The sequence below is a fragment of the Antedon mediterranea genome, chromosome 4 (assembly GCF_964355755.1).
Source record: "Antedon mediterranea chromosome 4, ecAntMedi1.1, whole genome shotgun sequence".
Lineage (NCBI taxonomy): Eukaryota > Metazoa > Echinodermata > Crinoidea > Comatulida > Antedonidae > Antedon > Antedon mediterranea.
Genome location: NC_092673.1, coordinates 21317430 through 21429850, shown reverse-complemented (window position 1 = coordinate 21429850; position 112421 = coordinate 21317430). Strand labels below are relative to the sequence as shown.

General features: G+C 32.8%; 6 protein-coding genes across 7 annotated transcripts in view; 4 read left to right on the top strand and 2 right to left on the bottom strand.

The window, feature by feature from the left end:
- The first annotated feature begins 570 nt into the window (after positions 1-570).
- LOC140046886 (LIM domain-binding protein 2-like) lies at positions 571-29452 on the top strand. Of its 2 annotated transcripts, XM_072091629.1 has the most exons (11): positions 571-649; positions 1671-1930; positions 7693-7768; positions 9995-10097; positions 10502-10674; positions 23005-23127; positions 24009-24086; positions 24263-24386; positions 25433-25471; positions 25983-26134; positions 26680-29452. In XM_072091629.1, exons 2-11 carry the CDS (start codon positions 1869-1871, stop codon positions 26926-26928), a joined length of 1179 nt encoding a protein of 392 aa, XP_071947730.1. In that variant the 5' UTR covers positions 571-649; positions 1671-1868; the 3' UTR covers positions 26929-29452. The 2 variants fall into 2 exon arrangements, with proteins under 2 accessions (XP_071947730.1, XP_071947729.1); XM_072091628.1 differs by lacking the exons at positions 571-649; positions 1671-1930 and having other exon boundaries at positions 7536-7768.
- Positions 29453-31236: 1784 nt separating this feature from the next.
- On the top strand, positions 31237-39080 carry LOC140047695 (uncharacterized). Its single transcript, XM_072092733.1, has 8 exons — positions 31237-31316; positions 32637-32740; positions 33045-33154; positions 35627-35742; positions 36147-36278; positions 36944-37030; positions 37989-38207; positions 38941-39080. The coding sequence occupies exons 1-8, from the start codon at positions 31265-31267 to the stop codon at positions 39078-39080; spliced, it is 960 nt and encodes a 319-aa protein (XP_071948834.1). The 5' UTR covers positions 31237-31264.
- Positions 39081-40366: 1286 nt separating this feature from the next.
- On the top strand, positions 40367-52331 carry LOC140047694 (uncharacterized). The gene is made up of 24 exons (XM_072092732.1): positions 40367-40394; positions 40808-40918; positions 41510-41599; positions 42140-42550; positions 42729-42935; positions 43176-43263; positions 43500-43651; positions 44264-44317; positions 45176-45286; positions 45776-45886; positions 46237-46353; positions 46759-46872; positions 47043-47189; positions 47338-47454; positions 47764-47880; positions 48028-48139; positions 48430-48540; positions 48844-48915; positions 48999-49070; positions 49307-49378; positions 49612-49683; positions 49951-50978; positions 51378-51658; positions 51864-52331. Exons 1-24 carry the CDS (start codon positions 40367-40369, stop codon positions 51993-51995), a joined length of 3927 nt encoding a protein of 1308 aa, XP_071948833.1. The 3' UTR covers positions 51996-52331.
- Positions 52332-52928: 597 nt separating this feature from the next.
- LOC140047693 (spondin-2-like) lies at positions 52929-71125 on the bottom strand. Its single transcript, XM_072092730.1, has 4 exons — positions 71103-71125; positions 53920-54188; positions 53317-53875; positions 52929-53212 (listed from the first exon to the last, which is right to left on the bottom strand). The coding sequence occupies exons 1-4, from the start codon at positions 71119-71121 to the stop codon at positions 52929-52931; spliced, it is 1131 nt and encodes a 376-aa protein (XP_071948831.1). The 5' UTR covers positions 71122-71125.
- Positions 71126-80209: 9084 nt separating this feature from the next.
- On the top strand, positions 80210-83650 carry LOC140046883 (dopamine receptor 1-like). The gene has a single exon (XM_072091626.1). It carries the CDS (start codon positions 80479-80481, stop codon positions 81853-81855), a length of 1377 nt encoding a protein of 458 aa, XP_071947727.1. The 5' UTR covers positions 80210-80478; the 3' UTR covers positions 81856-83650.
- Positions 83651-92116: 8466 nt separating this feature from the next.
- Positions 92117-112421, bottom strand: part of LOC140046880 (solute carrier family 28 member 3-like) — a 21830-nt gene continuing 1525 nt past the window's right edge. Inside the window, exons 2-11 of the mRNA XM_072091623.1 lie at positions 109986-110102; positions 109245-109528; positions 107891-108047; positions 105716-105907; positions 104064-104225; positions 103688-103944; positions 103377-103545; positions 102666-102824; positions 102272-102452; positions 92117-96648 (exon numbers count right to left, since the gene is read on the bottom strand). Of these exons, the coding sequence (XP_071947724.1) occupies positions 96560-96648; positions 102272-102452; positions 102666-102824; positions 103377-103545; positions 103688-103944; positions 104064-104225; positions 105716-105907; positions 107891-108047; positions 109245-109528; positions 109986-110102 (1767 nt within the window). The 3' untranslated portion in view covers positions 92117-96559. The remainder of the gene's footprint in view (positions 96649-102271; positions 102453-102665; positions 102825-103376; positions 103546-103687; positions 103945-104063; positions 104226-105715; positions 105908-107890; positions 108048-109244; positions 109529-109985; positions 110103-112421) is intronic.

Genomic DNA, 112421 nt, shown 5'->3' with positions numbered 1-112421 from the left:
AATTTTACAGTAGGCGGAGGTTTGTACTCTCGGAGTACCCTCTAGTATTATCAGGGAGTTGTTTTTATTATTATTAATTTAACATTATTCATATTTATTATATTAAAAATTATTGGATTGAGCAAGATCCCTCGTCTACTTAAAAAATAAAGTCTTCCTTTCAATGTGATTTTATTTTCGCTTAAATCGGACCTAATTATAAGCCTGGCTTAGTTAGGCCTAATCTACTAGTACTACCTCGCCTAAACAACTTCGCGGGCGCCACAGCTACTGGGCCTGGCACTCACATTTGTTTTAGGCCTCCACCAAACTGCTGATTTATTCTAAGGAAACCTGGTTTAACAACCAAGCTCGATGACAAATGGCGATAAAGAACAGTGAGTCTATGCATCAAATAAAATAGATATGTCCCTAAATACAAACAATTATACGTCCATTACGAAAATAACTAAAGTTAACTCAGATTTGTTTTTTAAAATCCAAGAACACAATGCGGCACTGGAATCGATCAAGCGAATCATCACAATCAACTTTGACCTTTTTAATTAATTAATGTTGTCTCATGGGGGCGCACTTTCCGAAGCTTTTAATTTTCACGAAGAGGATTTGCTTTTGTTCCAAATTTGCATTGAAAACACAATTAAAATAGGTATAAAACTAAATATTTTGATAATTTATACATTATATATCATGAAGTATGTTTTTAGCGTACGCATATGATGATATCTTAAGGCTTTAGGCTTGTAAAGATAAGTATCTGGTGGTCTAGTTACTGCACGGATCCTGTACTGCACTGAATAATAGGAGGAGGTGGATGGAATGGATGGTGTTATGTCAGTGTACAGTATTGTGAACCTGTACATTAAAATAGTCTTCTATCGTTTGCAGTGTTGTGTGTACATATAATCCTGTAATAGGTATTTCTTGTACCAGTATGAATAGAATAATATAAATGTTTATAATGTAAAATAGTGCAGTAGATAAAAATATTTGTGTATGTGTTTTGTTTGCAAAAGTCATTGTTTCCCCTAAAATGAAAGGTAGTCCATCAGTACAGTAGTATAGTTTGCATTAATTAATTAGGTGAGTGAGTGGCCGAGCGGTTAAGACAGTGGAACCGTAATCACGTAGCCATAACATCGGCAGGGGTTCGAGGCTCACTCACTCCATGGTTCTGGTGGTAGAACGAGTCTTCTCGGATAAGGACTATAAACCGTAGGTCCAGTGTACACAACTTGCTCGTGTGCACTTTAAAGAACCTAGTACATCTTTCGAGACGAGTAGGGGGTTACCCCGGTGTATTAGTACATCACAGCCACTGATCACCAACTGGGCCCTCTGGGAGATCAGTCTTTGACTGAAGAGGTCACCCAGTATAAAGATAAAACAAACAAACAATTAATGTTGTAAACTTAATAAGAAAGAAAACAAAAATAAAGAAAAAGTGTACATTTATTATCTAAATCCGTTCAAGTGTTTGTAGCTTCCACAAAGCTATGCAGCTGCTTTTAGGGCACTGAATGTACGAGAATTGTTGTATCTTATGGGTTTTGTTGAGAGAATTAATATGTATAGTTTTTATTTTGATGTACTGTAGTGTTCATGCCATTTTATTGTCCTAATAATAAATAGAAATATAATATTTTCACTCAAGGTAACTTTCTTTTCAGACATTTCAGACTTTGCATTTAACATTCCAACTTTATTTACATCCCAAGTTGTTGACGAGTACTGTATTCCGATCTCAAGAAAACAAAGAAACAGACTTGAGAACTTTATCGTCAAATTGTTAGAATTGAAACCAATTTGAAACCCTGGACGAATCATTACTTCCCACCCTGAATAGGCAGAGGTTCCCGTTTGTTGGTATGCCTGCTCCAGGTATACCAGGGCCCATAGATGCCCGTGACCACCATCCTGGCTTCCCACCGTAAGTACAATCATTTTACCAGTTATTACTTATTGCCATGAAATCAGAGTATCAAGATACTATATAGGTGTAATAGTGTGATATGACCCATGCCATTACTGAGAGGGCTACAGTAGTAATAGTAAAAATAACAGTACTGTACCAAAAGAAAAACAATATCGTAAGAATAATGAAAACATAGTTATTAATAAAGATGTATTGTTCCCCAAAAACATGAAAATAAAGTTAATCACTTCCGTAGAAAAAAAAAGAAGAAAAAAATTAATGTTTGCACTTAAAATTAAAAAAATAAATAGATAAATTCAACCAAAAACCCATCGGCTGGCTGCCAATTTGACTATTTTTTGCTTTCAATACAGTTCTTTTAGGTTAAATTCAACAAAAATTTGTTTAAGAATTATTTTTTCAGGGGGAAAATACATCTTTAAACATACTGTACATTGATGGCAAACTTTAATGTTTTTATTTATAGTAAAAACAATTGTTTGTATTTTCTTTTTCTGTCTCTGTAGCTTTATGTATTTTACCAAGAAATTATTACAGTCATTTTAATACAGTATTAGAAACATTTATTACACTGTTTATGTTGAATTGAAATCAGTAAATGTTATATTTATTTTACTACTGTATAAAACAACATTTCTTCTGCCTTCCTTGTTAAAAAAGCAAGATGTAGTCGATCGCGTGTGTGTTTGTTTGCAGGATTACTCAAAAAGTTATATTGCTAGATATTTACCAAATTGAAACCAAAGATAGATATGTGGACAAGAACCACTTCATTACATTTTGGAGGAAATCCAAATAAGTGGTCCAGAATTGGGATCCTGGACCACTTATTATTATTACTATTTTCAGACCTGTTAGGGTTAAAAGATAGGAAAAAAAAAAAAAAAAAAATAAGGATGATGAAAAAAAAAGATCCTTAGTAGGAATTGAACCAGGGACCTCAACTGTGTAAGGCTGTACAGTATATAACCATTACACCAAACTCACATTCACAAAGTTGTACTATTGTAGTGAAATTAGTGAAATCACAGTTTACACATAGCATTATACACAAAAATGAAAAAATATATGTTTTCGGGAGAAATCTTATGTAGCGGAATTTTACAGTAGACGGAGGTATGCACTCTTGGAGTGCCTTTCTTTCTAATATTAGTAAGGTTGACCGGTTTAATTTTTATTTAAATCCTAAAATGTATTTTAGCCGACCTCCCTAAATATGACTTGGTAAATGAAGTAATTACTGGTAAATGAAGTAATTACTGGTAATAAAAAGGAGCTAACTAATCAGCAGAACTGCATTGTCTTTATTTATTAGAACTGGTTACTTTTCTTTAGGTTATTAAACTCACAGGAGACTTACAATAGCTGGCCTATTGTTAATAAAGATAAGAATTACTATAACAAAATTAGGAAGTTTGATAAAAATAAAGAAAGGAAGAATTATTAAAAATTAAAATTTCCTGCAATGTGTGCTAACATGATTAGAACGTCACACTATTTGGTATCAATTAATTGTTATTAGGATGCCGTATTAATTAACAAAATCATGAATAATTAAATTGATATTTAAAATAATTTGTCCCTATCCATTATGTATTTTGTATTTTTACATTTATTTTTACAACTTTGTTTACAATACAAGTCATTAAGACAGTATTTATTAACAAAATCATGAATATTTAAATTGATATTTAAAATAATTTTTATAATATTTTTAAATTATAATATTAATTTTAGTGTAATTTTGTAAGGGCATAATAGTTTATTAATTATAAACGTTTCCCTGTTCATTTTGTATTCTGTATTTTTACAACTTTGTCATTGAGAGCTTAGTTAAGTACAGTATATAAAACTGTAACCGAAAGTTAAGGTATTAGCATGTTAGACATCCCTGAAAATACTTATAAACTTATTAATTAGTTATTATTTACTTTGTAAATTCTCACTTGGCTGCCATCCAGAGTCTTTGCGTGCAGCTTAAATTTGTTTTAATTCATCAGTTAATTAAAGGGTAAAAAAATTGCTTTGATGTTTTTAAGTGAAAGCAGGTTACAGCAGAAAAACTGTAATCACTGTTCATATTGTCAATAAACAACATTAAAATATAGTACACAATTACTACTGTGTGTGAAATGTTTTAAATATTAAATATTTAGATATTAATTATTTAATTTTGTGATTCTATTAATTATTTTATAAATTTTCAAAATGTTGATCTTTTATATTTTTTATAATTATTATAATTTAATGACTTATTAAAGTTTACAGTAATATATTACTATTTGAATTGGACCAATAATAGATAAATTGAATTGAATCAATATCCAATCCCCTTCCCTACATTTTTACTGTACACTACAGTTAGACATAACTCACCAATTAAAAATTATCAAATAAATTTCTGAACAAAATTGTGACAAAATACAGTAAGTATGTACCATCATGTTCAAGTGGACATGCTTAATATTCAATTCAGATCATGACAAATGACGACGAGGGCGCTACATCAATCATACCCTCAAAATCAACATATTATTATAATCGGAATATTTCAACTATTTCATTGATGAAAGCGCATGAATGTACATTATATTATGTATAGTAAGAAATTGTGATTTGTGTTATGTCGTTGTGGTTTTAGCTGATTACGGTTTAAAGAACTTCCTGCTAATCAATATAATCCCTCGATATTCCTGTAGACACTTAACGACTAATTAACCCGTTCTAAATTTGTGGCAGGTCTGCGATGAAACTTTAGGCGTACGCCCGACAAGGAGTGGAGTCGAATGATAGTATTTATCACTGTTTGTCACCTTATTTGAGTAATAACCGTAGTTGCGTTTATTTGACATGCTCATAGTTGACTCGAAATTAGTATGTTTTACTTCCAAGTTGATCTAGAAGGAAGGAACAAACAGAGACTCTGACGCTAACCAATGAAAACTTGATGATGCGGAGGAAGTATGGGCCTGCTGATTTCTAGGTTTAACAACTCCGCGACGCTTTCGTCTTAATTTGTTTTCTTCAGAATGTTCCTATGTTAACCATTACTTTACCAATTGCCTTGAGATTATTTTTTGGACTGTTCCATTTTCTCCGGTTTTTTTTTCTCTAGTATCGGTTGTACGCAATTTTTGTGATGATAAACTGCGTTGAGTACGAGTGAATCATTTTGTAGTTATATTACTACAGGTTCTGCTATGTTCTGTTGTAACCTGTTATTCATTGACTACTTTATGACTAATATATTGAATACAGTATATGACTGTATTTTCTATTTTTACAGTTGGCAGGGCCTCTCAAGAAAACTTTAATCATACAATATTACACATGTGTTATTGTTGTTGTCTTGTTGTAGGAAGATGTTATAAGAAAAACTAGTTCAATGTATTATTCTTGCTCTTAATATTTTTTATTACCAATTACATCATCATTTTAAAAACATTAAATAAATAAAATACGCAAAACTGTGATGATATTAAAGTATACAATCCCAGAATCCGACACTCTTCGACTGGACCCAAATCAGACTTTACATCTGAATATATTTTGATGGTAATTGGTATAAATCGGGAAAAGTTTAAAAGCTTTATTTTTGGAGCGTTACTGTTTTAATTTTTCTGAGGTTATTTTTTTAAAACCGACTGGATATTAATAGTATTCATGGTAAATACAGAACTATACTATACTGGTTAAGCTCTGTCGACACTATCATACTTTATAATTACAAAAAAATGTAATGTGCCCATATATAGACATGATGATGTCATAGAGTACCATATTTGGGCATATCACTACCATATTTGGGCACATCACATTGTTTGTCAAGTGTTTTGAATGTTCTTATGTTTTGATAGTATCATACATACTGTATGTTACCTTATTATCATAATGACATTCATCATACTTCATACATTAGTTATACCTTTAGGCAAAATTATCCAAAGCATCCAACTTATCAAAGAAAGAATTGCGTATTTATATTCAGATTGCAGTGATTAAGTCAATCACTATGGCCCTGTTTCTGCTGCCAACTAAATACCGTATATTATACGGTATTTTTTGAATACCGTATATATACGGTATATTTTTGGCAGCAGAAACTGCGCTCATAAAAAATATACGGTATTTTTTGAATACCGTATATATACGGTATATTTTTGGCAGCAGAAACTGCGCTCATAAAAAATATACCGTATTTTGTATACCGTATTTTCTCCACAAAATTTGTGGATAAAATACGGTATTTACAAATTTATACCGTATTTTTTGTACCCGTTTCTGCTGCCAATAAAAAATACCGTATTTTTTTTTTACATGACTAAAAGGTCAACATTCGTATTTTTATTTTCTGTCGCTGTCAGCTGTTTTACACACGTGTATATTCGGCGAAAATGTGGAGCGAAGACGTCACAGTTTTACTAAATAAATTTGTGTGGGGAAGCTAAAATGTCTAGCCAACTAAAAGGTAATAAAAGGGACAACCACATTTATAAAGACATTTCTAAAAAAATAAAGCAGGAGTATGGAATAGACTTGTCTCCAAAGCAAGTAAACTCAAAGCTGAAGAGCCTGCGAAAGCAGTACAACATTGCAAAATACAATAACTCGGGGAGGGAACGAATTAATTGTCCCCATTACGATGTTTTCTGTGCTCTCACAACATCTCTATCACTAGGGCTAGGCTGTTGAAAGTGAGACGTAAAACTTCCTTTATTGCGACTTTTAATTATCGATCAAATAAATGAATGGCAATTTGGGTAAAAAAGATGAAATTTAACACGACCACCCAAGAAGTATTGTTAGCAGAAACGGGGTACTAAAAAATACGGTATAAAAAATACCGTATTTTATACCGTATTTTTATACCGTATTTTGAGCAGTTGCAGCAGAAACAGGCCCTATGATTAAGTCAGCCAGCCAAAGAAAATATATTTTTATGTATTTAAAAACAAAAATATTGTATTACGTTTTAAAACACTATAATATTGCTTCTGATAAAAATAGCCGGTTTGATGAATCTGAAGTTTTTTTTCTAAACACTGCATCATTTTAAAATTTGAGCAAAACAATTTTATTGATGTAAAATACCAGTTAATTTGATATTTTTGTGATTTTTCTATGCCTATTAAAACTAAAATGGTTAAATTGGAATTCTTAAACTAGGTAAATAAGTTAATAGAATAGACATTGAATACTGGATAATTTTTACATACTGTATTGCATTTTACAGTGTTATATTTTAAAATTTGTATTAACATTGGTAATGGTAAAAGCCAAGGTATTTGATACAGTTTCAGTGTTAGAATATGATTATCTATTCATGTTGATTTCTTTTTGGTATGATTATTGATACAAAATATCTCCCTATTTTAGTTGTTGGTATGTGCCGGGTTAATAATAAGTTGACCCTGTACAGAGCTTCTTGGGTCATTATTGTCTCTCTGCCCAGAATAAATATATCTGTGTACTTGGCCATATTCTTTGCTAGCACACACCATCCAATCAATACCCAGCTGACTGTAGTAATCAACCAATCAGAGATGAGCTTACATAGCCATAAGCTACATAAATTATGCTTCATTAGTCGTGATTGATTACATGTACTGTGTATTACACTCACATGCAAGCCTGGTCAATGACAGAGAATAGAACCGTAGTAGTAGAAGTTAAGTATTGAAAAGCACTATGGCTACTATACCTGAAATGTATACTAATAACCAACAATGTCCTCCCCCTCCTCCTCCGTTTTACAGACGACACATGCCGTTTATGAGCCAGCCTGACTTCAGAATGTTTGAACTCAATAAACGTTTACAGCATAGGAATGAGGTATGTTTTAACATTTTGTTGTTTTAATATTCTACTAGTACTAGTCTATTGTTTGTGTTTTTATTATTGTTCTATTTTGTGATGTGTTATATATTTATATTGTTACACGTTTTATATCATCTTACTGAATAATGTATGAAATATTTAAGTACAATAAGGTCTGAATTTAAAATTGTGAGCATACTAAAAATTATAATATTCATAGTAATGTAATTTTCAATGTTTGCTACTGTAAATGTTATAATACTACAATCTATGGTTTTGAGCATTTACAGATAACCAACGAAATCAGCATACAATTTTTGTTGAGGGGGTGAGATTCTTTAGGGGTTAACTTCAGTTAATTTAGAGGGTTAGGTGTATTATTTAGGGGTTATGTAGATAGTTGACAACCGATTTCGTTGGCGGCTGTAAATAATGTGATATATATAGTATACTGTATAATGTATATTTTATTTTTAAACAATGATTTGGATTTACCTGCATTGAAAATGAAGCCATCAAATTCATGTTCTCAAGAATTGACTTGATTTTGAAATAGGGAGACCCAGGGCCTAAAAATGGTAAAATAAAGGGCTGAGCTTAACTTTATGTCCCATCTTTTGCATTTCATTTAGAAATTTAGAAGGGGCCCAGGGGGAGCGGGTAGAGGGGGGGCCTTGGATCCACCCATGAGACTAATTAGAGTATACGTCTCTGAAAAATGCACAATATGCACTTTTCGGGACATTTTTTCAATATGCCTTTAAAATTGTTTGTTTTTCATTTATTTTATTGACATTTATTACATATTTGATAATATTGATAATGCAATAGCCATACGGTAACTATGATAACATAATCCACCTCCTAATTTTCCCCAAATTTCGTACCTCCCCAGATTCTAGTATTCTGTCAAATATAAAATATACATTTAGATCATACTACTGTATATATCAAGCATGTAAATTATTTGTTTCGTCCATGTATAGAATTCAGAAATTATATTACAGTAAATCACATTTCGTAGAAGTTTTTAGTTTAAGACTGACAGAAAATTTACATTTGTTTATTTTGTACCCTTATGTTCACTTCTTTAGCTGGCATGTTATAATACCAGTGATAGGAAGTATTAATAGCCTGAATGCTCATCTCTTTTGACTATCTATACCAAACACATATCCCTTTTCTTTAAGTGATCATTAGCAAGGTTACCTAGAATGCCACAAATATTCACAACACTTCCCGTCGTTATACGCCTCTTAATTGCAGCCCGGTAGTTTATCGGATACTTTACACCCTGTTTTTAAAACCAATTGCCAATTCGTATTTTTGGATGAAGATAACTTTTATTTTTGGCCCCATTAAGTACCTATTTTTTTTTTGATAAGTGGGAAATTATATTTTGATAGAAAAATGTTTATATACCTATATATTAATTGCAGTCTGGTAGTTTATCAGATACTTTACACCCTGTTTTTAAAACCAATTGCCAGTTGGTATATTTGGATAAAGATAATGTTTTATTTTGGCCCCATTAAGTACCTTCTTTTTTTTTTATATGTGGGAAATTAATGTGTATATACCTGTATATATTTATTGCAGTCTGGTAGTTTATCGAATACTTTACACCTTGTTTTTAAAACCAATTGCCAGTTGGTATATTTGAATGAAGATAACGTTTTATTTTGGCCCCATTAAGTACCTTTTGGTGGGAAATTATATTTTGATGGAAAAATATCTATATACCTGTGTCCTTTAAATAATGCAAATTATTTAATGACACAAATTCTAATGATACAGAATGTCCGATAACTTTTACTTGAATCAACCAAAATTCGCTAAGAAACAGCCTCCAAGAATATATTTTAGATTTATTCGTAAAAATATAAGGTCTACAGTAAGAGTATTATATACCCTAAATATATTTGGCACTCTGTACAGTACCTATCAAATTCTTACCTGACCTTTTCAACTTATTTTTAACTTACAATTTAATTAAAAATGAAGTTTCGCTAATATTATCTGCATTATCCGTTGTCATACCTGGAGGCGTATCTCCTTGCAAATTTATTTTAATATCGTGAAGGCCAGTTTGTATTAATTGGATGTTTTTTTAAACGTTTTATTAGATAAAAATTAATTATTTTTAAAGCATTATCTAACTTTATAATTAAATAAATCTATAAAAATCTTTTTCAATTTAGAAAATTATATAAAATAATTTGTGGTCTATATCAATTTCAGGATAGTGACAACTTATGGTGGGATGCGTTTGCAACAGAGTTTTTTGAAGATGATGCGACGTTGACGTTATCGTTCTGTCTTGAAGATGGACCCAAGCGATACAGTAAGACTAATCAATGCAATTTTCAAACTTGATCATTTTATTTGTTTATTTAAATTTCTACCAAGTACAATACAGATGTAAAAGGAATGCGAATACCAAAGAGGTGCAGTGCCAGTTGGTCAACAGTAAATATACAAATTAATCTACAATCTACTAAAAATTATATAACTGTGAATTGATACAGTTATGTAATTTTTAATGCTATCCATATGTAAAGTAGACAGCCGTGTACACCAATAAAACTACGGTAAAAATAACAATATATGGCATAGCATAGGATGATCCTTTAAGCTTAGGGTTCCTCAGCATTAAAACAAGATATACTGTAGTATAAATTTAGGATGGTAATTCAGTTGTTACTGTTAATTTTCATGTTAATGTAAAAATCTGAATGACTTTTTCAGCAATTGGAAGAACACTGATTCCTCGGTATTTTCGTAGCATTTTTGAGGGCGGTGTAACTGACGCATACTATGTTTTAAAACACTCTAAAGAATCTTTTCACAACACAAGTATCACATTAGATTGTGAACAGACTACGATGGTGACGTACCACGCAAAACCAATGAGCACTAAGGTAAGCAGCAATGCATGCATCAGGATAAGTAATGGTTATCATGAATATTGATATTATGCTAATCACCCTCATTAGTATGCATTTTCACAGACATGTTTATGAGTATGTAACTCAGTACGTCATCTATCAGCTATGTTTTATAATATCACCCCCAGCTTATTCTAATGAGCCAAAAGTGTTGTTAAACCTGTAGACTAGGTGGTTGGTAGACATAGATGCCATTATCACATTTGCAGTAGTAGTAGACAAGCATTGTGTCTTTAAATTGTAGAAACAGTACGGGTCATTGCTTTTCTTTCAGGGTTGAGTCTAGATGAAATAAAACCTGTTCTAATTCCGCTGAAATAGTGCTAATGCTTAATTATTAATTATTCATAAATTAATTTCTGCTGTCTTCTAATCTAACAACCCATGCCATAAACCCATTTATAAGGCGAACGCTATACTCACTGTATGCATTTGGAATATGACAATTATTTGAAAAATATTTGACAAAATAAGATGCCATAATTCATTAATTTAATTTTTATAAATTATGGCTAATGATGAATTTAATTATAGTAAGCATGTTAAATGCACGAACACATAAAAATATTTTACGCTAGTAACTTCTGATATGCGGCGACTGCATTAAAGGAGAAAGAAAAATTCTGAAATGATAGCGATAAATCCTCATGACAAAACCAATTTAAATATCTAGTTATAATTGGGGTTAAAATACAAAATGAGCAACAATTTGGAGTCCTCATATAATTGGGTCATCCTATCTAGGTCTGTCCGTAAACCATGTACACGTGATTTCAACATACACATGGTGTTTATATATCTTTATTTACGGTAATCCAACTGCTTTGCTAACCAGACATCTTACACGATTAATATCCTTGAGATTAATTGGCGAGGAAGTTGGATTGAGCATGCCCAGTAGGGCTTGTTGAAAATACTTGTTAAATGTATAATTTTGTTCCCTTCCCTCCCTCATCATCATTTTCTAAATCCTATAGTCTGCATTTTTGTCCACTTGTCCTAATCATGTTTTAAAACCTTTTCTACCTCATGTGCATACCACTCATATCTATATTCTGTTTTTACAGATCAAATTAATAAAATATAATAATAATAATTACTTCATTATAAAGAATGTTCATAATACAAGAGTAAACAGAAATATGTTTATTGAATTTGCAAAAGATTTGTAATGCATTATGAAAAATAATGTATTTAAAACTTATTGAAGCTGCATGAAGCAAGTTGTTTACATAGTGTCTTGCACTTATTGGATGCAGCGCCTATCGCGCCTGTTGGGCGTGTACACACCTAAAGTGTCGTCGTTAATTTTCAAACATTTAATAAATATTAAACATGTTTGTTTTTTCAATGCCTAAGGGAATTAGGAGGATCAGTTACTTTCCAGTCTGAAATGTACTTGAGAGCTGTTCCCACATGACAATCCTCTAGGATGATAGGAGGGTGGGCTTGGTTTATCTTTGCTGTGTCTCCTCATCCGGCTCACTTAACCAAATTTGTTGTCGTTTTAACATTTAAATTACTTCATTATGAGATGGAAGGGTGTTTTTTGACGTATAAACTTGTTTACGCTAAATGTAATGGGGGGTTTGATGTGGGAAATCAAAAGTGAAAGTATTGAGATGTGGCACGTTTTGTTTTTTAACTTTTTAACTTAATGTTGCTCTAAAGTTTGTAAACTTCCTAGCAGAATGTAGTATCCTGCTACGCCCAGATTTTAATGAACTTTTTCAAAACTAATCAACAAATATTTATTGAATATTATCAGGCGCGGATCCAGAATTATAGATTAGGTGGATAAATATTTTATAAATGATAAAAACCATCCGTCGGGTGGCAGAAAAATAAAAATAGTTTATATTATTTTATTTTTAAAAGACATGGCTGTTAAATTTTAGGGGGGCTAAAGCCTGTTTAAAATCCGCACCTGATTATCATTTATTGAAAATAAGTAGTTCTTAAGAAGTAGTGTACCTTATATCACTTTATTTAAAGGGTTATTCCGACTCCTCGCTGTTTCTATACAAGCAGTGCGATTTTGAAGCTCTAAAATTGTTAACTAATTAAAAAAAAACTATTATATTGTAGCCACAAGGTCACAATCATTTATAGATAAATAATTACCGTAATACGTTTATATTTTTGTCGTTAAAACAGAAACTTAACAAGGTCAATAAGAAATTAAATAAATGAAGAAAAAAAGATTAATTAAATGTAAATTAATATCCAACTCTTTGAAGGTCAAGAAGTATTTTCCATAAATTAATTATATTAATTTATTCATCATTTTTTTTTCGCAAAATGCAGTATGTACGATAAAACAAAATTCATTAATCATATTGTAAGAACTCGATGTTGAATTAATAAAAGTATTGCCAACAGAGCAGTGACTCCTAAAAAATGGTAATATAAATAAAAAAGTAAAAATAATCTAAAATTGAAGAACCATTGGTTAATCACTTTATGCATTACTTTGTTAGAGTTTGACGTTATTATTTGGTAGTATATTTATGTTAAATTTGAATTGGCCGCTTAATCAGAATGCGATTTGTAATACTAAAAACTAAATCATGTGATTTAATCATGTGACTATTTTGTTTGCCACAGCAGCAACTCATTAGTTATTGCTGTTGAACTGCATGTAATACCCCAAGTATGCAAATTGATTCGACAAATTTAAAATTAAAACTCAATCTCTTACGGAAGTTTTTAGGGAAGGTTTTACAGTTAGGTTATCACAGGCTATAGTTTGCGTCCTCTTGCGCATTGCCCTCTACATGTGACACTGTCGGATGTGGAAACGTTCCATTAAGAAACAAGTCCCAGATTGGCTGCTGTCGAAATCCGGCTAAACACCATGTGTGACTAGGCAGAAAATACTTGTTTTATTTTCAGCGTCGCTAACGTTGTCTGATTGATTTGACAGGCTTAGTGCATTCCAGATTAGTGAGTAGTAATGTGTAGGCTGCTTATATGTTGCTATTCATCATAATATAATAATTCTAATATTAAATTATTATTCACTGTGTAATACTGAGTGATGTAAAGCTATGATACATAGTTGACTAAGCGATAGTTATTTACTACTGATAAAATAAACAGCTGTATTGTGTAATATTACCATGCCAACTTATTACGATGGATACTAAAATGAACAAGACATTTTTTTTTATATTGATAGATAAAATATATTTTAATTATTAATTTACATGCAATGTAGAAAATATTACTGAACTACTAAAACATAATCTTTATGTAAGAAAATTTGCCTTTACCTGACATTTGAAAATTAATTGTAGATTTTTTTTCCTAATATATTATAAATTATAGTAATATTTCTACTAAATTTAAAGTTATTAAGGTTATAACTAATGTTATTTAAACTTGTAATAAATTTAATTTAAACAAATAATAAACTAGGTTAAAATGTAAAACCCAATCACTGTTTACTATCAAAGTGTAATTTCTTAATTAAGTTAAACAAAATTTGCAATTAAGCAGTGTCGCTTAACCTACAGTAAACGGTAGCTGACACAGACATCCCATATCTTGATAATTTCGACATTATGCTGACAGCTATTCCAATGTGGGGTAGATGCCTCTAACGAGGGCGCCTACTAGGAGGAAAACCAACGCACATTATCTCTGTTAAATGGTAAGAACAGGCATGGGTAGGGCAGTTCTTTCGTTTCCTCTTATTAACGTCTTTTCCACTCTCAAAATGAACAAGCAATATTTACCTTGTATCCTAGACACAATTATGTTTTAATCTTTAATCAAACAGTTTATTTAAAGAAGGAAGGACCACAGGAAATTATTCTACTGCAGTTACTGCAGTATAAACTAAATTTTATTTACTCTGTAAATTATTAACAGTTTTCCAATTTTGTTGCAAGCTTTTTCTAGTTTTCATACTGTACACATTATTTATTGCATCATATGCGTTGCAGTAAAAAATGTAATAACTACAGTAGAAAAATTTTATTTGTATGATCCTAATATACTAGGCCTAGGTGGCGATCACGTTTAGTAGTTACGTTTTGAAAAAAAAACAAATACTATTTAAAATTATAAAGTTTCTTGAAAACTTTTGGTAACTAAATTGAAATTTCATCTTGTTGATAAATCAGTTGAAAAAGCAAATTTTAAAAAAAGGTAAAAAAATTGCTGATTGACAAGGCTCTAATTATGAACTTTTAGGAAATCTAGAGCCATTAAACAGCAAAGGTGTGTTCATATACATTAACCTTAGCTCGGTAGGTGTCTCACAGGGCGGGAACTGTGTTGACTAAGTTAGCTTGTTCACACTTAGATAAGACCTTAGTTAATCTTGTAAAGGAGAATCTAAATAGAAACATGTTGTACGTATTCCCCAAAGGCTGCGGACTACGGATGTATAACACGAAAACAGGTAAATTTTTTAATTGAATTGTTCAGGTTTCATTTCATGAAGCAGGTAGACTGTTTGTTTTAAAAGTTAATTACAATTTGTCCGAATAATGTCATTATTTTAATATTTTTTTTGCAAAGCTTGTCACCATAGCTATCATTGGTACAGGGTACACAGGCGTTTGATAATTGTTACACATGGTGCGTTTAATAAAGTAAGACTGCGTCTTCCAGCGATTTTTATCGAAAGTAAATTGAGGGATTTCCATTTTGAATTTATATTAATTGCATAATGTGCAACAACGCAACTGATAAACTTTGACAATTTTTCAAACAATTTGCTCAAATTTGCAGGAAGTAAAAGGATTACAAAGATATTGTGTTTAATTGTGTGTGAATTGGAGATAATAGAGAAATATGGAGGAAAATTACGTACATTAAAGAAAGATGGAGAAGAAAAGAAAAGATGGAGATGTGAGAAAAAGATGAAGAAAGAAAAGTAGAAAGGTGTGCGAAAAAGATAAAGAAAGAAAATGAGGCAGATGTGAGAAAAAGAAAGGAAAAAAGAAGGAAGATGTGAGAAAAGGATAGAGAAAGAAAAGGAGGAAGGTGTGAGAAAAAGATTGAGAAAGAAAAGGAAGAAGGTGTGAGAAAAAGATTGAGAAAGAAAGGGAAAAAAGGAGGAAGATGTGAGAAAAAGATAGAGAAAGAAAGGGAAAAAAGGAGGAAGATGTGAGAAAAAGATTGAGAAAGAAAGAGAAAAAAGGAGAAAGATGTGAGAAAAGGATAGAGAAAGAAAAGGAGGAAGATGTGAGAAAAAGATAGAGAAAGAAAAGGAGGAAGGTGTGAGAAAAAGATTGAGAAAGAAAGAAAGAAAAGGAGAAAGATGTGAGAAAAAGATGGAAAAGAAAGAAAGAAAAGGAGGAAGATGTGAGAAAAAGATGGAAAAGAAAGGAGGAAGATGTGAGAAAAAGATGGAAAAGAAAGGAGGAAGATGTGAGAAAAAGACGGAGAAAGAAAGGGAAGAAAAGGAGGAAGATGTGAGAAAAAGATGGAAAAGAAAGAAAGAAAAGGGGGAAGGTGTGAGAAAAAGATAGAGAAAGAAAAGGAGGAAGGTGTGAGAAAAAGATTGAGAAAGAAAGGGAAAAAAGGAGGAAGATGTGAGAAAAAGATAGAGAAAGAAAGAAAGAAAAGGAGAAAGATGTGAGAAAAAGATGGAAAAGAAAGAAAGAAAAGGAGGAAGATGTGAGAAAAAGATGGAAAAGAAAGGAGGAAGATGTGAGAAAAAGATGGAAAAGAAAGGAGGAAGATGTGAGAAAAAGACGGAGAAAGAAAGGGAAGAAAAGGAGGAAAATGTGAGAAAAAGATGGAGAAAGAAAGGGAAGAAAAGGAGGAAAATGTGAGAAATATGAGCTTCATGATGTGGACAGAATTCAAGAATTATGTTTATTTGCATAAATAAAGTAGAAGGCTTTAAACTGATGCAGCAATAGACAAGAGTCAATGTTTTCATCATAATGGCCTTCTCAACTAATATAAAATTTACCTGATGAGGAAAAGTAAACATTACAAAATATGTCCCCATAGATTTGGAATACTATCACCTGCGTGCGGATGGTAAGTGAGCATTGCCTTTGCACTTTGAACAGGTAAAACTTAATGAAAAGGGGACTGAGTGTAACAATAGGGGTACACACAGTCTAGACAGCCTGTTTTTGTAAGATCGGCTTGTTTTTCTAACTATACTTTGATAGATTTTCCCATGGCGACTGCAGAATTTAGTTACGACATCTCTCAACCCCTTTTGTTGTAGAAATTAATGTTAAGGTTTTAGAAAAACAAAACTATTAATAATATTAGATATTTAACCGAATTTCATGGAAATGCTTTTATACAACAAAAATCTGCCATTTTCAACCCTCTACAGTGTGAAGCTCTCTCAAAGTTGACTTTGAAATTTCATTGTGCCATCTCACTTTAGGTTTTTCTCGGTGTCTCACTATGTCCTTTTGAACAATCATCATAAGAAAACAAAATATTGATTTTTAATTGAATTGCAAAAAAAATTGCTATAAGAATTACCAACATATAATTTGCATGACTCAAATATAAATAGGCCTAATATAAAAATGGCACTCTCATCTAAAATACCACTTGTTGACTTAATATGCATGGTAGGTAATTGAAGTACAGTACTTCAATTTCAATGTATTTTTGCCATTCAAATTAACTGTCATCCTCCCTTCAGCTTTTCCATTAAATGCCATTTCTCCATCATCGTACAACTTGTTTGAAATTGTTAAACAGCTAATTTTCACAAGTTGAATAACCTACTGGGAGTTTGTAAACAGTCGAAAATGAAACGCAAGATTTAAACTGTTTGAGAATACTGAACTGTGAGCACAAATATTAGGAATGAATATGTTGCAAATATTAAAAAAGTACAAAACCATGAATTTTGGCTTACAAGCAGAAATGGAGAATATCAGGCTTTGCACTAGCGTCAGAAAAGATTAAATCTAAAGCGCCAGAATAATTGAAAAATGCATGAGGTACTTTATAGGGTCTCTGCAGCACATGATCATCAAAGCATGTTACGAATGAATATTAATATAGCCTTGAAGTTATTGGGGAGACCATACTACATAACAGGAAAACCACAAATTATAGGCACTGCAACCCAACAAGATGAGGTCTAATTTAGACCACTTAAGATACTAATTGTTCTTCTTGTGGCTTTTCCTACATTGCTAATGTTTAGAGTTGATAAGTTATAGGCAACAATAATATAACTGTTTCGCTTCCTAGTTTAATTAAGAAGGAAAAGCCACTCCCAAAATTCATGGTTTTATAGTTTTTTAAGGGCAAGCTGATTTATTTTTGCCAAGAAAGAATTCTTGTACATTATTGATAAATTGGCGATGAAAGAGTGTTCAGTTTACTAGTTTTTTTTACTCTATATGTTTGCATACATAATGTTATGTTTATATTGTTCAGTTGATATGAAATCTTACTGATATTTTGTTTATTCATTTTGGTGGTAAATTGTTTTAATGTTTTACTTTTACAGTACAATTAAGACATTATTATTTGAAATAATAACTTGTTATTAAAGCTCTGGCAAAATTCCAGATTAACTACTAAGTTTATCAAACGTTTTTTAGTAAACAACACTTCAATTGCAATCAAAATCTAGTTCTGTTATTTTCCTTTATTAGGAATGTTTCAATTTTACGATATTTAAATCTTAAAATGTATGAAATGTGTTCACTGTACATTCAATTTTGCTTTTACCCATAATTTAGGATGTTAGGATACAAATAATAATAATATATTTAAAAAATAAATGATAAGAATAATAATAATTTAGGCTTTATTTAAATAATGATAATAATAATTTAGGCTTACTGTATAGTGAATTGTTGAATATATAATTTTGCTTAAAGCCTAATAATGAACTTAATATGCAAATTAATAAATGTTGAATATATAATTTTGCTTAAAGCCTAATAATGAACTTAATATGCAAATTAATAAATGTTGAATATATAATTTTGCTTAAACCCTAATAATGAACTTAATATGCAAATTAATAAATGTTGAATATATAATTATGCTTAAAGCCTAATAATGAATTTAACAATATGCAAAGAAATTTAAGAAAAGGGTTAAAAGGTTAGTCCTTCTCCCTAAATGACATTGGTGATAGGGCATCGTAGGTTAAATTATCCAGTGTATTTTGATTCTTACAATGTGTTGAGGTATGATTGCTATTTGTGTATTTCAATCTCTTCACTCAGTTAGCCATCAACGCCGAGCATCACAAATTGCCCTTCTTGTGTGAAAAAAACCGGCTTAATTATTTTTGAGTAACTCGGTAGTCTGACTTCCCCTGAGAGTTATCTACTAGCTGGCAAGTTTGTCGTGAGGTTCTCATAATATCCTTTCGGAAGTATTTCAAGTGCTAGCTATCAGCATGAATTTACTCGGGCATTGTGAAGAAATCATGCCGAAATAAAATCACCGAATATCTGCGTTCTTTTCAACTGTCGTTGCATCCCGTTTGCAATTGCCGTATTTAGTTTTTCACACATGCACTTTTGAAAAACCACGTTATTTTTTGGATATTAAATAAATTAGATTAAACATATTCAATTCTGTTGAACTGTTTAGTGCAGACAGACAAAATAACCGCAGAAATAATTTTAAATTCATTAGCCATGCACTTTTAAATACTGTATATAAAAACATATTTATTCTTTCAAATTAAATTAAAATTGATAGTAAATTTAGGTTAACCTAATAATTAGAAGTGGTTGTCATAGTTAGATAAAAACAAATATACATTTATTTTTTTTTCAACCCATCCCTATTTATTCAAAAATATTGACCTTTTAAAATAAATGATAGTTTAAAAAATACCAACAAAGCAAGTGCAACTTTAGAATATCTTTTAAAGCAATTTTGTTAATAATTTTATTAAAAGAATTTAATATAGAAATATTATTTTTTGTGCAATGTCATTCTATTTAGAATGGAAAGTTGTTAATATTTTATCCAGACATACTTTATTTGTACACTTTTCTGTTTATTTACAGCTTTTAATTAATGTTTCAGAAACGTTTCAAGTATCGCTCATTAGAAGCTTCCAGCAAAAATGAAACTATTTGATTTTTCATGAAAATGCTTTGAATTTGGCACTAATTATCCAACAAGAAAGATATCTACCCATAACAATTATTATATTTAATTAAAGCTCTGTCTATACTATTAAACTTTATGTGACAAAAAAATGTGATGTACCCATATATGGACATGATGATGTCATCTCACTACTAATTGGGCGCATCACTACCATATTTGAGCATATCACCACCATATTTGGGCACATAACACTTTTTTTGTCAAACTAGTTTGATAGTGTAGACAGAGCTTAAAGGAGAGTGTAATGATATTTCAGTGTATTTTAAATACAACACTCGATATTGAGAAAAGGAACACCAAAAGTTGATCTAATCAAACTTACGAAAATAAAGTACTTTTTGTTATTAAAATGGCAACCAATTAAGTTAACTTATTTGAATAATATAAAGTCAATCTCATTTCTTACAATTTATTTTTTTTTTCGTATGAGTTTTAGAAAAACTAAATTACTCCATGCTATGTTAACAAATTTGCAAGTAATATGATTCAGAGAAAAAGAATAATTTAGTAGTTGTATTAAACAACTATACGACCAAGTACATTTTAACATTCATATTTGTTTTGTGAGAGTGTTTCTTAATTAATAATGAAATAACTTAATAAAGAGATGTTTTGTATGAAATGACATTGCATAAAATGTTAAGCAAAGAGGGTGGAAGCAAGTTCATTACAGTGGCAGTATCCTTATTATCAATTACAAGAATTTGACTACTCAATTAAATGTAATAAGTTGCACCTCTTAGCAATTTTAGTAATCTTTTGTTTTGGTCCGATATTCTTAACCCCATGATACTTACTGATATTTGTTTCTCCCATCATCCACCCACCCATGCATTTCATTCCAAATTTGTATCTACGATTCTCTAAGCTTTACTAATTTGATCACTACTTGACCGAAAACAGGAACCATTGATTTTGTTGTTAAATTGTCTTGTGGGCTGTTTGTTATGCGTGTCAAAAGATGTGTTGAACTATGCAGACACTTACACTGCAACAGTATTTATCGTTTTTGACTTTAATCAGAAATATGTTTAAGAGAAATTCCAACATGCAATTATTTCCGCCGTAGGGTATTATGTAGTTAATTGTTAACAGTGGTTTAGGATTGTGTTTTATATCAAATAGTCAGGTTATATTGAGTTGTCTTACTAAGTGTTAGTATCATGCTATTAGCATACAGCTAGTCTTTTGAAACAATTGTTAAAAGTTGATTCTGTAAAATACATTTTTGAGTTAACTTGATTGTTCAGTAACTGTATATGAAACACATTAAGAATTATTACAGTAAAAGTATCCAACAATCTTAAACACAATGACAATTGTTGTATAGTAGTTTCATATCTTTATTTGTGGAAAAAAAGCAGAAAAACTGTTTAAATTTTAATTTTAGTTTAATGCATGGCATAGATTTTCGAAAATTGTTTATTTGAAAAAATACTTTTAATACTGCACACATTATAGAAGGTTTTGTTTATTTTAAAGCATTTTCTTAGAATTAAAAACAAACTTTAAAAAGTTTATCCAAGTTATTAAAAACCTTTAGAGAATTCCATTCATAAAAGGTTTTTACAATAACAGGAACTAAACAGAGGGGGAAAATACATAGCATGGAACAGCATAAAGGCGGCAATCGGCTCAATAAAGATTGATAGATTGAAGTGAGAATTATTAATTTAATTATTTTGTTAGCTGTCTTGTAAACGCTATTTTTGCTGTATAAAATTGGCTCAGCAATGAAATTGACACACTTCCTGTCACCTTAAAGGTTTTACTAAGTTTATCAATATTTAGTAAGATTCTATTTTTTTACTTACTTTTTACCAGGCTCAATTTAATATACTAGCCCATTGGGTACAGTAGCTACTCAGGGCTAGTGTATCTACCTTTCTTTTCAACAACGATTTGACGATGTTAGACTGTGTGAGAATAAAGATTCTGTATTTTTGTTTGTTCGCTGTGGTTGTTGTAGTTTAACACTAGGCCTTCCTACATCTCTGCTTAGACAATGTTGTATAAATAATACAGCATTTATATTGTAATGTTTGTATTCAATCTATAGTCCACTTTGTTCAAATTATTATTTTTTTAAATTTTTATTTTACAATATTATACAGTAATCTTTAAACTAATTTGAAGGATGGCTTGTTTGGTAAAATAGAATTATATACTTTATCGTGTGTAATTTTGTTTTTAGAACATAAAATTTATATTTTACCTTAATTAGGCAAAAAAAACAAAGAAACTAGACTTTTATGACCTATTAATAATATTACACAATTATCTGTGTAAAATTGAAAGTAATTACAGTAGCTTTGATCCATAAAAGAATTGGTCTGCAAAGGTAGATTATACCTAATAAATTTTAATTGTTTTAGTACTTACCACAAGTCAATTAAGTTTTAGTCAAATAAAAAAAAGAGGTTAATTCATTGATTGAGAGCTAAATTAAAAATATAATTAATATTTATTGAATTTTGAACGGTAGCTGACAAGTACATGGGCCACATCCGCTGATCAACATTAAATGACAATATAGTGTTGACAGGGTGCCACCAGACAAATTAAGAAGTCTATCAAGTTGTTATTTGAGCGCAACAAGGAACTTTTTTGCACCTATTAATATTTCACACTTTACCCCCATAAAATAGAAAGTTCATTAGCTTAAATTTATCTTAGGAACAAGTCTGGTACGGGGTATGCAACGTTAGATTGCAAACTAACTTCCAGAATTAATTAGCTAAATTAACGTCTTGCTTGTCTTAATAGACATCAGTTTCAACATCACAAGTGCAGTCACTATTTTTTATTTTCAGTGTCAACAAATATTAATAGACTTAATGAATTTTAATTGTTTTTTTCTTTCGAGTGCAATGACTTTACATAATACTATGATTTTTTGTTTAGAGAAAGAATGGGTTTTACTTTGATTGAATTGAAGTCTTTTGTACTATTTTTATTCTCTTTTTAAGCTGCTGGGTTTTTCTTTCTCACCACCCCCCCCCCCCTCCTTTCTTATCCAACAGCAAGTAACTCACCACCAATCATACTTATAAACCAAGTCTAATTTTAGACTTAGCTAGTGGATTAGAAACTTTGAACCCAGATCCTGGTGGGCAGATAAAAAACATGGATAAAAACATGGACAAATGGGTTTAATGCTGTTCACACACATCTTTCTTGAAATTCAATTTTAATTTATTTGTCTTACAGATATGTACTGAAGGCAGGTTAATATTAGAGTTTACTTTTGATGATTTGATGCGAATTCGGTCATGGCATTTCCAAATAAGGAATCATTCAGAGATGATTGCACGGAACGTCATATCTGTACAGGTAGGCTACATTAAGGTTGATTCACATGTAGTTTACAGTAGGGGTAAGAGGATGGCATGGATGTAAGGGTCTCTGAGGTAGTCTTAAGGGGCTGAGATGGATGTAAGGGTCTCTTGGGTAGCTTTAAGGAGCTGAGATGCATGTAAGGGTCTCTTGGGTAGCCTTAAGGAGCTGAGATGCATGTAAGGGTGTGAGGTAGCCCTAAAGGGCTGAGATGGATGTAAGGGTCTCTTGGGTAGCCTTAAGGGGCTGAGATGCATGTAAGGGTGTGAGGTGGCCCTAAAGGGCTGAGATGGATGTAAGGGTGTGAGGTAGCCTCAAAGGGTTGAGATGGATGTAAGAGTCTGAGGTAGACCTAAAGGGCTGAGATGGGTGTAATGGTCTGAGGTAGACCTAAAGGGCTGAGATGGGTGTAATGGTCTGAGGTAGACCTAAAGGGCTGAGATGGGTGTAATGGTCTGAGGTAGACCTAAAGGGCTGAGATGGGTGTAATGGTCTGAGGTAGACCTATAGGGCTGAGATGTGTGTAATGGTCTGAGGTAGACCTAAAGGGCTGAGATGGGTGTAATGGTCTGAGGTAGACCTAAAGGGCTGAGATGGGTGTGAGAGTCTGAGGTAGACCTAAAGGGCTGAGATGTGTGTAATGGTCTCAGGTAGACCTAAAGGGCTGAGATGGGTGTGAGAGTCTGAGGTAGACCTAAAGGGCTGAGATGTGTGTAATGGTCTGAGGTAGACCTAAAGGGCTGAGATGTGTGTAATGGTCTCAGGTAGACCTAAAGGGCTGAGATGGGTGTAATGGTCTCAGGTAACCATAAGGGGTAGTAAAATCATGTTTATCTGCTAGGTGATGTTATCATTGATTTCTTTTTTTATTCTTACAGGACCCAGCCATGTTGGAGCAACTCTCAAAGAACGTAACAAGACAAGGACTTACTCACTTCACTCTTAACTATCTCAGAGTAAGAAGACGCACTTTGAATTTACATTGTTGAATCTTACCAGGACTTCTATCCTTGGGAAACCCTATTGCAGTAGAAACTTGGTTGGGTTATGAAGTTGTCCCCTTATTAGTATTTCTACTGCTATTATTATATCAATTTGTTAATGTGTGAATATGTATGATTTATTCTTGCAGTTATGTGTAATTCTTGAACCAATGCAGGAGCTGATGTCACGGCACAAAGCATATAACCTTAGTCCAAGAGATTGTCTCAAAGCAACACTTTTCCAGAAATGGCAACGAATGGTAGCGCCACCAGGTAAGTTCATACTCATCAAATAAATACTTGTAGGTGATAAACAGGCATCCAAATCTCTGCTGTTCTATAACTATTTCATAGCTCTCCATTCAGCTTAATTTCAACCCAGCACTCACTCTAAACCCATCTAACTTTTCCACTACATTTGGTATTTCGTAGAATATTTAGATTGTTCCTGTACGGCCCTGATACCATTCACTGTTTAATCTATTTAAGCTATTGTGTCTAGACTGGGTGCAGATTCTGTATTGCAGATAACACATACCTGGTCTAAGTTGCAAGAATTCCCTAAACCCCAGTGACTCTATCTTTCTATAGAAAAATGTTCAATTTACCAACAACATAATTTAACTTAAGGAAAATGTTATAAAATAATTAAAAAGCGTACTAAAAATTACTTTTAATATTATAAATCAAATTGTTAGATTATTTCTATCCGGTAACTAATTTGATGAGAGAAAATATATCGGAACTAGAACTTTTGAAATTATAAATTTAGTTCAAGGCCATTAATTAAACTTTAATCAGTTATTTAAACTAGTTTAATTGATAGTTAAATGCAGTAAACATATTTTGGTTTCTAAATCATTTAAAACATGTTTGATTTAAATGAAATTTAAAATCTTTACTACTATATATAATTGATATCACTTCTGGTTGGCTATATCAATTACAATCATACACTTTGGCACTTTTCCCAGCGGTTTTGCTAATCTAACCTTGTAAATATTACCACTTGGTATAATCTGCTTTCACATTCAATTTTGCTTATATCTGTCAGTATGTATTTAAACTACGTTCATACAAAGTCCGGTCCTGTGGTGGTTGAATAAAACATTGTGAAAAGTGGTTGTTAAACTGTTTAAATTAATTAATTCCGGATTTCGTATAGAGCGTATGTGAGTGATTGAAAAACATGATATAGCCTGGAGTTGTGAGGGCTCAATGTGTGAACACAGATTTGCGCTTTTAGACCAAGCCATCCCCATACCATGATTGCTTTATTATATCACGTCAGTAGCTTGCACTTTGCCTTTCATTTACAGATATCAAACCGCCTGTCAAGGAGAATTCATTCAAAAAAGGTAAACACATTTCCACCATTCATTGTCAACATTATCATACTGCAGCTACATACATTACCACAGTACACTAATTACTGCAGTAATGTCTTGATGTATATTAAATTATTGCATTAAATACAATTATAATTTCAGATTCAGATCATTTTACTATAGTAAATAAAGAGATAATACTGACTGAACCCCTCAAACATACTTGCTTCTTAAGCTTTGTCTACACTATCAAACTTTATGAGTCAAAAAAATGTGATGTGCCCAAATATGGCCATATTTAAACTAATCATTACCATATTTGGGCATATCACACCTTTTTGGTCAAATTAGTTTGATAGTGTAGACAGAGCTTTACACTGATCCAGCTTCTTCTACCATTTGCCTAATATATATATATTTTTTAAAACAATGTAGAATAAAACTCTGATAGACCATGAGAACAGAACAGAAATTGTCATGGCAACAGTAAACTTGATAATCGTCAAATATTTACAGGGAATTTGTAATGTAATTTTTTCAGAACCAACAAGAAGTACAAAGAAAAGGAGAAGAAAGATGTCAACAACAACTACAACGTCAAACGCAACAGGTTTCACTGGATCTGTGACCGGATCAAGTAAAAAGAAGTCCCCAGCTGGATACACTATGACTGCATCAGAACCAATTCCAACGGTAAAGACTAATTTTAAATTATTATTATTAAATACCATTGCAATAAAATGGCTTTATTTTCAGACTGCTTTTCATAAGGACCATATAGTAGGAGTTTTGAGAGAGTTAAAAAAAAATTGTTGAAAAAAATAATATATATATGGTCATACATGGCGGGTGCTGTATATACCGGAGAGTGATGGTGTAATGATGATGTCATTTTTTAGCCTATCTGTACCATACTAACTGTATCTTTAGGCAAGATGCTTTACTCTCATTGCCTTGTCCTTCGGATGAGATGTGAAGCCGTTGGCCCTGTTTACATAGTGCACATTAAAGAACTTCGTACACTATTCACAAAGAGTAGGGTATCGTCTCCCGGTGTGCTGATCTGGTAGGCGCTGCACTGCTGTCTGCTGTCTGTAGTTAAGCTTGAGGACACAATATAAAATATCTTTATACCTTACCTATACTTACCTTTAAAACAAGAAAATAAAAAAAAAAATAATAAAACCATATATTTTTTAAAATTTATAAAATGATCTATATTTGTTTTTGTCCTGTAGGACGTTATGGTAGTCGGAGAACCTTCGTTAATGGGCGGTGATTTTGGAGATGAAGACGAGCGATTAATTTCTCGTCTTGAGAATACACAGTTTGACGTTAGCAATGGGATGGACACCGAAGAAGATTTTGAAAATGGAGCCAATACTAATTCATCCAATCAAAGTCCTTGGAATCCAGGTGAAAGGTCAACGCCAGCACCTCCATCCAATCAAACACAAGAAGAAAAGGTTTCTACAAATGCTACTTGAATGAATAGTGTAATATTTTGGGTCATTTCTGCTTGAACTCGCAAATTGCCAAGATTATCAGATTTTGATTTGCGATCAATGTATTTAGGAAGTATTTGTTAAGTTGACAATGCTTCTGAATTTATGTTAAAGAATTTTATGTATGAAATGACTGGAGTCATGTTTCACCATTGAATTCCTTGCCATATTAGCTAAATTATTTGTATAAAAAACGTCGATTAAAGCCTCTTATTTCAGTAGGTATGTTATGGCTAGTACTTTGATTTACCATGTGTAGGAAGGACATTTTAATAATTGCTTAAAATCGTAATACAAGTATTAATATTTTTATTTGAAATAGGAAAAAAAAATTGTTTGCAATCCAAAAACAAGAAGTAGTGTAAAATGAAATAATAATTATGTATGTCAATACATTGTTTATGTTCACTCAAAGTAATATTAATAATCTCAAAATTGATGTATATAATTAAAAACAGTTTATAGCATATTATCAAGAAACTGAAGATTGTTCAATGAAAACAAAAAACATATCTATTTTTCAAAATGGAAAATGATGGTTTAATATATAGTAAAATAAAAGCATTTATAGCCTTATCTGGCCATCAAAACATTGGTGGGTAAAACTGGTTTGATCAGAGTCAGGTGGATATTATGCGATTTTTAGATCAACAATATTGAGAAATTACATCAATTTTCACAATATATTTCTACAATGTAAATGTTTGTACATGTGTGATATTTTGTAATGATGATTTATGGGTAATAATATGTTACCCAGAATTCCTGTTTGCTAATAATTTACCGACAGAAATAAAAAAAAAAAGTGGATGGATTATAGATTCTTAGATTTTTTAAGGGTAATCTTTTCTGCAGTTACTGCAGGAAATTACAATCACAGTAGCAACTTATATGAATCGGGTTCATCTTAAACCTTAAATTCCACTAAAAATTAAATGACTTACCTTTAAAACAAGTTTTCTTTTTATAGATATTGATATATTGTGGTTATCCCATTGATGGGAAGCACTGTATTGGATAGGGGAGAAACCTGACTTAGAATTACATATAATACTCCAATTAAATAACTAAAAAAAGTAAAATGTACTGCAGTAATTGCAGTAGAATATGATTCAGAAAAGTGTGTAATATTTGTTTAAACTGAATTTAATTGTTGTATGTTTTGTACATAATAATATGCTAATACAAATAATGCTAATTATATGCTAATTATATGCATGGTTGGTTATGCATTCCCATTTTGATTAGTTTTTCGGATTTAATATAATTTAAGTTTTACGAAATTTTATATGAATCAACTTATTTTATATAATATATCGTTATTGTTATTGTAAACTTATTTCTATTTAATGTTAATTGACATTTTTTTTTATTCATCTCTTAAGTTTGATAATGTTTTTTCCTTCACTTTTATGGTGACGTTTGTAAAAAATACAAATTGGTATTGGAACAGTATATATTGTAAATAGTTTTTTACCTGCTGTACTGAGAGTAAGCAAAAACCATAAATAACATTATTTTGTTGAATATAAAGAACACTACCTTGATACTAGTGGTTATATTTACAAATCACACTTTTAAATGCGATTTTTCTCTTATTAAGATATTTCTCTTATTAATTACTAAAGCTTGCTTCAAACAAGGGCGCAACGCAAAAACGTAAGTGCAACGCAAGTAATTTGACCAATCACAAGCGCTGAATCATCCAAACTGTTGCTTGTGATTGGTCAAGTTGCGTACATTGTGCTTATGTCCTTTAGTAAATAAATAAACTATTTAAGGTGTTTACTTAGATTTTATGATTTTAAGGGTGAATATTGCCACTGTACAATAAGTTTTTTTTATAGCTACAAAGTAAGGGTTCTATATTTTTAGTTCTTTTTATTGTTAGCGAACTTTCTATTTCATGGTCGACTGCGTACGTAGCTGGCGAGTCAAAAAGTAATTCTGCATATGTTCAGAATGACTGTTAGACTCAATAGCTGTATAGTTGCGTGGTACGTTGTGAAAACGAAAGCTCAATATTAACTCTATTAATACGTGTTCACAGCAGTGGCATAACGCAGAGGCCTGAGGCCCCTGGTGTAGGAACTTTAAGTGGCCCTCAAACGCTGGAGGCCTCGGGCGTTTGAGCCTTTTTCGACATATTTTAATGCCTGTTTTCCTCATGGCACTGCTCAGGGCCCCCTATAAGCTCTGGGGCCCCTGGGTTTAGGCAGTAAGCGCTCATAGCCGTTACGTCACTGGTTCACAGGCAACATGCGTGTTGTCATTATCGACCAGCGTTACACTCTATTAATCATGCGTATCTATTTAAAAGGACACAATCTCAAAATGGCAACAGTCTATAGAACAAATCATGTCGATCAATAGTAAGAGAATTTATTGTATGTATTCCTTGTTTTCATATTTTCTGTCTTTGTATAATTGCAGACGTAGTGTTATCTAGTACTTTATGTTAGTGTGTACTCGATCGTAACAACTGGAACATTAAATGATTTTAAAGTGAAACAAATCAAAAGTGTTTAATATTTTCTGAGCTGCATGTAGCCTGGTATTATCCCACATATGTCTTTAATTATTTATTTGTTTATATTTTGTTTTATTTCATATGCATCCAACATTAACTCACCAATTACAGGATTGATAAACTAGTTGATAATTTATTGTGCTTATAAACTAAGTCTCATTTGAGGCTTAGGGAGTGGAGTTGAAGGAGTCGTGAGTTAACCCCGGACCAAGATATTTCTTTTTGTACATACGTTGGGGACCCCTCATAAAACGTCACAAATAAACATGAATATTCATTCAATCATATCTATAAGGCGTGACGTAAGAATTTGGCTAACTACAATTCTCTAATGCAAACGCTTTCTGTTGAGCCGTGTATGTTGTCGAGTCGTGTATGTTGTCGAGTGGATTAGACAATGGACTTTACATGCCAATGTATGGGGTTCCAATCCTATGAGCAAATTCTTTTTACTTTATAGTGCGACAGAGATTATTTAAAGGGTTAGTTTTAGTTATATTTAGGCTAAGTAGTTCGGCTACCTTTCACATAAGGGGTTCCCAAACCATTTCAAAACCATTATAAACAATATAACAACATAATTTCCGTGGCAGTTTCAGCTGAATCAGTTTACATGGGTGGAATGCAGTTACAAGCATTCGGTGTGCATGTGTCGCCATACCTGTTATAACTCCCTAAGTTAGTTTAAAAAAAAATCAAGGTTGAAAACGTGGGATTTTTGTGATGTATTCGCATAATGAATTTACTGTACACATAATGCATTGTTTTCAATGGATTCTAATTTAATTTGAATTGGACTCCAACAACTTATTGGCTGCCAAAATTGTCATTCAAGTTATTTAATTTCTTCTGCTGTCAACCGAAAGTATTGTTACCATAAGCCTACCACCACTAACGGGTTTATTTGCTATTTAAATTTCAATTTAAATGTAAATATATTAATTATGAGTGAAGTAGTTTAGATTTATAATGTATTCTAAACAATCAATCGGTTGTTTTGGCTATGATGGTAATTCATTTGATTAGTTCGTGCTTAGTTAGGCCTACTTAGTAACTAATACAGTATCTAATAGGATGACTAATTACCTTGTCACAGGTGCCAGTATTTGCAATTGATGGAATTCGGACAAAATCTATATTGGTAGTTCGATAAAAGTCAACACTATAAATTTCAGTTTATTGTACATTATGATTGAGTATCAAAATGTCAAAAATAAGCTGTGGACTCAGCCCGCAAAGAAAACTCGTCTATTATAGTTTTGGTAGTTAAACGCTTGTCCGCATTGGCGTATCCAGTGGGTATGGGTGGGAATTGGACCCACTTCAAAATCCTGGATACGCCACTGCTTGTACGCGAAGCTAATTTTGTGTTTAATATTTTATTATGTATTATTAAATGTCTTTATACAAGTCATATTTAACTAGCATCACTACTTTGTCGTATCGTCCAACCACCACAAAACATTTGAATTTTGATAGAAATGACGTTTAAACACTACGGCACGACGTTGTGTATCGATTTAATTGTATTTGCATTCTTTTCACTATTCATACCAGACTTAATTAATGATTTTATTTATGATAATTGTTAATTAACAGTGTGATGATTGAATGAGATCAGAGATTTGTAATAACTGATTACGTAATAATACTAGAGTACCGTACCTACCACTGTTTACGCCCTCTGGTGAGATCTGTAGACGATAAATAAACTAATGTGCCTGAATCGACATCACTAAGTTGTATGCGTATCTCATGGTGGTTGGCAGATATACGGGGACCTATAGGATGTATGTTCTTCGAGTTTTTTCCATTTTTGTTATCTTTATTGCTGTAGAAGGTAAGCCCCTTAATATGTTTTTAATTTCAAACTCAATTCAATGTAAGTGACTTAACCTAAGGGTATTTATAAAGATAACACTATATTCATTGTTCAGTATTGTGTAGGCCTATAAGTCAGAAAAATAATCAAAATTGGCCTTCTTTCTTTCCCCTCTTTTTTTGGTCTCAAACAATAGGTCTACAAAATAATGCTAATAGGCCTAAGTTTAACTTGCATCACAACCTGCACATCAGCTTTAATTCGACCAATCTCCTCTGCAGTTATGCCCGGTCATCCGTTTCTTAAAATAAATAAATAAAATGTTATCTCTGTGTTGTTATACGAATATTTATTCGCTAACAGTATTATAAGGTGTTATAACAACTATAACAGTTGTATTATTGAACATGTTTAATTAATAAGCAGGTACCCTGCAATTTAAGGTGTAAATGTATAGACCTCCTGAAAGTGATAACACAAATAGGCAATACGTTTCCCATGTTGTTCACTCTAACATCTCTACCACCACATTCGTACTAAATTATGTACCGTTCAGTATAGCACACATTAACCGATAACAACAACTACCGTCAACTGGTTGTTATGAATTAATTATCTTGTGATAAAAAGGTATTTTATATTCTGAAAGTGAACCTTTGTAAAGTAGCCTACTCGTGTGTAACGGTGCGTCCACCAAGAATGAAATACAGCTTCAAATTTAATAATAAAAGAAAAAAAAAAAAAGAATGAATACATTTCATAACCTTTTAGATAATGATTTACAAACAAGGACATATACATGGCTGCAGTCGCGTGCTCAATAGTTAGTGCAGGGAGTTGTTACAACTCCCTGGTTAGTGTTTACCGACCGACCGACATAGTGAGCTGTAGAGGTTAAACAAAGTGCGATTGTTCGTAAAAGGATATCGCCATAATAACTATATTATAATTGATGACAGCAGTGGCGTAACCCAGAGGCCTGAGACCCCTGGCTTAGGAACCCCAGTGGCCCTCCAACGATAGGAGGCCTCGGGTGATTTTAGCCTTTTTCGACAATCACAAGCGATGACTTATTCGCTTGTGATTGCTAACTGTCTATAACTGATCGCTTGTCATTGGTTAAAACGCTTGCGTTGCGTTTACGTCCTTGTGTTACGTTCTAGTGGGAAGCAAGCTTTACGTGGCGTTACGTCCCCGTGTTGCGTCTCTAGTGGGAAGCATTAATGAAGAGGAAGTCTCGTTATCATTATTAGCCTAATGAAGCTAGATCTCCGTTTAATTCAAACTGCTAATACATTAAACAAGTTTCTTTTTTATCAAATACTGATGTCATTAAAGGTACCAATTGCGGTGACACATATACAGGAACGTATGGGGAAATATCGTCGCCTCTATATCCGGAAAACTATCCCGGAAATACTACATGCATGTGGAAAATAACGGTAAGTGTTTTTGAAGTTAAAGTTCAGTTACAATAATATTCAATGTTTGTACGCTTACGTCAAATAGTGCTTCATGTCCTCATGTTGAAAAATATTCATTATTAAAGCTCTGTCTACACTATCAAGCTTTATGTGACAAAAAAATGTGATGTGCCCATATGAACATGATGATGTCATATCACTACCATATTTTGGCATATCACTACCATATTTGGGCATATCACACTTTTTCCTTCAAACTAGTTTGATAGGTGTAGACAACGCTTAAGAAACGACAACCAATAAATATTAATTTTATTTTCAGGTTCCAGAAGAAAGTCGTGTTTCGGTTAAATTTCGTTCCTTTGATTTTTATTGTCCGCATGATTATCTTGAAATTTATTTAGATGGCACAGGTGACGAAGTGCATGACCGGTAAGTAAGCCTGCTTTTTCTAGAACCGTTTCAAATTAATCAATTAAATCAACGAATATAATACTCAAAAGCAACAAACTCAAGTAAACTGACCAGTAAAGCTTGGTTCCCACTAGAACGTAACGCAAGGACGTAAACGCAACGCAAGCGTTTTAACCAATGACAAGCGAAGTTATAGACAGTTAGCAATGACAAGCGAATAAGCCATCGCTTGTGATTGGTCAATTCACTTGCGTTGCGTTACGTCCTTGTGTTGCGTCGCTAGTGGGAACCACGCTTAACTATTCCATACGTCAAGAGAAAGATAATAATTATAATTGTTGACGGTGAAGACGTTGATGACGTTGAAGACGTTGAAGACGTTGACAATGTTGAAGACGTTGATGACGTTGAAGACGTTGACGATGTTGAAGACGTTGATGACGTTGAAGACGTTGATGACGTTAAAGACGTTGAAGACGCCGAAGACGTTGACAATGTTGAAGACGTTGATGTCGTCGATGACGTGGAGACGATGTTGATGACGTCAAAGGCGTTGAAGACGTTGAAGACGTTGACGATGTTGATGACGTTAAAGACGTTGAAGACGTTGAAGACGCCGAAGACGTTGACAATGTTGAAGACGTTGATGACGTTGAAGACGTTGATGTCGTCGATGACGTGGAGATGATGTTGATGACGTTGATGACGTTGAATACGTTGATGACGTTGAATACGTTGATGACGTTGACGATGTTGAAGACGTTGATGACGTTAAAGGCGTTGAAGATGCCGAAGACGTTGACGATGTTGATGAAGTTGACGACGTTGATGACGTTAAAGACGTTGAAGACGTTGATGATGTTGACGACGTTAAATTATATTTTTTTCAAAACAATCAATTGCACATATTGCATAACAGTAAAAAAAAGAAATACATTTCGATGATTGATCAATATTTCTGAATTATGTTATACTGTATAAATATGTTTTAAATCAATTATTATAACAAATTAAGAATATCGGAGAATTACACACAAATTCATTTCAATCTTTATGAATGCGTTTAGACCCACTAAATTTTTACTGCAAAAACTAAAATTCGACATATTATATACCATACAATTGTAATTAACATGAATGAAACGCAATTTAAGTAAACTATAAAATAAATAGTATGAAAACGCGTTTCGAACAATCGTGTTTTGACGACTGGATCAAATGCATGCGTAATTCCTGCAATGAAGCACATTTGTTTAAATTTGAATAATCTACTCGACCACGAAAAAGAACGGCAGTAGTTGGGTCGCTTAAAAGTTAATTGACCGTTTTAGGAGAAAGAATTACACGTTTAATTAGTAAGTAAAAACATTGGTTGTAGTCAAGTACTGTAGTCTATTGTGAATAAAGTTACATATTAATGGCAGTAATTACAGTAAGAAGCTACCGTAAGCTTATAGGCGATTGGGCATTCGGACAAGAACCATGTCATTACATACGGGTACACGGTGGTCAATAATAACAACTTAGAATGGATCTTATACATCCATGAATATACTATATTTCTATTTTCAGAAACAGTTAAGGCCTGTTACTTAGACAAATCCTAATATAAATTCGTCAGTTTAATCATAATAGTTACGTAACATGTCGATGCTGATAAATAAGAAGTGGTTCTTGCAGTTTATTATGTCGACGTAGAAAGGAGTCGATTGACCTTTTTGATCAAGTTTAAATGTGTAATTTGAGTGCTCATCATTTATGATTGGTGAAGATTTATAATACCTTGAACTTAACATATTGTATCAATGTCATTATTGTTTTTGGTACGATTAATTACAATAAAAATGATGGTATCATAAAATGAATCGCAGCACGTGGCAATAGACGGTTTATTTATAATATACTTACATCTCCTGGTCTATTTATAATTTTGTAATTAAAATCATGTAAACTAATAAATAATGTTATTTAATGAAGGTTATCCTTGAATGAATCTGTTGATTGTACTATTAATTGTATTGTATTTATTTTATTTTATTTCCATAACAATTATTGTACTTAATTCTGCTGACTTGATTTGAAATAGGCTGGTGCAAATTATTAGGACCAATAACTCCAACATAATTGGCCTCTTGGAGAGGTGGGGTTGCTGAATAAGTTTGCATATGAATTACATCATTGTTTATTAACAGACTTACTAATATCTTTCCAACTTAAATGGTACAGGAGACTGTATGAAAACGATGACGCCAAATGCAAATATTTACCTACATTTTATATAGAAAAAATAGGCCCAAAATCATTAACCTCAAATATATCAACAATTCTGTGTAATATATCCGTACCACCATTTTATCTCTCAGTTATTAATTCTATAGCAGTAGCTAATGCTTGAATAAACAAATTAAATAAGGAACCATTAATATATCTAATACACCTAATTTAAAATAGTTTGATTATGAATTAATTTCGTTTTTTAAATCCATATAGACTATGCGGCAGTAATTATTACACATTGCTATCGGAAGCCAATTCTATGTTGTTAATGTTCGTGTCTGATTCAAATTTATCCGGAAAAGGATTCCATCTTATATGGAGAGCAGTGGGTAAGTTAGTTTTGTATAATTATACCATTAATTAATACTCCATGATTATTACTTACCCTGTTTAAAAATGTTTAAATCTACGCCTTGGGTTTAATAAGCGCACGTTACATTAATTAAAGGTACTGTATTGTGTATTTTAATGCATATCATATAACCATTAAATCGCATCTTCAGAGAGCCATATTGCCTTTTTTTTCAAATTGTATTTTTATTTTATTGGCCATTGGTTACTCACATTGCGCATTACAATTTTTTTATTTATATATGTAAGTAAATTAACTTCGTACATCCAACTTGTTATATTATAGTATATAGTAATAATTTAAAGGTTATAGTATGTCACAATACTTGCATTTCATATATTACCTATATACCGCGTTTCTTATTTTCAATTTATCAATAAGAGTTGGTATCTCGTGGTAAGCCTACGAAACAGAGCAGTGTACTTGTAGTGGCAGGGGATCCTAGAGGCTCAGACCTGGCTGTAGACGGCGATCCAAATCCATTCTTCAACTCTGGTTCGTGTACGCACACACGTACGTAATTGCTATCTTGTTTTAAGCTTAGTTCACACTAGGGCACAACACAAGGACGTATGTTGAACAAACCACGATCGTCCGAACTTTCGCTTTGGATTGGTCAGCTGGCACTTGCGTTGCGCCTATGTGCAAGAGGCAACCAAACTTGATAGCTAGTTTGTATTAGAATAAATGCCTACCCCGAATTAAACAAATAATAATTCAATGATTATCTGACAGCGAATTACAGTATTATAATATCGGTCTAGATTGACAGTCAAATGGGACTCATTGTAAATACCAGCCTAAACAGCCAAAATAATGTTTTGATTATTTGACAGTGAATTATTATAAATACTGGCCTAGGTTGACAACAAGAATAAAGTCATTATTTATTGAACAAGATTTTACAGATTACCGTCTACATGCATCTATATACAGTAATACTGTATACTCTCTTCTCCCAGACGGGCTTTGGGGTTTGTAATTTGAGCATAACCTGTCCTAGTTCACAAATTATCAAAAACGTCAGCCTCTAAAACTATAACTTGCTGCTTGATATAGCTTCTGAATGAGTAATCCTCTGGAGATGTAGCTGGCTAAAGCAGCAGCGAGAAACGTAGACCTAAATAAACTACCAAAGAATGTCTTTTGAGATTTGCTATTCTTTGATAATTAAACAGATAACGATTTTGAGCCTTGGTGGACTGTTGATTTGGAAAAGGCATATGCAGTGCAATTTGTCGATATTGTTAATCGAGAAAGTGCAGGTATTATTTATTACTAATTAGTATCATATCTAGATCGTTAGAAAGTAAGTATTTTACAAGCATTATTGAAATTGAGATCCAACACGCATTGTAATTTGAGATTAACAATTCTAATTGTAATAACAAATCAATTTGTATTGATGTTTTCTCTGATTAAGACATTCTGATCATCAGAGGGCGTGTTTCCGCAGCCAAGAAATAAATTATCGGTTAATTTTTCAACCAATAGAGTGCGCATAATCAGTCATTATAAAAAAATAACAGGGAGCCCATCACATCGCAACAATTTGTTCTTCAGGTCAAATGTTACAAATTATCGCATTTTATCCGATAATTATCTGAATGAGATAATTATCGGTTAATTTTTCTCTAGTGGAAATCAGTTTAACCATGTTTCCACAGGCAGTTTATCGGTTAATTAAAGTGCGCATGATTTAGGCATTATCAAACAACCAGAGACCCAATCAGATCTGTCCTTCAGGTCAAAGGTTAACAATTATCGCATTTTATCCGATTATTATTATTTGATTTGAATGAGATAATTATCGGTTATTAATCGGTGGGAATCGGTTAAACCCCGTTTCCGTAGGCAGTTTAACGGTTAATTTTTATCGGTTAATTATCGGCGAAACACGGCCTAAATTCATGACTACACGCGAGTTTTTACTTTCTAAATGAATATTATTACGATGTTCGAGTGATCTATTTTCCTTTAAATCGTCACAAAATAGCCTTTTTGTTAGTCTTTCTTCCATATAACTAGGCCTCCTACTAACTGCACCGTATCGCAAAAGTGCTGCTTCAGTATTTTTCGTCGTCCTTTAGTTAGGTGATTTGGACCCATACTACTTCTATTAATGTATCGATGTCATAATTGTTTATTTAGTACGTTTATTTAGTTATATTTTATTATATATATATATATATATATATATATATATATTTCGTTCAATTTTAGCCGAGCGCCTGACTAATGCTGTCGTTCATATCGGCATGAACCCAACTCCTCATTCGGTGAATCCAAGATGTGGTTCAACTGTGTCGGCTGAAAGTATTTTACTTAGTACAAACATCCGGGTAGAGTGCAACGAACTCATGTATGGACGTTATGTGTCTGTGTGTGTTGTTGGTAGAAACGAATATCTTACGTTATGTGAAGTGGAAGTTTTTGGAATTAGTAAGTGTTATATTGATATATTGTACAGTAAATTAAAGCGCAACGCAACAACGATAGGCGCAACTCAAGTGGGTTGACCAATCAAAGGCGACAGTTCTGATGATCTGATGATAATTGGGCAATTACTTGAGTAGCGCTTACGTCGTTCCTGTTGTCACGAACTCCTCTTACGTATGTTTCCGAGCGGTTGAAAATACTTTAGGAACTCCCTTGTGACATAAAAGTATACACACAAAATCCACAAAGTTGTAAAATAACTCCAAAACAAAGCATTAATTTCAATCAACTTTCAACAATCCAGTAAGCACTTTAAACAACAGCTTCACAATAACCTTTACAATCTATAATATCCAACAACCTTACAATAGTTTTACATCCTTTTAAGTTTTATATACAAGATATTCCTATCCTTCTAGATCGTTCTTTATACTTCTTAATTCTATTGGATTACAGTTTCTATTAATAGCGTTTCTGGAATGTTCCTGATTGTTCTTATTAATTATACATGGTTTCTTAAATCAAAACATCTTATTCTAGAATGCATCATGTAGACACTATGATACTGTGTTAGGAATGGTAATTCATTACACCTGTATTGCGTACTGTACCTTAACCACTCGATATTAAATTCGTTCTCATGTCAAAGATAATACATTTACCATTTATACATAAATAAAAACATGTTTTCTGTACGCGTATCATTTATTCAGGAATGTTTTGTCATTGTTCTTAGATTTAATATCAAGTCCTGAAACGACTGTAGACTGTAGTTACTCCCCTGGACCATGTGATATCCCTGCTACCGACTGTTCTATTCCAAATTTCGAATGGCCATCATGTAGTAAGTATTTGTTGTTGGTTTCTTGGTTATAAATTAAATTAAAGTTATTCTGTTATCATGGATGCCTGTAATAACAGGGGAACTGTGGAACTTATATTAAATAAATTAAAGATTTGAGCAACCAAGATGGCGATTGAAGCGCAACAAGCATCGACCTACGCGCGCATTGACGGTGTCTCTTTGCAATAGGCTATCTATGAAGGAAAAAGAAAAATTAAAATTCTATTTCGCCAAGAATAAAATTTGCAACATTATCTTGCCATTTCCAATATTTCAGTTTTAAATTACTACCCGCGTAAAATCATGATTGAACCTATAATTTCTTTTATTTACGTTTGAATGGAAATTAAATAGCATCGATCGATTGTTGTATTTGATTTTGATAGTGTGTGACGAGTCGATGTTCAAATGCAATAATGGTCGCTGTATTCCAATGACGTACCGATGCAATATGTATGACAATTGTGGTGACGCAAGTGATGAATATTCATGTGGTAATTATGAATTTTATTTGCTATAGTTTAATATAAATCATGGAGCCGCCACTGTTATGGTAATTTTTTCCTCATGATACTGCGAGTGTAATAATAGTAATAATGATAACATTTATAAATATTTAAAACTTTAATACGGGTAACTGTAGAAGAGCCTTCTACTCCAATAAATAACACAATGACAATTTAAAAACAAAACCGGCACCAACCGGCTTACGAAAAATCTGAACGGCAAAAGATAAAATCATTAAAAAAAAGTTATATGATAACGCGCACTAAATTTCACGCGATTATTTAATTTAATTATCAACGTTTCGATGTTTAAAAGTTTTAAGTAGTATACGTATGAAACGCCATATATGCCAAAATATTTATCTTTTTACTAATATTAAGTCAAATCTCCGTTTGGAACCCAGACTAATTCTTAATGTATCACATCGTAGAATGTTCCAGTGTTAACGATACACTGTGTGTCGAATCTGGTGGAAGTTACTGTGTTGCAGCACGATTTGTGTGTGACGGCTTTGGTAACTGTCCAGACTATTCTGATGAAATTGCAAGTTGTGGTAAGTCAGTATTTCAAGCAGTGGCGTAAACGAGGCCACTGGGTTTAGCCAGTGAGTGCTTATAGACTTTACACTGATTTAAAGTTAAGTAGGTAGATAAGGGAGTTAGTGAGAGCGTGTGGGAGGATGCTTATGTTTCCAATCCAGGTATAGTTTTTGCCAACTTGTCTTTAACTTTCCGTAAGAATTAGCAAAGCAAATTATCCATCGGCAGCCGTTCATTTTTGTTTTCTATATTGACCTTGTCGTTCAAACGTTATGCTTATAGATAATACTAATTTTACATGTATACATTAAAGATGTATTGTCCCTCTGAAAAAATAATTGTTTTACATGTTTTTGTTGAATATGCAATTTTATTGTTAGGCCTACATAATAGTTATTCACTTTTACCAAAAAAATGGGGATCGAAAAAAAAAAAAATATATATATATACCTTAAAAAACTAAAATTAAAAGCAAAAAATAGTCAAATTATCAAATCAATAATTTTTTGGTTAAGTTTAACCGTTTATTTGATCTTTTTACAAGTGATTAACTTGATTAAATCTGCAAAATTGACTATTCAAAGTCTGATTTTTTGGGGGACAATACATCTTTAACTGGAAGCCGTAACTTGTAGTTTCCTTATTTTAGTTCTTACGTTGTGCTATTAGAGTTTAAAATGTATACATTACAACCAATATATGGTTCAATATAGCTTGTGGAGAGAACGAATATCAGTGCACGGATGATGGCCGATGTCTGCCTTCAGCACAAGTATGTGATCATATTTTGGACTGTAAAGATGGGCAAGATGAGGGCAACTGTGGTAACATTATTTTGTGTTATTTTTATCGAGAAAAGTCTAACTTAAAGCTTGTCTTTATGTTGACATACTTCAGTCTATTTTTAAGATACAGTCGATCCTCGTATGATACCATGTCTAGTGTCAATATACATCCCACAGTATCGTGTCTGATGACGGCAACAGGCCCATACGATAGCACATAACTCCTAAATATTAACTTAACCTAACCCTCTAAATAATATCTTACTCTACTAAACTATCACATGGGATGAAGATTACTGTCAGAAGACGCAATACTGCAGGTTGTTTTGGTAGGTAGACGTGATACCGCTCATTTTATCGAGCACTTGGTAAAGCTGAATTTACTGCTTATTAATTATTACAACTTTTATGGTTCATATACAAAATATATTGCCATATTATTAGATTGCCATTTTATTATTTGCATTACAAAAAATCTTTATTTAAGAATATTTTTATGGTATTTTAAGTACAATTGCGTTTAATACCATTGATTAAGACCCATTTCGCAGTGAATAACATTATTATTTTTTTCAGGAAATATATAATTATTACTTTAATTTTATTTAATTTATTCTTGTAATGATTTAGTAACATGTGGTGATGCTACTGTTGTGCAAATATCCCGTCATTGTGATGGTAATTACGATTGTTCAGATGAACGAGACGAAAGAAACTGCGGTAAGCACAGATCCTCTATGACCGGTTCCCTCTAAAGAAACACGTTTACGATTGGTTCTCAATAAAGCAAACGCAATTTTCCCAATCGCTCCTAAACTATTTACTGTACTAAACACTGTTTTTTCTTATATGTTTATATTTTTATATTATTACTACTACTTGTCTGACCTTATTTACTTAAATCTATGTATTGTTATTATTTGATACAATTATTATTAGTAATTATTTTGTTCTGGTGAAACCAGGTTTAAAGCTCTCTTGAGCTTATTTGGTCTTTTGGTCTAGGCTTTGCATCTTTTATTTAATTCTTTAAATTAATCTGTAATCAAGTTAATGCATTGTAAAATAAAAACGAAAGTAAGTAAGTACTAAGATTTCGTTTAAGGGCTGTTATTTTAACAACTACACAGAAGCTGAAACATGTTGCACAATTCCAATTTGGAATTTTCTAGAAAGTTTTATGATAAATTATTTATAAAATCAATCATAAAATTGGAGTTCATATAATATAAGGCATTGCTTCAAATTTATATTTTACAGAAACACCCGGTTGTCATGTTATAACTTACGAATCAAACGTCGAATGCAATCTTGCTGATGCCACATTTTCTACGTTCAATTATCCATTTGACTATTCACCCGGCAGTCGTTGCACCTGGTACATCGAAAGTCCATCAAGCTCTAGTTTTATTCGACTCACTTTTCTGGACTTTGATATACCAAGTGATGCGTTGTGTCAATCTGACACAATAATCGTCTACGATGGAGAAGTAGAGAGTGATGACATAATCGGAGAATTCTGTAATTACAATAGACCACCCGAGTATGTGATCAGTAGTCGAACCAAAATGAGTTTGGTCTTTTACTCGGATAGCACTGTGAGTGGCCATGGATTCCAGGCCAGCTATACGTCGGAATCGATCGTGAGCGATGGAGCCGATTTCAATTCAAGTAACTATGCATTTTCCTCCCAACTATTTAAACTGTTTTACAATACGGCGTGTATTTCATTCAAATTCACATAAACAATTATTATTATTTTTCATAACAAATTGTTTTGAAATACATGAATTATTCCAATTGTAACTTAATATACATTTGATACTCTTTATCATTATTATCATTATAGATAAATGTAGTCCCGAGTGGATATTCTATGGCAACGCTTGCTATAGAAACTTTTCGAATATGCAGTACATTACCTGGACAGATGCAAAGTGGGAATGTGAGCAAATGAATGCACATCTTGTGTTCGTATCAACAGAACTAGAAATGGAATTCATTCACTACATGTTGACTCATTTCTGGAATTCTGAGCACACAGAGGTTTATATAGGTAAGCTGTATATTTCTATACATTATAGATATGTACGTAATGCGTTGTGTGATTTCATATAGAAATGCTTCTGGGCTCTTTAGTGAAGGTTAACTATGATTTGCTTGCGATAAATTGGAGAGCGATCCCGATTTTGTGTTTGCGACTGCGCAGCGTTTATATTAGAAAACATTATATGGACATGTTGTATTTGTGTTGGCAAGTGACATTTCTTTTTATACTGGTGAGGTTATTTTTCAGGATTGTCTGACAGGTTAAGTTCCAATGGTTTGTTATCGTGGAGCAATGGAAGTCCAATGAGCTACACAGCCTGGTATATGCAAGACGGGTAATAACTTCATTTATTATTACTAGTAAAGATAAGTTTGCGGTACACTAACTTTTGAAAAGGGATCATTCTTTTCATACTCTAATCTAGTTTAACAAGAAGAATAAGATACTGGCCTACTGTTAACTTTCATCACAATGAAACTATAAATAATATAAATTCTAAAGACTAGTTGTGGCATTTTTCCTTTGATTTAAAAAGTTTAAATTCAACTACATTTTTTAAACATCATTTAGAAAAGAAAATGTAGCTAAGAACCAACCAAAAGCTGGTGATTTGGAGCAGTGTACTCTAATAAGATTGGACAACTTCCATTCTCTTGAACAATGGAATGAGGTAGCTTGCGAGTTTCCTACAACATCGCAGTACATCTGCAAATATCAACTAGGTATTCATTTCATTCGTTCATTATTCATTTTATCTCAAGATCAAAAAACTCTGTCTAGACTGTCAAACTAATTTGACAAAAAGGTGTGATGTGCCAAAATACAGTGGTACTGATACGCCCAAATATGGAAGTGATATGACATCATCATGTCCAGATAGCACATCACATTGGCAGAGCTTAATAGGAATAGATGTCATTGATGATTTATATAGAGTCTTAGTTACATTAAAAAAATAATGGAAATTTATTATTAAACTGATGAATTTGCAGTTGTCAAATCAGAAGATTTTCTCTTTTAAAATTTATGTAAAAAAAAAATCTGAAACATGCATCAAAATGTACCAGACTCTTCATTTTCAAAGATAATTCAGTTTATGCATTTATATAATTATGTAGGCCATGTGATTTCTGCAGTTTCAGACACATACATGCATATTATGAGTCTATTTTTGGGGTCATGACAATAACGAAGTATCTTAATTATCTCTTACTAATAAGACAATAGTTATAAGTGTAAGTTTGAATAGAAATTATATGCGAATGTTAGTAGTACACATTAACAGCAAATATAGCCATGAATGAAAGAAACTGAAATCTACTACCTTTTGACAGATATGTATCTTAATGTAACGACAACAGTGGAGCAGGTTGAGAAGTCGTTCAAAGGTAAGAATTTCTAAATTTGATGTAAAATATTTCAAATTTTTGTTTCTACAAGATTTTATGACTAAATCATTTGTTTCTCGAAAGATGTAAATACATTTAAAAAGAAATATATGTTTATTTTGATTTAAAGGGAGCGATTTCCAATATCCAATATAGAAGTTGGCATGAAATATTATTCATATAAAATATTTGCCGGGGACTATATTTGAACTTATTGTTATTTGAACAATTGCTGTTGAATCAAGTAGAAGATTAATTATTGATCTTCTGGAGGTCATTTACAGCAATTAAACTATAATACATTTTAAAAGAGATATTTGTTTATTTTGATTTAAAGGAAACGATTTCCAATATCTAATATAGAAGTTGGCATGAAATATTATTCATAAAAGATATTTGCCGTGTACTATATTTGAACTTACAACAATTGCTGTTGACTCAAGTAAAAGATTAATTATCGATCTTTAACTTTTGGAGGTCATATGCAATTAAACTAATGTAACTATTCGCTGATAACACAAATTAAACTAAGATTTATCAAGACGTTCCAGGAATTTATTTTTGATTTACAAAATCAAATTGATCATTTCAAACAAAGATTTGGAATGCATTAGGAGATTAATAAAAACAAACGTCTGTCAACTGTTTTATAATTTATTTATTTGTTTTTCTTCTGTAGCTACTCTTTACTTCATATTCTACATTACAAAATCAAATCAAATTCAACCAAAATTAGTGTTTAAAACTAAACACTAATGAGTTTTTTTTAATGGCAAAGAGTGTTAGAGGGGAGACAAAATAAAAGGAGAAAACTGTTTCTAAAAACTAAATTTCAATTGTATTTTCGATTTTGTAAAGGGTGTTACAGGGAAGACTATCAATGTAATAACCAAGAATGCATTCATCAACTATTCGTTTGCGATGGAAAAACAGACTGTCGAGATGGAAGCGACGAATTCAATTGTGAAAGTAATATAATAACATTAGTAGAAATCTTTATGCAATTATTACGGTACATTAAATTTGTCATTGCTTTTATGGAATGGGTTGGTAACTTAATAACATCAACTCACATTACTGTATGTTTATCTAGGCCAATAATATCTAGTAACAAATAGATGAATACAAATGTATGCTAATTGAGAGAAACCTGGTATTTACAAATACAATGTTGCAGGAAAATATAAAATTGCAGTTTCAATTACTGATAGAACATTGCAGTTTCAATTTCTGCATAGAGATATTATAGTTATATCTCTATGATTGCTGATAGAACCTATTCTTTTCTTTTTTTTTACTCTTGAAGCCAATTGATTCCTATAGGACGCAACACAACGCCGATTGGAAGCAAAGGACTATCCGAATTTTACTTGTGATTGGTCAAATTGCGCGTACGTTGTCGCATTGCGTCCTAGTAGGAACCACACTATCACTATTGTATTGTGACTTCTTTTCCAGGCGAATGTGAATATGGGGACTTCCAGTGTAAAGACAAACAATGCATACCTGTATCATTTGTTTGCGACTTCATCCCACAATGCATTGATATGTCTGATGAAATCGAATGTTGTACGTATACTGCATTACAACAAATTAAATAATAGTTTACTAAAAGAAATGAAAAAAAGTGATTGAGTCATCTCTCTACTGTCAAAAGATTTAAATTTGTGTATGATCTTAGAAGCCTGGTTCCTAATTGGACGTCTTATATAAGAACTATTATTATAAGAATTATATTTAACTTCAGAAAATAGTAGTAATTAACAGAAATGTTTTGAAAACATTTATTAGTAAATAGAGTAAATATTGATCTAACAATGTGTTGCTAATGTAATATTTTAAATTGTCTTAATATTTTGACTTAATGAGACTCCCATTGATAATTGACTTACAACATTTTAACGTTTTGTTTTTTCAAGATTATCCAAACTGCACATCAGAGGAGTTTACATGTGATAATGGTCAATGTATAGATTCTAATCAACACTGTGATTTATTAATACAGTGTACAGACGGATCCGATGAAAAGGATTGTGGTGAGAATGGCCCTACATCAAATGACAATTAAAAACGAAATTAACATTGAATTGTATTAGTTGATCATTTTTATTTATTTGTAAATGTTTGTTTGTATATACGTTTTTTTTGGGGGCACGACGCGTACGTACGTGATTTGTTGTTTGTACGTACGCGTCGTGACGTTTCCTCCCAAACCCTTTCCATCATGCATTGTTCAATAAAGTTCCTCGCGAAATCAAGCTAAGGAGGAACCGCCACTGAGCTAAATAAATCTGAATTGAGTTGATCGCAGTCACACACATAGGTGACGAACCGGATTGCATATGGGGTAGAATGTGTATTTAAAACAATATACGTTATGTAATGTAATGACGTGTTTTTGTTCGTGCTTACGACACAATCGATGCACACATCTCTTTTAGATTTCTGTTCCTCTGGATTTCAGTGCTATGATGGATCCTGTTTACCATTACGAGCCGTATGTGACGCCACCAACGACTGTCCTGGTGACACAGTAGAGGACGAAATAAATTGCGGTATGTACTCAACATTCAATTATTTCCTTCTCTACTTATCTTTATATTTTATATTATCGTAGCAATTTATATTATTTATAGTAACATACAATTAGAATATTTTTTTTAATTGAAATGTATAATATAGATTCTTTCAAAATGTCTACAAACCAACATCTTTCTTTCCATAGATTATTGGATAAACGCAACATGTCCAGCCGATACAATGGTGTGCAAGAACAAGGAATGTTCACCAAAACGGTTCAGATGCCTTTATGACTTAGATGAATACCATATTCAGAAAGGATGCCGGGATATGTCGCACCTTGAACAATGTGGTAAGTTTTAAACGTCTCAATGCCAAAGGCCCCGGCCTACTACGATCATCTAGGCCTGACCAAGTTTACTAAAGCTAAATGAACATAGATTGGACAATTCTAATTATAATATTCCTTTTTAGTATATTTTATCAATATTTTATTTCAGATGATTATAATTGCCTGGAAGACACCTTTAAATGTCCATCGTCGTACTGTATTGCAGAGAGATTACGTTGCAATGCAGTATGGGATTGTCCAAATGGAGAAGACGAAAGAGAGTGTGGTAATTGTTTTCTTACATTTTTCTCTATTTTGTCCATGTTTCGTCATCGTTGGTTTAGTCATCATTTCTGATAACTAGTAATGTCGAAATACTTAATCCTGACGAGAATATGTTTTGTGATGTTTTTGTTTTATGTTTGTGTTTTATGTTTGGTGTGTTTGTGAGAGTCCCCTGATTGTCAGGGTAAGTGGTTTTGGATTACCCTCATTAAAAATGTTCAATACAAATAAGGCAATATGTATCTGCAGGCTCACTGCATTGAATAGACCTGTAAAAAAATACATTCTCTTCTCGATTTTTTTTTCACAGATTCATACGTCTGTCCAAATTCGTATAAATGTAGAAACAGTATAATTTGCATAGCACATAACGACAGGTGTAATGGAGTTAAGAATTGTCCAGAAGGAGATGACGAATTATTTTGTGGTAAGTAATTAGCAATTTTTGTGTTTGATGTTGAGTCATGAGCATGTACTTTCATGTTTTCAAAATCGGTTTATAAGGAGTAAAAAGGGAATGAAAATAAATGTAATTGTTGATGGTAATGGTGACAAATATTTACTCTTTTTTTAGACGATGGTTGCCCCGCACCTGAATGTTCTTGCAGAGGGCTTGAGGTCGCATGTCATGGGATTGCATGGAATGAAACCTTAGCATCAATCATTCTCTCATCAGCAAGATATTTGTAAGTTTAGTTTTTATTTAACGTTTTCTGTGTTATTTGAATTAACTTCTATAAAAGGAGGTCTTATAAGTTCTTATGAGTTCTTATTCACGTTGAAACGGGTAATCTCAAAGTTGATGGGGCACTGAAGTCCCAGCAAAACAGAACTTAGGCGGGAAATGGAAACTATTGGCTGTTGTCAATTTGGCAAGCAATACATGACAGAATAGACATAGCTTTCATGGTCAGTAAAACGTTACACATTTACAACACGGGTCAAAGGTTAATTAAAATGTTTTTTTTTTCTACAGAAACCTAACAAATCTTAGTAGAAACTCTGTGAACAGAAGGTCAACTAGAGGTGTCACTCTTAAAGATTCTTTACTTCTTGACATTGATCAATTTTCTTTACTTATAAAAGCGTAAGTTCATAATGTACACCATTTCATTTTGATAATATATTCATATGAGTAAATCAAAGATATGTTGATCAATGAATGTGCGAATGATGTTAGCGTTTTGTGTATTGATGCACACACTATTTTTAGGTATTACCTCTACAAAAAAGTGGAATTTAATTTACAAATAATGTATAATATATATACATATTTGGTATTTGGTTTCGTAGCGTTCTTATTTTTATTCAATCTTTTTTGGACAATTCGTCTTTACACAAATTTAAAGAAGTTGTTTATTACGCATTTAAACTTTTTTGTTTGTTTTAGTGATTTTTCAAGTAATGGAATAGAAGAGATTTTACCAAACACATTTGGTCAGCAAGTAAATTTGCAGATATTGTGAGTAATAATAACCACTTTCTAAATAACTTAACTTTTAATAAAATGCATATTTACATGTGAAACAATTTTATTATTTATAGGGTACTGTCAAATAACGAGATAAAACATTTGGAAAAAGGGGCATTTAATGGTTTGAGCAATCTTCAATTTCTGTAAGTGAATTTTATCTCGAACATTAGTAACACAGTTTTGAGTTCAATTGAGATCAATGTTTTAAAAAAACGATGGTTCTGATTGACCAACGTTTTTACTGTGCTTCAATGATTCTAATAAACATGTTTTTTTTTACTAAATAGTTACTTTCCGCACATGCATCATATCTCATCACAACATGAGCAATAACCGGTTTATTTACTTTGTTTTAAATGACTTATTTCTATAATTTTAGGTACATAGACTATAACGGTTTAATATCAGTAGATTCTGGAGTGTTTTCAGTTTTAAGTGTACTGCAAAACCTGTAAGTAATGTGAATTAAAATCGTATAAACAACTTTACTTACCAATTAAGACTAATTTGAGGCGTAGTGAGTTGTGGAGTAGTTTAAATTATGAGATCATTCTATGACGCATAATAGCTTTCATTTCATTCAACTTTATATTTGAGTACATTTGTAAAAGATTTTTATCTAACACTTAGGCCTACCGTTTACAAAAATATAAATATGGTTTTGAATTATTTACGGTTTTACAGATATTTACAAGAAAACATGTTAACTGAATTCCAAGAAGATGTATTTGATGGTTTATATGAACTAAAATCATTGTAAGTTTTGATCCATTTTAATTATAACCTTTTTAAAACTGAAAATTCAAGTACATTGAGAATAATTCTCGGGTGTGGAACTCCAAGCACGACCTCAAGATCATAAGCTGGCGTTAATACGTCTAGACCACTGAGCTTGCGCTGATGGCTAGGGGTTAGATTCGATCCCAAGTAGGCAGAGGGTACTGCACCAACAGAGCTCAAACAAGAGCTACAGAAATTTTTTTTTTTAGATAACGCATTTCACAAATGTATTGTTTCTTTTAGGTCAACAGATGATTTCCTTTTCTGTTGTATGATAAATGACATTGTTGGTGACATTGAACATTGTCACCCCCCTGCGGATCAATTCTCCTCTTGTGAGGATCTTATGAAAAATGAATTCTTACGAGTACTGATGTGGATTCTTGGAGTGAGCGCGCTATTAGGCAATGTCATCGTCATTGTATGGCGCTTGTATTCGAAGGACTATCGCAATGTTCAGTCAATACTTATCACAAATCTTGCCACTTCGGATTTCTTAATGGGTCTTTACATGATAATTATCGCTGGGGCAGATTTATATTATAGAGGGCGTTACGCTCGAGTTGCAGAAGATTGGAAATCGAGTTTTTTGTGCAATTTTGCCGGAGCTATATCGACTTTATCTAGTGAATTTTCAGTGTTTATATTAGTTGTTATGAGTGTGGATCGTGCGGTATCTGTCGGATTTCCATTTAGCACCGCTCGACTAAATCGTAAAAAGTGTCTTATTATGCTCGCAATAGCTTGGTTGACTATGATCGTTATCAGTTTTCTACCAATGTTTAACATACCGTATTTTGGAGAAAGCTATTATGGGCGACCTAGCGTATGTCTTGCATTGCCACTTACAGGAGATCGTCTCGATGGTTGGGAATATTCAGTCGCTATTTTTCTAGGATTCAATCTCTTAGGGTTTGTTATTATCGCTGTCAGTTATACATACATCTATGTTGTTGTTAAACAAGCTGGAGCCTCTGTAAATAAAAGTCAGTCGAAAACTAAAGAGTTTAAAATGGCAACGAAAATGGCAATAATCGTTTTTACTGATTTCTGCTGCTGGTTCCCAATTATTTTGATGGGAATTGTTTCTCAGGCTGGAGCTTGGCAGATTCCTGTAGAAATTTATGTATGGTCGGCGACATTGATCATGCCAATAAACTCATCCCTGAACCCGTATCTTTACACAATTCCCTATATCAAGGATGCAAGGAAGCGGAAGAAATTAGCGAAAAAAGGAACATGTGCGTCTATTATGATGAGTGAAACACAAAGTGAGTAAAATCTTAAGTAATCGTATGCGTGGTTCTCACTTTTTGTGATTACGCAACACTCCATTGTGTCGCTAGTGGGAAGCACGAGGACGCAACGTAAGTAACTTGATCAATCACAAGCGATGGATTATCCCAACTGTCACAATTGCCATTGGTCAATTTGGTTGCGTTGCACTTACGTCCTTGCGTTGCGTCACTAGCGGGAACCACGCTTTAGGTAACAAGTTGATATTGTAGAATTGGGATAGTAGGACACTGCAGTATGTTTATTGATTTTTTTTGTTTCTAAAATTATCCATATTTTGAGTGAATTTACTATACTTTTTAGTTAGTATAGTTGTGCTTAAACCTTAGACCAGATTGTAACGTTTTTACATATTAATTTTTGACTTATTTTAGAAACCGAAGTAACATTACTTGACAAAGTTAAGCAAGATCTTGAAAGAAACCGTGTTCTACCTTTGCTCAGCTTAGCAACCTCTCGCCCGTACCTCTTATCTTCAATATTAGCTACTCACACAAAGAAGGTTACCGAAAACCTTACTACAGGACCACTTTTTACAAATGAAGAAATTACTCAGATTGAAACTGATTTAACGAAGGCTTTGCAGTTCCTTCATCGTAGCAAGTTCACTCATGGTACAATCTCAGAAGAACACGTGATCATTCAAACAGACAAGGTAGCGTATCAACGTTTATTGCCATTTACTCTAATAAAACTACTAGGCCTATAGGCTTTAGAAATGTGTCTCCTTAGACTATAGAAATCATAGATACTAGTACTTAAACTTGCTGCTCTTTTATATAATATAAAACATTGTATTCATCATTAATATGAAGAGATTATTTATTTTTTGTTATTATTTGTTTTCTTTTATTTAATAGGCAAACAAGCGGGCTTTTCTTATTGTTGCCTCAACATCAACTACCAATACTACAGAGGGCGTCTCACCTGAACAAGATTTTGAACAACTTAACAATCTTGTAGACAAATTAAGACGCTCTAAAATAAACTAATTATTGTACTTTTTAGATATGTTTTTGCACCTTTTCCGTTTTATTGTGTAGTATAACGTTTTACGCTTTTGTATGTATCGTTTTAACATAATGTGCAATTATAAACAGTAGCCTATGATTGGTTGTTGACATTAAATTTTTACCTAGGCCTATATTTTTTAGATAAGATATATTTATTCGTCCAATTTGTTACAATCTGCTAGTAATAAGGACCACTTATAATTACATAGAAGTGGCTCAACAACGACTAAAAATGTAATTCGATTACATGTCGTATTCGTTGCTTAAGTATGTTATACTTGATAGTATTTAAAATAAATTAATAATTGATAATTCCATCATGTTTTAACTTGTTTGTGTTTGATTACAGGGATATGATTATAAACACATGCCTAATGATGGAATTCCTCGTACTTCTGAGCAAACGTACCTTAATAAAAACATTACCATCAACAGACTGGTCCTCTGATGATTAAATTAACACTTTTATACCCAAAAAGTGATAAAGAGGTGACGATTCACATGGTGTGGGTACCTTCTTCGTCTATACTATGATATCCCAGCGCAAAGTACTCTATCCAAATCAATAAGAAAAGTCAAGAGACGACCCAAAACCACATGGATAAAAATTATAGAAAATGATACGAACAGAAAAATAGACAAGTCTATGCACACTTTTGAACTTTCTCTGTTTGGAGAAGTCTTGTTAAATGCGCCATGTTGCAAGACGTTCAGCGTTTGTGATGATTTAAAAAGATCAAAATATGATCGAGTCTTACAAATCGTTTCATAATATGGTACACATTCAAATGAATCCTTCTTCACAGTTAGCTGCTTTACTTATAGTTACTCTGAATGTACAATAATAAATCAAAAGCTAAACCTGCATTCTATCATGTCCTATACCTCCACTAACCCACCTAACAAAACCACTCAAATATTCTTCACCGACTTGAATTTGTAACCTACTCGTTTTCGTTGCTGCTTAGTAAATTTTCGAGTTTCTTTTTCAAGTTTCCTTTTTATGCAATTACGGCGTTTGCTGTTGAGTCCATGCAGACTATATGGTTTCATCTCAACTAATACTGGGCAAATTTTCCCGCCATATTTTGGAGCTACGCGTATATATCTATACCGCTTAAGAATTCCGACACCACATCGTTGTCTGTCACATTTCCAGTCGCCCCACGACGATACTCTACAATCCGTTGGAAGATCTGAAAATATTGTGTAAATTGTTAAAAACACACAAAAAAGACAGATTAAGGCCACTTGCCGATTTAGTTTCGGAGATATAAATGTATACAGGAACTGCACTTACCCTGCGGTTGGTCAGCGAGTACTGTCAGCTTTTTCTCCCCTAGAATACCAGCAAGTTTGGTTAAATCTATTTTTGAGTTTTCCTTCGATAAATCATTCCACTTGTCCGTCTTGACAATTGAATTGAGTATATATTTCTGACCCGTTGTTAGTCTTTGAAATTCGTTAGTTGAAATTTGGGTAAACGTAAGCCGACCTAGCGATGGTAGTCCTCCGCCAGGGTACTGGAATGACGCCGCCGGATGTGAAGGTCGATTCCAGTAAATCCGGGAGATAGACTTAGCAGGAGATTCGGCAAAATTTGGAGATGTGAAAGTCAGGCCCTTGTCGGTGCCTGCGTCTATTGGATATAGTTCGAAAGACGCGGCTTTTACCCATTTTAGACCGTCGTGGAGGCTGATGCCATCTACGCCTACAAACCAATCTGGACTAGGGATTATCTTGATTACAATTGATATCTGAAAGAAATCGTATTTTTTTAAAACATTTTTAGTTTCAAACATCGGCCCGTAGGACAATTGATCCTGAGGCAATGTGACTGTTTTGCCAAGTACTTCCACACACATTTTCAATTAATATGTAACGCATTGAAGCCAATTTATGCCATTTTTAATGCGTTCATGACGCGTTTTATTGTGTGTATCAAACGATCCCTTCTCACCTTTGTGGATGTAGAATGCATAGCCAACACTGATGACGCTGTACCTGTTCCCTCGGACAACGCGTTAGCTCCAAATATTGACGAGATTGCCGAGTTTTGAGAAAGTTCGTCGGTAAGATGTGAAGTTAACCCGTCCTCTGCAAAACTCTGCAAACCTTTTGTAGCGTATTGACCTAAATGCCACATATGGAAGTTATCCGTGTGTGTTGCACCTGCCAAGATATCGATTGATTACTATTGATATAAATTGATAATTAATGATACATTTTCGAATAAAATTTCGGTATGATTTCATTGTCATTTTATTTCACAATTACTTCATTTAGGCCTATTTCTTTGCTCAAGTATAATCTGATTCCGAAATTTAAATCACAAAATATCATTTCTAACACGATTTTAATATTCTTCACTTCACGTATAGCCGGTAGCAAACATGCCATCTTCAATTACATAATTTATATTATCTATTTGAGGAATGGTTCAATCGCTGTATCATCATATCATAGGTCACCAACAGGGAATAGTTGTTTTATTGCATCTATGTAAAAGTATCACCTTACTAGGATTCCCACAGTGAAATGCCTAAGTACGACCTACGGGCTTAGGCCTATCTCCGTCAATTTGACAACAAATTATAAGCCGGTTATTTTTTGTACCTCAGAACATAATAATGAGACGCCGCTCTGATAGATTAAGCCCACCTATGAGGCAACATTGTTACAGATACGAAACAATTTTTCAATCAATAATAATTGGTTAAAATCACAGTGGATGTTTTATGAGGTTCGAAGATTTAGGCCATCAACCCTATCATCACATTATTTATAATGAATACGGTACCAAAGGCGAACATAGCCAGAAGTCACGATTATAATGAATTCATTGATAGAATCCCAGTTTTTATTATCAGTTTTATTATTTTTCGCATTCAAACTTCCCTTTACCATCAGTTTGTTTCTTTTTAATTAAGGTCGGTTAATCTTTTGGGAATGCATTTGCAGATGCCTTGAGATATTGGTGTAGGTCTGTTTTTAAGATCTTTTCGAGTGGCGAGATATTTTAATTCTTTTTATTGCATGTGTTAATTCACAAATTAGTGAAATGTGTTACAACGCGTAACAAAATACGTATGCGTATTTTCATCAACTTTAGTGCTCGCGTCAACTTTAATACGCGCATCAACTTTAATACGCGCATCAACTTTAATGCGCGCATCAAGTTGTTCAGTATCAAAAAAGATAGTAGCTTGATTTTGAATGGATACAATATTTAATATTTTATATTAAGTGAGATTCCAGACATTTAAATTGATTCAAAACCCATATAAGGAAACACGTCAAAATGATACGCCCAGGATTCCATACATTTTGATAAAACAATAGATTTAGTTTATTATTAATTGAGTAACAGAGAAGCGCGACTAAAAATAACTCGTGTGTAAAAATACCACAGGTAATTTTAAGGTCACATTATTTTATTTATATTAAAATACACCAGTCCCATTGAGAAAACGACAACAGTAACTTAACTGAATTACTCTCTTTGCGTTACACGCTGTGTGCTACTCAATGAATGAACCCACTGAAACGCGTCTCAAACCCACTGAAACGCGTTCAGCTACTCAATGAATGAACACACTGAAACGCGTCTCAAACCCACTGAAACGCGTTCAGCTACTCAATGAATGAATAAACCCACTGAAACTCGTTCAGACTCAATGAATGAACCCTCTAAAACGCGTTTCAACATACATTTCCATTAATATGGGCGTCGGTTTATAAATTGCTATAATTTACATTGTACATAAATACAAAAAATATGTTTTGGCACACTGCTCTAATATATCGATATCGCAAACAGATCATTTTTCTACAGTATTCAATTCAAGGTAAATAAAAAAGCAAACCCACTTTATAGGCCAGGTGCGGGCAAAGAAATTATATTAATCAAACATTCTAATAATTATTTTTGGGATTTTTTATTGTGCTTCACTATTTTGTTGAAAATAAGCACTTTCTTATCTCAGTAGAGGGATAGTTGAAATTACACAGTAAAATCCCTATTCCTTGTTAACACAAAATGTTAGAGGCATTTTTAAACAATTAGAAATAAACTGTGTGGTAAAATATATTATCAGATGACATGAATTTGACGTTTCTGGTTTTTTTATTCAACTTCAGATTTTTCAACATTATTGGCACTTATTGGCACCTATAGTCACCGTAGGCCTATATGATATTACATTTGTTATTTACTATAAAATAGTCTGTCTGGTTTTTATAGCAGAATTTGGGCAAATTGTGTATTTTGTCATCGCTTCTGTGACACATTTTGTTTTATGTGCATTTAACCAAATATTACATTTAAACGTCATGCTTGTACCCGAGCTTTAATAATAATAACAATAGTAATAACAATTACATAAGTCTTAAATTAATTATTGAAGAAATAGCAATTTTTACGCAAACAATTTTGAAAGTTTGATATTACAGATAGACATTTTGCTACCCCTTAAATAGGGTGCTTATCCTCCCAACAACTGCGCCAACTGAAAATAGACGTATTAACAAATTAACATTACTTACCGATCATCGGTGACCACTGGGCGTGTTTCCTATAAAGGGGGTAATGTTTTGGGAAGCGTCCCTGGGACCAGTTTGCGATAAAAGTTACCCGATAGTAGACCGAACTGTCTAATGATTCACTTAAAGAGAGTACTGATGCAACAAGGAATAACAGCAATGATTTACGTATAAAATGCATCTCAGCTAATAAAACATAAAAAGAATATGTGAAGACTGGTGGTAAAAATGTACTTCTAGCTAGTCTACGCCAATTCCTTTCTGTCCGAGCAATATTAATGATTCTAAACCATATTGCAGGTATTTATACAGACAACTGAGGCCTAGATATTGAATAGCAATTATACCGGTAAGTGGGACCACACTGGGATAGTAATTCGGCACCATTATACATTTCTTGCCGCTACCTATAAAGGTCGGCTGGTAGATAAAGGCCTTTTATTATACATGGTACGTGATATTTTAAGATGCATTATTGGATCGCTATATGTACACGGCATCCCAGACGATTTTTGATGAGACGAGTACAATAACGTGGGATTTCACAGACGGTTGGTGGTTATTCCTGAAATTGCAGACGATTTTACCTGAATGACAGGAAGTAGCCCCACCGTCAAGAGTTTGTCTTTACTTATAAAATATGGCTTTTATAATATTAAATCCACAGACAAAAACAAATTAGGCTATAATGTAAAACCGCACTTAAATTACAGAATTTATTTTATAAAAACATGTTTTACTGTGGACATCTAATTTATCGTTCCATGATTTTACAGTTATATCGTTTTTGACAATATGTTTTATTGTATAAATGATGTTGTGACGTGTTAATATGCTTCGACATGAAGGAATCATCTCTATTGTGTCTTCCAAGATGCCCTCTCAATAATTTTTCTAATACCTTTATAGGCCAATAATAAAATCATGAATTAACTCTTTTTTTTCAGGTCATCAATTTTGACTGGTCTGATAATAAGCGTTTGCTCTCAAGGTGACCCATGTTCTTCATGCCTTTCAAACGAATCAATTAGCACCGATATATATTTGACTGCTGTGACGAAAACAAGAAATACTGGAAAATGAACTGAGCATGACCAGTACGCACAGCAGTAGGCAGAGAGGCTTGTTTCTCTAATATTTAAGGTGTATGTTGTCAATTGTTTTACTTCTGTCTGTTAAAGACCAAAAACATTGACAAATAAAGATTAATAAAATCAGACTCTCACTAGGCCATTTTGTAGTTTTACAAGTTCATCAATTCCGTAGGAAAAAAACCCGATTTAATCCAACCAAACCCATTGGCTGGAAACCAATTTGACTATTTTTTGCTTTAAATTACAGTTTTTTCAGGTAAATAATTTTGTTTCCAATCCAATTTTTGGTCAAAGGGAATATCTATTGTGTGACATTAAAGACATATTGTCCCCCTGAAAAAATATTTTTTAACAACATTTTTGTTGAATATTCCATTTTAATGTAACATAATAGTTATCCACTTTGACCAAAAATTGGATAAAATAAAAAGTATTTAACTTTAAAAAATGTAATTTAAAGCAAAAAATGGTCAAATTGGCTGCCAGCCAATGGGTTTTTGGTTGAATCTAACCATTTATGTTGTCATTTTATAAGTAAAAACATTTTTTGTTTGTTTTTTTTCTGCGGAAGTGATTAACTTTATGAAAACTATAAAATATTATTCATAGTCTGATTTAATTAATCTTCATTTTTCATGTTTTTGGGGGACAATACATCTTTAATAGAAATTATACATAACTAGACTTTTTTTTAAATGAATATATTTTTCAGCTGACATCGCGATGCTGCATAGGTTGTTTCAATGTTACTAGTGTGTACCCGGTTGTTGCATACTAAAACATCTTTTAGGCGATATTTTCTTCTCTTTTCAGATGCAGTACCTATTTTAGGTTTTCAATTATCGTCACACAATTTTGGCATTAGTTTGTTAGGTCTTGCGATTAAAAGAGAGGGCGACATACACATTCGATATTATAATATTAAATAACAGCTGAAAACTGAATATTATCTTTAAAAAATTCCTATCGAGATACAGGAAACTAATATTGGAAAATACGTTACTACGCCCTCTACAATCGGTCTCCTTCGGCAGTTACCTGGAAAACAATAATGTATGAAAACGATGAATGTAATCCAACTAAAAGTTGAACATTAATATTTGTCAAGTCAAAATGAGTTTAGAAGACTCATTTTCTTTGAGTTTTCATTCTATTAAGACTTATTTTGACTACTTTTTATGTGAAAAAAGTATAACCACCGTGTGGTGGCAGTATTCAGATATACGTTTTATACGTGAACTATACTTAGACTACGTTATATCTATCAAAACAGGACCACGCGTATTATGGTAGCAGAAATCCTACAGAGGCTGTACAGTTATATACGTAAATGTTGTGTATTAACTGGTAATGTTAACGCTATCGGTAAGTGCTATGTCTGTATTTATTTTATTTATTTAAGTTAAAAAATGTTATCGACTGAATTGATTTTTATGGCTTCGTATCTACGTAATATTCCTTATAACAATATTTGAACTTTTGATGGAAATCTCAAACATTTTTGTTTATTTAGACGAAAAAACACCACGATATTAACGTGTAAACATTGTCTATATAAACTTAGTACTAACTTTGGTGATAATGTTATAATGTCATGTCAGAATATCACATTATGGGGACTTTGATCAATAAGCGTATTCATGTGTGTATCGGCTGTTAACAACTGTAAATAGATTTGTTTGATATTAAAAGAAAAAAGAACAACGAATTGTCAAGCTTTGAACAATAAGAATGATGTGACCGGCTTAAACTGAGCAAAACTTTTACCCCTTCACGTCACACGTTTTAAGTTAATAATTCAACTAATTTTATGTAAATGAATGTTTAAAAATATGTGAACCGATTATAGCACATTGTAAAATTATACCGTACTGTATATATATGCATAATTTATGGACAATAAGACTCCATCTGCTACGCATAACGATTAATTAATACATATTATGTAACAAAGATACATCAAATTAATTAAACAAATGATATAATATAATGTACTTTGACTCTTTAGTAGAGGAATGAAGGGAATGAAGAAAATAAGAGCACACTCTTTCAATGAGTGAAGTATAAAATATGCCAGAACAGGACATGACAACATTGATATCGATTTCTCCAAAGTTTTTAAATATAGATCTGATTTTCCGATTAACTTTATAATAACTGTTTATGGTTACTTTTATAATAACAATAAAACTCATTTCCTTTCGGTAATGTTCCATATAGTCGGTAATTGTTATTGATGTACGTCATGATGCCACAATTATCATGGAAGAATCGTTGTTTCTTCCACGATATTGTCTTCATTACACTCTACTACGGATCATTAGTTAACAGTGGCGATACATTACATTGATACATTGTGCTACATTGAAGGTGCATTAAACTATAACATAAATAATACCGGTGTATACGGCACATTAAATGTGTATGGTTTGTGTTCGATTTCAACCAAATGCCATCTGTATAATAAAAGATGATTTAAGTATACATCTATTATTATACTAAAGTCATCTAGATGACTTAAGTATACATGATGTAATGTGTTTGGTGCCTCACAAGGAAAGGAAATTCCTTGTTAGGTTTAGAGAAGGAGAACGTTTGTCTCTGATACATTAATGGATCTGCAACAAGTGACCGTCTTCACAGCAGTCTGCAAGAATTGTTTAATTACCACGTAGTTAAACAATATAAATTTTAAGTTGCCACTTGTTGTCGTTCCAGCATAACTTGTGTCAATTTCAATTAGAAGTTAGCTGCGAAAAACGTATATAAGCCAAATCATTTAATGCGATTCCCACATCGTCTGCCACGCAGCGGTAATGTGAGAATTGATGCAACAATTACCGTAAAAACATAATCAAAATGTCAAACATAATGTTCCTCATAATGGCCAAGCTTAGTGTTCCGCTTTTAGACGCTTTTTTGTTATCATATAAGTAATTCTCGAAAACGTACACGATTATCCTAATAACCCCTGACCGCGTCACTCCATGGCCATAATAAACACGACTTAATATTACATCGACAATTTGAAATACTATATTCTGGCCAATAAAAACCCTTGTCGATTCACGGTCAGAGGCTAATCAGATTTGTTGTATAGGCTTGCAATACGTTTGAAGTATCCTTGCCTGACCAGCTGGGCGCTTGAACCTCTGGACCTGTAGGGCCTAGTCGAATATTTAACTTAAAGTAGCCTTCACATAATAAATAACAATGAATCATAAAAACGCGATTAACATCCTATAGTCAATGCAAATTTACATAGACGAGCGGTAACGGTAATAAAAATATAGAATCTATGTTATTCCTTTTGACTATTTACACACAACGCGGAGCGGACGGGCGGTTTCCGCTCCGGGAGGGGTACTGATTCTACGTGTGACAAGCTACGCGATTTCCGCTTACGGTTACCGCTCGTGTGTGTAGATTGGCCTTTACTACAAATATCCTACAACGGTGAAGGATAGGCTCTATATAATAAATGTTTCTGTACAGTTTTCATATTATTTACAATTTGAAAATATGATAAAACACGCGGCGGTATTAAAGGTAAAGGACTTTATAAAGGATTATGTTCCGACGTGTAAGAGTGAGATTATTTATGCTTTCATGGTTGCGGCCCGGGTTTCGGCAACTTCGTCATGAAATCATTCATTCTTTACACCATGGTCAAACTATGGGAGTTTTCAAAGTCATTATGCATACAGATGTTTAGTGGTTTACATATTTTATAAACATTGTGAATTGGTTAACAGTGTGATATTAATGTTATACGATTAAAGTTCACATTCTTCAGCATTAAGCGTTTCTCATCGTGCGTTTTATGTAATGTCTTAAATATATTTTACCGTGCATCCTAATGACTAAAGCAACATAACATTTACTTATCTGTAACAAATGTTTTACTTTTAATTATAAAATAATCTATTCTGAAACGAGGCGAGATATGATAATTTTAACGATCTTATAAAATATCTAAAAATATATAGGCCTAAGCGCGCCTTATATAAGGCCCCATTTGACGTGACTGTTTTTATCATATAAAAATATTTACAAAAAAAATCCTGGTGGTTATTCTATACATCGTCCATCTGTTCACCATTGGTGACGTCAGTCGATTATTTAATCCTGGTGTAGAGACATAGTGTCCTGCTTTTAACACGGCATGTATGCCAAGATGGACCCCAATCAATCGCACTCATTTCAACGATTCTTTGTTTAAGTACAACTGTAAATATTGAGTTAGTAACGTATAAACTACTGGAATACACTCTAGTATTGTGCTACACATTCTAAACGTTTTATCAACTAATTAATACACGTATCTATTAGTACTTTACTAATTAAAAGCTGTATGTAGTTTGTATACAATTTCGAACCAATAACTTGGCATTATTATTATTCCAACTATTGTTGGTTTGAAATGTGCATATATATATATTGTACATTTAATATTAGTATTACTAGTTTGTGACGACAATGAGGCCAGTTCGTATACTAGATCTACATGTACGCCCTGGTACAGTATAATCATACCTAGGTCTACTATGTAAACCAAAGTCATACTAATTATATACCTGGTTAAGCAAGTTACAATTTTAAAATAGCAACTGGAAAATATATTGATGAAAAGAGTACGGTACCTCAAATTTTAATATTCTTGTCCTAAAAGGCAATAGGCATAATGTATTATCTTAAGATTCCTATGCCTTGCTATTCCACTTAAGCTAGTCTAGTTCTTGCTTTTTCCCCAAGACTTTTTTTTAAATTTCTTATAATTTACATTTTATGTTATTGAATAAAAATGTTTGAAATAATTATTTGGAGATCTGGAGTTCGGGTCCTACATAGAGCAATGATACGTTTTTTTTCAAATTTTAAACTTTAATCTATAATAATACAGGATTGAATAAATAGATTTACTGTATCATAACATTATTACTAATAATATGAGGGTATTACTACACATCTAAATGATGTAATTATGTTAAATATTACACAACCAGTAGAAGCATAATAGGAGCTTAAATAATAAGTCTTATTTATATGACCTTAACACAATTCTCAGTTGTGTCATGTACTAAATATCATAAAGCTAAATCAATTCAACGTCTTATGTATAAACAGTTCAACCTTTTTCATTTGTATGAAAAGATCGAGGAACGCTGATGGCTATAAAAACAAGTTATCAAACATTCAATTTGTAATGAAAGCCAGAGAGATAATAAAAATATTTAATTGTAACAGCGTTTATTGTATGGCAGTCCTTGTTGTGTTTGCTTTGGCGCTAAAGTAACATTTACCGTACAACATATCAACCGTCTGAACGTGTTCATATTTCACTTCATTGTAAAAATAAATATCACTGTAGGCCTACTAAAATATGTTTCCTAGTCCTACTGTTTGACAGTGACAATACATTATTTTCATTACGTGCTATACCAACATTTTTGGCGCTAAATTGTAAAAAGTTGATAGAAAGCTTTTTTTGTTGTAGTATCTTGGTTTCAACATTGTGCCGCCAGAGGTAGTCTGGGTTCCAGACGGAGTTTTGTTTTAATTAATAAAAAGAAAAATATTTTGGCACATATGGCGTTTCATACGTATACTACTTAAGTTTGGTTATTTTCAGACAAAAATCGAAATAAAAAAAAACAAACAAACAAACAATGAATACAGACTTGGGGCAAGTCTACGTCAGAGGCTATTATTCAACTCGCCTTTGGCACAGGGCGCCCCTAACGTCCGAAGATAAAAGCAACACTTACTGATCCACCCAAATCTGTTTTTATTTTCCAGCTGAAGTTTTCAAGTGGAAGACGATTGGCTGAGAGAGATCCAATTCAAACCAATCATACTTAAGGAACCAACCACGCGATAAACCATTAAACAAGATTACCTCAAAATGTCAATATTCCTTGGAGCTTATTTGTAACTGTTTTATTTCTCAGATGTATTTCAGTTTGTTACGTCGAGTAAAGGTTGCTATGATCACAAACGATAGGGTAAGGACTGTGGTTTGATTTCAATGCATGATACCGTAGCTTAATACTGATACCTAATACCTCACAGCAGTAAACATGTTACATTAATATAAGGAGTTACAGTAGTGTTATTAATTTCTAATTTGACAGTTTTAGCATGAAGACAATTTGGATTGTCGTAATTATACGTTAAATAAAGCAAGATCACAGTGGATTATCAACTTATGGTAAGTGATCCTTTTTTAAATTTTTCCATTTTTATTACAAACTTACATCTACATCTCCTTGCTTACTAATACACTTATTGTGACTTAGATTTTCCCTCATGTGAACACAAAAACTTTGATGTCATTCGTGTATTTTGAGTAAAATCGAAAAAAACTGGTAGCGGCAGGAGGATCTATACTTTAGAAAGAAATAGGCGCAAGATTACATCTTGTCACGAATTTTTTTATTTCGTAACAAGTGTATATATAATAAACATAAATAAAGCTCGTTATATACAGTACTATGTAAAAATACAATATAAAAACAAACATATAATCTCTTTGTCGGAATTCTAAATGAGGAAGTTTCCTCTTAATTCTATTCCGCCGCCAACACCAAAATACCATCACTATAATACTACCACAAGTCATCAATAAAACGGGTATGTTTGTCAGTGATTTTATGAAATTCTACGGTAAACCCCTAATTTACTTTGGTGTAGAGACTAGAAGCAAAATCTTATAAGTCCATCGATTACTTGACCAATATCTCTACTAGGTAGGGGTAGGGCACATACATGTGACTGAGAATTCGTTCGTCCACACATTGTTCTGAACAATGGGGAAACTACGGTATTGAACCAGTAGGGTAACGCAGAGGCCCGAGGCCCCTGGTTTAGGAAACATTAAAAGTGGCCCTCCAACTTCCACCGCTGGAGGCCTCGAGTGTTTTTAGCCATTTCGGTATTCTTCAATGCATGTTTTTCCTCTGAGCACTGCTCAGGGGCCCCGTAAGCTTAGGGGCCCTGGATTTAGCCAGTGGGCCCTATAACCGTTACGCCACTGTATTGAGCTAAACGGAAGGGAATGGATATAAGCGCACAGATAACCAGGTCACGGTATTCTCCACCAAAGTTATCTTAGGCCTAAAAATGAAATCACAAAGGATTTGAACTAGCTTCATAAGACAGCATTATCTAATTTTATTAGGTTTCAAAGGGCAAAGTCTGACCATGTAATTTATCTATTCAACTGTCAAATTTAATTTCATACTTTATAACGAATTGATTGAATTTTTATACAATTTCATCTGATATATATGGTCTGTCAAGCATTCATGCAATATCATACACAGTGGCTGTGCTGTGTTTAGTCATTCAACTAAATCGCAAGCTATATCAAATTTAATTATAAATAATATTAATTCAAATACATTTTTGATGATTGTCCAACAACGTGAAACTGTTTGAATTTAAATACGTGTGATATTTCTTTGATATTATTTATCCTACCAAAGTTACATGTACACACGATTCGTCTAAACAAACTATCAGTTTTGATCGTACCCCCGCAGTCCAATAGGCCCACAGCATAACAGTTTTGTAATAAAGGACTGTCACAAAAAAACAAACATATATTTATTTATATATATAGAGGATCAACGACTAGATAGCCAACCATAGCCAACGTCACACTTGATACAAAATAAAATAAATACTGGGCTAAAAAATTACTTTTATCCCAATTTATTATTTATTTATTATTATTGTTCAAAACAGTGGAAGTTCAAAACAGTGGAAGTTGAAATTTAAAGTGCATATGGTACTGTACTTAATATGCATAAAGTGTTACAGCCATGGTTGTATACATGGTTATTACCCACTCCCTATCATCACACACTATATTCTGACTCGACCTTGAAAGCACATAATGTTCATAGACGCTTGATTATTAGTATGACATTGACAAACGAAATTTCCATACCTATTTAGTTCACTAATTTGCCATATCAATAATGTACTGGTCCTGTGTAGATGCATCGCGCTTATTAATATTTCATCAAAATGAAATTAAATTGCCAATCAGAATGAATCCGCCATAAGATATGTGTATCGTATTACTTTATCCGATGCGATAATCCGATTTTAGGGTCAGTGACTAGTCTGATTATTTTTTAAATAAACGTTATATCTTGCTCATGATATTGAACCACCCAATTAATCCCATCCTTAAGTACAGTTGTAAGGGCGCGTGTCTTCTATCGACGATAACGTTTTTTTGTACGCGCGTGTGTCCATCTGATTGGGACGTCACTCCAAATTCTAACAAGGATTTGAATGAATTCTTGCTCGCTGGATCGAAATGTCAATCGGCATTATGCTTTCTGTTGTTCAGTGAATTTTGAGTGGAATGAATGGATGTATCTTGTTGTCTGGCAATTCTACCCATAATGTTAAAAATGTGACACAACGCTGTCCCCACTTCTTGAATTAATAATGTATGAATTGTATGCTGTTAATAAACAAGACATCATCGTAGTGTTGCCTGTACAATTCTGACAACAAGCTTTCAGCAAAATAATGACTAGAAAAACGAAGATATATCATGCAATTATATTAATGTCAACCCTTTATGTTCTAAAGCTAAAATATTTATCAATTCTTCTTGTAGTTGGCATATATTCAATGGGAAGCCACTTAAAGTTGTCAGATAATGTACAATGTTCAATAGTTGTAAAATTGTTAACGATGCTGCACAATAGTTTGACTGTTATTGATAACTGATTAATACTGCTTTAACTAGTATTTTTACAATATAAGTACTGATTAATGATCTGCGTTGATCGATATTCCTTAATTAACACATTGATTGTTGTAGTGAGCCTAATTGGTTGTGTCCATTTTACACATACATTACACGAGTAATTAGTGTATGTATATTACCAACATTTTTCTATTGATTGCCTTTTGTTTAGTGCATTTCACACTAAGTGCAATAAGCTAAGGTTGAGCAACTGTATATTCTGACGACACACACTCACACCACCAGGGAGTTGTTTACAACTCCCTGCTCACACACTCCCACATAATATGCATGTGTATTACTATTAGTTAATTTAAATAGAACTAATAGTACGGTAATTAATGACAATATATTAGTCTGAATCAGTTGCATGTATAAAAACATTCCTTCGTGGACAGAATAGAAGGACCTTCAGATTTGTAGACCCTAATTAATGCAAATAATAACGACTTGTACTATTGTGTTGTTGGATTGTTGTAGTTTATATAGTTTATCACAAGCATTATAACAAGCTTCAAAAGGCAGTCAAATCATGTCTTTTAATATCTTTATTTTTCTAAACGATAACAGACAATTTGATCCTGTTTTATTACTGTTCAACCTTATTTATAGAATAATGAATGTTTGTTAAATCTTTTATAAATGGGCCCTGGAATTTTATAAATAGGCCCCTGGAATTTTATAAATAGGCCCCTGGAATTTTATAAATAGGCCCCTGGGATTTTATAAATAGGCCCCTGGAATTTTATAAATAGGCCCCTGGAATTTTATAAATAGGCCCCTGGAATTTTATAAATAGGTATCTACTGATTTTATTATGTTATATGCTTTATTTTTTAATACATTTTATAGGGGCCTATGTTTATATTTGATGTTTTTGTGCAATTTTGCTTGATTCCATATATGTAGGCCTATATGTTTTTAAAATTCTATTTTCATGGTTATATGTATTTTTCTATTGATGTTATTGGACGCAATTCAGTTTTGTACTGAAATGTCTTTTTCAAATCATAGACAATTTGAGCCTAGTTTCAATACTGTTCAGGAAGACCACAATAACTACATACATTTGACTGTGCTTCTTTTCAAGTTGTTCCTGTTCGAGGTTACTATTTTAATCGAAGATTTATTTTCATGATGCAATCAGCGAATGCCATCCTTACAAAGAAATGGGTTTCTATTCGGCAAAAAGCCCATGGTTATTTTTGAAGGTTATAATTTACTTATACTAACCCTCTTATAGATTGCTTTTAAAGTGAAATTGTTCATTGTTCTCAAAGGATATGTAGTAGTGTTAAAGGAACATTCTTTCAAATGTACCTCCGTTGCCATGCACATAATCCGGGTTTAAATAGAATTAACATAGAAACCTCGACTGCGTCAAAAGGCAACTAATAATTGTTAAAAGTGAGTGATCATTCTAGTATGAATATAAACATAATCATTATACGTCATTATTATTATTATTATTAACATCCATCATCTAGTTAGTTGTATAATCCGTTTGTTATTTGTATGGGAAGTTAATAATAAAGTCTCTTCAATCAACTTTCATTATGATGATGTACACATGGACCTTAACACAAATAAAGCAAACACCGTTTTATTTTGAGTCAACACACATTACTATTTTCTTGTGATACTGTACATCGCCATTTTCAATGCTGCCTGTCATAAAAACATGATGTAAAAAGTTAGTTATGTAAAGGATTCTCCAAACCCTAAATCCCAAAATTGTCGGGATGATATCAACTTTTAAAATATGTTTTAAAATGGTTCGAGAGCTATCTGTCTGAGCGAAAGCAATTCACAAATGTAAATAATACATTGTCTGACTATACACACATCCAATGTGGAGTGCCTCAGGGGTCAATCGTGGGCCCACTTGCTTTCCTCTTATATATAAATGACCTATCGAAAGTTGTAAACAAATGTAAAATAAGTATGTATGCTGACGATACTATAATTTATTGTTGTAAAATGAAAATGAAATATACCAAAGTATAGGCTAAATGAAGAACTTATACAAATCGACGATTGGTTAAAAAATAATAAATTGAGTCTAAATGTCTCTAAATCCGAGTTCATGTTGATCGGATCGACAAACCGATTGGCAACCACCAAAGAAAAAAATAGATCAGTTAATATAGATAACGATGTTGTACTACGCGTTCGATATTGCAAACACCTCGGTATCATAATAGACGAACATTTATCATGGAAAAATCAGATTGAATACATTCGAGGTAAAGCTCTAAATGGATTGGGTATGCTTAGACGATGTAGCTATTATTTTCCACAAAACATATTAAAACATATTGCAAACTCTATTGTAATACCTTACTTGAGCTATTGTAACATAATTTGGGGAAATAGTAGTCAAACTCTAATGAAAAGAGTTCAAACTATACAAAACAGAACAGCTCGAATCGTGTGTGGTCTAACATGGGACACACCTAGTAGTGAGGCACTAAGGCAAATTAATTGGTCACCTTTATTTTATCAAGATAGATATGAATGTTGTATGGTTATATATAAGGTTTTGACAGATAATGCCCCACCTTACCTAAATAATGTATTTACATTCAATGATATAAATTATAATCCAAGGCACAGTGATACACATCTATTCATCCCAAAGCCAAAAACCGATTTTAAAAAACGAAGTCTGTCTTATCGTGGAGCAATTATATGGAATAGTCTCAATGTTGATACCCTTCCAAATTCAGTTAAGTTGTTTAAAACGTATCTGAAAAATGCATTGTAAAACATAATGGTATGGTAATCTACGATCTACATCCAACTTTTAAAATGGCTAAATACTATGTAAAATGTGTGTTTTATCACTATTATTTTAAGGTAAATGAAATCCAAAAGATTTATTATGTATTACAGTTGAATCCCCATGAATTCTACACTTCGATAAGGGTTTCCGTTTACACGGGAAGTACCAGTATGGTGTACCCTAAATAGAGGTGTCAGATGAAGGGGACTCTGCTGTAATTTTTTTTCTTTTCAAAAAAAAAATTTTTTTCGTTTCTGTTGTATTTATATGGTGTTGATTTTTTTGTTTTGTTTTGTAATACAGTATCACGAACTTGTGTAAAAACAATCAATATTGATTGAACGAGTTGTACTGCACATCAGTCTCGTGTCTAAATAAAGTTTATATATAACTCTAACCCTGTTCTTAACCAAATGGTTAAACATTTGTCAAACATCTCCAGCAGTGGTTTTATACCACGTGACAATTCTTCCAACTGAGTACACTAATTAAATAAATCGTAAAAAAAATAGAGCTATTAAAGTGAATTAACCAATGACATTCTTTGTTGTCGGGGTTGTTCACTATAAGTCGTTGTCATGGCGACAGTATGGTGCATGGAATTCAGCTATTTGTTGTCTGTTGACCCTTTTAACATCATCCAATATACAAAATTACTGAAAGATTATTCAAAATTATAAAATTACGTAACACAACACGACGACGTAGATTTAACGTAGATTTCTATTCGTTAATCCATGATTCAACCCCGGAATAATTCAACGCACGTGAGTTGAATATTCACAAGGGACTTCGTGATTGGTCAACTCGCTTGCGTTGCGTTTACGTCCTTACGTTGCGTTCAAGTGGGAACCAGTAACATTACTTCATCAAAAGCAATACTTTGTCGAGTATAGGTACTACCACAGGTCATGTTTTCCTCTGAGCATGCCCGAACATTTACTTCGGTCTAATGCTTGTTCCTATAGATAAAACAACTAAGAAGGTTGTACAGTACTCCTTTTTCATTATTGAATATTTTTCGTCTTATTTAGCAAGTACAGTATACAACATTTGTTAATAACTAAATTTACACAGATAAGGATGGCTTACACTAATAGCTTGAAAGCCCCGGTGCAAGTTTTGTTAGAAAAATAATCTAAAAATAACATACAAAGGAATGGTATTATTTGTGTTATAAATTTAACTAATATTAGGTTATCTATTGGACAAAAGTATCAATAACGAACTACTTAATACTCTTTTAATCACAGTGACACCCGTACTAATTGGATATTAACTGGAATATATGAATTATGGTTAAAAAAAATCACATTACTGATGATTACGTGTTTGTAAATAATATATAAACCGTGGCAATCGATAGCTTTTAAAGAGAAACACTGTTGATTCCATTGAAGCAAGAAGGTATATTAGATCGTCTTTAAATAACAAGTTAATGTATGTAGACCCCTTAAAGAATCATTAAAGCATTTTACCAGATATATTAACATAACGAGCTTGTAGTTAAATTGAGACTTAAATAGTCCATTTCTAGACCGTGTTTCGACTTAGTATTAGTAATTGGCAAACATGGCGTTTCATACGTATACTAACGCCCGACCGGTGGAACATGGACCTTATGGGTGGACTAACATATGTGCCTCCATATTCATGTACTGTACACCCACTATTACTAAATATACGACATTCTTGGAAGATTCGACCTAATTCCTTCATGCTTAAACCGGACTAAGTGGTATTCAGTAGCAATTGCCCTTCATTAGTTTTAACTCTGTGGTTTTGGCGATGTCTGCATCCTCACATTCAATTGGCAAGTTTTCAGAAATATAGTACTGTAGGCCTAACACATTTGTTTAAATGAATCACGAACATTAAAGGTTACTACTTACAATGTTCCGTTGTTCCCATTAGATAATATTTGTATGTTGGACACACTCTTCTCGTTATAAGTAATGTATACAACAACTATGTAGTAATAGCAGTCAGCCATTACCGATAATTGAGGGTTACATAATGCTAAGTGAGTAATACCAACTTTGATTGAAGAATGAATAATTAAGAAAGAATTTACGATGAATTGTTGGACCATTAATCAAATTATATGCCTCATGGGACATTAATTGACTAGTATTTAATTGTGTAAGACATAAAGGTTGGCCTGTTACGCCTTGTATTGAGTTACAATTCAATCAGAAAATGTTCGTTGACTAATAATAATATGCTGCCGGTCTGTAACATCAGGGAAGAGTGTAATTTTACTCTTTCCTGGTAATATCTTATTAGTTAGAAGAATGGTTATAAATTGAAATCTTATCATCATCATCATCATCATAACAGTTGATCATTACCTTCATTAATGTCGTCATTATCATGTCCTAAATCAATAATACTAATTTCATCAATTGCAATGATCATTATTATCTTTTTTATTATCTAATTTACCGAATCATTGACATCATCCTTATCAGAATTGCAACATCACAAAACACGACAAACTAAACGGTTAAATTCAACCAAAACCCATTGGCGGGCAACCGATTTGACTATTTTGTCTTAAATTACAGTTTTTTTTAAGTAAATAATTTTTTTTTGGTCCAATTTTTGGTCAAAGTGATTAACTAATATGTGAAATGGCATATTAAAAAAAATAAAAAATTCAGGGGGACAATGCATCTTTAATTTAAATTTATTAATTTTCATAATCACACATAAGTCACCATAGTTATTATAAAATTCTCCTTGACTAACTGTATACTAACAGCATAAATTCTTTCCATGAATACGGTACCACATATATTAGAATGTAAGAAAAAAAAACATTATGCTGAAGTGACGGCAAATATAATTGAAGATGACCATACAATGAACTTGCAGGCACGTTTGAATTCAATTGAATCTCAATTAAATGTCATTCAATTTCATAATTTAAATAAATAAATATAATATGACATCGTTTGCTTGCTCTGCGAGTGTGTAGTTACGTATTAAATGCATTTTCAAAATGTTTTGCCGTTTATATTTCTAAGTGAAGTACGGTAGAATGGTTGGCAGATATTACACCACTTGCGGTTGGTTAAATACTAATCTTCCACGTAACGCGCGCGTACAAATATCGTAATTATTTGCATCATTATTTTGACGCGCAATGTTGCGTCTTGTTTTTTAGTATATTTGATAACCTGTATTATAAAGAGGCATACAGTACTAGAATAAATCTAAATAAATAAATTAATTACTTCTTTAAACAACACAACAAAATCTACGTTTAACGAAAAACGAATATCTCATACGATAGAAATCCAACTGCAGAATATCCGTACAACAAGTAACACACACAGATATAAGTTATCTTTGAATGTTTATTTTTTCTTTTATTTTACAGAAGCTGGATATGTTCTACGTAGATCGCCAACAAAAGAACGAGTAACTCCACGTAAGTGACGTCACTGCCACTTATTATAGACTGTATTAATGACATTATAGTTGTGCTACTGTGAACATAACAATTACTATATCTAGGTTAACACGAATGTGATGTTTACCACCAATAACTATCCCTATGGCCATAGTTCACTCAGGGAAATCATAATCATCCCCTTGCTATCATCATAGGATTAACACAACTCATTAAATCACCAATTAAGATCAATGCTCGATAACCATTTCGCTTCATCTTCTGATACATCTAACATCAACTTCCATCTTCTCTTCTCATCGCCATGAGGTCAGGGGTCACGCGTGTTTCTCATTTTCATTCGCAGGCATTTATAAAGTGTAGAGAACAATCACGTGATTTTACTGATTATATGACTTATCTTAATGACAATCAAATGGAAACAGTATATAATGTCTAGCGGCATTCCAAATTGTGTTGTATGATGATGTAATTTAAAAATAAACACATACCATATATTGAGCCTTCAAAACTACCGCAAATAATGTATTTATTTCTTATCAATAATATAGGCCTACCACAAGTAGGCTATATTCATATTTATATTGCGTGAGATTTATTATTGAAATTAGATAACGTGAAATGAAAAACAAAATGGTTTTCTTTAGCGTCATTTGACCAATCCAATCTATTTATTACTTTCTGTTACTTTTAAAATTACGTGCTATATTGCGCGCACTGCACTCGAAATCGAAGGGAACTTATACATGCCCACAGTGATATTTGTGAGAGACAGCTGGTATACACCGTACGTAACGATTAACTCTCTTTCTAGAAAATCAGAAACCTTATTTCCAATTACGACGGTAAAGGGTAAATACCGACCCTAACCTACTTAATGTACCTGTAAATGACTACAGTATTGTACATATCTTATCTGAACATCAATACGGCTATATACGTTTTCTACGCCATCGTTGCACGTGGGCAGGTGCAACGTAATGTGAAGACATACAATGGCGTCAACGATCAGATTCAAACTCGCAACGATTATCTTGGGATCTTTGGATAATCTTATTATAGGCCTGTCATTTCTTACGATAATTAAACCCAAGAATACGATATTTTCATTACATTACATGCATATTGTATAACGCATTGAGTTACACAAAAGCATTATGTATGTATGGTTTGAAATATAAGAACCCGTTTAAAATACATTTGACATTCAGACAAAGTTTACAAAGCGACGAACAGTGGAGAAGTAGCTTGTCGGTTTTGGTTTCAGCAGGCATCGTACTTTGTTCCTGCACAACTATCATTTTTTTTACTTTCATGTATTTACTTTCATGTATTTACTTAGCGATTAGAAAGATTTAAAAAATATAAAAGTATAACCACATACTGTATTTACTTTACGTAATGTTTGCAAATATCAGAAGTTTAAAACAAAGCCATAACCTCGTGATGACTTTGAAGACATGACAGACTTTAGACCTGCATGCATGTTGTCTAAGTTGGATACTTATGGTGGAATCGTGTGTGAGTATAAGGTACTGTTATGTATGACATTTTACGGTAGTTGAAGCAAATTTGATGTGGTATTTAGAAGTCGCAACTTGTTCCATAAGTTTGTGATTAAAAGGTAGCTCCGTGTTTAACATTGCAAACTGTAATTGATTCTATAGAATCTGAGGAAGGGATTCTTTATTTATTTTTTTTTATTTATTAAACTTTATCACTGCATACAAAAACAGCTAAAAGAAAGGGATGAACAGGTGACAAGCACCTCTATCCACATTCCTCCTTAACATTACATAACAGGTGACAAGCACCTCTATCCTCATCACCCCTTAACATTACATAACAGGTGACAAGCACCTCTATCCACATCCCCCCTTAACATATACATAACAGGTGACAAGCACCTCTATCCACATTCCTCCTTAACATTACATAACAGGTGACAAGCACCTCTATCCTCATCACCCCTTAACATTACATAACAGGTGACAAGCACCTCTATCCTCATCACCCCTTAACATTACATAACAGGTGACAAGCACCTCTATCCTCATCACCCCTTAACATTACATAACAGGTGACAAGCACCTCTATCCACATCACCCCTTAACATTACATAACAGGTGACAAGCACCTCTATCCACATCCCCCCTTAACATTACATAACAGGTGACAAGCACCTCTATCCACATCCCCCCTTAACATTACATAACAGGTGACAAGCACCTCTATCCACATCACCCCTTAACATTACATAACAGGTGACAAGCACCTCTATCCACATCCCCCCTTAACATTACATAACAGTAACAAAAATACATACAAACAAACATACCAACTGAACTATTGATGCCTGCAACGGGAACATCGGCAACGTGATATCCACGTGCATGTATTATTTGGGTCAAAATTGTTTTTAAATTTTTCACCGTAAAATTTACAAACAGGCTTATTGAAAAGTAAATGAGAATTTGTCGCTTTGATTTAGCTTTTTGCTTATTTTATTTTGTATCTCCATTGAGATCCAGTCATTGCCATGTTTTCAGTGCTTATTTTATTTGTAACTCTATTGAGATTCAACAATTAATATCCACAGCATCGTCAATTTTTCAGTGCTTATTAGTTATCCGCTTGGTATACCAAGCGGATAACTCCTTGTTATTGTATGAGATCAACAGTTTTTTTCTGTATTATTCTTCTTTCCATCCTTCCTTTTTGTGGATCGCGTTTCTCTAAAATGTGTAAAAATAACATTTCATAACTTTGACAACATATGGGCATTTACGTGAAGTTGTGCACCTCCTATTTTTGAATGACGTCATAGTTGCGCAACGTAACTTACGCGCAATTTTATGAATTTCAATGATTGATCATAGATTAAAAACTAAGTCATTTAGTATTGACACTTTGACAAAATTTAAGTCATATCAGGGGCAAACTTTCTACGGATTAAAAATGGCATGTTTCACAAGAAGTTACGCGCGCACGCACATTTAAAATTTCAAAATGCGCAAAATTAATTTCTAATCAACTTTTTATGCGTTTCTTGTAATTTTGAGCATGTCAAAAATTCCCACGGGCGCGCAATTTTTTACGCACGCGGTGCGCACGTAGCGTTAAAAACATATTTTTTTCTCTTGAATCATATTTTTCAAGCCTTTCCTAGTAATTTTGAAAACAATTTAGACCTTTTCCAATTTAAATAACGCCATACGAACACGTTGAATTAAACATTTCATGCGCGTTTTTTATGAAAAAGCTTAAAAAATCGTCAAAATTATGTCTTTTTTTAAACAGTCATAGTTTCTAAAGTAAACCGTGAACCGTTTATTTTTATTACAAAATCTAGAAGTTGATGAGTTGTAGATATCGGATCATGCATCGATAAGGCTAAAAAAACATTGTGACGTCATCGTATGGCCACACGAATGTAAAATATAGGATTTTTGTCTCTTTCGTTATTGCTCATCACATTCAATGGAGCGCATCACGCTTATCTGTATTCCTTTTTCTCCTACATTTATATATTGTGTAGGTCAATCAACTTTCTTTAGCATGAGATAAAAATATTTTAATTTTTATGACGTCATCATGCCAAAAAATTTTAATTACGTGGGTCATTAATTTCATCTTTACAGTAAATTTTAATCTGTAATAGCTCGTAAGAATAAAATGTGATAATCACGATTAAAACGTTTTATGGAAGCTATTGGATTGTAGATACGAATTCATGTAAACATTTTGCCAATCGGATGTTGTGACGTCATCATATGGCCAGTTGAATAAAAAAAGTCGTATTTTCATATTTTGCGTAATAGTTCATCACATTTAAAAGGGTGCGCATCTATATTTTACGTATTCAAATTTCTTCTACACGTTAATATGTTGTTCCTGAGATAATTTCCTTCTGAAAGTGCTATCTAAGTGTTTCATTTTGATACCGTCGCCATGTTAAAAATTTGAATAAATGGCGGGTCCCGTAATTTCACCTATTCTACACTGTATGTAATATGTATACAGATTATACTGTTTGCATGTATATACTATATGACACAAAATTGACAGAATTCAGCACTAACAGCATATCATATTCTTCAGTTCTTGTCATAATGCCATAATCATTATCTGTGTGCAATATTCCAACGTAAGACGTGCACGTGGCGTTTGTCGTGGTGCGGATAACTAACTCGTCAAAGTGACGAGTTTCATGTCTAGTTTTATTTGTATCTCCATTGAGATTCAGCCACTAATACCCACAGCACCGTCATTTTTTCAGTGCTTATTTTATTTGTATCTGCATTGAGATCCAACCACTTATGTTCAGCATTGTTAATTATTTTTTTCAGTAGTAGATTTGTAATATTGATTCTATGTTGTAAATGGAATATCTTACCAACTGAAATTGAATATTCATCAACATTTACCCTTAAAGCCTCACTTCTTTTCACAAAAATAAAACTTTTTTTCAATCTGTCGTATCAAAGACAGAACCACAAAACGGGTTTTCTTTTACTTGATTGTAAAATCCTGGATAACTATGTTGTGAATAAATGAAAAAAAATGTATTTTATGTATGCCAAATTAAAGATAGTTGTTGACAATTTTAAAAACCGAACGGTCCACTATTTATTTTCAAATGATTCCGTTTCTACTGGTCGTATTAATGTATTGTTATTCATTTTGTGGAGGTCAAATGAAATAATTATATTTTAATTGGCTTACATTTCTAATCAAGGGAAATTTTCCATCGTGAGCCCTCAAATCAATTAATCATTAAATGACATGTTTTATAAGTATCAGTAATAAAAATTGTTATCAAATTGCAAAAATAATGTGGTTTTTAATAACTTCTTTCCAGAAACTAAACGTGAATATTTTATGTTTAGGCCTATCTAAGTGGTTAAATTAACGAATCAAATGTATGCATAACAGACATGGGCAGAGTCCTTTGTCATTACCATGTTCTTTATAGATACGAATCCAAGCAAGACGTAGACCCATTGACCTTTCATTACCGGCGGAATGTTGCACACGAGGTATTATTGTTTTGTATGTGTGTGTGTTTTGTTCATACAGCAGCTCAGTAGGCCTACAGTTGAATATTAGAACTAAAGTTAAAAGTATACGAAAATGTTGCTTATTTAAAAAAAACATACACACATAGCGAAAATACTAATAAACGACAGAACCAGAAAGAAAATAGAGACACATTAATCACCATCATTCTTAGAATAATAATTGAACACATCAGTCAGTTTGTTTTAAAACGTCTCGTCGGATAGCATGACAAATGAATCATAAAGACAAACAATTACAGTTAGAGTGCTAATAATTAAATATAAATAGTAGTTTGGCCAACTTTCAGTTATGTTTTTGCGTTGCGTCCAAGTGGAAACTAATATTGTTGGTGCAGTTTTATAGCAACTACTGTATAGGTTCGCGTATTACGTGAAATGTGCACACGTTTTGTAATTTCGCTCAATCGTAATTGAACAAAAATGGAGAATATAATAAAAGATAAAACAATTAAATTCTGGTTAACATGCAATTAAAATCCGATTCAAATTAATTGAATAAGGTTGCATTTAATTAACCGTAAGCATTCAAAAGGTCTGCACACTCTAGACATTGTTCTTTTGTTTCAGCAATGTACGTGATATGAATTGTTGTTGGAACTAGTTTGGATTTATATTAGTTTCATTTACTTTAACTCTAATGTTCTGTATCTAGGCAATGTTCGTTTTTACGATGTTGAAGAATCAGCCACAAATTGTATAAAGATCCCGTCTCGCATCTCTTTTCCATTTATTTCGGCAAGGATTTCACAAATGTTAAAATTAAGAATTGAACTTTAGGCCTACATCATGCATAGAGCACATTCCATTACTCTGGGTACCATAAAGAATGGAAAGTAGAAAGATTAACAAACTAAATTATTAAAAGAGTAATTTGGACCCATTCCTGATTGATATCGATCCTTTTAAATCCCAAATGCAATTACAGACGTTGAGTTTTGTTTTTAAACGAAGTTCATCAAAGAAAACCAATTTCAGCAGAACAATCATTTCGGCACGGTTTTAGCCATTTTGAGTAACATTTAGAATTTGAGACTCGTACACAAGTTATGTTTTGCATTTATGTGCAAATTTCATGATATTTGGAATAATATACAGAGGATTATGTTACCATAATAAGAGTCTTTTGCATTTATATGACCACAAAATAATATACTGCAAATAACATGAATTATTCATTAAAAGAAAGAATCCTACTTTGGTGGATATCGAAAACGAGGTTGATAGATGTAACTGTTTAGGCTAGCAATTTGAATTCCAATCGTTTCTTTGGTTTCAATTTTAAGTAATGTGTAGTGCTTTCCCTGACATGACGTCATATTAAAACTATATAGTAATTTGTCTATTCGGAAACAAACAGATTAATTAGGCCATATCAAATAAATGTTCTCTTGGATCATTCAAATAATGAAAGAAAGCAAATTACCTTTGTTATTCAAGTCAAACACACATTTTTACACCCGATTTCAACTGTGTTTCTCCTGCACATACCTATCTATTTCCAAAGTATCAAAATATTCCAATTCCAATTGCTTGGAATATTTCCAAATTGCTGAATATTTGGTAATACAGCATCTCATTTATAATATCACATGTGGTGCCTGTATCACGTATACGGTTAGGTTACGGGTTAGGTTACTACTAGATACTTTGAAACACATGTGATTCATATGATACTTCCGAAATAGGTACAGTACCGAAAACCGGCTGCGTTTTACATTGGGCGTTTGTTCAAGTTTTCATTTTCACGATGTTGTGGTCTAAGATAATTAAGTGTGGAAAAAGGCTGATTATTGAAAAACATAAAAAAATATTTATTTGCTTGGCATCTTTATGTAATCTTCCACAGACACCTGTCTCGTATTAAAATATTAACTATTTTCAAAAGAGAAATTGAGTTTTATTTCATTAAATTTGAGCAATTTTATCGACCAAATCTGATATATACTGCCAGATGAAACATACCGTATTTGGCGATAATTTCACCTGCTTCAAACCTCCTCAATTCCTGCGAGAACTAATACGTTTTCTCTGTAAATAAGGGGTCGTAGGTTCGAATCGCACGTCGGTTCATGACGCAAACTTGCCGCTATAGTTAGCATTACCTGGGGCATGTTTCATCATAGACTGGATGTCTATAGTTGTAAGACTGGTTTCATATCAATCGCGAGGCGTTTGTTACAAACCCAATGGGACCTTTTTTTTTTATCTTTCTCATACATAATTATAAATATCTGACATAATACGTATCTGGTCAATTTCCGAACAAAATTAACTATGAAATTAAACGCACCGAAGAAGAACCGAGGAGGAAATGACATTGTAATTATTTTGATGATGAACTTAGTATGTTGGATTTCATGATTAAATATTATGTGATTTTTATACAAATTTGGTATACTTCTATGTACATTTAAATGGATATATTCTATCTTGCAGGAGGTAACAGTATCCGGCTTTAAATTGATGACACGTTAGTGTCTATCAACACGAGAATGTCATACGAAGGAACTCGCCGATCACCTAATTAGAATCTCGTTGATAAGATGATCGACAATTGACTTAAATACTTCTTAACGAACGCAAAGTAACCGTGGGTTTAACCATTCAATCAACGTATAAGCTATTGATTAATACTCATTTATCAGGAAGATACTAATAGGATAATCTGTCGGCTACAACCCATCTGAGAATAAACTCGTGCCATTGAGGAATCGTCGACGCAGTATGTGTACTTGAAGAAAAGCAAACACGTTCAAAGTAATGTAACTAATGTACCGATCCGATCGAGCAAGTGTCCGTATACAAGAAAGTGTCGTACAGGGATCATCAGCTAGCATAGACAATTTTGAACGACCAACAGGCACATGTATAATGTTTACGACTACTTGGTCGTACGACAACACGACGATTCCGGAGAATGGAACCGACGACGAAGACGACTCGGATGACGGGAGTTTTACGCCAGCGACGAGGATAGCAATGTTGCTTATTTTAGGCACAATCATTGTAGCTTCAATTGTCGGAAATATTTTAGTTTGCCTGGCGGTTGCCACCTACCCGAAGCTACGAAAAACGGCAAACAGTTTTATTGTATCGCTAGCTATGGCAGACCTCCTCGTGTCTATTTTAGTCATGACGTTCGCCGCATCAAATGACATTCGAGGGTATTGGTCGTTTGGTAAACCATTCTGCACTATATGGATATCGTTTGATGTCATGTTTTCAACAGCGTCTATATTGAATTTATGTGCAATTAGTGTTGATAGATATATGCATATTAAGAAACCATTACATTACTATCAATGGATGACGACAACAAGAGCTCTTGTTACTATTTCTTTTGTTTGGATAATGTCTGCTTTGATATCATTTATGCCGATCCAACTCGGTTGGCACGAAGGGAATAACTCCACCGACGTTGTACAAGAGGATGACGACGAGAACGTGTGTACATTGGAAGATATCAATCTAATTTACGCAACTCTCTCTTCTTTTGTTAGTTTTGTTTTACCTTGCTTTGTAATGACGTCAATTTATTCAAGAATTTTTGTTGCGGTACGTGAACACGTGCGTAACGCAAAACAAGGACGTATCGGAAATCACGACTCCCGCGAATCCGGTTACCATTCGCCAAACGCAGTACGCGACCACAAAGCCGCAGTGACGCTCGGTATCATTATGGGTGTGTTTCTATTTTGTTGGGTTCCATTTTTTACTGTAAACGTGGTTTCATCATTCTGTCCGGAATGTTCGTCGCCCGTCTTATTTAGTCTTTTAACTTGGCTTGGCTATTGCAACTCAACGCTAAATCCAATTATTTATGGTATATTCAACAAGGATTTTAGATTCGCATTTAAAAGTATACTGCGTTTGGAATGCATGAATGCAAGGCACAAACGCTCAAAAACGTTTGTAACGATGGCGGGTCCAATAGCCATTAAAAAGCATTGTTCGGGGAGCATAACCCTTCCTCCTATCAAGAAAAGTTACAACAGGTTTGCTGCTTTACCAGTTGCTAGGCAACCCCTTCTAGCAAAAAGAGGAAATACGGTGATGAATGGAAGTGGAGATAGATTAAAAGAAGATGATTTATTTAATCATAACGAGTCACCAACGGTGGTTCTTGAGCGAATAACAACATTATGATGAATGATGACGAATGTAAGTGTTGATGACGTCAATTTACCGAACGCAGGACGAGACTACAACGCGGGAAAATTGTGCAGTTGCCGTAATTACAAGAAAATCTGACAACTAGATGGATGCATTTACGAATCACTTAAAAGATTCTTACGGTTGATTTATATTCAACTTTGTATAACAATACTGAACTGATTTCTCAACAGGATTATTTGATTTTAAGACTAATTTGTAAATTGCATTCCACTGTAATCAAACCTGTATACCACCAAACATAATTTGATACCTGAGATGAATAGTACGTTGTCCATAAAATTGTTATTATAATAGTAGATTAAGCCTAAATTATAATGCACAAAGTGATATTCGCAAAGTATAATTGTCATCCATTGTTTATACATAGATGTTGTACATCACAGTATCAGACACAAGTATCGAACTCATGACTTTTTTAAATTTTAAAACCGTATCTAGACTTTGTAATGAAGTAGCTATATCGTCATTGACTGACAGACTTGCTGTCCGTAAGGTGACTGACTGATTATTATAGTTTAACTGACCAACTGACCAGGCGACCAACTGACCAACTTACTTTTATATTGTGTAAGAAAACCGTCGACTCGTAATTAGGGACTTTATGAGACAGGACGGGAAGCCACAGGACGGTGCTCGTGAATAATGTATGCATAAACTTTTGTGGGCGGAGCTTAGCATTCTGTCGTCTTAACTTTTTGAGGACGATACAATTGCCATTTTCAAAACTCTAAATATTTTGAATGCAAGGCACCTAGCTAGAAAGGTATGCCTACATCCTGTACCACCAGAGCCAAGCGATTCAAAAGGACCCCACGCTGCAAGACATGGGAGAGGGAGAGAGATACTGCCGTTCGTCGTCGTAATAAAACGGCTATGTCGACTGACTTTATATGATTTTACGCTCTAGCGAACATAGGATGTCCGTCGTCCTACCCTAACCGTCCTGTTTCGTAAAGTCCCTAATGACGACCGAACATCGACTGACTACCACCAAACTCAACAACTGGCTGACAACACTGACCTAACTTAGACCAACTGACGACAGACTTACAGTACAGTACTCTCATTTAAATTGAATGACTGCAACTACGTGCTCTACTAAACGGCCTGACCGACCGACTGACTGACCAAAAGATTAATTCAAACATTTATGATTTTCACTACCAATATTGATCGAATTGTAAAATATGAATATGTAAAATATATAAATGTTAGACACTATTAAATGGATAATTAATTTGTATTATAATTTTATTTAAGAAGCAGCGTGTGTGTGATATTTAAAATTTAGACGTAATGTTACATTGTTTTACAGTTATACATGTATACTGTATAATAAATGCTTAGTTTTGGGCTTCCTAATGAGATCAGATAATTTAAGTTGGAAATACGTTTTACAGTAATTTATTATGTTGATTGTAAATAATAATAATATATTATTTTAATTGTTTATTTAATATTGCTAAATATATTCAATGTTTAATATTTCTTAATTTATTTAACCGGAGTATGTCAAAGGTCACTTACTTAAGTTTAGTTTCCTCAAATCTAGAGCCGTTTTCTCAACTTGGTTGCTACTTGCACACACCATTGTCACAGAAGAGGTATTTGGTAACATTTGTTTTGTAGATTTTCTGATGATTCTGTGTAGGCCTGTATTATGTCAACTTTGGCTTACATTTTCGTTACAAATTTGTTTAACGCGTTACAGGTTTTGTAGTTTTTTGTAAGCATTCATTGCGTTTATATTATTCCTAAAAAGAAACCAAACAAACAATAAAATATGTCATGTTCGCATCATAACAAGAAACAAATGTCTACAGATATTTAAATTCCTTTTAAATTGTTATTTTGTGTATTTTATTTGGCAAGATAATTGTATTGATGGATTGATTTGATTGTGAACATTAACATAGTTGAAACGCGTTCATTGTCAACGCATTGTACAACCAACAGCCCGCCAAATCTCCATACTATAGTAACAATATCGCGTTAAAAGCCTTGTGCTCTAAAAGTCCATGTGATGAGTTTAGTCTGTCATCAATGTGAAAGAATAATATATACACAGCCTTACCCAAATGAAGTCAGATGTAGACGTAGAGGATGAAAATAAACAAACTTAAATGCGTCGTTTCTTGAAAGACAGTACACGTAATCACAAGTATGGAACGCTGTTTTACACTGTTACTATATCATAATGTGACATGCGCAGAATCACATAGTGTGCGCATTGACACAACTAGATAATATCATGTAACATGCGCAGAATCACATAATGTGGTCTGCGCATGTTACCTAAATACATATTTTAAAAAGTGAATATTTTGGCCAATCTTAAAAAAATGGGCAAATTATGACCCTTTTATTTGTTGACATAAATAGTTACTATGTCTATAAGATGATAACACAATATATGCCCATATATGGAAATATTATCGCATAATTATTGAATTTTAAAAAGTGGATACTTTGGGAAATTTTCGAAAAATTTACACATTTCGACCCTTTTAATTTTTGACATAACTAGTTTCTATGACTCTACAGGATGATAACACAATATATGGCAATATTATGGCATAATTATTGAATTTTAAAAGTGGATATTTTTGTAATTTTTTCGGGAGAAAAAAATACGAAAAATGGCCAAATAAATGTTACTAATGAGATGATGAATTGCAGGAGACGATGAGGAAGATGATATGGTGATATATAATCAGCATGCATACGGCTTACATAACAATATTCTTGAGTGTTGTTGAACCACGAACTAGCCACTCAATTGTTTCTCAGTAGCATACACTTCAACGCATCCAGTTTAGAACTGTTTGGTGCGGTATTAAAAAACAACAAACTCACAACAAAAACGAATATGTCATATATGAAAGAATTGTATTTTTAATCATACATAGTAACTTAGTTTGCGTTGAAACAATATAAAGCGCAATTTAAAAAATAATCTTATGGGATTTTTTGCTATTTCCGGGAGCAAAAGTGACGTCACAATATCATCAATAGGTTTTACTGTATATATTTTTATTCTCAAGACCTTTGAAATGACACCAAACACGGCTATATTAAGACGAAAATCGTTTGGCACCAAGGTACTATCTTCGAGACGTCATATGGCTGTATCCGGTTTGAAATTAAAAAATCCGGCTCTTAGCTTTGAGGACATGTCAAATCCCAGCTCAATACTACAATGAATAAGGGAGGAGTAGTACTTTATAAATCGAAATTTTTTCGAATGGTACCATGTTTATGACATCATCTGCATTCGGTTGAAGTACGAATATTTTCTCTCTATAGCTTTGTTCACCTATTACCCTAGTATATGCATGCCATGTTTCAAAGCCGTCAGACAACGCGTAAAAAACTAGTAGAACTTGAAAGTTGACTCAATATTGTCCAGATGGAAGAAGAAGAGGAGAAGATGGGCGAGTCCTAGAGTAAAAACTGGCGATTTCAAATGTACTACCGCAGGACTATAATACATTGTCGTTTACAGAAACGAATAAATAGACACGATGATTTATGTAGTCAACTAAAATTATCACCCTGTGAATTACTTCCGAAAGAGAAAGTTGTCACAAAATGAGTCCAAATTTTTGATTTGGACTCATTTAAACAAACCATATTTGAGTTTTGTATGTAACATTAAGGTTGAGGGAAGGTACAAAGAGGAACAATTTTTAAATATATTCTTTATCCACTCAGCAACGAAATATTTTGTTAAAGGGTTAATAGGCCTATAAATAATATACCACTAAATACAGTAAAACATTTTCGATTTAATACTTTGTTAAAACTGTCACTGCCATAGTCGATCGAAATAGTAAAGTACATGTGACGATACACCAGTACGACATTTATATTTGTTTTGTAATTATTAATTAATACAAACGTTGAGAAGCAACTGTCAGTAATATAGTTTATTTGTTTATTATGTGTTTATAATCTAACAGTAGGGCCTCCCACACTCACAGTAATACAGTTCTATTTGTATATTTGTTTATATTAACACTCACAGTAAGAAATTTGCGATTCAAATGGTGACCAAAAGGGGTTAATAGGTATTTAAAGTATTGTATTTTATTGCAATACTATATCTTAAGGTTTTTAGTTTATTCTCTAAGGGCATAACCTATACAATTATTATTAAACTAAAAACAATTATCGTAGGAGGAGATAGGAAAATGCGAAGCATCCTTGTATTATTGTGTGCGGGTATTTTTCAAGATGGACATCCATTAGACAGTGTATACCACTATTGGAAAACACCCCTATTTGTGGCAAATCGTTGAACCTAAATTCGTTTTAATTGTCAATAACTAATTATCGAACTCAATTTAATTAGTAAACAGGGTTACATCAGGTGGTAAAATCAGTACCGAAAGTACGAACCAACTTTATATAAAATTGAGTAAACATTCTAGAAATAACGCACGATTTACCAAATTTTGCCCTTACGTAAATGTATATATAGGCCTTAGATTAGTTTTCCCCGTACCTTGTCTCAGCAGGCCCGACTCAAGATCCAGTCCGACTCCCTTAAGCAAACATGCATGACGTAAGAGTAAAGCTTTCCAGATTATGCGATAGATTAGTTTAAGAACATGAACTAATATTACTATATTGAAAGAATCTCGACCCTTTGCCAGCTGACAGTGTGGGGTGCCTGCCTCATAATTACATTACGGAACCATTCTTCTATCATATTTATCTCTAAGTGCAGAGGTGTTGTTCGCTGGCCCACTCGGTCCCTTGATTTATGTCAGGCATCCAAGAGATGGGTTAAATGCGGTGTTAATAGCCTGGAAGATAGAATAACAATCGTCAAAACAGTACAATCTTCAGCACGCAGCTGTCTACGACAACTGCTAGTGTGTTGTTTATGTTACCACTGTTTAGTTTAGTTTACTTATTAAATATGTTGGAAGTGTTATATTGTATTTTGATGCGAGTTTGAATAATCCATAGGCTTAAGCCGTCGTAAGCGCAACGCAAGTAATTTGACCAATCACAAGCGATGGTGCATGTGTTGCGTCCTCTAGTGAGAACACAGCTTTAAGAATGGGTGCCACTCTCGTACGCAACGCTAAGACGTACGCGCACCGCGATCGATTCGACCAATCACGACGCGACGGATCATCCAAACTATCGCTTATGATTGGTCAACTCACTGCGTTGGGCCTACGTATTGCGTTACGTCCTTGCGTTGCGTCGCTAGTGGGAACCACGCTTTAGTGAGAACAAAACTTAAAACGTGACAAGCGCTTACAAAAGTCATCAATGATTTTTACCGCATACGAACGATATATCGCGTCTCTTTATGGATTGACAAATATTGAACTAATACTAATTTTGCATTTAAATGAAAGGCTAGATTAGAAAACATTAATTAATTAATTAAACTGTACTGTATATATAAATTATTACAAAAATGATATTGTGAATTTTGTCAAGGTGGAATACAGTTTTATGCTTTGTGATTAATACTGTTAATTCACAGTCTGCCCAAGTACGTTTAATTATAAAAATCACATTGATTACCATTCACGTTGATTACCGTTGGTGTAGCACCGGCAATTTCATAATGTATTAAAATCACAGAATGAATCTGTTGAATGATATATTGACAATCATGTTATTTTATTCTCAAGATGCCCAAGTAAATTGATTGATAATATTGACACTGTAAAATGAGGATGTAAATCCAGTTCTTGGGATTTAGAAGATAATCTCAATTAGTATTGACATGTTGTTGCGTATTTGTACGTTTCCCGCCAAACTAAAATAAATAATTTCGATGTTAATTGTTTTGCTCTAATATCAACGATATACGATACGATACGATTCCATTTCAGATCATGAGATCAAGAATATTATAAAAACAAGAAAACATGACGCGTATGACGTAACTTATACGCGCTCACCTAGTCATATGACGTCATTGCGCATGGTAGAGCGATCACTGCGATAGTCAAAAGAAGAATATCGGCATTCTGCAAAGAGGAATGTAGTTTTGTCGGTAGCTTGACAGCGGTTGAGATCAATGACTTCTTCTAGTGCCGTTGCTAGCTATAGAATCAAGGTTAGCATCTAATCTTGCATTTTTAGTCTTAATTATTATTTTGATACGATTTTCGTACTAAAGCACTTATGATATATACAGGTGTATACTACAATTTGCATAAAACGTTCTTATTTTTGGTGATTTTGAATTTGTTTAATGGAGCTTGTGTCGAAAAATGACAAATTTCGGTTCTTTTATAAATCGATACATCGTGGTTCTATAACGCAAAGCAGGCCTATACTGTATATATATTGGCGTAAAATAAGTTTTAAAAAGTGGATTTCGATTATTTTTTATTTAGTTATTATAGTATAAAACATCTTCCAAACCAGCACCAAAGACTGAAAAGGCTGGATCTGTATGGTATAGTTGTGGTATGTTGTTTACAGTTTAGGACTGTGTACGGTTCTTGGTGTAGACATTCACATATTTAATGACAGATAGTAAGCACTGCTCAACACAAGATTTACCACTTTAATATTGTGTTTTATTAGTATTAAATCATTGCATGTATTTGGTAAACGTTATTTTTCTATTCATAAATTTCCCTGGGGATCATTCAAACAAACATGTTGATATCCATTTTAATTCTCAGTAGAAATATACCCCCATCATAACATATCGTGCACGTCTCACAGACAACGATACGTTGGCGTTAGACATTCATTTTGATTTGCAAATGATGTTTTTCTAGTAGACAGTAAAGTGGGTAGAATTAACTATCCTTAAAGGCAAGTAGCATCGTGATACAAAGGTGACTGCACAAACATTATGCCAACTCTTTCTTATCAATCAATTTTAATTCGTTAGCTATGTCAAATGGAAATTCTATAACATACAAAAGCATAGAAGTAAGTCCATATGCGCTAAGGAACGCTTTGAACTATGCTATACACCCGAGACAGAGTGTACAATCAAATTGAATAACAATCATTATTATCATTTTGTTTTCTCAATGATATTAAACTATGTTGATGTTGAAAACAACACGAGAGGGTAATGTACGACGAGACGTTTTATAGAATTACAGTGCTGACATTAATTGATAAATGTAACTTGGCAGTTTTGGTGACCGACGTCGCCAAGAAAAGTTCGATATAAATGATTACTATATTATTATACATGCAAAATATAAAGACTTCTTCTTAAGCTCTGTCTACACTATCAAACTTTAAGTGACAAAAAAATGTGATATGCTCATATATTGTACCATAGAGATAATATAGTTCACTATAATATCTCTATGATTGTACGTACATTATACCGCGATAAAGCGTGGTTCCCACTAGCGACGCAACGTAACGCAACGCTACGACGTATCGACGTAAGCTGCAAATATCGCAGGTTTTATTTCACGCAGGCGGGGGCAAACACAATATTATATTGGAAGGGCATTTTCTTACGTTGCGTAGGTTGCGTCGCTAGTGGGAACCAAGCTTCAACTGTCGTCGTGAACGAATCTAGGAGCGCTCCGGCCGATTGCGTCGGTGACAGATCGATTAGAGAGGGGAAAGGCATGCTAACAAAACCCACATCTCATATAGTACGTGACGTCTTTCTAAAATTCACTCAATCAGAACCAATCAAGAATACTTTAATCAATAGTCATGTCTCTAATGCATACACTCACTTGTCCTTGGAATGAAAGTTCAAAATATTATGTTTTTCCTTTAAAATCATGTTGATATTGAGAGTATGCGATTCATTACCATATCATAAACTACGGTGTCTGCCTTTTACTTTATAAACACTTTTTTACGCATTGAGAGAAAGAAGAAATAAATGGTTATCTTAATCCGAACATTAATTAAACCAGGAAAGTATTTTCAACAAAAATTAATAAATATTTACAAATTAACATTTCATATGATTAAAAAAAAAATTGAATTCTAACAAATAGTGAGAATCAGTAATTGTGTATACTAGATTGACGTTCTCGAATACACAGTAATTTCAGCGTAAAAAGAAGGCGATTTGAAATGTACGTATCTTAGGACTATTTTCGTTTTCAGAAACGAATAGACACGATGATTTATGTAGTCAACTAAAATTAGCACCCTGGGAAGTACTTCCGAAAGAGAAACCAAACTTTTGATTTTTGGACTCATTTAAACAAACTCAATTTGCGTTTTGTATGTAACATTAAGGTTGAGGGAAGGGACAAAGAACCATTTTGAAATATATTCTTTATCCACTCAGCAACGAAATATTGTTTTCATGTTTTAGGCCTATACAAAATATACTACTAAATACAGTAAAACATTTAATACTTTCTTTACCTCCGCCAAGGAGGTATATGTAATCGATAATTGTTTGTTTGTTAGCAGGATTACCCAAAAAATAATTACAAGATATTTCCCAAAATGAAAATACAGATAGATATGTAGTCAATGACCACTCCCATTTTTGGAGGCAATCCGGACAACGGTCCCAATTCTGGACTACTTTTAAAAATTATTTTCAAACCTGCTAGTATTAAAAGATAGGACAGAAATTTCAAAAGCCGGTGAGCAGTCATAAAGTAACAAGTATACTAAAATTGCATTTTCTCGAGAACTACTTGTCCAAAAAACATTTTTGTACAAGAGGCAATAATTATATTTTGTGATTTGTAATTTTAAAACATAATTATATTTAAAGTACAAGTTTTGTTATGCAAGTACTGTAGCAAAAACCCTATTCATTTTCAAATTCACTCGTTTGTTTTTCGCGTTTCTGTTCTATTGTTAGTCGGCTGAAGCTATTGTTAGTTGAAAGGTGGGTTACATAACCTTTACACCAAACTCATACACATGCTTGTAGTGAAATTAGCCAAAATCACACACAGCATTAAGACACACACTTTCCGGTGACTAAATCTGATGTAGAAGAATTTTACAGTAGGCGGAGGTATGCACTCTCGGAGTGGCTTTCTGGTTAAAACTGACACTGCCATAGTCGATTGAAATAGTAAAGTACATGTGACGATACACCAGTGCGACGTTTATATTCGTTTTGTAATTATTAATTAATACAAATATTGAGAAGCAACTTTCAGTAATATAGTTTATTTATATGTTATGTATTTATAATCTAACAGTAGGGCCTCCCACACTAACAGTAATACAGTTTATTTGTATATTCAAATGGTGACTAAAAGTGGTTAATAATAATAAGTAGTTACAGTATTGTATAGTATTGCAATACTATATCTTAAGGTTTTAATTCTATTCTCTAAGGGCCCATACATTTACCTACTTGTGTTAAACCATGGAGGAAATATATATTTCCTCCATGGTTAAACCATGGAGGTATACCTCCATGGTTAAACCAAATCATTTGGAATGTTCCATTCATCGCAAATCAATACATTTGAATAAACGTATATCAAATTTATCAAAATAGTATTTTTTTAAAGAAAATCGGCCTGTTTTCAACATTATGATGCTGTACTCGAGCTGTTCAACCGGTTTTCAGTCATTAAAAACAATTATCGTATGAGGAAATAGGAAAATCCAAAGCATCCTCGTATTATTGTGTACAGGTATTTTTCAAAATGGACATCCATTAGACAGTGTATACCACGATCGGAAAACACCCCTATTTGGGCAAATCGTTGAACCTAAATTCGTTTATTTGTTAATAACTAATTATCGAACTCATTTTAATTAGTAAACAGGGTTACATCAGGTGGTTTTAAATCAGTACCGAAAGTGCGAACCAACTTTATATACCATCGAGTAAACATTCTAGAAATAACGCGCGATTTGCCGAATTCTGAAGCAATTGTCAAGGAATACTGTAGTACGTGGTGGCGACTAGCGACGCAACGTAACGCAATCTACGCAACGTAAGTAAATGCCTTCTAAAGCTTGGTTCCCACTAGCGACGCAACGTAAGAAAATGCCCTTCTAATAACTGTGTTCGCCTCCGCCTGCGTGAAATCAAACTTGTGATGTTTGGCAGCACTATTGTGTCGTCGGTTCTCACTTGTGATTACGCAATACCTTGCGCCGATACGTTGCGTTCTAGTGGGAACCACGCTTTATGTAAGTTGTCATCAAAACGTAAATTCTCGTAGGCCTACTGGTTTTGTACCAATTACAACAATTACGAAAAAAAATATTGCCAAAAAAAAAGTTAATTTCAATCTTGGTCGAAAGGAGATGTATAATAAAGCGTTATCAAATCGATATGATTAATGTGGCATCATAATGAACCCTCAATAGATAATACACTTTTACCCAAGGGCATCATAGGTACACTTTACTCGGTCACCCGAAATGCCATTAACAATAATCGAATATAGCAAATATTCCAAAATAACTACACATCATCAGAGATAATTTACTTCTTTATTATTTCTTGTATTGACAAAATATTTTTACATGATTTATGATGTAACAAATTCAGAATTCTACCCGAATCTACTGTATACACTAACAGTTTAACCATGTTTATTTAATCATTTCTTTACGATTATTTTCCACCGATTTATGAGGCCGAAATGACCACATACAACTTAATTACATATCTCTATATATTTGTACAAAATGCGAGGTAAATAAACTAATATACGATATTATGAATCCGAGTATAAAATCTTGTAAAAACATTTGATCTAATACTGTACAGTATTTGGATGGTTACTATGGTTACTATACAAAGGGTTTACAGTTTTATAAGGGCATACGCACGTACAATAAATTATAAAAAAATAACAAACTTTATTGGCATTCTTCCTATTGAAGTACTGTAAAAAAACGTTCTTAGTGGTTCCCACTAGAGACTCGTTATTGACCAATAACAAGAGTCAGTTTATTCGAATTGCCGCTTTTCATTGGTGAACTCGCTTGCGTTACGTCTCTATTGGAAACTAATTGGCAAAAAAGGTGCTGTGCCCAAATATAGTAGTGATATGACATCATCGTGTCCATATATGGGCACATCACATTTTTTTGTCACATAAAGTTTGATAGTGGAGACATAGCTTTAACCAAGTCGTTGTGTTGCGTTCAATTATCAGGGATCAGAGAGTTGTTCATTAGACAACTCCCTGGTCCAATTGTGAGAAAGTATTTCCACACACTGAGCCCTGATTCGAAGAAAACTCCGGGCTAGATATATATATATATATACGAAATTAATCCGCAATGAGTTCGTGTGAACTTTTTTCAAAATTGTTTATCCGGCCACCGGTGTGAACGCACCTTTAAGGTTGACATGCGCACAACTTAATCAATGTTGACTTACATTCGCACATGGCTAATGTTGTCAAAATAATTACGTAACACAGATGGTACACAAGTACTATGCAACATTGCATTATGTTTCAACATTTTTATGATACATATTAATTATAATTCTAACTTATTTATCAATATAAAATGTCATATTAGTTTAATTTCACCAATAAATACAGTATAATACTCTATAGTAAATTAACCCTGCCTTGTTATTAAGATGGATAAACATCTTTTCACATTATCATACAATATTATCAAGTAATACTGTAAATACAACAACTATACACTATTATTGTATTAACTCACTAATTCTTAGCTTTATCCGTACAGACGTCACATGTGATATACATGTACACTGTATCACGGAAATTGACTGATAAATACCATTGGTGGATACAGCATCGGATAATAGGTTAGCATACTACAGTAATGCTGTACATATCAGGACAGAGAGAAATAAGGAAGAAACAATAAAAGCATTCCACCTGTATAAATGCAAATTAGAATAATATACATTATTTATTTGACCAATCAGTACAAAGCGATAGATCATCCAAACTATCACTTGTGATTGGTCAACTCGCTTGCGTTGCGTCCAAAGGGGAACCAAACTGTATTCCGGGCAACAAAACTATTCCATAAATGTGTTCTCAAACCATTATGTTAAAAATAAATTTACAATCAACATGCATTTTCATAATTAGCCTAATATTTTATATTATTATTATAATAATCATCATTTATAATTTTACAATTAGTTCAAATTATTATATATATAAAAGAACATATTTAAAAAATATGACATACAGTTTAACTGCTTTTTATCAGTATTAAACTGTATGTAGTAAGTGTATATACTGTACAATGTTAAAATATGTCAACAATTGACATAACAGGATTCATTCATTCAGATATTTCATTTATACATTAATTTTAATAACAGTTTAAATTAAATAAACACAGGAATACATAAACGGGAAAAAGGATGGTATCATTTCTTTGATTAATGCAATATTCACAAAAATATAGTTTAAAAATGTATTGTCCCCAAAAAACATGAAAAATGAAGATTAATTAAATCAGACTTTGAATAGGTTATTTTGTAGTTTTAAAAGGTTAATCCCTTCCGTAAAAAAAATAAAATAACTAATGTTTCTCATATAAAATGACAAATAAATGGACAAATTCAACCAAAAATCATACTATTTTTTGCTTTACATTACAGTTTTTTTCAGGCAAATAAATTTGGTTAAATTCAATTTTTGTTCAAAGTGGATAACTATTATGTGACATTAAAATGACATATTCAACAAACAAAATTGAAAAATTAATTTTTTCAGGGGGACAATATATCTTTAAACTAACACATCACACACGTGTCAAATGGAAATCAAAGGTAGTGTATTTTCATCAGATACTAGTGTTTGCGTCATTTAATATAAAACATTAACAACTGTTAAGTTATTACCAAGAATTTAAGAAACATTTCTGGTAAAGTATTAAGTTTCACTATTTACACATTCCAGAGCTTTGATATCAATCCATAATTAATCTTTAAAAAATTAAAATTAAGCAAAAAATTTCATTGATACTAAAATTAAAATTAAGCAAACACTTTCACTGATAATAATATTTGATTCTGGTTATAGTAGATAAAAGCAAAATCAATATAAAATAACAAAATTAAATTAAAAATTAAAATTAATCATCAATCTCATTGATAATAAGATTAAAATTAAGCAAACAATTTTATTGATAAGATTCAATTCTGGTTATAGTAGATAAAAACAAAATTAATATAAAATAACACAATTTACATGACAAAAACATTTTTTTGATATGAAGTTTGCGGTACACCCCGTATATTAGTTCTGAAAAGAACTGTTGAGTTTTTCAGAACTAATATATGTGGTGTACCGCAAAATTAGTTCTGAAAAGAACTGTTGAGTTTTATAGAACTAATATATGTGGTGTACCGCAAAATTAGTTCTGAAAAGAACTGTTGAGTTTTTCAGAACTAATATATGTGGTGTACCGCAAAATTAGTTCTGAAAAGAACTGTTGAGTTTCTCAGAACTAATATATGTGGTGTACCGCAAACTTTTGATTTCTTCGTTCAAACCTTCAAACAATAAAAACATTTTTTATAAAATTCTTATACAAAAAAATACACATAGTTGTACTGTAGAAAGATATGATTAATAATTAAAGACATTAATTTCAATTTGATAAAAACAAAATACAGTAGTGGTGGACTTTGAAATTCAAATTGCCTTATAAGGTAATTTACAAAAATATAATAATAATGCTTCAGGTAAAAATACAAAAATAACCAGAATATTGGCAAGATTTTGGAACATTCATTATTAGTACTATTCAGAGTGTTGCAATAAATCCATGATAAGACTTCACATTACACACATCTAGGTTAAGATATCCACTGTTATACACATCCTAGCCCCGTATTTACTCTGAACATAATGCATTTGTCAATTGTATGACCCACTATACAATCCTCGGGAAAGGTGCGTCATTTACATGATGTGCGTCATACCTTATACATACCATGACGCACCCATGCGTCACAAAATTTACTTACCTTTATGTGAAAATGACGCACCCATGTTAGAATTATTGATGAACCTTTTAGAGAAAAAGGACGCGCTAAGACTGTCCTTTTGTGGTAACGGACATTGACACACCACTGTTCATTGCGGTAACGTACCATTTAGGATTTTGACGCACCCCTGTGTCATTAATTATTTGTAAATAGCGCACTCATGATCACCTCTCCCGGGGTTGTCATATAATTGACAAGTGCATAATAGGGGAATTAATTAGGAGCTCAGCGTTATGCTATAGTATGATCATTTCCTTTCCACGCTGCATTATTCCCTCTAGTATTTTTCAACCAGGTACTCATTTACAGCCAAGTGGACTGAGAGTTGTCGGGAATCGAGTCTGGGTCTTTCTGTATAATATAACTCCCGTTATGCACAAATACCAACAAGTTTTTGTGTGTATTAATGAGGTATAATTCCTAGCTGAATCTTGAATGCATTCAGTTTAGATTACTTATTTTGGATATTGAAATTCATTTCATATATCAAGAAAAAGCTACCAAAATATACACAAAAATCAAGAAAAAGCTAACAAAATATACATAAAAATCAAGAAAAATTAACAAAATATACATAAAAATCAAGAAAAGGCTAACAAAATATACATAAAAATCAACATTATTAAAGTTTTCTAAACTATTAAATTGTTGCTACAACCAAAGAACCCACATCTTTCTACTACACATTTTGAAAAAGATCACCCGTAAAACAAATAGTTTGATTAAAATGAATTAGTAAATACTTAAGTGTACACTTCATATGAGTGTTGTACTGATAACTTCTTCTGTTGTGTTCAATGCATTCTGTATTTCATCCTCTATGGCAATCCCATCATACAACAATCCTGTTAACGACACATAAGAAAAAATGTTCAATTGGGCATACACACTATTAGTCAGTACAGTAGGTTCAGTGCAGTACACTTGAGTCAGCACTATACACTTAAGTCAGCACAGTACACTTAAGTCAGCACAGTACACTTAAGTCAGCACAGTACACCTAAGTCAGCACTGTGCACTTAAGTTAGCACAATAAATCTAAGTCAGCACAGTACACTTAAGTCAGCACAGTACACTTAAGTCAACACAGTACACTTAAGTCAACACAGTACACTTAAGTAAAGCAATGTATACTTAAGTACAGCACTGTACACTCAAGTCAACACAGTACACCTAAGTCAACACTGTACACTTAAGTCAACACAGTATACTTAAGTCAGTACAGTACACTTAAGTCAGCACAGTACACTTAAGTCAGTATGATATGCAATAGGGTTGGCTTAAGTCAATATGGTATATGCAATAGATTGGCTTAAGTTAGTATGGCATGCTTAAGTCAATATAATATATCGCTTAAAACGGCAAAAAATGGTTTATTTAAGTTCATTGATGTGTATACATTTACTAATCGTAAATGTAATAATTGCTAAACTGTTTGTCTTCCTCTTCTCTTCACTTTTGAATAAACTACTAAATATAGAATATTATTTTGATTTTTTAATAGACATGATGATTTTACAAGCCAGGTGATATTTCAAAAGTGTTCCTTTTCTAACAAGTTAATAGTTTCCTGCTCATACTAAACAATATTGTTTTTTTTCCTCAAGCAAAAGATATTTATTCATCATCATGTATATATATATATACTCTCATAAATCTGTCATTTTTCCTGTGTATTGTATAATAATAATGCTAATTAAATCTAAATTAAATCTTGCAGATTGAATGTTACTACAGCACAATTTTAGAGGTTGTTTATAAAACTATGAATAAAGATAGTTGATTGGTTAAACACACCTGTTGCAAAATCCCCATCAACCCACAACTCTCTGCATACAGTCTTATCTCCCCTACCCCCAATAAACCTACAACTCTCTGCATACAGTCTTATGTCCTCTAATCCCCACCCCCATCATCCACAACTCTCTTTATACAGTCTTATCTCCCTACCCCCATCAAACCACAACTCCCTACATTTAGTCTTATCTCCCCTACCACCAATAAACCCACAACTCTCTGCATACAGTCTTATGTCCCCTACCGCCATTCATCAACCCACAACTCTCTTTATACAGTCTTATCTCCCTACCCCCATCAAACCACAACTCCCTGCATACAGTCTTATCTCCCCTACCCCCAATAAACCCACAACTCTCTGCATACAGTCTTATGTCCTCTACCGCCCTTCATCAACCCACAACTCTCTTTATACAGTCTTATCTCCCTACCCCCATCAAACCACAACTCCCTGCATACAGTCTTAACTCCCCTACCCCCAATAAACCCACAACTCTCTGCATACAGTCTTATGTCCCCTACCGCCCTTCATCAACCCACAACTCTCTGAATATACAGTCTTATGTCCCTACCCCCAAAACCTTCTGTATACAGTCTTATGTCCCCTACCACTCACAAACTCACAACTCTCTGCATAAAGTCTTATGTCCCCGCCCTCCCACTCCTAAACCCACAACTCTCTCAGGGGTGGATCCAGAAATTATTAAAATGGGGGAATTATAATGTACACTATTAATAGTCTGTCAAAAATAGATAAAAAGAAAAAACAGATATTAAAAAGTAGTCCATAATATCATTTTAGTTGTTAAATGTGGGGAACGCACACCCGGTCGCTGCAAACAGTCTTACATTATGAACAAGTCGGTCATAGTGAACCTCTTCCACGGCAATAATACCGACGATGACGTGGATAATCTGATGAGCGGAGAACTTAAGCAGGTTTTGTAGTAAATTAATAGGATTAAATTAATCTAATGACTAAATGCTGAAAGTAGATCATTTGAAATGAATGTTGTTTACTGTTTGATATCCATAATTGTCCACTAACATACTAAGCATATGAAATGTCTACACTGTATTACAAATAGTACTAACTTCAAGAGTTACTCTATTTCCTCCTAAACCACAAAACCAACAGGGGCGGATTCAAGAGGGGGCCAGCCCAGCAGCCCCCCACCCCCACTCTAAATTTCAAAAATTGCAATGCAAAAGATAGGACATCAAATTAAGTCGGCACTCCATTTTATTACTTTTAGGCCCCCCCGCCTACCCCCCCCCCCTTCTTTAAAATCCTAGATCCGTCACTGACCAAAACTGAGCCTGAACTGATCTCTGAAGCTACACATATTACTAATAACACCAGTACACTAATAGACCACATATATGTTTCTTCACCAGAGAGAGAGAGTAAAAAAAGGTGGTGTTCTCCATACCGGCTTGAGTGACCACTTGGCTATCTATATTGAATTTGGCAAGGTAAATAAAAAACACAGATATAAGAAATGTAGAAACTTTAAGAATTTTGATAAAGCTAAGTTTAGAACTGATATATTAAATGTAAACTGGACAGAAATCACAACTTACACAATGTGGATAATGCTGTTTGAGATTTTGAGGAAACTTTTCTAAATATTGCCAACAAAAATGCACATATAAAATGTAAAAGGATGAGACACAAAAACAGCCCCCGTGGCTAACACAAAACGTCTTACAGCTCATGAGAGAAGGACATGTTTTAAAAAGAAGACCCAATAGAAAAAATAAACCAAATATGTGAACTGAATATAGGAAATTAAAAAATAAAGTTAATTATGAACTTAGACAATGCTAAAATGATTATTTTACAAAACAACTGAATACAAAAGACCCAAAAAAGATTTGGGATAATATTTGATTTCTAGCACCAGGTAAGCCTAACAATACAAACATAGCAAGTGTTAAAACTAATAATGGTGATATAACTAGAAGATATTTCAAACAAATTAAACCAGTACTTTGCAAATATATACATACATACATATGGGATCCTACTCTTCTACGTCGTAGAACTGGAGTCGAAAACCTATTCAGCACCACATAGCCTATTAAGGTGTTCGTTAAGAATTTTCGTCAATTGTGTAATGGCTTTGGCTTGCCTAATTTCCATACTTAAAATACGAGAGATTTTAATTCACTGATCACAATAGTACCGTCTTGTTGGAACAGCAAACAGCATTGATGTATTCGGTCCTCTACAGATATGACCAACGTATCGGATATACTGACTGTATGCAGTCCCTCAAGGAAGATGTTCCAACAATTTCACATATCCTTTTGTTGGAATATACAAGTCTGTAGATATCCTCACCTGGTTGGTCAGCCTCATTCTTTGCCATGTCAAACCCATATAGGTTCAACACTTCACAAAAGTATTCCTCATGTTGACCCACCTGGTAATAATACTAAATAATAATGATACTAATAATAATACTTAACAATACTGACAAATTTACTTTTGAAAATGTTGATGTAGAATACGTCTATACAATTTTTAATTCTCTTTCATCAAAAAAAGCTACTGGAACTGATGAAATACCAGCTGATCTGATTAAAAATGTCATGGATTTAATTGTCTACCCAATAAACCTATATCATAAATTTGTTCCTCTCCAATTCAACTAACATAAATTGAGTAAATTCTGATGAATGTCACAGTATATGTGGGATCCCGCAGGTGTCTATATTGAGACCCTTGCTTTTTCTCCTCTATGTGAATGATTTACCTAGAGCTGTTGATAAATCCACTGTTTCTATGTATGCTAATGACACTTGTATATATTATGTAGATAAAAATATTAATAATCTAACTACAACAATTAATGATGATTTGATAGGACTTTCTTTTAGTTTAAATGTTAAGAAAACTTAATACATGAAAATAGGCTCAAGGCAAAAACTATCAAACATATCTAATTTACAAATTGATATGAACATTCCCTCGTGTTAATCAATGCAAACATCTTGGTGTAATTCTTGATAACAATCTTTTTTGGTCCTCACAAATTAATCATGTCAAATCTAAGGCATTGCAGAGCTTGTACTATCTAAAAAAAGACTAGCAACATTCTTCCAAATGAATTCAATCTAAACTAAATCCCTCATGGCTCCACATCATGAATATTGCCATGTTGTTTGGGGACGCTCAAATCAAATTCAAAGTAAAACGCTCCAAATTCTTCGAAACCAGGCAGTTTTATTTTTAATCTATTCAGTAGTTATTTTTAAGCATAAATGAACATAAAAAACAGTAGTTTTTGGTTATAAGTATTTATATTTCAGTATAATGTATTGTAGTTTTGTTTGTGAACTTTTTGTTTTTATACACGGCCTTGCAGAAAAACAACTGCTTGTTGAGCCATGTTTTCATGTTTAAATAAAGCATGTAATTATTATTATATATTATTATTATTATAGCAGTTACTATGAGGTGCTTGTGAGCCTAACTGTTAGTCTAACCATTAGATATTAATGTGAGAACGCTTTATTTTTCAGGTTTTTTCTCTATGGAAATGGCCTATTCAAAGTCTGATTTTGTTAAACTTTTTCAGGTTTTTTGGGGGACAATACATTTTTAATATTCAGACTTTATATTATCAAGATCATGAACGAGCTGTGTGAACACACTATGTTGTTGGATTTTTCAATCTGGACAATTGCATGTGAACATACTGTAGATAAAAAAAAGCTAAAAAGCAACAAAGACAAGTTGATAGGATTATAAACTAGATTTACAGGTGTTTGTAAGCATCTCAAGCTGGGACGCAAGACTAAAGGTGATTTACATTATGTTAACCTATATTACACGCACTGGATGCAACCAGTGGACACTCCATGGGGGAGAAAATTTGGCAACTATTTCATTTGATGGGATCAAGAAGCTCACTCCTGTTGAAATTTAACACAGCACTGAGATAAGGAAATTTTAAACAAGTATAATTGGCGATGGTATCTAAATAAAGATGTATATATTACAGTATTCAAACTTGAGGCTGGTCATTGTGTTCTAGGCTGACCTTTGCTTCTGGTCATTTTGATTCCACAAAAAAAAATTAATTTGGCCTTTGCTTTTGGCAATTTTGGACCACAAAAAATATTTAACTGTCTATTGTGGATTCTGCACAAACAACAAAATTAAGTGCTGGAGTGTTATTTTAAAATCTACATATTACTCATAATATTCCTTTCTGCAATGTTATGTAATAACCAATCAGATATAAATGTTTAAAAAAAAACCACTGTTTAAAAAAATGTATTAGAACCACTCTGGGACTTTTTTATTTAGCGGAAACTTTCCCATGAAAAGTATAAGGAAGAATATATGTTTTTAACACTACAAGGCTTATTGCGGGATATTTCTTTTAAAGGGAACATGTAGTGTCTCCTTAATATTTTAATACTTGGGATATCAAGAAAAACAAAAAAAAAGTCATTAACAATACAGTCAGTCCTTAGTTAGGGGACATCTCCATTGAAGGGACACTTAGGGGACATCTCTGTTAAAGGGACACTTAGGGGAAATCTTTTGTAAAAGGGACATTTAGGGGATATCTCTATTAAAGGGACACTTAGGGGACATCTCTATTAAAGGCACAGTTCCGAAAGAATGTACTATTTCAGGTAAAAGTATCTCACCTGCGATTGCTGCCGTTAACAGGCATGCTATAGTGGCTGCAAATAAACCTCGGAGACATGAAGTCGCGATCTCAGATTTGCGTTCTGGAACCAACGGAACAAGACCACCCAACATCACGCCAAGACTACCAAGATTTGAGAATCCACAGAGGGCGTAAGTTGCTATGACTTGTGAACGAATCTATTAAAAAGAAATATTAGAATTGTATAATGTTTTGTGTTTTCAGAAGTACTGTATATCTGAAACAAATTTAACCACTGACTATATAACTCAACAAAGGTTTGAATGGCAATTAAATTGACTGATTGAAGCATTGATCGATTAATTGAAGTATAATTGTAAATTGATTTAAGCACTGCATTTAAGAAAATGAGAAATTGGTATTAAACTCACTGAAAGAGCACCTTGATCGAGATAAGCGCCAAGATTTTGGTAGGCTACAAACTCATTTAAGAATGTCTTGGTACCAATCAACTCAGCAACTATCCTGCAGTCTTTGCGCTCTGTTCCAAGTAGCCAGGCAATTGGGTAAAGCAGGTAGCTACAAATTAACTACAAAAAATACATTTAGTCATTGAATATAATACAGTAAAAACAAATTTACCAAAGCAAAATAATAAGGCAGACGAAAAGTTAGACGAAGAGCAAAGATACAAATCAAAGGAAGTTACTTAATGTCTTATTTTGGACTACCCTAATAGCCTACCAATCCAAAGAGGGCGACAAACTATTTTGTAAATTTATTGTAGAAAAATAAATGAAAGAATATCACATTAAAGAGGGCAGCAAACATGATATTTGTAAAATCATAGCATTAAGAATTTAGCACTAAAGAATTATAAAGAAATTTTAAAGAAGTTTAAAGTAAATCAATTTATTTTCATGTGTTCTTCATTTAAATCATTGCAATTGTGCCTTCACAAATAAAAGATATATAAGTTATTTTACTCCAGTTACTGCAGTAACTAAATTTGCTTACTCCTGCACATTAACTGTCTCCTACACTTTTGTGGTAAAACACACTAAAATTATTTTACTGCACTAAACAATATAATTGCTGCAGTCACTGCAGTAGTATAATTTTGACATGACCTCAAAGTTTACCTCAAATGATAAGTTTTCTACACCAGCCATATAGCCAAGTTCATGTAACACAGCATTAACAAAGGCCAATACAGATATAATAGCAACAAGATTTGCCAGGACATAGCCACAAATCTTCAAACCGTCCTTAGCTCCACCATACAATGCTTCTAATACATTCTGTTCTTCTCTAACATAAGGAAAGAAAACATTTATTATTATTTATTGTTTTCAAAAGTTTATTTACCCAGATGTTTCCTACACACTTACTGTATAATAAATGAATTTTGGATGAAAAAGTGTCAATAAGATTTTATTAATAAAAAACAAACCTTTTCTCTCCAATTAATTGTATTTGTGCAATTGACTTTGGTCTTTCAACCTCAGGATAGAAGATCTTAGCACAGGCTAGAGCTGCAGGGGCAGACATGATAGAAGCTGACAGCAGGTGGGAGGCACTAGCACCGAATCCAATATATACGCCAAGTACGCTCCCCGCTATAGTTGCCATTCCGCTTACAATGATCGTATGAAGTTCCGACCTGGTCATGAGAGGTAAATATGGTTTGATAGCAAGAGGTGCCGTGGTCTAAGCCATGAAATGAAAGCATGGAAAAGAAGCAATGAATATGGATTAAATGTCAACAGCTATTCCTACAAATATGAACATACTGTATGTTTAAACCATAATAATCATATAATAATTACCATTCCAACAAAAACATTAGCCGCTGTAGCAAAAGATTCTGCACCAGACGTACCCATCGTGTGCTGCATTACCCAGGCAAAAGCCGATATAACAGCCTGCATTACGCCATAATAGTATAACACTGAGATAACAGCACTTGTGAAAATAATCATAGGTAGTACCTATTGATGTAAGAAACAAATTATTATTATTACTTGCTTTGCATTAAAAGCATTACAAATTGGCTTCTAAGAACCATTTTTATTCATTAAAACAATACAAGCCAAAGCAAAAGGGGCATGGCACAGCACAGATAAAAAAAATATATAATGAAAAAAATGTATTTCATTTCAGGTCAGGTCTCTGTGTCTATAGGGCAAACTTTGAATAGGCCAACAAACAAGAACAGCAATATGATTGTGCTTATCACATATTATAACAATAATAATTGTCACCTTCCAAACATTTATTTCTCTTAAAATTTCATAATAAATAAAAATTGACAGTAAATATGATTAAAATAAGAGGGGCAAAATTTTTAAAAAAAGCGAAGCTTGAAAAGGCAGCTTATAAAAACTAAAAAAGCAAACAGGACAACACAGGAACCTAAAACAGGAAAAAACATTGTCTGATTAAAGATGTATTGTCCCCCAAAATCATGACAAATAAGATTTTGAATAGGCCATTTTGCAGTGAGTTATTAAGGAAGTTATTCAATTTCATAAGAAAAACTTATATTTATAAAATATGATTTCACTTATAAAAAGCCAACAGAAACAGGCAATTTTACTGATTTTTTTTGCTTTAAATTACAGTTTTCTCAGATAAATAGTTTTTAATAACAACTATTATGTGACATTAAAATAGCATCTGCATATTCAACAAAACAATTTACAAAAATGTTCAGGTGGAAAATATGTTTGTTTAGTAAAGAATAAATAAGATGCATATAAATACTAGGTCAACTATGATGCCTTACATTATATAATATTGTGATTACCATTACGGTACATATAAAAGTCAATTTTCATAATCTTTGCCAATATGCAGCACTAGTTCAAGGTCTAGCCTTAATAACTATTTGTTAATGGTTATAACAAAAATATTGAGTTGTTGACTTTCTAAGGACCTGGGAATAACATCAAAATATGTTCTTTTAAAGTCTCTGACTTTTATACTGGTACGGTGTTGGCCATATTATAGTGAGAAAAACTCTGATATTGGGTTGAAGACAGATATTAAAGATGTATTGTCCCCCCCCCCACCCCCTGAAAATTTTTTAATTTTTTTTTTAATATGCCATTTTTTAATGTCACCTAATAGTTATTCACTTTGACCAAAAATTAGAAAAAAAAAAGAAGGTATTTACCTAAAAAAAATAGTCAAATTGGCTGCTAGTCTATGGGTTTTTGGTTGAATTTAACCATTTATTTTGTTATTTTATAAGTGAAAACATTAATTTTTTCCATTGTTTTCATATGAAGTGATTAAATTATAATAATCTATTCAAAGTTTGATTTTATTAATCTTTACTTTTCATTTTTTTGGGAGACAATACCTCTTTAAAACAAATTAAAAAAAAATATAAAATAAGTATTTAAAATTGTATGAAATGACTTAATGAAATATGAAATGAAATCGAAATTGAAAATGATTAAGTTTTAAAACTTACCACAAACACAAAGTACCTCTCTTCTAAATTCTTATCAAAGACAAATTCAGCTCCAGCGTACGTATAATCTAAGAAGGTCTGTACTTGGTCACCTAACCATTGAAACATGATGTAACCTGGCATTGTGCGTAAAATGACAAGACCAATTAATACCTGTAGATAAATTCCCCATATCACAGTTCGCCATTGAATCTAAAGATATAAAATAATATGTCACTGATAGGCTTAAAAGCTTTCTCATTCTTCATTAAATTAAGACATTTTTTAGCCATTTTTTTTAAAGCTTAGTACTGTAATAATGTTTAATGTGTATTATCAATCAATCAATCAAGGTAACATTTATTTCTCTTATAATTTCATAGTAAATAAAAATTAACAGTAAATATGATTAAAATAAGAGGGGAAAAATTCCAAAAAAGCGAAGCTTGTATGGCAGCAGATAAAAACTGAAAAAGAAAACAGGACAACACAGGAACCGGAAACAGGACAAAAACAGTAATGAAGACTTTTAGCTTCAGGGTACCAAAAAATGCTAAGTATAAAAACTACCACTTTCTTTTTCTTTTTTCTTTCTTTTATTTAATTTTTCAAACTTCAAATACAAATGGTACACATTTAGTAAGCAGGTATCAAAGAAATAATAAATATGGTAATCAAATTAATTAAAAATAAGATACTTGTACTTGCTAATCATAGAAGTGTGAAAGGAGGTCAAATAAGTAAAACACTTTAAGCTTCACCCCCTGTAAAACTTCAGGATATGGTACATACAGTATTTAACAATAATAAATACATTTGTGAATGTTATTTTTTATGTTGCTCCTTGATCTATGAATTACTTATGCAAAATAGTATCAAAATATAACAATGAATACAAAATATTCATTGTAATATTGAAATAAAAAAACAATCTATATTTTTTATAATAATCTTGAATAATCAATAAAGACACTGTACACTGATGTGTGAATGTTGTAATGCTAATAAACAGTAGCTATATAATGTCCCTGTATAGAGTCAGTGGTGTAATGACTTTGACGTCTCACTGGCTGAACCCAGGAGCCCCAGAGCTTATGGGAGCCCCTGAGCAGTGCTCAGAGGAAAAAACAGGCATTAAAATATGTTTACAGCGTTGGAGGGCCACTTAGGGTTCCTAAACCAGGGGCCTCAGGCATCTGTGTTACGCTCCTGTATAGAGTCATAATTCCAACTGAATATGTCACCACTAAATACTACTTTCAGTACTGGTTAAGAACAATAAACAAATGCTTGTAGGTATATATACCCTTAAAACATGAAATTGGGCCTACTTTGGCAATTTTTGGTAAATTTTACTCATGATGCATTTGGCTACAGCTTGAAATATTTAATTAACTGTTAGCTGTAAACTGTTAACTATTAGCTGCTAACTGTTAGCTGCTAACTATTGTATTACTGCAGATGCTAACAGTTAATATCAAAGTTACAATGTGTAATAACAATGACCTATTTTTAAATGGTTACACTTGCACACTTTCAGCTACATTTCAATTCCAGTCACATGCATGCTTTAGGGTTATGTATATATGTATGCACACTATATTTCTTACCGGAGCCTAGTACTGTATATCAAGAATAAGGGACATCTTAAAACATGCGCAATCCTGTAACCAAAGTCACACTTGATTGCTTCATAGGCCATGTTTTCCGCAGCCAAAACAAAATTATCGGTTAATTTTTTAACCAATAAAGTGCGAATGGTCAGTAATTACCAAAACACAACGCAACAATTTGTCCTCCAGGTCAAAGGTTAAAATTTATCAAATTTATCCGATAATTATATGATTTGAATGATATAATTATCAATTAATTTGTCTCAATTGGAATTGGTTTAACCCCGTTTCCACAGGCAGTTTATCGGTTAATTATTTGTTATTTTTTGGTTGTGGAAACATGGTCTAACGTTGTAACGTCTTCATATTTCAAAAAGAAATGATGACGGTGGTATGTTGGAATGTTCCTACATGAGGCCGTGGTTGCGGACTAGTCCATTATGGTCCAGGAGTATCCTAGGAACTTTAACTCCCTCTGGAGAGCATGGGCTATTGTCGGTTTATCCAGGTAATCTAGGCACAAAATACACTTTGTTAGTATAAAAATGTTGTGGTAACACAAAACAACATGCACTGAGTTTACCTTGCTTGGGTATTTTGAACAGAATACACTAAACGTGAGCATGACAAAGATTCCAAAAGCAGAAATCAACCTCTCTGGCTCTGCATACACATCGTGAAATACACGCGTAACACCAGCAAATATTATTAATATAAGCAACAGAGAAGCGTATACAAGCCTATGTAAATAAAAAGCAAGAAAACATAACATAAATGTAAGGGGTGATTCTCATACAACTTCTTAAAACTAACACCAAATTGATTGAGGTAGTTTTACACCAGGAGATTCTCTCTCTCTCTCTCTCATTAAGGCCAATTTACACAGACGAGCGGTAACGATAAGCCAGTAGAAAACCATGTAGCATGTCCCAAGTAGAATCTGTATTTATCCTGAGCGGGAACTGCCCATCTGCTCCGCGTTGTGTATAAATAGCCATAAGGAATAACAGAGATTCTATATTTTTATTACCGTTACAGCTCGTCTGTGTAAATTGGCCTTTAAAGGGCACTTCAGGAAAAGGGGGTTTCTTGTTTAAATCCTACAAACTCCCTGGCTAGAGACGCACAGTAAAGACTTCGTGGCCTACAGTTCGTTATTTCTTTCAAGATAAATTTAGATTGTAATTAAACTATTATTCAATTTATGTTCATCCTTCTGTTTGTTATATACAATGTCTTGATAACGTTGCCATTGAGTTTCAAATACAATTATGTTTTTTATTGAAATGTAATTAGTTTGGCATTGTACCAAGAAAGATACATTGCCTTGAAAGTCAGTCAGTTACCACGGAAGCATCAGGAAGTTTTATCAGCATCATACCATGAATATGCAAAGCTAGACTATGTCTTAGATATATAAATGATGGATATAGTTCACACGTTTTTCCAATTAAGTTTGTTTTATTATTTTTAAGTAATTATGTTTAGCGAAGCATAGTACTTCCCTGGTATTTTATTCAACAAAATCAATTTCTCTGGTATATAATAGTTTTCAATTTTATATTATTTAATTCATGATGAACCAAAAAAAAAAAGAGGAGAAATATTGTACTGTAAGTACAAATATGGACTTACTTAATAATACTCGTTCTTATATACAGCTTATTACACAATGCTTCTAAGCGCTTTACATTATTACCCAGGTGATTTTTTGGATCAAACACGTATGAAAACATACTCCCATAATGCAGCTAGTAATTAGCGCAATTGTGTTTTGACCAGGGACCAATTTATACACCTGGGTAGATAGAGGCAAACATAAGTGCCTTTCCTAAGGATACAAATGTTGGATTCGAATTTACAATCAGTAGTCCAACACACTGCGCCACACCTCTTTTCGATCAACCAAAAAAAAACAAAAAAAAACTGTGACTTACCATCTGTACCACTGCCAATTCACTGTACAAAAATCAATAGGTTTCTTTGCAAAAGCATCATAAATAAACGAACCATATCTTCTTTTTATATAACGTAAAAACCAGACTACATTCACGATTAATGTAAGAATTAAGAGGTAGTACGAACGTTCAAAGTACTTTGCCAACACGAATATTAAATACACATAAAACAGCACTGCAAGTAATATATAGAAGAGGCGAATGATACATTTTCTGTTTTGATTATAAAATGAGTTGAAAGCAGTTTCTATCTGTTCTATCGCCTGTAGGAGAGATTTAAAAAAAAGTGGTTACCGTACCAGGTTGGCAAGGTGAAGAATTAGCAGTAGAGAAATAGATGCTTACGGTACAACACGTAGTTAATTACTATTAAGAACTTTTCAAGAGAGTATCCCAGGCTATATGTACGCTGCCGTAACGTAAGCATTTTACTCTATCTACAGGTATTATTAGATGAGATATAAAAAGGATTTAAATTTGAAAATTCCAGGTTTGGATTTATTTTAAAGAACTCTGTGGATAAATGTTAAATTAAAACAGATTACATCAATTAATTAATTAATAGCCATCAATTAGTAAACTGATGCAAAGCGGGTTTTATGCGATTCATTATTAAAATACTACTATACGGTCGGGTTGCATAGCACTGTATTATACTGTACTGTACATGTATTGGATCACCTATTTAATATTTGCTTATAAATGTTATTTCAAATTTACCTCTGTAAATACGTTGCCCTCTGTCTGAGTATACACCTCGCCAGCTTCATTATCGCCCTCTACAGGTAAACTTTTTATTACCACGTCATCCACGTCATCTTCCTGAGCTTCAGACCCCTTTATTGTAAATAAAATAATTTATATTTTTTAATGTGAAAATTCCTTCAGTATCTTGTTTTTTTTTTAAATTTTAGCAGCCTACAGTACTTCTGCTATAAATTATCTAATAAAAACCCCACATTTTTATTAAATTTTTTGGTATGAGTTGTGGACTTAGATTTAAACACTGTTTTGTAGACTATAAATTAACTTGTCATCAAATTCTTTACGCTCACACGGTAAAGAAATCAAACTCTTACGTTATCTTCCTTTCTGATTTCCTTTCATTTCCCTTGACTAAAGTTTTTGATTCTGCAAGCAAGTAATTCAAGTAACGAAAACAATGTATTTTTTATATGTGCTCTAGTTTAGTACTTAACACAAGTATTTTCTGCTGAGCACTATAGAAGAATAAAATAATAAAATCAACAAGACTTTCTAATTTATTTTACTCTTTATAATGAATATTATCACCAATGTACTAACCATTTACACCAATAAATACATACATCATACAGTATAGTAATGTAACTGTCCCATTAGGCACCTTTAAGGAACAGCATATGAACGAAGAATGATCAATCATTGGTGAATTGTAGTCATATAAGAATCAAATATATAACTAGTGGGTACAGCATGCCGGATATTGTAGCATTAAAATGACTTGAGGCCTACATTATGCTAATAGCTTAAATAATTTCCATTTTAAAATATTTTTTGTAGTATCTTTGTTGGCCTATATTACAAAATTGAATTAGCGTTCGATGTACAGTATATAACTCATAATGAAATATTGATTGTAATGGTGATAACACCAAAGCAGGCACAGATATTATCTGGTGCATTAGATAGTTTATCTTTACTTTGTATGATTAAATGAGACAGGTTGTAGCGTCTTAATGTGAAAGATATGTAATACTCTGGAGCATTAACTCGCATCATAATGCTTCTTTACAAATCTGATTAATAGTTCTGAATTTTGCACATAGAAATATAGAACAGATAATCCATTCCTGGATATAGACTGCAACAATATTATTACTATTATTATTTTCATCTCAAAATGTGGAATAAGCAATTTGGGAGAACAAGGCAGAGATTTTTTCAGTTGCTACTAAAATTTAAAATAAGATAATATTTATGTAGGAACACAGATTCAAAATGCAGAAATTTTTCTTTTCTTAGATGATTGAAAAAAGAAATATTATAAAGTCAACAAGAAACATACTTTTATTTTTTATTTTATTCAATCGAAACCAACAGCGATAATTACCGCCACTAACAGGTTTGATACAAACAAAGCCAGGACTGTTTAAAGCGCCTTGATCGGTACTAACATTGATCAAGGGCTTCTCTCGTCCAGTGACCACCTTCAACAAAGAAAGGCCATAAGTCAATACGTCTGAGGCAGATACTAGATGCAGGGGCTGCCACAAAAAGTCAGCAGTGCTGATTTCAAATGCCTAACGGGACCCCAGCTACATATACAGCACCCGATATTCCCAGATGGTCTCCTGTCCAAGCTCTAACCAGGCCCAACGTTGCTTAACTTGATCTTGATCTGACGAGAACCGGTGTTTCAACGTGGTAAGGCTGTAAATAGTAATTCATCATAATAATGCAAGAAGGCCTGAGGGGTCATGGATCAGTGGCAGATCCAAAGGGGAGTGTGTACATATGGACAGTGAAGACATACACGCTCCCATCCTGTTTAAACAGCTAAAATACAGACTAATAAGATTAAATGATTGTTAGCACTCTTTCACTTTAACAATCCTTGATCCGCCCTTTTAGGATTGCTAACAGTTTTGTGTTTCTACAGAATTCTAGTACTTTCAATTCAACACTGAACAAGGGCATTGAATGTGATTCTATACACAAAGGCTGGTTTATGCTTTAGGTTCTCTTAACAATACAATAACCACCTAATAGCTAGCTTTAGTACGCTGGCTAATTGTTGGAATCTTTAGTTTCCATATGGTTGCTGCAATATTAGCACAATATTAAATGGTTTTCGCCTCTTTTCTCTATCAATTTGTCTTTATTTACCTTTTATTTCAAAACCAGATATAGAATTGTTTTTTTGTATTACAAGAAAACAAGAAAAATTAGTTTAAAGATATGTTTCAACGTGTCATAATGAAAAAAAAGATTCATATACTATACGCCATGCCTGTGCAATACATTATGATGAGTCATAGAAGAAGACCTGGGCAATTTAACAAATAAATGTTATATTTATATACCGTACCCACACGGAATAAAAACGTTAACTACTAATTTCTAATATTAGCACTTCTTTTATTGAAAATGGTTTGAAAATACATTATTGTAAAA

Excerpts from the sequence above, each read along its gene's own strand:
- LOC140046886 (XM_072091628.1), top strand. The coding sequence starts at position 7,625 with ATGGCTACTATACCTGAAATGTATACTAATAACCAACAATGTCCTCCC. Across the intron at positions 7,769-9,994 it reads GTTTACAGCATAGGAATGAG|GATAGTGACAACTTATGGTG; the intron begins GTATGTTTTAAC and ends TATCAATTTCAG. Across the intron at positions 24,087-24,262 it reads TCACTCTTAACTATCTCAGA|TTATGTGTAATTCTTGAACC; the intron begins GTAAGAAGACGC and ends TTATTCTTGCAG.
- LOC140047695 (XM_072092733.1), top strand. The coding sequence starts at position 31,265 with ATGTATGTTCTTCGAGTTTTTTCCATTTTTGTTATCTTTATTGCTGTA. Across the intron at positions 31,317-32,636 it reads TATCTTTATTGCTGTAGAAG|GTACCAATTGCGGTGACACA; the intron begins GTAAGCCCCTTA and ends ATGTCATTAAAG. Across the intron at positions 32,741-33,044 it reads CATGCATGTGGAAAATAACG|GTTCCAGAAGAAAGTCGTGT; the intron begins GTAAGTGTTTTT and ends TTTTATTTTCAG.
- LOC140047694 (XM_072092732.1), top strand. The coding sequence starts at position 40,367 with ATGCTTATAGATAATACTAATTTTACAT. Across the intron at positions 43,652-44,263 it reads CATCTGCAAATATCAACTAG|ATATGTATCTTAATGTAACG; the intron begins GTATTCATTTCA and ends ACCTTTTGACAG. Across the intron at positions 46,354-46,758 it reads ATCCGATGAAAAGGATTGTG|ATTTCTGTTCCTCTGGATTT; the intron begins GTGAGAATGGCC and ends CATCTCTTTTAG.
- LOC140047693 (XM_072092730.1), bottom strand. Across the intron at positions 53,876-53,919 it reads TCATGAACGCATTAAAAATG|GTGGAAGTACTTGGCAAAAC; the intron begins GCATAAATTGGC and ends TTGAAAATGTGT. Across the intron at positions 53,213-53,316 it reads ACTCGCTGACCAACCGCAGG|ATCTTCCAACGGATTGTAGA; the intron begins GTAAGTGCAGTT and ends CAATATTTTCAG.
- LOC140046883 (XM_072091626.1), top strand. The coding sequence starts at position 80,479 with ATGTACCGATCCGATCGAGCAAGTGTCCGTATACAAGAAAGTGTCGTA.